The 144,179-nt window shown below is 43.1% G+C and overlaps 1 protein-coding gene across 1 annotated transcript; it reads right to left on the bottom strand.

Moving 5' to 3' along the window:
- Window positions 1-29,566: 29,566 nt before the first annotated feature.
- On the bottom strand, window positions 29,567-105,263 carry cdh22 (cadherin 22). Its single transcript, XM_028405674.1, has 12 exons — window positions 105,033-105,263; window positions 93,407-93,701; window positions 78,243-78,362; window positions 74,282-74,449; window positions 72,027-72,208; window positions 70,865-71,121; window positions 67,974-68,110; window positions 57,409-57,530; window positions 42,454-42,571; window positions 36,763-36,912; window positions 36,413-36,514; window positions 29,567-30,238 (listed from the first exon to the last, which is right to left on the bottom strand). The coding sequence occupies exons 1-12, from the start codon at window positions 105,261-105,263 to the stop codon at window positions 29,691-29,693; spliced, it is 2,430 nt and encodes an 809-aa protein (XP_028261475.1). The 3' UTR covers window positions 29,567-29,690.
- Between the last annotated feature and the right edge of the window lie 38,916 nt (window positions 105,264-144,179).

Below are 144,179 nucleotides of genomic sequence, written 5' to 3'. Positions count from 1 at the left end.
CCTGTGGGCTCTGGGATGGTTTTTTTTTGCATGTCTCTGATCACTGCATGGTCCGATTATTGGGTTGAATTTGCTGAAACAAAACTCTTTAAACAGTTAAAAATGGATTTATAAGACTTTTCCAGGTTGATTTCTCTAACACCGTTGTTTTTGTCTTTCCCTCTTGGCTTTGTGTTAACACACACCTGAATGCTCCAGAGCAGCAAACAGCAGTCAAAACGTCTGCACACCTGCTGATGGTCAACTCATCAAGGACTGATGATCAGCAGCACCTGCTGCAGTTCATCTAGCAGCAGTAAAAATGGGGGGGTTACTCAGTATTGAACATGTTTTTTTTGTTTCTTTTTGCCTTTATTTTTGATAAAGGCACAGAAAGAAGGGATACAAACTTTTGAACATGACTGCAGCAGCACATTGCACTTAGCTTGTTCGATGTTATATCACCACAGACAGCTGATTTAAAAACATTGGTACGTTATGCTACAAAATACATGTGGATTTACAGGCTTAAATGCTTCTTCTTCTAAAAGCGTTCTGCACTTAGACTTCAATTTGTGTTCACCTTTTCTGTTGTTGCAGCCACTGTGTTTCTTACAGTCCCAGCCAACAGCTCTGACATGCTACCAATCATTGCCTTATTGATAAACCAATTTCAAGTACACACATTAGGCTAGCAGAGACACTACTTCACACTAACTTGCCTGTAAGGCAGGTGTTCTTGTGTAAATGTCAGCAGGAAACAAGTAGAGTCATGTTGCAGCGTGACAATCCATATCACTGACACTGTGAATATGACTCAGGAGAGAGTCCACACTGTACATGTTTAATTGGACCCCATTCACACTGGGAAAATCAATCCAGCTAGAGCGGGATTCGGGCCGTATCCGGATATATCTGGATAGTTTTTTCTGAGTCTGAACAGTGCAAATCCAGATTGATCTCAAAGCCGGATTGGCTTACATCTGACTCAGGTCTGAACGCAAATGCGGCTAGCGAATCCCGCTAGCGTCGTGATACTTCCGGTTCACATTGACTGTGTCCGGGTCACATACAAAAGCCGTATGTAAACAACCGTCGAACTACGACAGCTTTGGCCTTTGACAAAAAAAAAAACACGCATGACACATACACACACACGTCCTACCACAGCCTGAATGGACTCTGTATATTACAAGGCGCCACCTAATGGTTTGGAGGACAACGAACAAGCCGGATTAAGCGAGGACAGTGATAGACAGATTTAAAGATAGGTCTGAACATATCCAGCTTAAAGGCCGTCTGGATTCAATCCTACTCTAGCTGGACTGACTTTCTCCAGTGTGAACGGGGCCTTGGAGAGCAGAAACTTAAACAAATCTTGTCCTTATGTTTCTTAATTCATTTGACATTTGTGTCAGAATATTGATTTTTCTGTCACAGCCAAGCATAATAATATTGTCAGAAAACAGAATCTGAAGGTATTCCACGTACAAGTGAGTCCCAAGCTTCCAGTGCGATATGGAACAATAAGCTTGACACATAATTGGGAGCAAATGAGTTTTTCTGGCTCTTGTTTTCTCGATACATCAGCCCACAGGAGGGTGTGCACATATCTCTGTTTTTTGGGGGGTCTTTTCAATTAATTTAGGTAATATATTTCCATCCCTTTGCTTCTATCTAGTCAAAAGGAACTGCTTCCTTGTTGCTGGGAGACCAATTGTATTATCACAGTCATTCATCCTTGCTGCGCTCTCTTGGGTCAGTATGTGACTAGAGTGCTGTGCACATAGCTTGTTGTGTTGTGACACACAGCTTGTCCTTTTCAAGTCGCAAAAATAGCCAGTTTTCAGCACTGAAAGAACATGTCTGCTTAGTAAGAAAAGATTTGTCAATAGATACGAAGTATGAATTTTAAATCAATACTTCTGTAATTACTATGCGATCAGTTGTGATACCGGCAGTGTTTGCATGTACGTTTAACAGCGCATGAAAAGGAAGGATGTGCCTGCTGTTTTCTTGCAGTGGCAGGAATAACGCTTCAAAACATGCATCCACTGCTGTTTAACAAGGGAGAAAACTATCACACCTGGAGCCATTTCTCAGTCAGTGATAGCAGCCAGTTATCTTCACTATCCAGAGCCACGTACGAGCCTCGACACTCATGGGGCCCCCCTTCAGATCCCTTCTTGTGGGGCTGATGGTATGTCCGTTTGCAGTATGGCAGCTACTCACATTCAGACAGCTGGCAGAGCAGTCCCCTTATTCTCTGCTCACTCTAGCAGAAAGGTGAAGTAATGAAAGGAGGTGAATGGGTCAGACACAGAACTTTAAGCTGCCACGCTGGGATTTACATCCTGAATGAAGGCGGAAGCTTCGACCAGAGGAGGTCTGAGACGCTCACAGATTTTGAAATCTTGTTGCACATAATGCTCAAGTACAGAACTTTTGTCACCATGTCGATGAAGATTCTCAGTCATCCAGAGCGGGGCAGCTGGACTTTTTTAGAGTTCCTTGAAGACGTTTTGCAGCGTCATGTTCTGTTTTCTGCTCTGTTTTTGGTGGAGAATACATGGTATTATTCATGATGTTCTGTACCACTGTGTTGTTTTATCTGTATATTTTTGTTAGTCTGAATGCAGCCCTTATTTTACATTACAATCGTTCTATTTTTTATTTCTCCACTTTATTAGTACATTCCCACTGTCTGCAGTATTATGTTTGCTGCTGTAATGACTAAATATCCCTTTGGGGATCAATAAAGTCCTGCCTTTTTTATCTTATGCCTGTCTGTATGCCTGTTAGGACAGATGGGGGTTATATTCCAATGACAAAAGCACCTGGTAAGGGTCAAAAGAATATCAGGCCTTGAGTTAAAATAGATACTGTTACATACGATTGGCTAACACAATGTACCATTAGAACCAAGGAGTGATGGCTGCTGGGAAAGGGCCTCTGTATACCTTTGTATATATTCCATTAAAAAAAAAACAAAGACATTTCCAAGTGACCCCAAACTTTGGAATATATATATATGCAGAGGAAAGAGTTCTTACAAGGACTACAACAGATAGAAAAATACATAAACAAATACACCCATAAAAATTTACATGCATAAAGAAGGATGGAGAACTGCACACGGTGATTGCATTGACTTGTGAGGTGGATCATCTTAACAAAATACATTTGTTTTAGTTCTTAAATATTTACTACTTGCAACAATAAAAGTCAAGTGTGCGATTCAGCAAATAAATTAAAGGTGATATTATAAACAGCTTTTTAACGACCTCTTTCATCACAGAGTGTATTTCTTCTGACGTTTTTGCACAGACCCACATGTTCACAACAAGTAAATAAATTTATAACAAAACATTTGGACAGCCAGAGAAGATTCTCCTGAGGATGAACATATGAAAGATCATGAAAAGATGAAAAAATTTGAATGATATTAAAGTATGAACTTCGATCACTGTATGTATTCCATGCCATTAAATCACCACATAGATAACATATATGACAGCACGAGCAGATTATCAAGCCCGAGTTCAAATCTTTGTTGAATGAAATTTAATTCCACATCTACTGTACATGTTTACATTGTGTGTAGTAAACATGGAAAATCTCTGTGTGTAAATAAAACAGTACGGTATGGTAGATTACGTAAACTCTGGCACTCAGCATGGTTTGCGCGCGGGGTGTCGGAACTGTGATGGAGTAGAGCTCATGCTGACTATCAGTCAGCAGCAATCAGCTGCATGTGCACTTGGCACCTCCACAAACAGCAATGTTTCAAAATGCTGAGAGTCACCCGGCCTGCACACATGGTGCAATTATTCCTCTGCAAACATGTGAGATGCCAGCAGCTCACAGCGGCACGGCGATGGCCTGCTCAGCTCAGAGGGCTTATGGTATGGTATTTTTGGTGTTCTGTTTTAGTTACAGACTTTAAAACATCACAAATAACTTGATTTGGCATCATCATGATGTATTCAGACAGCTGTTTGTTTAATATTATTGTAATAACTTTACACATAACGAGTATCATTCATTATCATCGTCATATATATAAAAAAAAAAAGAACACCCTAAATATCAATCGACAGGTGGTGGAAAGAAAGTGTTGCCAGGGCTACCACAGATATGTTTCTGTTTCCTCTCCGAGTCTGAATGAGCGTGAAAAGACAGGTCGACACTGAAGCATCTTTGCTTTGTGATGCTTTGAGTCTGAATCGGTCATAGCTGGAGAAACACATTATTAGTTTATAAAGGCACAGTGCTGCAATGTGTGATGTAGCTTTTATGCTCATTAAGGTTTGATAGTTGTACTTCTGTATAATAAAAGTGCATATTAGCAACGAAGCTAAATTTAAATTAAAAAAAGACGATCATTAAATTGATCATTTCTAGTACTTGACCCCAGCTATGCAACGACAGTGCTTAATACGCAGTATTATAACAACAGAGTTTTGTCAACAGCATATTGCTGCAATAATTCCCAGTTCATGCTTTATTAATTACTTTGCCAATGCTTGTGGGAAGCAGCATAATGTGAAACATTGTTTGTTGACATTCTAAAAATTGGAAGGTTATTAAGAATATTTGTTGCCAAACACAGTGGATCTCACAAGTGTTGTGACATAGAATAACATCTCATCAAGCAGAAACTTCCTCCCTTATGACCTCTTTGGAGACCCATTTCACAGCGTAACAGAGTGCTTTTCAGAAATTGACTGAAATTAGCTCTGCGCCACGGAACCATAAAAACACAGAGGGGGAAGAAGGGAGAGGCGGGGAGGCTGGTGGCTGGATGCCAGGTGAGGCTCTCCTGAGAGGACCATGGGCACCGTGGCAGAGAGATCCAGCCAAAGAGCTTTGTTGTGATAAATCAGATTCACAACCCTATTTTTACTCATCTATAAATCTCATTGTAAAAAAAAACAAAAAAAAAAAACAACAGAAAGGCGAAGAAGCCAGGGAGCCATGGAGGTTTCATGGCAGGAAATGAGCAAGTTACTTCTTGGTGCTGCGCTGGTTGAACGCGCTCTAATGACCATTATTTATTTCTGCTGTCGTCTTGGTCCCAGATTCTAATCTGCAGCAGATCTGTCTACCAAAATGAGAGGATCATTAGAGAAGGGACGGGGGGAGGGAGGGAGGGAGGGAGGGGGGAAGGAAAACACAGGGAGGGAAGAGAGACGAGAGGCAATTACCATGCTTTGTTAATTGCACTTATTTGCAGTTATCATGGCAATTACAGACCCATGTGAATACACATGCAGCAGCGGGGACGCTGCACGCCGGAGCTACATTTCTGGGGTGCTGCTGTAGGAAAGGATGGAGTTGGCAGGATTTCATACACTGACGGCTGTAATACAATTATTCAACGAATTTAATCTTGGATATACCTCGCATGTCATACTGCAATGAATTCCTGCTCGGCAGCAGATGATCCATCAGCACGCCATAAAAAATCCATTTACATTATACAGCAACATCTTCACACACACTGAACACAGTAGTAAAGAAGTGATGCATTGCCCAGTATACAGGTGGGCAGTCGCCTGCACAGAACATAACAATAATAAGTCATATTTGGAGAGCTCAAAGTGCAATCACAGGCAGAATTTGTATTTATTCATACACACACTACAACTGTGGTTTCAATCGAGCTCTTACATGTGTAATCACACTGGACACATGCACGATTAGGGCTATTTAAAAATTAATGAAATGATATGGAGGCTACTGGCTAATGGACCAAGCAGTTAATGGTAATGATTGGTCCTTGTCCATAATTTAACCAGCCCCTCCGCTTTGACAAGCATATTATTGATTGCCTATGAGTCGAAGAGGTCCACTCCGTCAGACATCATTATGTTTCAATTCAGAATTATTCGGAGGACTTTTTTTTCATTACAGAACATTGATTGGATTTCATTCTTTTTATTTTTACCCTTCTGTAATCATAGGTTTTTTTTCTTTCGGTAGTTGTTGAAATGGCTAATGATCCGTTTATCTGTTTTACCAGAGCATGGAGAGAATCATCGCACTCACATTCATCGCTAGCTTTAATAAAAATTAATGATGTACAAACACTGATAATTAATTGTTGGGCATATCTGCTTCCCCACGCTGCCAGCTTACTCTGCAGCAAAGGGCAAATACTCTATGTGCTGGTTTGTGTGCTTAATTAAAGTGTCTGGTTGAATCTAAAAAAAAATAATAATAAATTACAATAGGGCCTTCGCACCACTCCAGAAAAACCATTCCAATGGCAGAAAAAGAAGCTTATCCATTACATGTGTTACTCTTTTATAACGATACTCCTGTTTTCACCCAACTTCAGTAAAGCCGATTGTGCATTCTGTTTTGTCCTCATGAAAGGTTAAACAATGATTTACGAAGCAAATTTGTGTCAAAGCAAAATGCCGCAATTTGAAAATGAGCAAACATAGCAGCAGCATTGATGTTTTGTTTAATCCCTCCGTGTCTAAAACCTTTTTTTTTTTTTTTACCTTGGTGCATGTAAGGTTTTTTAAACAATGAAACAGGCAGTGGTGGAAAGTAACTAGGTATTTGTACTTTGTTACTGTACTTAGGTAATTTTTTTATGTATTTATGCTTTACTTAAAGGCAGGGTAGGAGATTTCATTCTGATGCACTTTTTGTTAAATTAGTGGAACTTCTCTTTACAATCCGATAGCAACCAATTAGTTTGGAAGTTTCGCATTAAAATCCAATCAGAACTTCCTCCACCACTGGAAATAGGTACTTGACTCTTTTGCCATTTCCAGAAGACATGACTACTGCTTGTTTCTATTCCTCTATAAGTATAAATACACTGCTCAAAATAAAGGGAACACAATGTGACTCCAGGTCAGTCATACTTCTGTGAAATCAGCCTGTCCAGTTCGGATCAACGCTGATTGTGAATCAGTTTCAGCTGCTGTTGTGCAAATGGAACAGACAACAGGTGGAAATGAGAGGCAGTTATCAAAACAAGCCCTATAAAGCAGAGGTTCTGCAGGTTCTGACCACAGACCAGTTCTCTGCTCTCATCCTTTCTGCCTGATGTTTGATCACTTTTGCATTCTGTCAGTGCTCTCACCCCTAGAGGTAGCATGAGGCGCTGTCTACAACCCACAGAAGCTGCTCAGGCCCGTGAAGGCCACACAAACTACTGAGCCTCATTCTGACTTGTCTTGAGGAATTTCCACTCAAGTCGGTTCAGCCTGTAATGTGATTTTCCACTTGTATTTTTTAATCTCTCATTGAGATCTAGGATGTGTTATTTTAGTGTTCCCTTTATTTTATTGAGCAGTGTACTTCTGTCCAGTGAAAAGGACAATAATTAATGCTTAGCTAATAATAACAATAAAAAGTGCAGTGTTATTATCCAAAACTGCAGTTCCTCAGGGCTTGAGTTATCAAGAGTTCACTTTGAAGGTGGACCCAAAAGCAGATAATAAAAAGACTAAGACAAATTAAAACCTGACAACGCTGGTAAAAATAAACACTGAATCATTTAAAAACAAAAAGATCTGAACTACATAGCTGAAAACCAACCAGAAATGAAGAAGCACGGGCAGACAAACTGATAAGGGGTTAACACAAACAGGTGAAGACAATCAGGGAAGTGCAGGTAATCAAGGGGTAACACGAGAGGAAGACGGACAGACAGACGCGGGGAAACCACAGTGATAAAACCACCGAAACAGGGCAAAACAAACCAGGAAAATACAAATGTACCAAAATAACATGGAAGGCAACAGAAAACCAACAAGTCAAAGGAGGAAAAACAACCAACACGTTGTCATGACAGCCAGTCCCCTGAGTGATCTTTAATTCTTAAAAGGCATCCATGTTGAAGGCTGCACCTTCCAGCAGAACGGGACATGGCCGCAACATTTGTCAGCTTTCATGTTGAGTGAATAATGCATATTATTATGATTCCATTAAGAACATAAGGTTCTCATAAAGGCCATAGTCAAGCACACGTCTCCACCAAATCTAAAATAAAAATGACACCCTGTCTGTTGTCAGCCAGCTGCACATATGAACAAACTGTTTTTTTGGATCACTTTGTTTTCAGCATCACTCTGTGGGAAGGAGAAGCAGCGTACAGCCAACATGAGTATGAAACATGTAAAACAGGCTGTCATTTCTGTAAACGTCTCATGATGATCAGATTAAAATGTCAAATGTGGAAACATCTCTGACATACTTGTTCATGAGAACTAAAAATGTACGGCTTCGTCCAATTTATTTATCTAGCATAATTCAAACCACCACAGTACATGGAGGATACATACAAAGACAAAATGCTGCACAGTGACAAACTAATCAACGGTGAACCACTGCAAACCCTCACAAAGACGAGCACGGTGTAGAGGAGCGAGGGGCTGACGCTCCATTTCATTTGAAAGCCAGTGAAAATATAAGTTTTAGTGGGTTTTTAAATGGTTCAGGGTTTTGAGCTAATCTGGACAGGTAGGTGGTTCAAAGCTGTGAGGCCACTCACCTCACCGTTTACCTCTTGCTTTAGAGCAGAGTGCAGCAGCCCGAGGGGGAAAAACGAAGAAGCAGGTCTTAACTTTACGCCGGTCTGAGCTACGTCTGACTTTGTAATTGGAATTAATGCAGAGTGCACCAAGCCTGAAGAAGACCGTAAGACCATAGCTGCGCCTGGTCTTACGGTCTGCGTCCACGTCAATACATGCAGAGCCAGGACTGTTGCCAAGCAACAGACTTATATCTAAAGCTCATGCTAACTTCTCCCTTCAGATCTGGAACGACATGGAAAACACAATTCAAAAGAGAAGAAGGATAAATATTGCTCAGAGAGAAGAAACCTTACAGCTGGGCCCACTGCCTGCCAGTGCACACATATCACAGGGCCTGTTTACATTAACTCTGAGTGCAGTCAGCAGCTGCAGGGCGGCGACAGGCGAAGAAGATGAACCGCGTTGTTTTATTACGTTGTCATCATAGACATTAAGTCTGGTTTTCCTGCTTTCACCTGCTCTATATTGGGCATAAAACTTACACCCAGGCACACAGGGTTAGTCAGAACTGTCAGTCCTAAGTCGAACACAATGCATCAGTTTTTTGACCCGTGATTAACGCTCATTAGAGACACTGCTGCACGGTGTGTCCTTTTTTCCTCCTCCTCTTGCATGCACACACACACACAAATATTAAAGGGTTGAAATGTTTGATTTCGAATTTGATATGTTACTGTGTGCAAAGTTGGATATGAGTAGTTTAACATTTGAATACAGTAAAATATGGAACAGTCATTTCAGCAAATGTTTTGAGCACGCACAACCATTTGTGGCCATTTTGGAGAATATTTCGGACATTATTTATAATTTGTTTGGATTGGTCTGTACACCTGGCACATCAGTCTTACAATTAGTCTCACCTAGGGCACCACAGTGGCCGGAGCCAGCTCTGCTACAGTTACAGTTAGCTCATACTAAATATAAAAGCAGTGTATTGTGTTCTTGCAGACAAGCAGCTGCATTCTGTAGTACCTGCAGGTGATTGTATCATGTTTGCTTCATCCTCACAGACATTTTACTACAACTGTCCAGACATCCTGTACAATCTGTAAGCTCTGGCTGCAGTGAGTGGAGCTAAAGTTTATGGCTGTTTTCCCTAAAGTTCAAACATCCATTGATCTTTCTTCTTCTAATATGAATGGAGTCCTTACTTAAGGAAAAAAAAAAGTGGTGTGCATGCTCGACATTATCAAGGTTCTGCACACACAAAGATGACACTGTGAAGTCTGAGTCTACGATGAGGAATGCACACTCATTACGGCTGTTCCTATTGTGTGATCTCTGAATGTGGGCCTCTGAAGGATCCGTCTTACAGAGGAAGACTTTGAAAAACAGCAGCACCCCGAGAGTCTCTAACACAGGTGATGAATTTCTACTTTAAGAGAAGTGACTGGTTGAAAGGGCACCAGCCAATGTCACACAATGTGAAACAGAATCTCATCATCCATCAAGATACTGAGAATGTATCAGAGCTGCATTTTTCTTTAGTCATCCAGCAGCAGCAGGTCTCCAAACAGATTAAAAAAAAACTTATAAATGTAAAAAATTGGAAACAGCTCTGTGTATGTACAAACATTACTCCTCACAGTCCGCCGTGACACTGTTCATTCTCTACTGTAAGTCTGACAAGGTCACAGTACTATCAAAACAAGATTTACACTACACATGAGATCCACTGAGGGCCTCACCTTTCAGTAGGAAGCACTACATCCTGCCTCTGAAAAGGTACCTCACAAGCCCTTGGCAGAAAAGCTTGTCAAGCAGAAGCCAACAAACAGGAGTTGGCAGCGTTTGTTCTTGGCTGAAACCGAGGCTACAAATAACATAAACACACTTCTTGTACAATATGTCCTGATGACAAACCACTCGCCGTTTTATAGGTAAAAATAGAATTTTTAATCAGCATTAGGTGACGCAGGGGGAGGGCAGACAAGACAGCTGGAATGTTAGATAGATTAAAGGGGCAATTTGCGAAAAGCTTGTTAAAAGTAAAACACACACACATTACAGTAGTGTCTTTCTCCTACTGGTGTCAGGGTGGTGTTAGTTAAACAGCCCAGACACACTGAAGCCACTCTCTCTGTGATGCACTGTGCTTTACACACACTACCCCACCAGTGATGAGACAAAACAAGCTGTTCTGCTTTGATGGAAACACAAGTGCTCCTCAGAGCCACAGCTCTGATAATGACGACACTATTTATCCAGTAGATCATCATGCAGGTTGGTTGTTGGATGATTTCTATACTAAACATCTGATCAGACACATGCTGCTTCAATGTTAGCTGTTTATTAGAATGCTCTCACTTTGGCAGACAAGAATATCGAGCCTTTGCCTGACCACACACACACACACACACGTTAACAACAGTGACTGTACAGTGAATTTGCTGTTATCTGTATTTCTTCACAAACCAGAGTCATTGTTTTTGTTTTCATTTGAAAATCCACTTAATCTTTCTGCTGTTCTTCTGTTCTGTTCTTCCTGCCAGCTCGATCCGGTCGGTGTATGTCGACACATTTTGGGCCCAACAGGGCCGAGCTTGGCATGTAATTATTTATTTTATTTTTTTTAAATGGAGCAAAGGGTTTCTTCTGGGATGCTTCTAAAACGCACTGTGGAGCATTGGTGAGGCCGCACGTATTGACTAGAGTGAAAATGACCAACAGCGGGTGGCGCGGTGCGACTCACAACGTTCCCAGTGGAACTGACGGGTCATTTGCCTGGCTGTGCCACACCTTCAAATGCTCCACGCCCCGCTTAAGTGCCCGCCACACTGCGTAAAATTATTTGGTTGGGGACAGCTGAAAACGGCAACAAAAGAAAAATTACAACCCATGATATTTAGCCTATCTCTGTGTTTTAATTCCATTCATGGGCAAAAACTAATCTTAACAGTGAGTGAGTTTTTTTGTCTTCACATTGTACAAATCACTGAAGCTTATTAAGTGTGTAGTGTCGTGTGCTGTGTAAAAAGAGTTTTTTGGTGAAAGCCGCACGTCTGACATAACGGCACATATACGACAAGTGTCCACTTTGTTTATATTATTCCAGTAAAGTGTAAAAAATCTCCTCCACTCATGCCAATGACGATAGACCTGTTTGATGTATTTGCAATGACGTCCTCATTATTTTTCATGGAAAAAAACAGAGAATAGATCAGAAAGAAGAGAACAGAGGGGGGATTGTAAGGACACATGAGACTGACTAATAACCTTGCCAATGGCATTCATTGTCTGTGTGTCTGTGTGTGACTGGCCAGCTCAGATAGCTTGCACATACACCCCAGCCTCTTGCATGTGCATGCACACACACTCACACACACACGCATCACAGCATGAGTGGATGGTTTCATGTGGAGAGGAGCAGCAACCTTCTCAGCACGGGGCCCGGCCTGCTGCCTTCACATCACTCAAGAAAACCACTTGATTGTGAACTCTTCGTTAATTAATTTTGTAAAAAGGGTGTAGGAGGAAATGTGTGTCTGCATTAAAAAATACATCAAAGCTAATTATGTTATGCAAAAAATAAGTTGAAGAAATGCATTTATTTTAAACCTGCAGCCTCATCTGATATAAAAAATGTCATAATTTTATTATTTCCACATCACAGTTTCATAGACTTGAGGTAAGTAGAAGCCACTACACACGTTGCTGTAAATATTACATGAGCCAGGTCATTGAAAAAGTAATTGGCTTTTAGAAGTTGGCTGATACTGCTCTTCTGTCTCTGCTGAGATTTATAATGTTGACTTACTGTACGAGACAGAGAGGGTAATCACTGAGACAGTTTATCCTAAAGCTCCATCTGTCTCTCACCCGCCGACACTGGGCAAGGAGTGCAATTGTTTTAGGGCAAAACAGGTGTCAACCTAAATCAGCTTGGAATGCTTCATGGATAAAAAAAAAAGGCCAAACTAAGAAAAAAAAATGGAAGGTTTAATCTAGTAAAATTAGATCCAGGGAAAATCTAATGCTTCATTCTAAATGCATTTTGTTGCATTTCCTTTGAATCTTTTTGTAATTCATCTTCCTCTCTCACAGAGTCTGCCTCACTCCCATCTCTCCAGGTTTTAGCTGAAATTAAATTGATTTGCATAATGAAAGAAGATCAAATTTGCTGTACAGAAGTAAAATAGCAAGAAAGAAAAAAGGACTTTCCTCTGAGGGCGGATGGGGTATGAGGCACAAGAGAAAGGGAGAGGTGAAAGAAAGAAACAATAAAATGCAATTATACAGCTTCAATAAACCCCATAATTCCAGCACGAACAAAAATACCCAGATAGGCGGTTCACATTATTTCATTCGACGAAGCTATAAAGGCTCATTCAAAGCCGCAGCGAGCCTTACAACACCACAAATTGTCTAATCGCTGGTTTAAAAAAAAAAAAAAAAAAAAGAGGATTTAGAATGTCGCTAACCCCAGTGACAGCCTCCACTTTCGAGGTGTTATTACTAATTACATTTCTATTATCATGGTAATGCTTGGCAACCTTCAACAAAGAATCTCATCTAATTATTCTGTTATGGCTCTGTTCTGGGAACCACGCTGAGGGCTGGGATTGCTCTGATTTCTGATACATCTGGGTCTGATACCCAGAGAATGTTGACACAAACTAACAGAGCTGGGGCATGGGATGTGAATAAAATATTTGATTAGTAAATTAAAGGTAGTTAAATTAGTTTTGCTGTAAACTATGTTTTTGGAGTTTGTTTCAGTATAAAAAAGGCACACTTCACCATCTGCAGATACTAATCAATAGATTTCTGATTTCATGGCAGTCATCCACAACACAACACAACAAGTTAGATAAAAAAGTCTGGGCTGACAGAAGAAGAACTGTGAGCAATGTCCATGTCATATGAAGACAAGAACTACAACCAGATCTATAAAGATCCTAGGGAAAGGGGTTCAGATAGCTCCAGTGGACTGGGAACACCACACTGATGCTGTGTACAAGAAGGAAGCTCAGATTTTTCAGTGTTTACAGGAAGATGCTGGAGACTTCCATAAGGCCGGCAGGATCATTGGAAAGAACCTGGAGACGCACAATACAGTTTAGTCTGATATTACTTTATATTAATAATAATAATAATAATGCATTGGTCTTATATTGCGCTTTTCTGCTCTGTTGGGCAGGCACTCAAAGCGCTTACATTGAGATGCATTATTCTTTCACACCACATTCACACAGTGGCAGTGGTAAGCTACCAGTGGTAGCCACAGCTCCCCAGGGGGAGACTGACGGAGACGTGGCTGCCAAGGTGCGCCTACGGCCTCTCCGACCACCGCCGATTCATTCATACGCATTCATACACCAGTGAGTGCACTGGAGGCAATGCGGGTAAAGTGCCTTGCCCAAGGACACACAACAATGACTAGGGAGGAGCTGGGGTCGAACCGCCGACCTTCCGGTTATTGGACAACCCTGCTCTACCACTGAGCCACTGCTGCACTATTGATTATGTGACCAGGCTGTAAACGTGAATATTTTACATTTTGACTTGTTATTTATGTTGTATTCTGTTATTTTAGCCTGCTGCTTTCAGCTTTTAGATCATAAAGTATATCTACCTAATGTAAGATCCTACTGTACAAGCTGGCACACACACCTTTTATTCTAAAAACACTTACTTGTATTGAAAGTACATAGAAAAGTATTCGATTGATTATTAATTAATCAGGCAAAATGAAAAACAGCCACAAAAACAGCTCCAAATGTCTATTTAATGACTCTTTGTTGCAGCTTTCAGCCAGATTTACACCAGATGCATAACGTAAGTGTTGCTGCTCTGCGAGAGATACGCACCGGTTCTATTTTTGAGCTGCGTCGTGCCCTACACCAACCACAGCGAGCAGACAGGAAGTCAGGCACCAGAGCACCACAGAGTTCCCGATAGATTTCAAAATAAAACACTGTGAGACTGAACTCACTAATTTAACATCGCAACCGGCAGAGAAACACAGCCACAGCCATGTATGAGGAGGGATTCATTTCGGAAGTAGAGAAACAGCACTTTATGATGATATAACATGCTTCAGAAAGGAAAAGGCAGGGAGAGAAGCAGCAGCTGTTCTCGGAGTGGAAGGAGCAGCCCTGTGTGTCTGTGTGTTGACGGAGTAACTGGAGGTTTCAGTAATGTGCTCTGTAACCCAGCCCGATACACGTAGAGAGAACATTAACCATCAGGTTACTACGTGATTTTGTGAATCTCGCGGGAGCTTGTAACGTACGCACAGACACGCACCGCTTCAGAAATGGGTCTGGTGAGGATTGATGTCCCTCTGGGGACAAGATACAAATGCACCGCCTCCGTTCTGCAGTTGTTGTTCGCGGCTGGTGTAAATCCGAGGTCAGAGCATATAATGAGGATTTAGATGATAACTTTGTATGTCTGAACGAAACGATCTTCACAGTTTGCAGTGGAAGAACTTGGCCTGTTCTGACTTTAAGGTCACCTGACCCCTGATCTCATCACCACCCTTCATCTCACTTACAATTTCTGGAAGTCATAGTCAAGGCAGTCACCTTAACTATAAAGCGCTACAGGAAACCCTGATGTCCTGAACCGAACAAAACATGTGACAGAACGGCTCCTCAAAGATGAGAGTGTAGTAACAGAGCTGCGCTGCTGTTTACCTGGTCCTTCACCAGCTAATCCAAAGTCCTCTTGTCCAGACTGGAGGGAAACAGAAAGGGCAAAAGCTACAAGTCCAAGTCCTAACTCTGCAGTTAGCTTTAGCATCATAAAACGTCAACAGACGGTAGGTTCCTAATACCACTGCGTTCGAGCAAAAAAAAACGTAAATGAGGGGAAACACCCTCGATCCACATCAGTCGGAGCTGTAGTCCTTCCCAGTCTCCCGTCGTTAGCTGAAAGACATGGATCCATAACGCGAGCCTAAGCTGCGTACTTCACCTCTCCTAGGCTGAGTCCCGCCCCTCAGCCAATCAAATTAAGAGAAACTTACGTACATCTATACTGACCAATGAAAAGTTGAGAACACAACCAGCACTTAGCTGTCAACCTGGAAGCCCTACACCTCAATCCAAACTGTGTTGCATTCACAAGAATTAGTAAATCACAGAACTGTCATTGAATTCTGTTATTCCAGTTAACTCAGCATAAATACATAAATAAAACTGCATACAAAACAAACACAAATGCAATACTAACAATAAATAAACACAATAAAGACTAGTAAAAGAAAATAAGTTTGAGGTGTATCTAAGAAATAAGTCTGCTCAGCTAATTAGAATTAACTCTTAATTTATTGATTTTCCATCTTACATCAGGCTGGTTGGATGATTTGGGGTTAAAACAACAAACACAAACACTTTCTTCTTGTGCCGATACCATGGTAACAACTCCCAATAACCCAACAACACATGGCAGACACGTACACAGCTGTCGTTTCCTAGGACTGGAAATGTCAACCTCATATTACATTTCCCTGATTAAGCTGCTGTGTTTTTGTTGCACATTGTTGGAGGTACAGACAGACATGTCTGATGCATCTTCACACTTTTAACTAGCTTGTAAGAGTTTGTAATCAGCTAGTCTTGAACCTCAGGAGCATAGCTAGCATTGGTCGCTAGGGTCTTATTTTCTGTTTTTATTCTGGCTTTTTTAGCAACCTGGTGAAAGTTTATGTAACACATGGTGGTGATTAAGATTCCAAAGCTCGACTTCTTTCAAAAGAAATAATTAGTTTTTACTTCACTGCTCCCTGTGGTACGTTTAGTTTTTAACACACAAACACACTATTTACTGAACAACTGCACAATGCATACAACCAGTAGTTCGACATTTGTCTTGCAGGTGAAGGTGATGGCAGCAGAGGGCAGGCAGCTGAAGAAACACTGAAGACTGGAGGCTGGCTGAGAGAATAGTGAGCAAACCAGTGGCTAATAAGCCAGGGGGAATAGAGGCAGAGTGAGCAAGGCTGGCCGGAAGCTTGGAAGCTGAGCAAGCAGGCCGGCAGGCAAGGGCGAATCTGAGGCACAGCAGGAGGAGTTCACCAAGAGCAAAGCATGGAGCATGAATCAATGGCCTGGGAGCATCTGCTAACACTGAGGCTGATGGAGTGATCTGAGCCAGACTGAGTGAGAGGCCGGGGCTGATATACTGCTGGAGCTGACTAGGTAACGGCACGCAGGTGTGCCAGTAGGGGTCAAAAGGTGATGCTCGCTCACGCACACAATACAAAGAGAGACTGGCGACCACAGCTGACACCGAGGAAGAGGGGAACAGAAACAGCACACAAGACATGACTGCATGTTCGGCAGTATGCCTCATACATGACATGAATATGTTAAATACTCTTGAAAGTGACAGTGATCATGGGAGATGGTCAATAAAGGGCTACTGGTGTTATTAACCAGTCCCAGGCAGCATGGTTACCCATCACCCTGTTACTCCCTCTTCTGTTTCCAGTCTTTGGTGGTGGAAGGTTCTGGGTTTAAATGTGCTGCAGCCTGACTGTGCAGAGTTTGCACACTCTTTCCGTGAAACTCTAAGGTGAAACAGGAACTCCCTTCAGGCAGGAGGTTACGGTTCGTTCGGACCAGAACCTCACGCCACAAGAACAGCTTCTTCCCCTCTGCTGTTGGACTGTTGAACTGTAATTAATACACTGCTCTGCACTGTCACTTCACAAGGTCACTTTAGTATAGTCACTGCACATGATGACTATCTGCACTGTTTACTTCCATCTTGCACTACTTGCACTAGTACCACCGCACCGATCCATGTGGTACCTGTTACACTCTTTCATATCAGGGTCTATGTTTGCCAGTACAACCACCACTTATGTTCTGCTCTGTTCATTGTATGTCTGTAATGTCATGTCAATTTATAGCCTTACTCTTAGATTACATTGTTTACCTTGTTTTTATATTAGTTTAATCTTAGTTCATGTTAATTATTATATGTTTTATGTATGCACCAATCACTAAGGCAAATTCCTCTTCACTTACATGGCAATAAACATGATTCTGATTCATTGGCTGTAGGTGTGAGGTTGTGAATGGCTGAGTCTGTGTCTCTCTATGTCCCCTGTGCAGGACTGTCCAAGGTGGCCTGTCCAAGGTGTACTCTGCCTCTCGCCCAGTCACAGCTGGTGTAGGCTCCAGTCTCACCGGGTTAAAAGAACAGATGGGTGGATGCGGCACAAATTGAAGCCCCAAATAATCCAACTTCGGAGTATAAGAAAACTTCATGTGGCCATTTGTGGAACTGCAGCTTTTGGCACCTGCGTGTTCATATCTCAGTGTCAAAAGTTCTGCCCCATTCACTGACTTCACTCCATTTCCACTTAATCTTCCACTACCTGTTACATGTTTCTTTTCCACTGTGTGGAAAAACACTCCAGCCTTTTATGAGATGAGCGTGCTAACCCTGCAGCCTACTTTGTAAATTAGTATTTATTTTCATTAAACAGGATTTCTCCATCTTCTAATTAAAGGACATGTCTATTGTTCTGCCGCAGGACTGACCATAGCTAGATTAGATTGTCTCTTATTAATGCAAGCACACGTGATCTAATCAAAGAGTGAGGCCAAGGCAGACCGCTTCCTTTCAGCCCATTGTTGGAGCGGACCTCTTCAGGGATTCAAGCCCTTTTTATTGAGATGACCTTATAACATCTTCTCCTCATGAATAGATATGAATCATAACAACACTAATGACATTTCTATTTACAAAGTCATAGCAAAATTTTGATGGCACACTGCTTATTCGTGTGAGGCACAAAAGTGAATCACACAGCCTGTACGTTAGTGTCCCTTTATCATCAGAGCATCTGTTACACCAAATGCCATTTTATAGACAGTTTTAGCAGTGTGAAACAAAGTCCAACTGCCTGCACCAGCCTTATTATCAGTTTACTTGAAGTTGATCCTGTATTGTTGTTGTATGTCTAATGCCAATTCAAGTGATTGGTTATTGTTTGTTAGTTCCTGTCTGTAGGGCCATTGTAATCAAGAAGGGGAACATAAAAACACATTCAGTATTCAAAATAAATCTCAAAAATAAAAACATCTGATTTACAAAACAAATCAACAAACAGCAGGAATCTAAGACACAGTGTGGCAGCTCGAGAAGTTTGGAACACTGAGCTGACTTAGACCCTGTTCACATTGGGGAAATCAATCTGGCTAGAGCGGGATTCAGGCGTATCTATATATATATATCCTGATAGTGTTTTTCAGAGTCTGAACAACGTGAATCCGGATATATCCGGATTGATTTCAATCCACCTCTCGGAGGTGGAACAGGCCGGATTTGCATACATCTGGCTGAGGTCTGAACGCAAATGTGGCTAGCTAATCCGGCTAGTGACGTGATACTTCCGGTTCACGGGGACAGTGTCCGGGTCGCGTACAAAAGCCGTCGAACTTCAACAGCTTTGCCCCGAGTTTATTTTCCACAGAGCTACAAAGGAATAAACTGCTTTGTGAACCGGAAAAAAAGTACGAAAAACGAGCGACACGGAACAAAAAACGCCTACCGTGTATATTATGAGGCGCCACCTAGTGGTTTGGAGGACAACAAACAAGCCAGATTAAGCTGGATTGAGCACGGATAGCCAGATTTGAAAATAGGTCTGAACGTATCCAGTTTAAAGACTGGATTCAATACTACTCCAGCTGGACTGACTTTCTCCGGTGTGAACGGGGCCTAACAGTCTCTTTCGAGGACAATTGATCCAATCGAGGCAGGAAATTGTGGGGGTTAGTGCGAGAAGACCTCTGCCCTGCAGTGATGAATGCTCCATCTGTGTCTTGCTACTATCACATACAGACTAATACAGTTTGGCTTGAGGCGAAAGAGACTCGGTGGACCTCCCTGTGGGAAAAGAAGCTTGAAACACCTCCCAGCAGAGAGATCAACTGCCAGCACACCCATTAATTTATCCATAAATCTTGTACGTGAACAGCACTGATGAAGTGCTTTATGTTCAATAAGACAACTTTTGACAGGTAGAGACGGACCTTGTCAGTGTGTCTCCTTGGATAATCCTTTTACAAGGTGCGGGTTAAATGGTTGGATTAAATAGTATTAGTATGCAGCATGTGTTGCAGGCACTGGATCAGAATCGGCAGGACCGTGCTGCTGCATGGGGCTTGAAGGACACAAAGAAAGTAGCTTTTTTGTTGTGTTGTGGGCCAGATGATGACATCCAGTATGACTGTTTTCAGCATGGCATTTTATTTTTTAAAGGTTGATGCCTCAAGGGAGCTCCTGTTAAAGAAACAAGAGATTTGATTGAAAACATTTACGGTAGATGTCAGGATGGTTGATCAGAAATACTTTATTGATATCAGCACTGACGTGGCGAAGCGGGGGTGGGGTGGGGGTGGGGTGGGGTTGGATAACAGACGCCTTTCAGTTTGGTTGTTAGATCTAGTTTGACAGAAACTAGAGAAAACGTGTGGAGAGGTGTGAAAATTCACTATTAATGTGTTAATGCATTGTTTTCAAACCAAGCCATCTGTTCCACAAGAAGTCAGGGATATTCAGCTTGATACAGTTCTGTCATCGCAGCATGGTGTCTAAAACCTAAAACAAAATGTTACATAACTTTATTTATACACTGTACCATCTTTCTAGATTAGCTCTGCTTCACTTGAGAAGAAAAAGTTCTGTAAAAACAAAATTAAAAGAGAAACTTTACCCACAGAAATCTAACAGGAGAGCTCCTCTGAGTCCTCTGCTGTATCTTTAGCCCTCTGAGACTTTGTGGTGATACAAGGTTGTCATACATCCCTCTGATTGGCTGGTGCCTGATCAAGTTTGGTGCAGGTTAAAATATTTAAAGAAAACATCTTAAAGTTAAAATTGACAATGTGTGGTTAAATTATATTTTCAGTACAAACACCTTTGAAATGTAGCTTACCCATAACCATGTGGGCATCAAGTGAAGAGAGAGGCTGCTAGATGGATGATAATAAAAGGCAACAAAGAAAGAAGAATTCCCCATTTTTACTGTGCTTTTAAACTCACAAAACTAGATGACAGCAAGCAAATTTTTCCTGCTTTACATTAAAGGTAGGGTAGGAGATTTAATTCTGACGCACTTTTTGTTAAATTAGAGTAACTTCTCTTTACAATCCGATAGCAACCAATCAGTTCAGCAGCTTCTCATTAAAACGAAGAATATGAATCATCCGTGGAAGCTATAAAGCGCTAAAAACATCAGCCAATCCTCCGGGTGGACCCTGCATGGAGTATTGGCTGGTTGTCACTCTCTTCCTGCTCTGCGTGCACCAGAGAGGTACGTGCATGATGGCCGAAGTCACAAACCGCAGCTGGTCTTCAGGTAATGCGCGTCCATATGATTGAAGGCGTGGCTTCAGGGTGAGCTCCGAGAGAAAGGGGCGTGTGTTTACTTTCAAATCTGGCTGACTCTCACTGAGTTTTCAAAATCTCCTACCCTACCTTTAATGTTAATCAGAATGTCATGGATGGATGGACTTATGTTAGCAGTAGCTAACTAGTTAGCTAGCTAACCTTCACCTTCACGAGCAGGCGGTTACCAGCCTCCCACCGAGCCTAAAAACAGCTGCCCAGAAACAAACGGGTGACGTCACGGAAGCTCTGTCCATAGTTTTTACTGTCAAAGGATCAGACACTACTACATACACACAAACACGCAAAGATTGCGGGGATCAGCAGAAAGTGGGACATCTGTGTTATAAAAGATCACATTTTTTAGGGTCCAAGTCCAGCAGTCAGACCTGAGGCACAAGAACAGGGTTAGTGTTGAGAAACATCCATACCCGCATGCTACCAAGAGCCCACTCAGACGTGATTGATCCATTCTTCTCTGACCACAGGGAGGCTCCTCCTCCCTCCTTCCTCCTGTTCCTTATTCTTTGTTATTTGGGGGAACAAAATGAAGCAAAGAATTCATGCATGTTGGGACAGAGCTGAGAGAGGCCGGGTTTATAGGAGACTTCAATATCAGCTGCACAGAAGCAGCACAATATACCTGTTACCCTTTTTATTAGGTATCAAAAAAGAAAGTATAATCAAACTGGGATAGGACCCTGAACGTAACCTTGTGGTACACCACGTCTGAATTTAAATGGAGGAGACATGATGTTCAAAAAGCCTGTCTAGAAGTAGGACCACAGTATGTATCAACACGTTCCAGTCATTCTGGACTCTGAGGTGCTATTTTTTTTCAAAAGTGTCAAAAGATTTGTTACATTTGCTGCTGTGTTTAGTCTAATGACGGGTAGTTGAATGATGAATATGCTTCTTTTTCCGAAGTGTGAGGAGACGCTGCTTTGAAATAAGCAGGTAGAGATGCAGATATCAGAGAGCTATAATCATTGTAAGCACACCAGGACAGACTGAACCTATAAAGAGGATGTGAAATGTCAAGGAGCAACTGTTTACCAGCTTATTTAGAGTGAGGTGGGGGTGTGACTCTGATACTAGTGAGCATGAAACACAAAGAACACAAGAACAGGCTGAAGGGAAGACTTAAGCTCTGCTATGTTTGATCATATTCACATTTTAAGAGTGACAATAAGTACAATCCATTCATTAGAAAATGGGCAAAATAACTGTTCCTCATCAGCTCCAAAACTACTCTGTCCAAATCTCCATGATGGCTGTTCCTGGGTTCCTGTTTCGGTGTTATATTGGACTCTACCCTCTCTTTCACTTCACACATCACCAATACCATCCGCACCACCTTCTTCCACCTACACAACATTTCCTGACTTCATGCCCTCGTCACCTCTCGCCTCACCTGCTGTAACACCCTCTTCTCTGGTCTACCCCAGAGGCTCCTCCAACAACTCCAGCAGCTGCCAGAATCATCACCCGGACCAGATCTACAGAACACCCCAGGCGTCATTGACCTCCACTGGCTCCCAATACAACTGGTCTCCTCTCTGGTCACAATGGGTGCCTTCAGTCACTTTGCCCCCAAACTCTGGAACTGACCCATTTACATCCGTCATCTGGACCCTTCCGTGTCCTGAAAGGTGGCAACCAAATGAGTGTATTATAAGATCAGGTTAAAGAAGCAGGTAGCTGTGGCAGAATCATATTGTTAACAGAGCAGACTGATTCTCCACAAAGTGAAACAAGTTCATTAACAGATTGCACAATACAATCAACATCTTTATAAGATGGAACAAACAAACTGCAGCAGAGAGGCAGTTCTGGAGGACTGAGGGATCATTTCACGCTGCCAAGGTAACTGAGAATTAGATTTATCATTATGGAAATACACACACACACACACACAAAGTGTGACACAATTAAAGTTCAATGCAATCAAAAGTATCAGTCGTCTTACTCTGACATTAAACAAGGCAAGAAAAATAATGAAGCTCATAGTTCAGTAGTGTTTCGCCTGCAGGAGGAATGTGAGCATCACTTTTTTTGGGGCATCGTCAATATCATTTTAAGGATTCGATCCTTTTCTTTCTGGCGTTTAAAGCTGCACGATGCAGCACAGCACCCACACACGTTGCATGTCAATAGAATATATAGCGCTCATGTTCTCCGAGGCCTCGGTGAGATGTCCTCCTTTATTTGAAGTGACAGAGATGCTGTAGTGGCAAATTCAAACGTAGCAACACAACGACAGCGTCAAATCAATTGTCTGCTACTCTGCCAAGTGTGCAGTGAGTTATACAGGAGTCACCACTGACCCCTGCTTCAGGTGTACACATCGAGCGATGCATGACTAACAGCAGGTGCTTTAAGAAGACTTTCCACAGGATCTCTGAAGAGGAAGGACTGCTAGTGTGACCGCAAATAAAAAAACCCAGAGGGCCGCACCATGAACTGCTTCAAAGCCTCCTAATGAACTGATCATTCTCTGATGGATTTCAAAATCCTTCTGTAGGAAAACAACACAACTCACACAGCATTCCCACAGACCAAACCCTCACTCAGGAAAAGGGAGGTTTAACTACCATCATGGCCACAACCACCTCGACGCCAGCAGGGGTTAAACAACACAAACAGCATTTCATTTAAATCACAGCTATGATTTAAACTAACCTAGAGAGAACCAACCTCATCACCCCTCCCTTAAATGTACACTCAACAAAAATATAAACGCAACACTTTTGTTTTTGCTCCCATGTTTCATGAGATGGACTTGAAGATCTAAACTTCATTCCAGATACACAATATTACCATTCCTCTCAAACATTGTTCACAAATCTGTCTAAATGTGTGATAGTGAGCACTTCTGCTTTGCTGAGATAATCCATCCCACCTCACAGGTGTGCCACATCAAGATGCTGATCTGACATCATGATTAGTGCACAGGTGTACCTCAAACTGCCCACAATAAAAGGCCACCCTGAAATGTGCAGTTTTGTCTCACAGCAAAATGCCACAGATGCCACAAGCATTGAGGGAGCGTGCAATTGGCATGCTGACAGCAGGAATGTCAACCAGATCTGTTGCTCGTGCATTGAATGTTCATTTCTCCACCATAAGCCGTCTCCAAAGGCGTTTCAGAGAATATGGCAGTACATCCAACCGGCCTCACAACCGCAGACCACGAGTAACCACACCAGCCCGGGACCTCCACATCCAGCAGGTTCACCTCCGAGATCGTCTGAGACCAGCCACTCAGACAGCTGCTGAAACAATTGGTTTGCATAACCAAACAATTTCTGCACAAACTGTCAGAAACCGTCTCAGGGAAGCTCAACTGCATGCTCGTCGTCCTCATCGGGGTCTTAACCTGACTCCAGATCGTCGCCGTAACAGACTTGAGTGGGCAAATGCTCACATTCGATGGCGTCTAGCACGTTGGAGAGGTGTTCTCTTCACGGATGAATCTCGGTTTACATTGTTCAGGGCAGATGGCAGACAGCGTGTGTGGCGTCGTGTGGGTGAGCGCTTTGCTGATGTCAATGTTGTGGATCGAGTGGCCCATGGTGGTGGTGGGGTCATGGTATGGGCAGGCATCTGTTATGGACGAAGAACACAGGTGCATTTTATTGATGGCATTTTGAATGCACAGAGATACCGTGATGAGATCCTGAGGCCCATTGTTGTGCCATACATCCATGAACATCACCTCATGTTTCAGCAAGATAATGCACGGCCCCATGTTGCAAGGATCTGTACACAATTCTTGGAAGCTGAAAATGTCCCAGTTCTTGCATGGCCAGCATACTCACCGGACATGTCACCCATTGAACATGTTTGGGATGTGCTTGACCGGCGTATACGACAGCGTGCACCAGTTCCCACTAATATCCAGCAACTTCGCACAGCCATTGAAGAGGAGTGGACCAACATTCCACAGGCCACAATAGACAATCTGATAAACTCTATGCGAAGAAGATGTGTTGCACTGCATGAGGCAAATGGTGGTCACACCAGATACTGACTGGTTCTGAGTCCCCAGACCGCCAATAAAGCAGAAACAAAATGCACATTTCAGGGTGGCCTTTTATTGTGGGCAGTTTAAGGTACACCTGTGCACTAATCATGATGTCAGATCAGCATCTTGATGTGGCACACCTGTGAGGTGGGATGGATTATCTCAGCAAAGCAGAAGTGCTCACTATCACACATTTAGACAGATTTGTGAACAATGTTTGAGAGGAATGGTAATATTGTGTATCTGGAATGAAGTTTAGATCTTCAAGTCCATCTCATGAAACATGGGAGCAAAAACAAAAGTGTTGTGTTTATATTTTTGTTGAGTGTAGCTTGGTATGGTCCAAATTGTTTATTTAAATAAATAAAATGCTCTGATTTGTTTTAGTGTAGATCTCTTGTAACATGAGGTCAGTGCTTCAGTCTTCACAAAGACTTTGTTTTAGGACAAACCCTGGTCTTTACCTAAGCCCTTACCCTGTTATCAATGTCTACACCACAGCCTTACCTGTTCACCTGCCACCTCCCAGCCTACTTTCTTATCTGAACCTTTGTGGCTGTGTCTGGCAGATTTGAATTTCAGCTTTGTCGTGCATCCTTAATCGCACAGTGTACAACATCTGTGCTTTTCACCACTGGTTTAAAACACTCAACGTCCCTGCGCCTACGCAAAATTGTTACATATGATAACAAACATGGCGGTGACCAGACAGCGTTAGACAGAGGTGATGGAAGTTTGTCGAGCTGTGGCAGCAACACACAACACAAACTCTGACTGACTCTGACTTTTTCTTTGAACCAGACACAGGTCCTTATTTAATTTAAAACTGTGGACCGAGAACTGAGAAGCAGCTTCAGCAACAGACCCCTGCTGCCCTGCTGCTCTAAGGAACGGTACAGGAAGTCATTCCTGCCGTCCGCCATCAGACTCTATAACTCCTCTGTGCGCGGTGCTGAGCTTTCACATGTGATCCACCTTCGCCTGACGATGCCGTCTTTGGTTTGATCAAATTTCTTCAAATCTGGCCAAAGCTAGCCAACAGTCTGTGTGACCATACAAACCCCGAAGCATTGAGCCAAACAAACGGTAACTTTTCTTTAAAGCTGTTGGTCTCAAAGTGGAAGCATGTTCTTCTTTGGTAGTCCTGGCCCTACCTGAGTCCTCCTCAGTCGTGCTTCATCCTGTATGGCCACCCAGCATTAAACAGGATAATTAGATTAGAAAATGGATTCTTCTCAAAGTAAGTCTCTTGTTGTCTTACTTTGCTTTAACTCCCACTTCATTTTAGTCTGAATTTTAAAAGTATGCAACAAATAAATCTTTTCAGGCTGAGGTAATGTCTCTGAAACAACATCAACCCGGAGCCTTTGAATGAAAAGCCTGCCTGGCCATGGAGAAGAAAACACACAAAGAGTCAATCGTCATCGAACTAAAATAGTCGCCTCATGTTATTAATGCAGCTGATCATGAGTGCTGCTTTGGATGGTCAGGTGTGCCTGTGTGCTGTGTTTGAGCTAATGGATGGGTCTGCTGTTTTCCTGCTGAAGGTGAAAGCTTTGTTTTTACGGTGTCTGAGAACTGAACGCTATTAGGCTGTGTATGATTGATATTTTCTGCCGTTCACATTCATATTTTCCCCCAGTGTTTAATCGATTGTCATTACCCAGCCAAGAACGGCGAGAAGAGAAGAGGATATCTAATGTGCACACAGATATGCCCCCAGAGAGCTGTCAATCACCAAACGGCCATCTACATAACTAATGTCCGGTCTCACGCTACCCTTGGAGTTTGGGGGGGGGGGGGTGTTCTAAATTTATGGTGATGAATATGCATGATCACATGTGAGGGTCATCACTGAGGACCGACATTTCCTCTGACAGTGATGGAAGATAAATGAATGTACTGAAGGAAGCGGTGGAGTAGTCACATGTCACATCCAAACAGACCTCTTTTAGGGTACAGTTTGTCAAACTTAGAGTAATATTATCAAGATAATGTGAAGTTACATTTGGTTAATAGAGACCAGATATGAACATATGAACATATTGCCAAAGGACATCTGATCAGGAGGTGTGGTGACGTACAGGCAGCAGACCCTCAGTCAGGAGTCTGTGGTTCGTGTCCACCTGACACCGTGACTCTAAACACCGTGAGGTTTGCTCCCATGGTGATGAGTCCCATCCCGATGAAGACTTGGAGATGCAGAAATACACACACCTTCACTTTTCGACTGCACCTTACGTCCTGTGGTGAGGACGGGCTGGGGCGGAAGCATTTTATGGCACCTCTGAGTCTCCACGAGTCCTACCTTGGATTGCGCAGCGGTGTCTGAGGCAGCATTATGCTGACAGCACAGGTGAGTCTGCAGAGAAGCAGAAAGGAATGAAAGTGGTGGACAGCTTGGGTGTGGTTTGAACCCAGCGCAGCAGCAGTGCAGTGCTGTGATTCTGGCAGCTCCTTCCTGCAGCCAGCCGAACTGGCGCATCTCATCCAACAACAACAGGAACCCCCTGCAGAGAGATGTTCTCCAATCACTTATTTACCTTTTCAAAGGAAGAGTTTTTTCATCATCATTCCTCCCTGAGCGTCTGTGGCTGTGCAGCTCCCGCTGACCTGGCTATCCATCCAGACCCTGACATTTGCTTGTCAGTTTGCAAATGCTGTTAAGCTAAGAGCTGTGATTAATAATGCATGGCCCAAGCACTCCTTGGCAAAGATACACAAATAAATACATACACTGATGCATCATAGGTCAATACAGTATGATGGAGTGTGCTACAAAAACGGGCAAATTCACATGATGACTCCAATAGTTAGCAAGGATTCTGTACCACTGTAACACCATTAAGTCGGGCTGTGCTGCTAATGGCGGCCTGACTTCTGTGCCTGTAAAGAGACCGAATCAAGTGTGACAGCTGCAATGCTTTTTTGTTTTTTTTTGGCCACTTTGGGTCCATAAGAGAACAAAAATATGTTCTCTTCGTGTCACAGTGATGGATAATTTATGTTTGAAACACAGTTCAATGTCAGTTCTCAGCAAACTATCAGCGGATACAGTGGAGCGACTACTGACTGAATAAAAGCCGACATTTTCTTTGAAACCCAGTTATGAGAGCAGCTGAATGTGAGTCGCAGCCACTGCCTGCCTGGCCATTTTAGCAGCAGATCATAAAGATGAAAGCAGCCTCATGTGCCTCAGCAACCTCTGGTGACTACGACAATTACAGTAGTTTTGGCAGAAGGCAGCCGGGAGGGAGACACGCTGAGAGGAGAGCCTTTTGTTCGGCTCTGGCCTGTCATATGGTCTGTTTGTTTCCATCTACCAACCATTCTCTGAATCTACCCCTGGTGTAAACAAACGCCGGCTCCGCTGCCACCGCCGCTGCTGCTGCCGCCATTATTCATAATTCAGAAGACATCTTCAGCAAACAGTAATTAGTAACATGGACGCTCTGTTTACTGCATCTCTGTGATCTCATTTCAGTGTCAGTCAGTTTTTATTGCACACAGAGATGAGATGTAAGATTTTACCAAAAAAATTAAATATTTATTTAGTTTTTTTTTTTTTAATGTTCCATACATTTGCAAGTTAAGGTCAACACTGAATAGGTCATGGATATCCGGTGGATGTGACTGCACCCCTCCTCTTCCATACCTTCATCCCCTCCCCTAACCCCAAAAAAGAAATAAAATATCAAAAGCAAAAACTTCTCAGGATATAAAATAAAATGAAACACATTCACACACGCACACACACACACAAATCTGGAATGAAGATCGGCTCCCAGTGGAACAAAGCTGGCCACCAGCCAATTCCACGAAACAGTCATTTAGTTTAGTCTTAAATCACCGCTGCGGTTTGTGCCTTATTGCCTTATAAATGGCTGTGGGGAGGAAAAGAAAATTGTTAACACACAATTGTCCTCAGTTTGTGACCTCCAGGAGAGAGAGAAAAAAAACAGAAACACAAACAGACCCTTCTTCTTATAAATCACTACATTACAGCAAAAGTCTTCTTCAGCCGCAGCTCTTTCATTCTTTGCGTTTCCTCGTTTGCTTTTCATATATCTATTGTTATTATTTTTACAAAAGTGGTCATAGAAAATAAATACAAATATTTTCCAGAATGTAACTTTTATATGACCCACTGGACCCAGACACTGTGTGGAGTCGTCTCTCATTCTTCCTCCTCCTCCTCCTCCTCCTCCTCCCTTTAACTGTTAGATTTCTTCTTCAGCAGGGTTACCATAGCGATGGTGGTATAAATAAATAAATAAATACACACACACACACACACACACACACACACACACACACAAAAACAAATAAATACATAAATATTTTGCTCCTTCTTAAATAAATACATGTTTTTAATCGGACAGCTTGCCTTGGCATGGTTTAACCCTACCTCTGTAACGTCCATACTCTGGAATCACTTAATATAAACATGGAGAGAAAGACATCCTTCAGTCACACAAGTCTTAGCGGCAGGTTTGGATTTTTTTTTCTCCTTTTTCAGGTTTCAAACAAAACAAACCAAGAAACTTAAAAAAAGAAACATCTCAAAGGAGTTCAAAGTCTCAGACAGAGTTTTCCAAAAGAGATAAAGAGGTGGCACTCTGTCTTTAATGAGTACACAGAGCTGGCTCTGATCTCAGAAGAGCGCCACGGGGTGAGAGGAGGAGACAGAGAAGCAGGAAAGGAAGAAGAAGAAGAAGAAGAAGAAAAAGAGGGGAGGTTAAATGTGTCTCTGCAGAGGAGAAGCTGTGCTAGGACCCTTCCTCCTCGGGGTTTCCTGGAGCGTAGTATCCCGCCAGCTGCCTGAAGCGAGGGCCCCAGTCGCTCAGGTAGGAGAAATCCTGCTCCGAGGTCGTGGACAGCGTGTGGATGGAGCTGAGCGAGAGCGCCGGCGAGCTGGTGCCCTCGAAGGCGTACGTCTGGAAGGAGTCGTACGGCGGCACAGACAGGTCGGCGTCCGCCTGCTCCACCTTCTTCTTGATGTAGCCTTTAAAAAGAGAGAAGTCAGCAGCCACGGCCGCCGCCGCTCCCTCTGCCGCACTGCCGCCACCGCCGCCGCCCACCCTGTTCGCCTGTATCCACTGCGGCAGAGAGCGGATGTCCGGGCCAGAGTCACAGCTCTTGGCCTCTGGGAAGTCATAGAGGTTCCTCAGGGCGCTCATGTCATACGCCTGAGTGTCCTGCTCCCCTCCGCCCTCGTCGTTGTACTTGATGACATTATCCCTCATGTCCTCCTCGTCCTCGGCCATCCTCTGACCCTTCCTGTGGCGTTTCAGGGTTAGGATCAGCAAGACGAGAACTGATGGAGAGGGAGACAGAAAAAAAAACACAAACATTCTGTGATATATGAGTTTCTCAGATTAAGAGATAAACGCCGAGCAGGTTCTGATTTAAAGGATTTCTAAACTGTCGTTACAGTGAGTGTTTGGAAATCTGTGGCTTAACACTCTTCCTGCTGAAGACATGGATTAGGGTTTGCAGGCTTTAAAGCAGCAAAAATGGAACTTCAGAAAAACAGAAACAAACATCTGCACGACAGAAAACGTGTCAAACACGCCGCCTGCGTGATGGATCCGCTGATCAGTCTCTAACTACACCCACTGCAACTTTGAATTCACCTCTCAGGGCAAACACACAACAGGGGAGGATAATATATTATCACGTTTTACATTTCAAATGCATGAGCATTGATTTTTCACAATCCTGATTGCCTTGCCCAGAAATATGATCCAAAAGGCCTAATGGAGGCCAATCTGTATATCAATACTCATCCAAGCTAAGTGAAAGTAAGACTTTCTGCTTCTTCAACTTAAAAATGGAGGCAAACATGGAGACAAATAGAGAAATGTCTCAGAAAACGAAGTCTAAACTTACAATAATTTGAGATAAATCACATTATATTCTAATGAGATGAGAAATAAACAAAAACTGATGAAACAAATACATCAACGTGGCTTAAATTTCAGCGTAGTTATTTTAATGACTGCCTACATTTGTCATTAGTCGTGCCTAGCTGAGGCTTCCAACCCCCCAGACTCCATCCTCCATCCTCGGGGCTTCACCCCTCCCTCAGATACTTCCAGCAGATTTGTCTCAAACATGCATCAGCATCAAATGTCGTCATCAGCGATGATAAAAACACACTGAGCAGAGTGAGGGAGATAATGAACGACTCCATCTTCAATAGCAGCTCGCTGGTTTCTGATCAGCTAATTAATTAGCAAAAAAAAAGCCTGTGTACGGGGACTGATATACAGTCAACACCCTCGTGTTAACCCCATTAGAAAAGGATCTTTTTAGGATTTTACCGTTATGAAATCTGAGCAGATGTTTGTTTATTAAACAGAGTTTACAGCAACATCAACAGAACAAACCCGCGGTTTAACAGCGTGGGGTCGCTACGCGGCGCCAGTCCCGCCATCATTCCCGCCATTTGCTAGCTCCGCTTTCAAAGACTACAGACAGTGGATAAATTAATAACCACTAAAGACTGCGAGTCAGGCTTTTATTTTGGCTGAGAAAATGAATTAAAAAAATATAAATGAATGACTTCCTGTTGTAAAATTGGTGAACTGGGCCACAGTGTTTTTCCTCCTTATAATAGAAAATTAATCAAAATGTTTGTCCGACTCACCCACTCACTCACACGAGTGGGTTTTAATGCTGTTATTAGTGGATTTTAAAGCTAGTTTAAAATACTCTAAATAATAAAAACAAATGTCAAAAACCGGCCCCGGTTTGAAGATGGATGGATGGATGGAGTCAGAAGTTTCTGTGTTCTGAGTTAGCATGCTAAGCAGCTAGCCGCAGACAGAATCATGAGGTGTTAGGTGACAGATTTTATTTTGCATGGTGTTATTATGTGGTGTGGGTTCACATATCTAGAAGTGTGTCCCTAACATGAAGTTTTCATTTCTGTATGCATATTACTGTAATGTGTTTTATGAGTACTTATGTGTTAAGTAAGTTTTACAGAAGATCAAAGGAAGACGGGGATACTGAATGTATTGAGAAGTGTGTAATTTCCTTCTTCTCATAGACTTTTAATAGACGTAATTCACTCCCTCTGTTAGCTGTTCTGCTCTTTGGAGACAGCTCTGGTTGATATCAAGCTAAGGTTGTAAATCCAGATCTTGATTGAAAGAATGTGTTCATCTCCATGAGCCCATTTTACGACCCACCCTTCCTGTGAGTTTGTCTTCCTGGTCACCTCCAGATCTGATCCACGGCCTATGAGATTTTAGGACTTAAAGTGAACTTACATGGGGGAAGAGGTGTAAGCTTTTATGGGGCGTCACAAAGTCACTCGTATGGGACAGTGATCATTCTCCTGGAGAACATCTTCAACTTAGGTTTACGACTGACAAAAAGGGACCCCCTGCTATTTCCTTTCTGTTTTCTCCTGACTCTCAGGTTTAACCATTACCAAATAAGGTAAACTAAATATCAGTTGAGCTGACCCCATGCAGCAGAATTAGGGGAGGACATGATTTTATGGTACCTCTGGGGATCTCAAGATAGGATAAAAGCTGTTTGCAAAAGAGGGGCATGTTGTTCTCCTGCTGTGATGCCGGGCAACCACAGAGAATAAATTGTAATTTTGAGACCAGATATTGTCAATTCTTCTTAATCAAAGAACCGGGGAAGATAAACGAAAGGATCCAGAAGATCGTTCCCTAACAGAGGCAATACCACTTTGTACCACAAGATGGGAGAGTCTGAGTCAGTGTATTATTTAGTTTATCCTCAGTCCAACATGGCAGGAGGAAGTATAGGCGCTTTCCAGAGACCATTATGATTAGCTGATTTAGATGTGTATACTGTATTCAGATGAGAAAGTGTGGCAAATTGGTGTTTAATTACTGGATATTGATTCCGTCAATCACCATCCAGCCTTTTTTTTTTCTTATTTCCCAGAGGCCTTTGAGGCCATGTTACCACAAAGCGATTACCTTTATCCTCAGTTTTAGCAGACACAATGAGCCACTGCTCCATAGGGATGCCAGGGAAGGGACGTTTAGACAGATCATTAACCGGTAGGCACCATGCATCTTCTGGAACAGATAGCCTCTTGCTTAAAACAAATGCCTACAAGCTCACAGAGATAAAAAGACTATCAATTATAATGGGCCCGACGCTGTCTGGAACCGCAGAGGTTTGTTTGATGCTCCGAACCCACCAGAACAGCCGTATGTACGGGGATGAGATATGGCTGCATCGTGTCCGACTAGAAGCATGTCAGGACTTGAAGTGATGCACACAGGTAATTCTTACTACACATGGGATACACACACACTTATAGAGTGAAAACAAACTTGTAATTGTCTGCATTTGGCCTGAAAAGAACTGAAAACGCCGCGCATGTTCTTTGTCTATTGAGCCTAAAAAAGCGCGGCTGCTCTTGAATGCAGCACCTTTTAGCTGATAGTGTACAGTTGTTCTCCTCTTACATTGTTTGCCCGCCTCCACTGGGCCAGCGGTGTCTGTAACCATTGTGTTTATTCTTCTTCTCCATGAATGGGGGGAAATTAATCGCCACAGGGTTGAAGGAAATAAAAAAAAAAGAGCCAGGCTGCCGTGCATAGTAAACAAGAACCAAGACAATTACTCAAAAGTCACACTAATGAGGAGAGTAATAGAAAACTTGATGTTTACCAACTCTGAGCCGAGGAGCCAGTGACATTATCAAACAAAGACTGATCAGACAAGCCCACCATCTCACTGACAGCATGGCTGCCTCCACCTTTCAGAACTTCACCTATGTGAATAAGAGATTAGCAGGCACGTAGGAAATGCTAATATGACGCCATGTACTGAGTTTCCTTCTACACTAAACATATGTACCTGCGTATAGCCGCCTTTCTATACATACAAAGCCGGGGCCCCCCTGTGTACAGATGTTGCGATAAGTGTTCCTGACAAGATGGTTAATTTACCCTTGGGCTGAGCTGGTTGCCCCCACGCGGGAGTTCATCACAAGCAGATGGGAGGTAATTGGAATGGATGTATGCAGATGCTGCGACGCAGCGGAATGGATTCATCACATCAGGCCTATAAATGAACGGATGGAGGGACTGTTTGTTTGTAAGGTAATTAGGCAGAAATTTGTTTTCATTTTTCTCATCATCCAACAATTGATGTAATAGAGGTGGTCCAGATCTAAAGAGAGAGAGAGAGAGAGAGAGAGAGAGAGAGAGGGAGAGAGAGAGAGAGGGCGGACTGGGATGGTGTGTGAGTGTGTGCACATAACTGTGGTGCATAGACAGAATGGATTGTGTTGTGATTAAGTGGTGTGATGTGTCGAAGCGTGTTCATGTGTGCTAAAGTAAGGTGTGTGTTTGTGTGGGGGGGGGGGGGGGGGGGGTTGCCTCCCTCCTCTGCTGTCATTCACACCTTCATGATAGTTGTGAAAACACTGTTCAGCCTGAACCCAGCCCCCGCTGCCTCTGAGGGATAGTGACGTGACTGCTTTTAGCGACACTGACTTCATTCCTAACATTCAACATTCAGAATTTCAGAATGATGAGAACCTTAGAATACGTCTGTGAGCGCCTTTCTGTGTCACTTTCACAGCAAGAGAGTCGACATCTTCCTCATCTGTGAGCGAGCGCGTTGGAGTTGGGCTCTACTTTCTGGCAACAGGCGCTTGTTGCTAACAACACCGCTTGTCTGCCCGCTCCTGTGTCGAAGAATTGTGACGTCTGTCGCCTTTTGCTGACACAGAAGTCGGATATATGCCGCATAGCTGTTCAGACTGAGGTCGCATTGCAAAAAATCGGATACGTATCTGATTTAGGACCACATATGAAAGTGGCCTGGGTCGGATATAAAAAAAAATCGGAATTGAGCTGTTCAGACTGTCATGACAATATCAGATACAGGTGCAAAAAAATTTGGGACACTTTAGCCTGCAGTCTGAATGCAAGTGATGCTGGAGTGTTTCGGTGGGAAAGTGCTGTCTGTGCATACTGTCTTTATCTCTGCCTCCTCCAAATAAGTGGAGGGGACACGGACCAAACTAAAAACTACAAGTACTCCTCAAATAAATTTGTTCCAGAGGCGGTTTGTGGTTTGTTTACAAGCAGCTGAGCCTTCTGAAGCTTTGTGAAGCCTTGCGGGCCGGCTGTGGTCGACACAGAGGTGGGCGGCTTCATCTCTTGACCTCTACTTTGCAGAGTCTGACTCCAATATGGCAGCTTTTTCCACCATGATGCTATTGTACACTGACCGGAGGCCGAGTCACCATGTCCATTTGTATATACAGTTTATAATGTGCATAAAAGAGAGTAGAGTAAATTCAAACACTAAGTGACACTAATGGAATCAACCTCCCTTCATTAAAACAGGAAGAATGAATGTAGGTTTTCTTTCACTGAAAAAAAAACTCTCCAAACAATCAAACTGGGTTTGTCTTTTATGTAGTTTTAGAGGCCAAAGAGCTGCTTTCAGACCAGACGGGGTTTGAGTGGGTGCCATCGAGTCCAGAACACCGAACGCATGATGACTGCAAACAGAGTCTCAGATTTGTACATAACATTTTTGTCGAGGCTTTTAAAAGCACGATGAATAAATGATGCTCTGCTTTTGAAGTTCCTGCTGTAGATGCTTTAGTTAATGGAGACAGAGTTTTAACAACTTTCATTAGGGGGAAGAAAACGCTCTTAAAAGAAACAGATAGCAGTGTTAGTCACAGTTAAAGCTGCATAGTGTCACATCATCCATCATCACAGCACCGTGCGATGTATAAACGTGCAGAGCCACGGGCGGGGGGGGGACACAAAACACTCTCGCTGTCACCCAGGAGTGGGACGCCAAGAGAGAGAGAGAGGGGGGGGGGCGAGAAGCTAACTCATATAACTCATAAAATTTTCAAATGTGACAATACCAAACATCTTTAGTCTCTGGGAGGAGGGCGCATGTTAGCACGTGCACGTGTGTGTGTATAAATGTCTGGAAAGCTTTGTCTATTTAAAGCCTGCAGCTCCAGAGGATGCAAGTGCTGAGGAAGCGCTTTTTTTGCCTGTTTGCTCTCTCTAACCACCCCCACCCACCACTACTTCACTCCCATTCACTCCGTCTCCGCCTGTGTTCCTCGGATCAAAGTGGCTTCGTATCATTCATAAAAGCGAGCAGCCATCATCTGCGCTGCCGTTTAAACAAAAGCTCACTCGTCACAAAAGCAGAAGGAGAAACACACAGAAACTTGTTTTCCTTTAGTCATTCATCTTCATTTCTTCTATGGATATGTACTGAAAGTGGTCAATCCATTAACAGACACATGCTCGGCTGCCTGGAGGGGCGTCTTCATGGTGCAGCTTTACCTTTTTATTGGATGTAATGCTGCTGCAGGTGCCCCGGAAAGCAACACTAATGAACAATGGCCGTCCATCCATCACACATCTATCCAGCTGTCCTATCCTTCATGCACCCATTCATTCATACAGTACATACATAAGCGGGTTCGCCTGCTTACCTATGAGGATGAGCATGCACACCAGCAGTGCTATGAGAGCCCCGGGGCTGAGAGCCGCACTCATCACATAGGCTGTGGCGTTGCAGGACTGGATGGTTCCGTCTGTTTGGTAGAAAGCAACATGATGATATTAGAGGTTTTATCAACATTTCTACAATCTGAAAGCATTTTCTCTGCAGATTTATTGGTCACACTAATGTGATCAGCTGACAAGAACTGTTCACTGACCCAAACGACGGCACGTATGTGACCTTTGCCATTTGCAGCGCCGCAGCTGCTGCTGATGCTGATGCAGGAGGTGACAGTGATGATAATGTTAGTAATGACGCAGCTCCTGCAGCGGCTCTCACCTGTGTCGCAGCCGCAGACATGGATGGTCAGGGTGCCCGTGGAGCTGAGGGAGGGAGGCCCGGTGTCCACCACCAGGATGGGCAGGAAGTACACGTTCTGCTCATGGCGGTTAAAGCCCGACCGCTGCGTCCGGATGCCCGCTGTCTTATCTGGTCAGAGAGGGTAAAGAAAAAAAAATGACACAAATTCACATTTGACGCCGGGTTTCTTAGATTTGATGAAACTCCATCACTACTCCTGTTATTTTCTCTTTTAAATTCAATATTGAAGAAAAATGTCAGGAAGAGATTTTAAGAAAAATGAGAATAACTCTGAAGAAAATTTTTTTAAAGTGATAACAAAAAAAGAGTTCCATCCCTGTTACAGGGATAACAGGGGATAAATAATTTCCCACAATGCACATTTCTACTGGAAAGCACAACCGTCTCTGTGCTGGTAACATTCATCACGTGGGTGTGTGTGTGTTTTTTTAAAGCCAAACAAAAAGAGAACACGAGCTGCTGTTTGAGATGAAACTTCACCGTGTGTGTGTGTGTGTGTGTGTGTACAAGCTCTGAGCCGCAGACGCAGATAAATGTAACAAAGACAACAGGACGAGGCTGTGACAAATGTGACAAGTGGCATTGTGGGTAGACTTGCATAGCGGATAGCAAGTAATCCATCTCCCCGAACATATATCACTGTATCCACGTCACCCTGGAGCTGCTCTGGCACATGTAGAACAATTTTCATATTACCGTTTACGTACGGGAATGTCACACCCCCGAGTTTGTCCTTTTGACTTTTACGCAGTGTTGTCCTCCACGGCTGCGTGCTTTAGAAACAACGGATGGATATAAATATGGATATATGCACAGACAGAGGCCTTTTATGTGGTAGATTTGAGCATACATATGTTGTTCAATACAAACATCCTTTCATCTTTTCCTAGTTTTTATATATATAATGCATTGGTTTACACTGCAGGCCAAACACTCTGACCTGCAGCAGCCTAGTCAAGCTGTTCAAGTATCTGGTTAAAATTCATGTACTTCAGAGGCACCACATTTTCTTTTTTGAGGGGGTGCTGTTTCATAATTTCATGGCATTGTCATAAACGGTTTAAATCCATAAAAACACACTCCTAACATGAAATTCTGAGTCCATTTTTCACTTATTTGATGGCTGCAGGCTTTTATTTTGACATGAGCAGCTAATAATGTCAAACAGACAACACCTAGTGTGGTTTTAGGAGACCACAGACCACAGTTTGGAGTAATGGAACCAGTCAGTTACTGCCATGTTGCTCGTGCTGCCAATCACGTCTTTGCAGGACCTCCACCTCCACCTCAGGTGCCGCAGGCCTCAAGTCTTCCAGGCCAAGCCCCTCATCTCTCTTGATTTAAATTCTCTCCTGATTGAAATGACTTCACCACAGAGACTGTGACTTCAGAAGAAAAACAAACACGAGGACGACTGACGTCATAGGCCGAGACAATGTCTGTGTATTGCTCGTGTTGTTCCATTTGGCCCTAGTTGTGTTGTGTGTTTTGATTGCTGTCATGTTTGAGAGTCGTCAAAGCGATGCAACGTCTGGTTGGTGACACTTCTCGGTCTGCTTGCTCTCATTGGCTGCTGGAGCAGCTGCAGTCTGACCAGTAAATAGATCAGGGAAGGTCCAACTTGATCAAGAGAGGTCAAATACACAGTTACTAAGTAACTGACCAACCCCAAAACATCCAAATGCATCATTAAATATAAATATAAAAAATCTTGACACAGATCACCAGCAGGTCTCTTAGCTCGGTGTTTGTGTATTGTGTATTCTTTTATGCATGATGTGCGGCCCTATAGCAAACTTTATGTGTTCAGATGAGGGTTTGCTTTATAGAGTGCCAGCAACAACTTCAAAGAGTTTAGCAACATGGAGGAAAAATGCTTTTTCATCATTGTGTGTCAAGACGTGGCGACAGAGCACAATGTGAGGCCATGATGAGGGAAAGAAGAAGTGACAGATTGAAAGTGACAGGTTGACAAATGTGTCCATGAAAAGAGACACCAGAGTGGAAAAGAGAGGCAGAGAGAGGGAGAGAGGAAGAGAGGAGAGGGGGAGAGAGGGGGAGAGAGGTGGGAGGATAAAAAAGTCAGGCTGGTGTTTCGTTCACCAAACACAGACAGGGTCTGCCGAAGTGTTTGTGGTTATCTCAGCATCTGCAGCTAAACAAATGTGTGTGGAGGAGGAGACGGCTGCTGTAGAGTGATGTAACGTTTACATCTAAGGATGCAGATACTGAGATTATTTATCATTTTATTTATCATTTCACCCACAAACACAACGTATCCTGCTGCCAGCTACACACAGCTCAGGGATGGTGTGTATGTGTGTAGTTACTTATACTTAGAATAGAATAGAATGCCTTTTATTGTCACTATACACAAGTACAATGAGATTAAAGCCATCAACCCGTTTCAGTGCAAAAAAAGATGTATACTCAACAAAAATATAAACGCAACACTTTTGTTTTTGCTCCCATGTTTCATGAGATGGACTTGAAGATCTAAACTTCATTCCAGATACACAATATTACCATTCCTCTCAAACATTGTTCACAAATCTGTCTAAATGTGTGATAGTGAGCACTTCTGCTTTGCTGAGATAATCCATCCCACCTCACAGGTGTGCCACATCAAGATGCTGATCTGACATCATGATTAGTGCACAGGTGTACCTCAAACTGCCCACAATAAAAGGCCACCCTGAAATGTACATTTTGTTTCTGCTTTATTGGCGGTCTGGGGACTCAGAACCAGTCAGTATCTGGTGTGACCACCATTTGCCTCATGCAGAGCAACACATCTTCTTCGCATAGAGTTTATCAGATTGTCTATTGTGGCCTGTGGAATGTTGGTCCACTCCTCTTCAATGGCTGTGCGAAGTTGCTGGATATTAGTGGGAACTGGTGCACGCTGTCGTATACGCCGGTCAAGCACATCCCAAACATGTTCAATGGGTGACATGTCCGGTGAGTATGCTGGCCATGCAAGAACTGGGACATTTTCAGCTTCCAAGAACTGTGTACAGATCCTTGCAACATGGGGCCGTGCATTATCTTGCTGAAACATGAGGTGATGTTCATGGATGTATGGCACAACAATGGGATCGACGATCTGGAGTCAGGTTAAGACCCCGATGAGGACGACGAGCATGCAGTTGAGCTTCCCTGAGACGGTTTCTGACAGTTTGTGCAGAAATTGTTTGGTTATGCAAACCAATTGTTTCAGCAGCTGTCTGAGTGGCTGGTCTCAGACGATCTCGGAGGTGAACCTGCTGGATGTGGAGGTCCTGGGCTGGTGTGGTTACTCGTGGTCTGCGGTTGTGAGGCCGGTTGGATGTACTGCCATATTCTCTGAAACGCCTTTGGAGACGGCTTATGGTGGAGAAATGAACATTCAATGCACGAGCAACAGATCTGGTTGACATTCCTGCTGTCAGCATGCCAATTGCACGCTCCCTCAATGCTTGTGGCATCTGTGGCATTTTGCTGTGAGACAAAACTGCACATTTCAGGGTGGCCTTTTATTGTGGGCAGTTTGAGGTACACCTGTACACTAATCATGATGTCAGATCAGCATCTTGATGTGGCACACCTGTGAGGTGGGATGGATTATCTCAGCAAAGCAGAAGTGCTCACTATCACACATTTAGACAGATTTGTGAACAATGTTTGAGAGGAATGGTAATATTGTGTATCTGGAATGAAGTTTAGATCTTCAAGTCCATCTCATGAAACATGGGAGCAAAAACAAAAGTGTTGCGTTTATATTTTTGTTGAGTGTATAAAAAGAAATGTATGAAAGATATTAAGAAGATATTAAGAGAAATATTTACAATATAAACATAGAAGACAGTGCACAGTCCTAAGAATATAAATATGGACACTTTTGTTTCTATTTAGACCCTTTCAAATGACTATTTTAGGGTTAAGAGTGTGTGTGTGTGAAGAAATCAACCATATCGACCATCACAAACTCAGCAGGGAAGCCAACAAACTCACCAGAAGAAACAAATCAAATATTCAGAGAATTTTTATGCCAACCTTTACTCCTCGAATAACAACCCAAAAGAAGAAGACATCAACTCATTTCTCTACAACCTAGATTTACCCCAGCTGTCCGCAGAACAAAAAAACACCTTAGACACTTCTTTAACAAATGAAGAAATCCACTCTGCCCTGATTAGAATGCCCAACAATAATGGCTTCCCTGCTGAGTTCTACAAACACTTCTGGTCTATTTTTGCCACACTCTTCAGTAGAATGCTAACTGAAATACAACAGAACTCTAGATTCCCACCTAATATGAACACAGCATCCATTTCACTGCTTGTCAAACCAAACAAAGACCCCACCTTCAAGTTACCGCCCCATTTCACTTCGCAATGTTGACATAAAAATCATTACCAAAGCACTCTCCCACAGATTAGAAAGGATCATTCCTCTGTGTGTGTGTGTGTGTCCATGATGTCACTCATTGGTTTGAATCCTTGTGGGAGCGTGCACAGCCGCAGTCCACCTAGACTCTGAATACAGACATAGAGTGGGTTGAGATTAGTCATGAATACCACTAATATTGTTAGGATTAGGCAGGAATTTCTCTGTGTTAAGGTCGGGATTAATCCACCTGAATGGGTCGTCTTACACATGATCTATGATATAATGGTCAGGGTATAGGGCCTGGTAGGTTAGGTGAGGATTAGGGTAAGGGGCTGAGGAATGCATCAATGACTGTCCTCACAAAGATAGCTGTTTGAGTGTGTGTGTGTGGAAGGTGTAGAACTGAGAAAAAGCCAGAGGGACATTTCTGTTATTCTTTTGCCCATCCTCTACCCACATGTAATGTGTGTGTGTGTGTGTGTGTGTGTGTGTGTACACATTATCTGAGGTTTGTGTTAAGTGCCCTTCCGTTGACATGCATGCGAGCAGGGCTGCAGCAGACCCCGCTGCCTTCACCGCGCTGACATTTCCCTGTCTCGGGCTGCTCCCCTGACATTTTCCTGGTGTCAGATCAATCTTGATTTAGCCAGATGTCACATTCACTTAGCTGCACATTTCTAAACGAGAGGATGTGCAAGAACGTTTGCAAAAACACAGACGACCATGGAAAAACTCATCTTCCCAACAATGGTGGACGCAGCGATGTTAATGTTTTCTTACATTTTGCAGCTTTTCTATTTAATAAAAAAAACACCAAGAGGTTCATGTGAGGACTATTTGTTAAAAAAATATGTTTGAAATGGTGAATTTATGCAGAAAGGAAAGGCTAGAAGTGTTTATACAGTCAAGGAAAAAAGCAGAACAGGTGGTGTTTATCCAAAAATATTAAAAAAAAGCTGCCTGATTAAAAAGCAAACCTAGTCTCTGGAGATTTTATTTTTTAAAAAAAAATCTTTTGCGATGAACTGTCTCAGTTGTCTTATAAGCATCACCCATCTGCCACCTGAATCAGATGATGGAGTTACTCAAATTATTGATACGTTTCTGGACCATCATGATGAAAAAACGCCTACACCCAAAGAAATCACACGTCTCGCTGGACTCCTGCTTTCACCATCATCGACTCAAAATGCAATTACGCTGATGCTGTCACCAGCGAACTTCTCATTTAATACACCTTTTCACCCATAATCCCAGCAGGATCGGTTGCCCTCTCACCTTTGACATCCCACAGGGTGAAGTGTCGATTGTTGGAGGCTTCAGGGGCCAGGGTGAAGAAGAAGCGATGTCCAGGATGCTGCTCGTCTCTGTCCACCACGCTGATGGTGTGAATTAACTGGAGGAAAAAAGAAAAGGAAGCAGAGGTTAGATCGTCTTCTCAGATCTCCTCAATGGGAACAGGAAAATGAATATAAAAAGCACTTTGCATTTCAAATGCCTCTCTTCTCCTAAAGACAGAGGGGGGTGAGGTGGAGCGAGCGAGCGAGCGTGCTCGGATGCAGCAGGAAGAGGAGTTCAAAGGGGCCACAGTCACAAAGAGATAAAAACTTCTTTCTCCACAAAGTTGACACACCAATATGAAAACCTGTCCTAATGTTAGAAATGCAAAACGACCACAAAAAAGCCTAGACTAGAAAGCTCCGTCTGAACACAAGGTTTTCTGTGAGGCTGCCATATTTGCTCTGAAACTCACAGAGAGGAAGACAGACAATAGGCCAGGATGTAGTTCTCATACTTAATGCAATAATAGTGATCCGCATTCGGAGATAAAAATCTACTGTGATCCAATTTCGAGAACTCTGTGTGCACACAATAAGGTGAGATAGGATTCACCGTGGGCTGAGCAGACATCAAACAGCCCCCGGAGATCTTTCCACCTTAACACGAGGCTCTCAGTGACAATTCATCCTCCTCTCATTCTATTACTCTGCAGCCAGCATCAAACCACAAGCTGATAAATGATATTTTCACATCACATCCGTCGCCTCTGTTCCCTCCGCCAGCACACATCACGCCAGCCCACATTCTTATTATTGTGATTTCCTTCACCTTTGTTTACTGCACGCTCGCAATAGAAAGAAAAAGATTCGGTGTAGCTGAGGAAAATAAAAGCTGCAGAGAGCGCCGGATGCAGTGTGAATGTAAGATTTGCTTAAATGTATTTACTTTTTTAATGTTGCCATTTCTACAGTACAGATGTGGTAACAGAAGAGTAGACAATCAGGAGAGCAGCATGAGTCTACGTTTCTGCAGAAATATGACCCAAAACATCAGCCAGCAAGTCCTGAGAGTAGAAAAAGAGACTGCAACAAAACAAACATTTCACTTTGTCTTTGATTCGAGGAAATGATCTAATATTACAGCTACAGTCGCAGATGTTCGGGGTGCTCCCTCACATGAACGAACATTACCTTTTTTTTTCTTTTGTGTAGTTGTTGTTTTGCTGCTTTACCCGCTTTGTGTTGAGCTCACAGACAGAAGTCTGACTGTTCCTGGACAGATTCATTGTTCCATCAATGGTCAGATGCACAAAACCATGCTACTACCACCACTATGATTTATAGCTAGGACAGTTTATACAGGGTCTTCCTTTCTCCAAACATCAGGCTTCTTTAGGCCCCTTTCACACTGGAGAACGTCAGTCCAGCTAGAGTAGGATTGAATCCAGATAGCCTTTAAGCTGGATACGTTCAGACCTATTTTCAAATCTGGCTATGACACACACGCGTGTCCACACTCAATCTGGGTTGTTTGTTGTCCTCCAAACCGCCAGGTGGCGCCTCGTAATATACAGAGTCCATTCAGGCTGCGGTAGAACCGTGTGTACATGCGTTTTTAGTTTTTTGTCCCGTGTTGCTAGTTCTTTCATTTTTTTCGGTTCAAAAAGCAGTTTATTCCTTTGTAGCCCTGTGGAAAATAAACTCAGGGCAAAGCTGTCGTAGTTTGGCGATTGTTTACATACAGCATTTGTACACAACCCGGACACTGTCCCTGTGAACGTCGCTAGCGGGATTCGCTAGCTGCATTTGCGTTCAGACCTGAGCCACATTTGAGCCAATCCAGCTCCTCAGAGAGGTGGATCGAGATCTATCCGGATATATCCAGATACAGCCCGAATCCCGCTCTAGCCGGATTGATTTCCCCACTGTAAAGCCAAATAATCGTGTTCTGCTCTCATCTATCCTCGAAATATTTTCCCAGCAGCCCTCTGGTTTGTCCACATGAATGAATGGATTTCCTCCATTTGTACACAGTCGGTCTTGGTTCGTCGTAGAACCTCTTCCAGCCTGATGAGCAGCAACAACTAGTCAGATCAGATCACTGTTGTTTAAATAAACTCACAGACGTCTGTGGTGCAACATGAATGAGACTGAACTGCATTCACAGTAACATCCTCAGTCTGCAGCTGTTCATAACATTTCCGTCGTTTCTGCTGCCTGGCAATGGCCCAAAGTCAAGAAACAGTCCAGAATATAAAAGTAACCTTTTACTCCAAGATTTGTGAACTCATTAAACAAAGAAGATAAAATTTAAACAGCTCTGCAAGTGCTTCTTAGTGGATTCTGACAGGCTTCCAGTGCTGGTGCTAAGTTATGGGCTGCACGTGGTGGCTGAGTGGAAACCATCTTTTTATCTAGCGCTCCACCAGGAAAGGGAGGGAGCACGGGTTCACTGGAAGAAATAGAATACAAATAAAAGAAACAAACAGACAGAGAGCTGGGAAAAAAACAAGAAACCAGGATGGGAAAACAGACAAGGAGCACACAGAATCAGAATCATGGGTAAAAACCAGGAAGTACAGGGAAAAGTGTCAAAACTGCAGTTCCCTCTGTGGCCTCTAGTAGCTGAGTCCAACCCATAGACCTCAATGTATATATTATATTCTAATGCACCAAATATTCATAATATAGCAAGACAAACATAACAGTGTCATTTGTGAAAGTCTCAGCTTTCATATGACACCTCGTTTGTTTGTGTGACTCGAGCTAGCTATCAACTTTGATATCAGAGTTTTATTTTGATGATTGATAATTGATTTGCATGGTGTTGGAGTTATGTTTGATGTGTGTAAATATGACCTACATGTGCTTGTAGTAGAGTTTCTCCTGTTTAATTTGATATGCATTATAAGTATTTTTTTAGTACAGCGTTTAATGGCTTTAAAGGGTTAACAGCACAAACAAACATGTTTACTGCCTGGTACAGAAACTCTTCCCTTTCTATGACACCTTCCTTTTTTTTAATCATATTTAAACTTCACATTTTAGGCGTGACTGTTTTTAGTGACAAACACAACTCATGGCACAAACTTTCTGCTTCACCTTCTTCCTTGTTCTGCTCTGGGAGTCGGTCCACAGTCACACACAGTCAGCGCTGTAAACACAGTCAGCTTTATTAGAATCTGATTAAGAGTTTGGGGAAAAGATCTGTTTTTGTAAAGAACTCTACATTCCTTAGAAGACCAACACTCTTCAGTGAGTTGCATCAGAAGGAAATATAAGAGAATAAGGAAGTAAAAACATTTTTCAGCATAAAAAAAAAACATAAAAACATGAGTATATACAGAGCGTTCTGAATAGTGCTGAGAAAACCACCAGACTGATCTCGGCTTTGGAAGTCAGTTTGTTTCTGCAAATAGCAATAAGTGCTCTATTTGCTGCAGAGACAGACAGGTTTTTATCTCGCAGTGTGTCCCCTCATATCTGCTCAGAGGCGCTGTTCAAACTCAGCGGAGACACAGATGACAAACAACCCCCAGATCTACTATTAAGCGAGGCATTTCTCAGAATGATTAAAGAAGGCTGTTCAGTGCTTGTAATTCTCTCTGTCTGGCCTCACAATGGCTCGCAGTATCAGATAAGATGGAGGCAAATACATCAAACCATTACTCTGCCACAGTCAGGGCCTCTTCTTCTTTCAGGTGCAGCATACTTAGGAACTGCTTTGTTTACAGGATTGAAGCTCTCTGTTGGTCTATCCATCACTGCTCCTCTGATTCCTCGTCCTTTACATTTATCTTTTCCCGTGCATCTCTCGTTCATTCGCCGTCTCTCCAGAAAAACTACGTCCTTCATTCATCATGCATCTAAAAAATGGATTATTCAAACAATAATTCAGCAGATACACCCCCCCACCTGTCCTTCTATACATAAAGACATCTGCTTCTTTGTGTGATTGTTTATTTTTTTGTTTAAGCTTGTGTCTGTGAGACGGCCTCATTTACAGCACTCTGAATTATGAAGCCGGAGGGGCGACTGTGCATTACTGTGACTAAGATGCTGCCGAGCACACTTCCGGGCCAAAAATCGTACTCTTCACAATAAACGGCTCCTATAAGCACTGACGTTGCATCACAGACGCAGAACAGGCTTAGTCATACTGGCGGCTCAGGGAAGCTGCTCGGGATAATATGGCTTACTTTGTAATTACGAAATGCTACGGCGTGATTTCAGGGTGAATCACACGCTCCTTCCTTACTGCACTCGAGAAACACAGGAGCACGGCCATCGAGAAGGAATTATTGCCTGAATATCAACAAAGGTGATCACAAAAAATACAACCTGACATATCAAATCCAAATTACTACAGTGTCTTCAAGTGTGGGGCAGCCTTGTGCATTTCATTGCAGCAGCTTATGTAGAAAATGAGCAATCATACACACACTTCATCTGTTTGTCCATTTGAGTGTGTGTGTGTGTTCCCTGCTATAGTGCACAGAGGCACCGCTTCCCAGCAGGCAATGCAGGCTCGGTGCCGCAGGCCAGTCAGGGGCTTCTAAGGACTGGCACACTGTAAACCACAGCAACGGGGGCCTCCGTCCTCCTGACCCCACTCACTACACCAACACCAGCACAAGTGTTGTGCATTAAAAATGACATTAAAAAAAAATGAAAATGTTTCTTGATGTCAGATTATTCATAACGTCATTGTGATGGACATGGCTGAGTGGTCCCCCTGTGAATGTTTGCCTTAGGCCCCAGCAGACTGTAGAGGCTCTTCTGATAATAGCAAGATGCTAGTACTGATGATGGGTTGAATACTCCGATCTGATTGGCCAAACTTTTTGGTCTTTTTGGAGCATCATCTGTGCATTAGCCTGCAGATGCTGGAATGACACTGTTGGAGTCTGAGTTAGGAGGAAGTAGGGCTGCAACAAACGAGTATTTTTGATACTCGCCGATTATTTTTTGCGATTACTCGAGTACTCAAGGATCACACGTAAATGTCATAGTTTTTCCATAAATACGGCTGCATCTGGCAGCAGGTGGATACCTGCTTTAGGACGCTGCCAAAAGAGAGTGAGAGTGTCTGTGTGTGTGTAAACGGCTCACCCGCATCTCAAACCCCCAGACCTCTTGCGCCCAAAACGCTGATCATCCCACTACGCCACAAGAGAATCATCCCTAATGACTCAACGAGTCATCGAGTACTAAATTAGTTGTCGAGGCATTTTGCCCGTAATCGTTGTAGCTCTCGGAGGAAGTAAAAACATTTCCCGTTCTTCAGGTACCTACGAGTGCAGTCAGCAGCATGCTCTGCTGCTAACTTCATTCTTGGCTTCCATGGTGATACCCCAACAGGAACAATCACATATATATTCACAACCAAACTAAGAAGCACCAAAACATTGTCCACTGCTGACAGATTCTGTTCTGTTTAAGGCTGAAAACAAACGTGCAGCGAACGGTGCACCTAAACGCTGAGTCTGTTCGGGAAACAAGATGAAGAGCAGAGGCTAAACAAGCTGCACATTCCTTCAAAGAAATGAGCTCCTCAAAGCTGTCACACACACACACCGATGCAATGACATGAAGCAGAAACAATCACACATCCAGTCATCCACAGTGATCCACGAACAGAAGAATGTGCTGTACACCAGAACAGGGCTGATGTGTTCTCCTCATCACTCTCTGAAGCGCTGTCAGGTTTATTTCAGTCTGAAGGTAAAAGAAGTAAAGGACAGAGAAGAAACTATGACTTTATCATCAAGTTGAATCTTTGAAGAGTATGAAGACGTAGTAAGCGAGCCAGGATCTGCTGTCTGTGACTGTGCCCTCAGCAGGGGGACTCTCAGGCAGCATCTCAGGGTGAGCGCGAACCGAGCGCCGAGGGAGGGAGAGACCGAAGACGGAGACAGAGGAGGAGGAGGAGGAGGAGGATGGCGAGTGTGTGGGAGTTTATCGAGCATCTAGTGAAGCTCCCTCAAGCACAATCACCTAATTAGATTTCTATCCAGCAGTCCCCTTTCCTGACCCCCTTAAATCTCTTACATCTCTGGAAAGCTGGAAGGGGAGACTTTCCCAAAAGTACGGCCCATCTGCATTAGAGGCGTCTGAGAGGTGAAGGTTGTGTGAGGGAGGCGGCTTTCTCCTTCACAGCACAAATCAACCATTTCACCATCTGCAGCGGGAGGTAATGAATGAATAAATAAACAAAGGAAAACACAGCTCGGAGAGCTTCTTCATCCCCGCAGCCTGTGAGTGCACTGTAAGCGTCAGAGATCTGCTTCTCAATGCATCGATTATTTTGAGTGCTGAAAAGAATCCTCCTGGAATTAAAGTGTCTCCATGCATTGCTCTGAACTTGATTCCTATTTGGGGGGGTGCTGGAATGGCAGCTTTCATAGTTTTAAGGGGCAGCAGTGACAAAAGATTATAATGGGAATAAAAGCTGCAGACTGCATATAAAGATGGAGGACGTGACTCCACCTGAGCTCTCTGTGAGGCCAGAATATCTCAGTTAAAGGTGCTGCCATGTGGGAATTAAACACATCCACCAACTTCAAAGAAGTCAAAGGAGGTGAACCGGCATCATCACTGTTTTTGTGTGCTTGTTTTTAAGCCAACAATGACTAATTAAATACAAACGTGCAGAAAAAATAAGCAGATCAGTGTGATGAACACTAGATAACAAGCCATAAATCATCTGTTCACTCACTGGCTCTCAGAGAGTTACAATCATCACATATTGCTATCGTATAGCTAGCTGCTGGCTAACTCCACCTTCAAGCTGCGATAGCTCTGTCCGCCTGCCGGTAAGCAGGTCATGTTTTTTGGTTCCTGTGTGTTAGGTGGTGCAGGTGGAGGCACTGCAGACCCACACCAGGCTATAAAGGAGGGCCTAGTCACACTGTTATGAGTTGATTATGCCGTCGGAGTCATTTCAAAATCTTAGCATAAGTGGAGCTCGTCTGGCTAAATATGAATTAAATCCAGTGGACACTCACATTAAAAGAAGTCGGGCCTCCAAACAAACCAGGACTGGGTTGTTTTGGGACAAACATCCTTTAGGAGGAGCCTCCATTGAAGTGCATGTTAAAAAGTTCCATTGGGTGCACCCGGACATTCAGCTGCTGTAAACATCGACTTAACCTTAAAAAACACTGCAGACAACTGTGAATGTTTCATGTGTCTACTCTGCTGTGTTCAACATTACCATTGGAGAGACAAAAGGAAGAGGCATTTGGTGAGTGGAACAGATGACTCACTCCGTCTCCTACTCATGAGATACTGTCTGGCGAAACTGTGAGTCCGTCTGGCTTTTTTTCCTCGCCTGTGTTGGTTCGCTTCTTCTCTGTGCGTCTAACGTGCGCCTGTGTGTGTTTGTTTAGTATCCTCTCTGTATGATGAGGTGAGTAAGCGACGCACTCACATGTATGAGATGTGAGTGGTTTCAGGCGGGCTTAACATTTAGCCGTTTCAAACCGGGGGTTGGAGGTTGGAGGTTGGCGGTGCTGCGGCCAAACTGAGGTGATCTGTCGCAGTGACCCACTCAGCCGGCTGTGAGGCGGCTCGGCGGAGCTGACAGGCCTCCGTTACCCCCGGGGCCATACTTAGTATTTGGCTTTCCACACACACACTATATGATATCTGTCCCTCTGCATTCAGTCAGATAAATACCAGGAGGTGGGCGAGGGACGGCCTGAGAAGCGAAGATTGTGTCATTCAGTGAGGTGCAGCTGATCGGGGAAATTAGGACGAGGATCCAGAACGGCAGAAATCAAGACAGGATTTTAAATCTTACAACGCCGTAATTACAAACAGCACAAAGCTCAGATTTGTCTGATTAAGCGCGTAGCTAGACTGGAACACACCAACAGAACATTAAAGGCGTTTAACCGGTCGTCTGTATGGCTCCAAATTTGCTGCACTGCTGGTTTTGTTTATGTAAGTGACTTACATCAAATTTCATATTTGTATAGATTTTACATCATACTGTGATCCAGCAATAACCGAAACAGCAGGATTTATTCCTTAGGACTCAAACCTTGAAAGCAGTTGACAGTTAAACAGTTTTTTTTTTTTAAATGAATATGTGATTCTATTAAAACGTAGAATGAACAGGAGAACGTGAACGTTCTGTTTTAAGCACAGAGAAATTGAGGTTGTGCTCCCAACAGGAACAGCAACATGTTTTAATGCAGTACGTTTCATTACACAGAGGTCAGGCAGACCTTGGGTGTTTTTCTATGATTTTTGGGAGCTTTTTCTGTGTGTTTGTATCCTAAAACTAAAGCACACATTTCAAAAAACGTGATTTTAAAACCATTCAAATAGCTTTGGGGCAAATGGTGGAATTATTGATGGTGGAACAGGAAGGTTAGGGTAGAGCTGTTACCCCAACATTAGTGTGAGTGTGAAGGTTAAGGGTGAGGGAAGAGACCTCGAAAGCATACAAATGTAAGAGTGTGTGTGTGTTGTAGAGAATATGCAGCCTAAGGCAAAATCATGGGGTCTCTGTTTTCTGAATCTCTGTACACATGAGAGGAGAACTCGCTCCCAGTCAGACCTCCACTGGAGCCATCATGTCTGCACACTTTAGATTACGGCAACTGACCACCGTATTTTCTGGACTATAAGTCGCACTTTTTTTCATCCTTTGGCTGGGTATGCAACTTATACTCAGGTGCAACTTACATATTATAATATATAATTAGTTATCCGTGTGTCCTGACGTCCCATTACAGATATCATGGTAGCTGTTCTGTCCCTCTCCTGACGGTTCTCCTCCACCTCCAGCTTGTCCACACTTTGCATTCCGAGCATAGGTGACGCACACGTTCATGGAACGCTTGCTTGCAGCTGAGCCTCAGACCTCACCTGGCAACAAGGAATTCTACTCTCTGATTGGTCGACAGGTCGGATAATTCCAGACAGCTATATGAGCGCACAGTAGTCTGCATTTTACTCATATACAGGATGTTTAGAGGAATTTCTGTGTGGTGAAGCTGATCATTTAATTTCTTGTGAGGACTTGTTGAAATGCGTGTGTCTCACTCTCAATGCCCTGCAGCCGCACCACTTAAGTTAAGAGAAGGAGTAGTGATGTACGTAGGCCCGCCTCTCATGGTCGGCAACAGGATATGCACCACATTGTGTTTATTACTGACAGCGAACAAACACGCACGTTTCACTACATTTATTTCAGGAACCTGACTGTACAGAAAATCCAAAGTCTGTAACTGGGAGCTTGTGTCCTTTTTTTGGCTGGTACGACTTATATTCTGGTGTGACTTATAGTCTGGAAAATACGGTACTTATGCACATATATGAACTTACACATAACCACCTCACTGCGAAGTGGGGATTTGTGGTGAGTGACTGCTCGGGCCGGGCGAAGGTGATGATAATAATAAGTTATTTTAGAAATAAAACATTCCATCTGTGGACCTTGTTCTTGTTCTGTGGACCTTGTTCTCCTACAGCAAAGAGACACGATGGAACAAAGAATGATCAGAACGAGGAATCATGTGGAAAGGTACAGACTCAAAAGGACGTTTTCAGAAATCACGCTGAATGTGTATTCAAAGGAGAATATAATAGGAGAAGATACAAATCTAATTTGTCTGTGTAATGTGTGTCTTGACCTTGTGTCACTGTATACTCAGAGTCTATTCTCACCTCTAAAAACCAGCAGCGTGTTTCTCTACTGATCATGTTACAGCACATTCCTCGGCTCGTTTAGCAGATTCGTCAATAACAAATGTCACCGTGCTGTGAATATAGGCTGCATTTTTTAATCATTCACCGCTCGGCTTTGAATAGGTGGAAAAAAAACACGACAATGCAGGATTTACATTATGAAGAAGCTAAAGTATGTCACCTTCCTGACGGCAGCATGGCAGAGTTTTCACCCCATACCTTTGTTGTGAATTGATATTATATTTTAAAAATACAGTATCTCAGTGTGTTTACTGTGCAGATGGGTCTGGAACTGATTCTACAGAAATGGATTAAAGAACGTGTTTCTCTCTGGCACGCTGGCGCACATGTGTTGCACATGATAGAAGTGTGAATCCAATCTGTGCCTCGTCTCCCTTCCCTTTCCCTCATTTATAGCTGCGCTGTGTTACTCATTTTGTTTTGTTAATCTCTAAACATCAAACTGCATAAAAACCCCAAAAGAAGCAAATCTAAGGTGAGAAGCCACTTAACAGTTTGTGTCATGGCCCAGGCTTGAACTGTGTCCCCGAGCAAAAGCTGCTTAGCCTGTGTCAACCTGTTTCATTCACTTCTCAGCAACCCCCCCCCGCCTTCCCCCTGCATTCTCCCTCTAAACACAAACAAAATAGGCTGTGTTGCCAACTCTCAAATGGGATCAAACCCAACCGCAGTTAAAAGGCTTAGGTTAATCTGATTTTCTCTGTGGTTCCACCAAAAAAAAAAAAAAAAAAAGCTCGACCTGAGCCAGGGAGCTGACAGTCCATGAACGAGACCGGGCGATAACGCAGCGCACACCAGGAGACAATGGAACGCTGCTCATTAGCTTAGTAAACCGGGGGTTGATCTGACACATTAAGAGAGTGACAGGGAAGGCTGTGTGTGTGTGTAGAGTGTGTGTGTGTGTGTGGGTGTGTGCATGCTCGCTCCTCTCTCTCTCTCACTGTAGCATGTGTCTGTGCAGCAGCGGGTGGGTATTATGGTTTGATTGGTGGTAAACAACAAGAGCAGAGACGACAGCTTGACCCAGTGACTCAGGTATGAAATGAATGACTGTTTACTTCTAATTAGCCACAATCAATCCCTGCTATCAATCATGTGATGCAGCTACTGTCCTATAAGGGACTGGGTTCTGCACTGGCAACCAAAGAAAAGGAGCGAAAAGTTTTGCACGGCGATTTGATGTAACTTCAACTGAAAAATAACAGGTGTTATGTGGGCTGTAATTAATTCTCTGTGTGAAGCCGGCTTTTAAATGAGCTAAAACAGGCCGAACAAAAGCGACAATCACCCGATCTGATTTCAGGCCAGATGAAGTGGGGACAGAGCACGTGCTCTGAGTCCACAGGAACACTGCATCAGGCAGAGGAGGGCAGCACGCCAGTGTTTTTTTTGATGTCTCCGTGTTCCAGGTAAAAGAAAAATGGACTTAATTACGCCTATTTTCTGAGAGCCACAGGTCTGTCCAAGTTTCCAAATTGATTAACAACATTCTGGGGAGCTGGAACAAAACTGAAGCTCATTTTACACTCAAACATCTGTCGGCTGATGCTGACACCTCCGGCTCCTCCTCTGGCAGCTGATTTTACTGAATAAATAAGTGCATCTTGGGAAGCAGTATACATCAAAGTGACTTGACATATCAGCTAACACCAGTTTGCTTCAACAGAACGCTGTGACTTTTATACTGTAGACATTTATATTATAAAGAAAAAGAAACAAATCCTTCCACACTGAGCTGTTCTTCACATGTCTGTTCTACCTATGCAGACAAACATCGATGTGATATTTCCACAGTTAGTCTCTATGGATGTGCTGCCTTCACTGTAAGCCTCCCATATACTGATGGATGAAGGTATGACACATGTATTGATGCCCCTTAAAGGTAGGGTAGGAGATTTCATTCTGATGCACTTTTTGTTGAATTAGTGTAACTTCTCTTTACAATCCGATAGCAACCGATTAGTTTGGCAGTTTCGCTTTAAAACAAAGAATATGAATCATCTGTGGAAGCTATAAAACACTAAAAACATCAGCCAATCCTCCGGGGGGACCCTGCGCGGAGTATTGGCTGGTTGTCACTCTCTTCCTGCTCTGCGCGCACCAGAGAGGTACGTGCATGATGGCCGAAGTCACAGACTGCAGCTCGTCTTCAGGTAATGCGCGTCCATGTGATTGGAGGCGTGGCTTCGGGGTGAGCTCCGAGAGAAAGGGGCGTGTGTTTACTTTCAAAATCTGGCTGACTCTCACTGAGTTTTCAAAATCTCCTACCCTACCTTTAAACACAGAATGGGATCATGCAATATGAAACCTGATTTAGTTTTGCAGCTGAAAATATTCATTGATCCATCAAGGAGATTCACTGTGTAACTCTTCTGCTCCACATCTGCAGACGCTGGGTTCATTCAGTCATTGTTCAACATTGAATGATGTGTTTTTCTAACAAGCAGCAACCAGGTCTCAAACAGGAAGCCCATGTTTAGAAACTGCAGTTCCACCTGCCGCCTCTGGGGGCCGGCTCTAAATGTGGGCCAATCCAAATAAACAGCCGGTCTGGTCTTAATTAACAGGACAAAATCTTAATATATCTTACACATTTTAGATGTATTGACACTATATTAACTATATTAAGAAGAATTATTGGCAGGGGCAAAAAACAAAATGAATTTGGGTCTTTGGAGACTAATAGTGATTCTTTGAATTCTATTCATATGGCCACTAGTAGGGTCAGTGCTGCTAACTAGCTACCACCACAGCTAATTAGTCAGATGTTTTACCATGCTGAGACTGAAATGTTCTTCGGCAGCTACACAAAAAGCACCTTTTGATATATATTATCTGTGAAACTGGGAGGACTGCAACACCTCCCTCCCTCGCTTTCCCCCTCCCTCCCTCCCTCCCTGCTGGTTACCCTGAGGCCGAGAATGAGTGTTAGAAAGCCTGTGACCCGAGGGTGCAGCATTTTCATCCAATCTCAGCAGCCAAGTCAGACAGCTCCAAGAGAGAGAGAGAGAGAAAGAGATGGAAAAATCAAGAAATTAATAAAAATGAGCAGATGTTGCTGTCATGTGTCAGGACTGAAGGCAGACAGTCATGGATGGATGGACCGGTACATGTGTAGGGAGACAGGTAGAGATAGTAATGTCATATTCTGCTGTATGTGATTACAGTGTGAAATATTTCCCCTCTAATGAGAACATTAAAAACATTTTCTTCACAATGCTGGGAGCCAGCAATGATCCTTTTTTTTTTGCTGGAAGACTAATCATCTCTGTGTGATTAGGAGCTGAAGGTTAATGTGGGCTCTCACAGATGGGAGCGGGAGCGAGGTGGGAGCGGGGGGGGGGAGATCAGACCAGACAACAGTTTAGACTGACGGCGCTGCACACAGGCACATGGGGGCTATAAGTGGTTAAAAGTCTGAGGATCAAGGGGAGGAGAGGCCTGAGCCTCATTACACATGTAAATGCAGCTTCCAGCATGGAGGCCCCACTTTAAAGCCTTGCTGCTGTTTTAATTATTCCTTTGCTCTGCACATGATAATTGGGTCTAAGGCAGCCCAGGGCCTGTTAGCTATGTAAGGTGAATAAAACACCCTAATGACTTTGTCCATTTTTAATGCTGATCGGTGGAAAGACCTGGCCTCTCATTGGAGTGAAAATAACCACAGCAGCGCCTTTTGTCTCAAACAGGCTCCCACTGTTTGATCGGTGCTGGCTTAAAATGCACTTTAAAGAAACTTTGTCTGCAGCTTCCTTCTGTAGTTACACCTGCTGTTCCTCACCTGTTTGCCATTTAGGGGAATACTGAATGTATTCAGCTCTATTTAAGTGTTTTCTGTGTTGTTTGGTGGGCAGCAGCGGCTCAGTGGTAGAGCAGGGTTGTCCGATAACCAGAAGGTTGGTGGTTCAATCCCAACTCCTCCCTAGTCATTGTTGTGTGTCCTCTGTGTGACACTCTTTGCTGGGCAGCCTTAAGCAATTTCCCTGATGGGATTATTAAATTTCAAAATGTTAAAAAAAAAAAAATAAGTTGTTACTACACACAGGCTGCTCCCTGCAGTGGAACAACTTGCAACACACTGCTCAAATATGACTAAAAATCGTAATGATAAAGCGGTGAAAACACTTTTTATAATGATCAATGTCACATCATCAGTATCATCTACAGCCTGTATTAAATAAACAGTCCTCTAAACTCCACTCACATTCAATCACTTCATCAATTCTTATACTTTCTTTCCTGTCACAGACAGATATCTGAAATTAAAATCTGCAAAATATTCATGCTAAGCTAAGGTTTAGTCTGCATCCATCTCTGCTTCTGACACAGGCACTCTGGGGGAAACTGTGCCTCTGCCCCGGAGCTGAGTTATATATTGCCCGTGGTATCAGGTGTCAGGTGGATCATAGTGTGAAATAAGAAAAGCTCAAATTTAAAATATGGAAAGAATGAGGCATATAAAGGAGGACAAACACCCACACAATGGGATAAAACCTAGAATACACAGGCTGTGTACTGATACTGTAGCACTATCTAGTATTCCTCCATGTGTAGTGACCATCATTAAACCCTGTATAGTGCACTCAATGTATCCCACAATGCATCCAGAAACGCAGTGTACAGCTGATGGTCACTACATTAGCATCATGTACTGTCATAGCTCGTGGCGTTACGACACATAATTATGTAAAAGTAATAATACAATTAACACTGCAGAGAAAATAATATGAGAGCTAACTACATATTCTCCTTATAGTGGGAAAAACATCCTACAACAGCAGCATGCGGCTAAGATAAGACATGCAGCACAAACCACTTTGTCAACGATGTGACAATGTGAGCAGATCACAGTTCAACAGGCAATGCTGCATTAGCACACACACACACACTGCAGGGAGAACACACAGTCATAAAAGCTTAAAATAAGAAGTACAGTGCTGCTGTTTATATTCAAATGTTCCATGCACAGTCGTTTACTCGCTTTATGTAAATCTGCTGTGGTTCCTGAGCACAGCCACTTCCCTTCACACGAGTTTTGTACACATGGCCGTGTTGCCCCTTGTGTGGGTCGTGTGTTATTATTGGTGATGTGTTTCTTTGTGGCGCTGAGGCAGATCACTTTTTTAATATGATGATATAGAGAGCTGTCTGTGAAGATATCAGCGCTACACTTGAATCCTCTGGCTTGACAATTCATTTTTTGTAAATGAAATACAGGGAGCACTCTTACCTGGCCGGGTTTGACATCTTCACAGACGGAGGCTTCGTACGGTGTGGCCAGCTCAGGAGGATTGTCGTTTACGTCCAGAATGCGGATGCTGACTGCTGAGTGGGACGCCATGGTGTGGTTATCTACAGGTGGACACAAAAAAAAAAAAAAAAAAACAGAGTGAGACTCCAGCTTCATTTGCAATGACACATTACTAACAGAGCAGAGCAGAGCAGAGCAGAGCAGAGCAGAGCGGTGGTCGAGGTTCTGATAAAAGGTTGCAGTCATCACTTTCACTCATCAACCCACAGATATGCTTTTACTTTAGCCAATAAAGCTGCCTGTACAGGCTCCATAATGGCCCACAATGCACTTTACACACTTTACTGCAACCCAAAGCACATTTTTACATTTCAGGCCTATTATCCTCAGGCCTGCCTGTAACTACAGGGATTGTGTATTTGGCTGCCAAAAATTCAACCAAACGCACAGCAGCACTTTAGCTCAATGCACCCGTGTGGACTTTGACAGAGGACTGCAGCTGCTGCTGACATGCTGATTTTTTTTTCTCTCCATAAGAGCCTGGTGTAGACAAGGTGTAAGACACTCTTAGCGTGCTCCTCATCGGCTTTTGGTTTGCTTGAGACAGACAAGCAGAGAGGAAGGTGGGCAGTCTGCTTGGTGTTGTGTCTGAAAGGGTTTTAATCTAATGCCTCCTGAAATTGCAGCCATTACCTGAATAACACTTTTTGGCACCACTGAGTGACATAAAGTGGCAGCAAAGATTCCATTTTTGTCTCCAGGTCCTCACTATCCCATAATGACGCTGCTGTATATAGCTGTTTAATAGTCTGAGTGTGCGAGCGCCGCAATAATGACAAATAAATGCTTTTGACAGAAAGTTTCATTTCTCACGCAGTTTCCAAGCAGATAAAACACCCAAAATGCACTCTGAAGACGTTTTTTTTTTTTTTTTTTTTTTTTTTTTTTTAATGGGCAGCAATGTAAACGTGGGAGTGGAGGAGATTATATAATTAGCACAATCAAAACCCACTTCAAATTAGCTCGACTTCTCCTTGAATCTTAATTCCCATTCTTAATCATATGATAATGTCTGATGGAGTTTCCATTTGGCTCATAAAACACTATGTACAGTACAGAAGGGAGCCCGAGGCCCCTGGCGTGTCTGTGAGTGCGAGTGTGTGTGAGAGAGAGAGCGAGCAGTATCTGGGTGTTAAAGCAGTGATCTGGTTGCTTGGAGTGTCGGTCTGGATATCCTGGTTAATTAGAGCACACAGCTTACGCATAAATCAGCGTACGCAGCTGTCGCCACCCAGTTCAGACGTTTAAGTGGCACCCATCAGAAAACAGAACAACATGTAGCCGTCGACAAGTACCCTGTGGTGCTAAAAAAAAATACACATAAATCCTCACAGTTAAAAGCGCCGCGCTGAATGAATTTAAATGATTGTAATTACGCAAATATGGCTGATAATTAAGGATAATTAAGGGAATGAGTGCTTCTATTACTGATGCATTTACAGTGTATATGCAAACTGACTAACTGTTTAGTAACCCAGGCTGGTGCTTCGTATTCAGTTAACTATAAATGCTGTCAAAAGTTTTTTGTTTGGAGTTTATAAGAAAAAAGTTTGACAAACATTCTCCTGTATTTCCCTCAAAATCCACAGAAATGACTTGTTGAAGCCGATGTAATGGTTATGATGAAGGTTCTCATCGTTCAACATTGTAAATCTCTGAACACTGGGCCTCATTCACTAACGTGCGTGGAAATGTTCTTACTCTGCGCACAAAACAAGTGCGAAACCTGCACACCGGCTAAAGTTATTCTCACCAGCTTGTGCATGTGAATCAGAATCGTTCTACACTGACAGGCACGTGCCTGCGATTATGATTAGCAGTGGTGGAATGTAACTAAGTATTTGTACTTTGTTACTGTACTTAAGTAAATGTTTATGTATTTATACTTTACTTAAGTAACAATAATAGTGCATACTTTATACTTTTACTCCATTACATGTTGCAGCTGTTACCTGTACTTTCTACTCCACTACATATTTTAAAATGTCTGTAGTTACAAGAATACAGCTGTGTTCATACAGCTGTGTGTGTGTACTTTTACTTTTAATACTTTAAGTACATTTAAAAGTACTTAGGACTTTTACTTAAGTAGGATTGTTGATGTAGCACTTCTACTTTTACTTGAGTATATATTTTGCTGGGTAATTGTACTTTTACTTAAGTACCAAGCTTCAGTACTTCCTCCACCACTGGTGTATAGCGTTCCATGGTTGTTTACATGCGGTTTTTGTATGCGACCCGGACACATCGCTAGCAGGATTCGCTAGCAGCACTCAAGAAGAGGCTTGGGCCGTATTTACCGAGGCTGTCAACATCGTATCCCTGGAGAGGCGCACTGTGGCCCAGGTTAAACAACCATGAAATTGTCACTCTTCCACCCTCACCGCTGTGACAACTACAATATTAAACAACAACAACAGTCCTAGTTTATAAAGGAATATATGAGAATGATCAAATGGACCTCGTCTTCCACCCATCTCCTTCTTTTTCTTGTTCACCTCTTTTTAATACATTTGGCTATTATGTTAGTAAATTCATGATTTAAACAAGTTAATTAAATCTCAATCTTTAATGAATGTGGTTTTATATGCTCTGCGTTTACTTAAAAGTTGTGTTTTAGTATTTTCTAAGTCACTTTGGACTTCTTCATTTGTGCATATGTCTGAGTAAGAACAAATTCGGGTAAGAAAATATTGATGAATTCCCGATTGATGCGTCAGACGATCATACGCACTGTTTGTTGTTCTTTGATCGATTCTTCTAAATATGAAGTGTAACAAAAATGAAGCCTCTGCTGTAAAATCTGCACAAACCTCAGATTTACGAGCTTCAGGGACGACTTGAGACCTAAAAACCACTGAGCTGCTGTTTTTCATTGTATTTGTTCGGTTTATATTTAACATTGAAGAAACATGACACATGGGCAATATAGAGAGAGACATGGTGGGGGCGTGAGTCCTTAAATTGAAATACCTCCATCACATTCATCTGTGGTAATTGCATGCTGTAATTGGTCTCTTTGATTTGGCTGATGTCTGAGATAAAACCAACTTCAGGCATCAAACCCGACAACAGATGTTTTTCAGATGATGGAAATGCCCACAGCTGACAGATATTTAGGCCACGGAGCAGAAAAAAAGAGGAGACAGCAGAGACTAATGATCATCAGGCGGAGAAATTCAGGCTCTCTCTCTCTCTCTCCCTCTATCTCACCTCACAGTTCTGTGGAACGGTGGCACAGAAGCTAATGAGAATGCTGGTCTCAACTAATAGCATAATCCTCACATCAATGCAGGCTTTTAATTGACTGCTTTTTTGCCAGAGCAGCAAGAACATAAATGCACAGAGAGCTCCACCACTGCTGGATTTTTTTTTTTTTTTACTCTCTTCTAATTTCGTCTCCACATTATGCCGCCGTCCCCGCTGTGCCCGTATGAAAACCAGCAATCATCAGATGTTACACATTTTACATTTCAATTCCCAGAATTGAAAACAGATGAAACAATGTGAGAGCACGCTGCCTCTTCCCACCCCAAACTCACTCCATAAGAAAAAAAAAAAGGGGGGGAGTGATTCAGCGAGACAGGTTCATTCATGTGGACCGAGTGGTGCTGTTCTAAATCTGTCTTCAGATAGAGAAGAAGAATAAAAGGATTTGAACAGATTATTGGCGTGCTCTGCATCTGTGCGGCACACACCAGCTGTCGAGAATCTTACAGGAGCTCCGTCTCTCAGGCACTGAATTATACTGACATAACTTCAGGGAAGATGGAGAGAGGATATGAGTGTGTGAGTGTGTGTGTGTGTGTGTGTCATGAATGTTACTGTGACCAAATGCTTCATCTTCTATGCCAGAGGAAACCGTGAGATTTAAAACACCACTTCTGTCAGGGCGGGGTGGAAATAAGGGAAACAAATGTACTCCAAAGTGTCGTCCTCAGGTCTCTTTGTTGAGCCTGAGGCACAGCGGTGCAAGCATGGAGACTACCAATTATAAGACATTTTTCTTTAAAATGCATCCACCAATGTCCTTTCAGAAGGCCGAGAAGAAATGTTGGCAAGAATTTACCCGTAAAACATTTTCACTGCTGTTTAAAACTTGTTTCAGCCTAGACTGAAACAGGTGTTTTAAAAGTTTTTGCAACGCTCTAATAACACCCCATTCACACTGGGGAACCAATCTGGCTAGAGCAGGATTCAGATATATCCAGATACTTCTTTTCCAGATTTTTCTGAGTCTAAAAAACGATTTCAATCCACCTCTCAGAGGTGGATCTAGCTGGATTGGCTTACATCTGGCTCAGGTCTGAATGCAAATGCAGCTAGCGAATCCAGCAAGCGACGTGATACTTCAGGGTTCACAGGGACAGTGTCTGGGTCGGTTCTACCACGGCCTGACCGGACTCTGTATATTACGAGGCGCCACCTAGGGGTTTGGAGGACAACAAACAAGCCGGATTAAGCCGGATTGAGCACGGACACATGTGTGATAGCCAGATTTGAAAATAGGTCTGAACGTATCCAGCTTAAAGGCAATCTGGATTCAATTCTGCTCTAGCTGGATTGACTTTCTCCAGTGTGAACGGGGGCCTAAGAGCAAACACTTAACAAGACTGCATCCAAGACTGCCTTCAAACAAGCAAGGAGAAGCAGACAGAGTCCAGCCACTCACCTCCATCTTATTATTCAGCCAACAAATAATGTTCACCATGATCCACAGAGGACAGTCAAACAAACGCTTCTCAATGCAGTGACTTCTCTCATCACAGAAATAAACACAAACATGACGTGAATGCAGACAACAACACCTGAACACCAGCTCTAAGCAACAACAGCAGAACGGTGTGTCGACTCTTTCAGACAGAACACAGATATGTTTCCATTGTTTGTTAGAAAACAGGTCTTTACCCGGCAGCACAGCTCTGCTGCTGCTGACTGAAAGCTCATCTCTCCATCCGTCTCATTCTCTTTCTGTTCCTGGCAGACAGCGTCGGTCCAAGTTTAGAAAAGTATTCCACACACATTTGTCACATCCATCCAGAATCATATGCTGCTTTGATTTCCTGGTGACTCACCTTTTTTTATTTATTTTATTTTATTGCTAACTGAAAACCTACTCGGCCGCCTGCTGGTGGATCATATGTGGCATGTTCACTGTTGACCAGTGCTGAGGGACAGAGCCGTCGCAACACGGTAGGCAAACCAGGCCCGGAGCATGAGAGGGGCCCCAAGACGGACGGTCAGTTATCCCCACCATTTAACTACAACTGTTTTGGCCCAGTGCATTGACACATTCATTTTACATTGTTAGTTATCAGGCTGATCATTATAGTCTTATACAACACAGGTCATGTGGAGCCCTGTGAGGAAACTCCAGAGGACGTCCCAGCCAGCAGTCAAACACCTCAGAGCCTCCACTCCTTCCTCTACTCCTCCAGCACCTGACTTGGTAACAAAGGAACAAGGTCTAAGTTGTCCAGTTCTCAGTGATGATCCTGTACCGTAGCCAAACTTCATTGATGACAACACTGATCGTCATATCTTGTGTTGACAGTCTACAGATGGTCCATATTTCTATGATATATTTTGATTGTGTTGTTTTTATATTTCCTTAATATAATATTTTCATATGTCTGTTTGCACATTATTTAATTAAAATGGTTGATTATATAATCATCACTGTACATGTCTTTGTGTTTGGGGTGGCATTTCCATAGAATCTAGTAGCCTGTAGGGCCCCAGTGGTACCTTCTTGCCTAGGGCTCCTATAGTGTCTGACAACGGCTCTGCTGAGGGAGTCTATGCTTCATCTACATTTACCTCACAATTCAGAAATAATGTCACAACTGATCTCAGGTCACAGCATGCTTGCTGTCCAGGTTGCTAATAATGCTAATTAATTAACAGTGCATTAGCATTCACTGTAGTCACGTTCAAAATCTTGGATTTTGAGGTTGGGATTTATGTGACATCAGCGTGGAAGGTATTGTTAATTCATTCATATACTTTAGATTTAAAATTATATTATTACATAAGATAATTATTTCTTCTTGCTTCTTGCTTATGCTCAGTGTCATGTTTTAGACACATTCTGCAAATAAACAGCTTTGTATTTCTTCTGGAAATCCACTCAGGGTGCTTAGCATGAGTCACAATTAAAATATATTTATATATATATTATTTGGCCTCTATACAGTATATGAGCTCATCCTCAGTATATAAACAAAGCCATGTTAGCTCCTGTCTCTAATAATTATAATTTTTATTATATTTTTATTATAATCTGTTATTGATGGTAATTGTCTTAATCAATCAGGAGTAAAGCAGTGAATGATTTTACACTACATAACAAAATGTAAACAACTATGAAACCACTAATGTTTTAACAATAAGGGGGGATGATGCCAGAACGTCTCCACAAACACGATGCAAGGCTTCCATCCAGGGAAGTGTTCAGGTATTCACATCCATGTTAGCATGACATAGCTGGACAGACAGAAACCAGGCAGTCTCTGCTCTTCCTGCGCGTCTCCACCCCTCTTAGCGGCTGAGGTTCGCCCTCTCACAGCATCATCCAAACAGAACAAATTAATTCACAATTCACAAAACTAACGTCTCCTGTTCTGCACGCTGTGACTGACTTTCATCTCATTTTACCTCCCGGTTTAATTTGATTTTTTTTGCTCTTCAGATCCACTTTGCTTTCACATTCCCGTAACTTTGATTGAAAAGCGACGCTCATCTCTGCTCAACATGTTGGCAACAAGTGTGTGTGTGATTCATTTGGAGTCGCAGAGAATAATGTTCTTAAGCCATGGAAATCAAACAGTGAGCATTTGTTTGCCTGATAGTGAGGGAGGAAAGTTACGCTGTAGAAAATGTCTTCTCCCTGCAACGGTGTGAGCGATAAAGACTTTCAGCTGCTGTGCTATCTTTTCACCCTCAGGGTGACGCTCTCTCTCTCTCTCTCTCTCTCGCTCTCTCTTTTTTTTTACACCTACCTGTCTGGGTAAAAAAAAAAACAGTTCTGCAAGGTGATATCATACTTGCTATCAGTTCTGGAAAATTATATGTCACTCTAACTTAGCCTGATATGTTTCTATGGAGGAGTCGGGACTACCCCGCATGGTGACAGTGCATTAAATGCTCCTCCTGCACTCAGGAGGAGGTGGCGTGTTCTCTGGAAGTGCTACACAGATGAGAGGCTGTTTCCTCTTTTACAGTGACAGTGCCTGCAGTTGGAGCACCTTTTAATTGGGTGAATAAGAAGACATGCTGTGTGTGTGTGCAGCGCTGGGGCATCCTGAATGAACTACAACATCTTCACAGACACATGTGCAGTAATTGAGTGTGTTTGTGGGGGGGTTAATCCTGGGACACAGACACCAAATTCTGTCAGGAAGCTGTTGTCACTTGTCCAATACTGATACACAAGCAATACGATAGTTCAGGGGTCAGTAATGGACCGGGATAATTAAGGGTTGTCCTCAGTCGGGTTGACCTTGTGGCTCTTCGGCTTTAATAAGCAGAAGGGTTCAATAAAAACAGAACAAAAATAGAGAAAATGAAGTCCTTTCTTTCTAAAATCTTCACATGCGCATGCATCCCCAGCCCGCACTCTATTCCCGTCCCTCGGGAGGCTTTTTTTTTTTGTCTTTCTGTCTCTTCTTTTCTTTTATTCTGTCTGCTGTCTGTGCATCTGCGCCTCTCAGGGCTCTGTGAGCTAACAGGCGATAAAGAAACGCCGTGGATGGGAATTCTGATGCCTCTGACCACTGACTCCGACTGAGCGGACGTTTCTGTGGAAGGCGAAGTGAGAGGCTTTATCTTTCAAGTGCAGGCGCGTGTTTACGTCTGATACCGAAAGGTGCACGGCCGCTTTAAATGTTCAATTAACATTAAAATGTGCCTGTGACATAATGTCGAGCACAAAGAGGCAGAGCACACAAAAGAACCCAAATTGCTCTGGGAAGTCTAATTTTGTCTTAATGTTTGTGTTGGATGAGACTGCTTACCATTCAGTTTAGGGCTGTATTGATTATTGGAGTAATCACAGCCTGGGGAAATATGAGAGTGGAACAAATATGAAGACGTTTTTAAAATCTGCTTTATGTTTATGGCGTCGCTTTTCTTTCTCTCGCTGGATACCAGTTACACACACAGAATCCAATCTCAGCTGCTTTCACTGCAATCCCACAATCACTTCATCTGTATAAGATTGAAAAAGTGAGGAACAGCAGCCTTCCTCTTTTCACAAGTTTACTTCTAATGGTTCTGTAATAACATCCCAGCTTCCCAAACTTATTACATTCTTCATTTTTTTCCTTTGCTGTGATAAAAAGACCCAAAGATCTGCATTTATTTTTTTTTACATTGTTTGTCTGCACAAAGATGATGTTTTCCTCTGTTCTGTGGTGTCCACAAATGACTTTTGTTTATGAGGAAAAACAGTTAAACTCAAAATTCAAAACAAAGAATGGAGATGAAACAAAAATGGAATTTGATCCTTGTGATGCTGCAGATGGATTCATAGACAATGTGAACAGTATTAACAGCCTGTGGACTGATTTATATGGATGGATTTTCCTTGAATGGACTTAAAATATATGAACTAGAAAACAGCATCAAGCAGCAAACTTCAGGTATATTGGCTTCTATGGTTGAATGACCCATACAGTACTACAGCTGTCTAGTTTTGTCATGAAGTTAAATACTATCAGAGGACCTATGATGGTTGGGATCCATGATAGAAACCTATGCTGAGAATAAATGGAAGTGTATAGTACCATAGACTGTATATAAAGGTGGATGACATGACTCCTATTCCGCTCATTGTACAAAAGTGGAGCCAGAGTATCATGTTGCAAAAAAAGGTCTTGGAACCAAAGTCTCCACAGTAGAGGTGGAGAGGTGAAGCCACACCAAAGCGCCCGCCCTGCTTTTAGCTAACAGCTACCGTTTTTTTCTGGTCACAATGGAGTATAAGTCGTACATAAGGTGTATGGTATTCTAATAGCATACCATATGTTATGGCATTAGCATTATGCTAACGTAACACATGGATGGCTATTGAGCTACATGAAGCATAAAAACGAACTCGAAAGTTGTCCTCTATGTAACATATTAACAGTTATTCAGATAACTATAGCATAAAGAACAGAACAAAACAAGTTTATCAAACTCTCCATCTCACTCCAAATCACTAAATCCATCCAATTCTTATTCCTCGGTGTCGTCAAGCCTAGAGTTCCCTCTAGTGGCTGTCTGACGTGAAATTATATATTTTATATATAAGTCGCACCTATGTAGAAGTCGCATCAAGCCAAAGGATAAAAAAAAAGTGCGACTTATAGTCCGAAAAATACGGTAATAAATACGGTAAAACAAATGTATAAAAACATTCATGTTTGAACACAGATCGCAATACGAGTGATCTAAGAAGCCATAAACCATCTCTAGGAAAAATGTATTTAGGAGTACTTTATGTTCTTTTTATGAGGGTCCATGTACCTTTCACTAATGTGGATAAGGTGGAGTTTCGAACTTTTCGAGAGCTGTCATGACATCTATCCTAATATAGAGTCTATTTATGATGCAAAGCAAAGGGTGTAACTACTGACTGCTTCCTACTAGCTACAGATGTAAGGCAGCAGTTAGCCTGAAAGCCTACATGCAGTATGACATCATAGTGCAACATAACAGTACAGGAAGAAGTTGAAGCCACGAGTCAAACCAGCAGAGTGTGAAAAATTAGGCGAAATAAATTCATGCCATTTTCAATTTAAATCCAGAATATTACACATTTTAAATCCTCGGTCCTCTTTCATCCTGTGGCGCTCTGCATCTTGTACTGTGATGATAAAGTTGTTTACAACTAACTCTTATGTCCATTTAAGTGGCACATTCCGATCGTGTCCTACATTACTTCTCTTCTCGTCTGGTCTTTTTCAAAGCTAACAGCCACAACACGCTGCTGCTGCTGCTGAGAATGTGCCAGGAGCTTTGGTAGCTAATGATCACAGCAGTTTGAGGCTGTCTGTCTCCCCTTATCAACCCTGGTGGGAGTCAGCAAATGTTGGACAGCTAATTCAGCTTGTGGAGTCTCCATTACTGGCAGGCACTACGTGCAGACAAAAGTTAGCCGACCGTCAGAGCAACTTCAACTGACTTGTTTAAAAAAATGAGCCTGTAAAGTGCACATTAAGTTTTTGTCCATCTTAGTATCAGGAGAAGTGAGGACACTTTATTTCCTTTTGACCTCGCACGGAATGTGCAGCTGTACCTGACCCATACAGTGTGTTTTAGTCTGTTTTCCTTAGTTTGCAGTCATGCAAGAAAGTTTGCTAAATGGGTTTTATGTGTGTTTACTTCAATGTTTTGACACGTTACAAATGTGAAACCACTGGATACATATTTATCAGGTTTTTTCCACTAAGTACAGTGAGTTGGAAGAAGTCAGTAGATGAACGCTGTGTGTGTTGTACCTGCTTCCACAGCCTTTACAGAGATGTTGTGCCAGCCTGCAGTCTCTCGGTCCAGAATTTTTCCCAGTGTGATGGCACCGGAGTCAGGATCAATATGAAAGATCATTTCCTGGTCTGTGGTCCGATCGATAGAGAACCTGTAACCACAGATGGACAAAAACAAGATGTTGAACAGCGAAGAAAAAGTGAATATGATTGTGATGGGAGTAAATGGGAAATACATTAGATGAATGTAATGAATGTAGTGTTTTTGTCGTAAAGAAACAGTTAACAGAACAGAACTTTCTGCAGGTTCTGTGACTCTAACAGTGACTCCTTCTTTCTCTGGCCATTCAGGGTAAAAAAAAAATAAACATTAAATTTTCATTGTGCACTCCAGAAAAACCACAAATGCATCTTTCCTTCTTTGGGGCACTTGGTGCTCTCAGTAGATTGGTGAGTCAACAAAAATCTGCTGAAAGGTTTCTTTGTTCTAACACACACACACACACACACACACACTGCAGCTGGCTTACTAATGCTCACATAAACCATAATAAAGAACCATGAGCATTATCAGCTCTCATAGCCTCTCTGACACACACGCCAGCCAGGCGGCCATTCTCCAGCTCTCAAGAGAACGACGTTTATGAAGCGTGATGCTGTGTACAAACAGATCATGTGTTAGAGTGTTCACATGGGTGAAGACTTCTACTTGTACTTCATTCATGTCAATGCATGGTTCTGAAAAATATTTCCTCTCTTGACGTCATTGTGTGACAGATTTATGTCCTCATGATGTCTGAAAGCAGATTTTGCCAGTTTGCATATTTAAAATGACACAGTAACAGCCCGTGTTTAATATACTGCACCAAGCTGACACATCACATCATGTACAGTGTGTGTGGCTGTGTTCATTCTATTTTTAATATCCCACTTAAAGAGAAGAGACTTGGCTTTAACTGGATTGATGCATATTACATCTACACACCACATTTAGCCAATTACATAAAGCCTCAATTAGCTACACCTATATTAACTGGTGAGTGACAGCTGGTGGAGCAGGAAGGCAAGAAAACAGGAGCCACTGCTGCCATTCCTCTGGAGAAAGTCAATCCAGCTAGAGTGGGATTGAATCCAGACAGCCTTTAAGCTGGATACATTCAGACCTATTTTCAGCTTAACCCGGCTTGTTTGTTGTCCTCCAAACCGCTAGGTGGCACCCCGTGATATACAGAGTCCGTTCAGGCTGCGGTAGGACCGCGTGTGCCCATGTGTCGTGCAATTTTTTTGTCCCGTGTCACTCGTTTTTTGTTTTTTTTTTCGTTCAAAAAGCAGTTTATTCCTTTGTAGCCCTGTGGGAAATAAACTCGGGGCAAAGCTGTCGTAGTTCGACGTTATTTTACATACGGCTTTTGTACGTGACCCGGACACTGTCCACGTGAACCGGAAGTATCACGTCGCTAGCAGGATACGCTGACCAGAATGTTCAAATCATGGATGACTTGACAGCTACACAGAGCATATGAGTAAATACATGTAGTAAATGTTACTCTGACAGCATAAAGCTGCTCTCAGTGTCTGTATTTAACACTAAAAACTCCACACAGGCTGTACGGTTATGTAATGTTTAAAGTGGCGGTGCTGCCGGATGCCAGGGACTACAAGTCTGCTCACTTTGCCCAGTAGGTGGCTCCTGGCCAACCCAAACCCTTTCATTAACTCATTCACCTACACAAGCACACACAGAGATACACATGTATCACACACACACACATACACACTTTCAGATGCAGGCTGCCAAGACAGTGGTGACATCAGCGCTGCCATCCTGTTGTACTTTATTACACCTGGAACTGTGAGTCTCATGCATTTTTAATGGAGGTAATTTGCACAGGCCCGGCGTGTATACTCTGTCAGTGACTGTCGTAGTCTTATCTCCACTCCCCCCACCTCACACCACAGCTGCTCTTCTGAGGACTTATAAACCAAGGACCTTGATACAGAAGATGACTAGATTATATTGTTTTATCAGACGCGGTGATCTCAGAGAAAAATGTTGATGTTGAGAAAACATTCATTGATCGTACAAGCTGCTGCTCCGGCTCTCCTCTCCATCAGCAGCAGGTTTGTCACAAAAAAAGGATGCTTTTCTTAGGCCCATTAGCTTTATGTGTATCTACTAGAAGCAAGTGAGTTATAGTTCTTTAAAACTGCATTTGTCACAGAAGACATTTTGCTTCAGTAAAAATCTATCTACAAGTACCGTATTTTCCGGACTATAAGTCGCACTTTTATTCATCCTTTGGCTGGGTATGCGACTTATACTCAGGTGCGACTTATATATATATGAAAAAAATATATGATTAGCTATCCTTGTGTCCTGACGTCCCATCACAGATATAATGGTAGCTGTTCTGTCCCTCTCCTGACGGCTCTCTCCAGCTCCAGCTTATCCACACTTCCACTTCCAAGCACAGTTGCCGCGCACATTCATAGAACGTTTGCTTGCAGCTGAGCCGATAGGTCGATATGTCGCTAATTCCAGACAGCTATATGAGCGCACAGTAGTCTGCCTTTTACTCATTTACAGGATATTTATAGGAGTTTTTGTGCGGTGAAGCTGATCATTTCTTGTTGATCAGACGTTGATCAGGACTTGTTGAAATGCGTGTGTCTCACTCTCAATGTCCTGCAGCTGCACCACTTACGTTAGGAGGAATTCAAGAGGCAACGTTATAGTATACTATATAGAAAATATAGAAAAATTACTGTATAGAAAATATGGTAATACAGCACAGTGAGCATTTGAAGAGGCCGGTGCAGAGCTGCATTCCAGTCCCCACCCCGCAGGGTTAACGTGTAACTTCACATTAACCCTCACATTTCCAGCTGTCAGAAGTGATTCTCACCTGACAGGTTTATTCTTCACATCCGGATCCCTTGCAGTGACGATGCCAACCAGGGCCCCGACTTTGGCGTCCTCCTGGACTTCCATGATAGTGCCATCAGCCGGCTGAAAGATGGGCGGCTCGTCGATATCCAGCACGCTCACTCGGACAATAGTCTGATCGCGGAAGGTGCCCAGGTCCACAAAGCGAGGGTCCACATGCTTGTTAACCGCCTCCACGACAACATTGTGTGTCCGCTTGCTCTCAAAGTCCAGCATCTGAAAGACCAAAAGACACAAGAAGTTTAACTTTAAGTTCTCTGCACATGAACTCGTCTTGTAGATGCTGATGGCCTAAAGCGAAGTGTGCTTTACACCTGCTTGCTAACATCTGAAGCAAAGCATCATCATATTCCTGGATCCATCTTGTAACTGTGGTGACTTGAAGCCTAACAATCAGTGCGTGAAAGTCACACTAACTTCATACAGTCTTTGTTTGTGTCTCTACCAGTTAGCAGCAGCAGCAGTTGGAATGATTTCAGTGGACCTTTCGACTGAATGTCAACATGTCCAGTTTGCAATTTCCCTCCATTAAAACATCAATGTGTCACTAAGAAAAAAAAACACTTTGGACATCTCTGTGTTTCAGTGAGAAGTTGCTGAGTGTAGCATTCAACATTTTTCTTCTGGTCACAGAGAACAAGGTGAAAAAAGTTAAAGGAAGATGAACTTTTGAAGAGACAATGACTTGACAGCAGCTGTCAAACCTCAGCAGGTAGCCAATGATCACCATTCATCAAAGACCAATCATCTGCTTTTCTCTGTCTGTTGAAAGAAGACAGAACCAAAAGAACTTCATGAACTTTTTCCACAGCGTCTGACCAGCAGAAGTCCAGCAGCTTGTTGAAGTTCCACTTAAAGCAAAGCAGTTTAAACAGTGATGTCCAGGAGGAGCAGGCAGTTAGAGCTGCTCTGACTGTTTTTTAACTGAACAGTGGCTTTTTATTTCATCCACATTTGTAGCACAATCAGACAAACAGCTAGCATGCTGTGAATGAAAAACCACTGATTCACCAAACATTGTGTTTCCACAGTGTGATTGGGGTTTTCATTGGAAACAGCAAGCTTTACCTGTTAAAAATCAATACAGATTTATTCAACAGAAGCATTCCTTTTATTTGTACCTTCTTGATGGAGACAACCGCTTCCTGCGTCTCTACATCCGTGGTGACCTTGAAGAGATCCCCTCCCTCTTTGATCAGATAGCTCATGTCCGTGTTCTCTCCCATGTCTGCATCTGAGGCAATGACCCGTCCAACCGGCGTCCCCACGACACTCCCCTCTGACATCGAAAACTGGTACATCTCTGATGGCAGGAGTAGGTGGAGGCAAGCGGTTAAAGACGACGTGTGGATGTAACAAACATCACAAAAAAGAGCGATGGAGGTAACACAGTGAGACAAACACCAGTGTGGGAAGGATGAGGAGAAAATGGCCGTAGGTGGAAAGCGAGGATATTGGTAGGAGAGATGGATGAGGAGCAAAGGAGGAAAAAAGTAGGTGGAGGAAGAGGATAAGAGGAGAAAACGAAAAGAAAAGACGAGATACAGTCAGATACTGTTCAGGTGCATTCAGTGAAAAAATGATCCACCATGTTAATACAACGTTTGAATGCACAACAATATTGGTTACACTAGATTTACATTATATCCCGATAGCCTCATCAATCACATTTAAAGTGTTATAATCAATAAAAAGTGTAAAGTAATAGATGCATAAAGTGTTAAAACTAAAGATGAAAGTTTATAGTTCCCCTGAGGCAAATTATTTAAGTCTTTACATCATGCCATGTGTCTTCTTCCTTTGCATCTTATTTGTTTAGATGAAACTGCATCCCAAATTCATTCTGCTCTCCGTACCATACAGCGGAGGTGCAACTCTAATCCTGCAGGGTTTATCCCTCTGACTGTGTAAATGTGATTTACTCAAGATGAAAGAGGATTTAAACAGAAAGGTGTGTGGAGACATATCAAATATAATCAACCAGATGCTGCTGTACCACTCTGACTTGACAGAGCTAATAATGTTACTGTAGTGTTGCTTCAGTGCCAAAAAAGGAGACACAAATGGAAGCAAGGAAGGTAAACAGACAGGCTGACTTGGTAATAATAAAACTTGGCTTTAAAGAAAATCTTTTAATGAAATTAAAGGGAAAGTTCACCCAAAATCATGCACACGTCCATTGCGAAGTTATGAGCCTGCCCGTTTGTCGGGGTATTAGCTGCAATATCTGGGCGTGGCCTATCTGCTATATACATCTATTATAATCTATAGATGTATAATAATGTACACCAATAGTGACCTAAAAGTCAAATATAGAGTTTGTTTCATCAAAAGATTCAAATTCCAAGTTCTTTAAACATTTCCAAGATGGCCACCTAATTATGTCTACTTAGGTTGGACTAAACCCTCTGTAATTTTGTTTCCTATAATTAGAATGAAATGACACTTGGCAGACATAATGTCCACAAGCTTAGCTACAGCTTGATATAATTTGGATGCTTCATCATTTGTAAGGAGATATTCATTGTAAAATGTGAATTTTCAACAGATGAGAAAATAATTGTTCATTTTTGCTGGGTGCCATCTTAATTTACAATGAGCCAGAGGCATACTAACTAATACTTACACATCTGAGCAAGTCTCCCAGGTGCTCCCTTTATTATGACGAAAAGTATTCAAGTACACCTTGTGGTTGCTGAGATATACTCTATGTGGGCATGCCTTAAAAAATAGGCTTGGGGTGGAAGGGGTTAAACGTAAACAATAACGTATTCCTCCCTCTATAAATAAGCTCTGCTCTGCAGAGGTTGCTGACTGTAGGTTGGAGGAAAATAGCTCCCCAGTAATATTCACAATAAGATCTGTGGATTTCCTCGTGAACACATGGCTTCTACTGACAGGCATGCCTATAGAGTTTTATATTATATTTGTATATTGGTGCTTTGAGCGGCCATATGTAGAAGAGGAGGAACACCTTTCTATGGCCAAATACCCTGTGATTTTTAAGACGAACTGCTCCTTTAACTGTGTTTGTGTGGTTTGATGAGAGAGAGTATATTTCAAGTGGAAATATGAATCTATCTGATAAGCAACATTACAATGTGCAATCAGCTGCATCCTCCTCAGAGCCTTGATTAAAAAGAAGGATCACGTGTGCAGTGGAACACATCCATTCTCCACAGGCTGCTTTGTTGTGCTAAATTGAATTTAGATGATCTTCACTGCCCATTCATGTCACTGCTGACTGGTGTCAGTGGCCCCACAGGTGGCAAAAAAAAGTATACAGTCTTTTATTGTGTTGTAATTGCTCTCACTTCCTTCTTTGATCACTCCCCTCCCAGTGTAAAGTATACCACGACGTGTGGGATCCACTCACTCTGTGGGAAGCGCGGCGGGTTGTCATTAACGTCTGTGATCACTATGGTCACAGTGGTGGAGCCGGAGAGACCGCCCATTTGTCCTGCCATGTCTGTTGCCTTGACAACCAGTTCGTAACGATCCTGCGTCTCACGGTCCAGATCCGCCACTGCTGTCATGATGATTCCTAATGATTGAGGGATGGAGAGAGAAGAAGAGTAGTTAGTGAGTGAGGCCACTGGAAAGGTCACATTAGTAGGTTAGCACTATATTTCCTCTCAGTTTGAATTTCAACTTGTGCTAAGCACTGGATTATGGAGGCACATGAAGTGCTATGCGTTTCATTTCTGCTCCTCAGACAGGCTGGATTGGGGGGGAGGTTAGTGTCATATTTGCGCCTCTGCACATACACCATTTTATAGCTCGGCTGTATTAAAATGAATAATATATAGAGGCGGAATGGAATCATGCCTCAGCCACCCTGAACAGCATTAAACCTCCACCATGGCGGGTTAAGACTGCACTCAGGCCTGAGAAGTGGAGTGAGGGCCATAGAGAGAGAGAGAGAGAGAGAGTCATGTGATGTAGAAAAAGAGATGCAAAAGCACATTTCTGTGGTCAGAGTTCATTTCTAAAATGCAATCTTCACCTTTCATCTAAAGATCAGGGTAAAAAACTGTTTCCTGTTTCCTGCTTTGTGCGAGCATGTGTGAAGTTTAATAAAATAATCATATTTGCTGTCTCACTAAGTCTCACTATTCAACACCACGTGGTTCTGCTTGGCGTTCTCCAGCAGCAGTACCCACAGTAATATCATTCTCTGTGGGAATTTTCCACATCCGGATCTACTGATGCTTTTCCAGAGCTTGGTGTGCTGCCTCACTCCCAAAGGTTTGCATTGTGTTGGGTATACAACCCTCTGATTTCAGTCATCTTTCACTCCGGGCTATGTTCTATGAGCTGTGCATGCAAGCAGCGGAGTTCAGGAGGAGGGAGACAGATGACATGCTCCTCTTTCATCCACCAAAAAGGCCAGAGGGGATGTACCTAAATTAAGGGCTGTAAAGTCTGCAGCTGCACTGTTCCAGCGTCACGGTGGAACCCTGCATGCAGACGTAGGCAGCTTGTAGCCTGGTCTGTATTCATCAGTGCAGGCCGCTAAGGCTGCACGCTCCATAATCCCAATGCAGATCACGTAGCCTTAACATTAACCAATTTAACTGGGTAATAGGACTGTGTACACCGACTGTGAAATAGAGCTTCAGTACAGTAATTCATTACATTAATATAAAATAAAAGATGACATTCCAATCCTTTTTCTTATACATCAGTTGTCTCTCTGCTTTCATCATGCGGGGCAATAGAAATCTAATTCTACTGTACACTTTACAAAATCACCTGTTCTGTAAAATGCTATAAAAACATGTGGTTGTGGCAGGCCGTGGTATTAGTCTGTCAGCACGTCGTTCCCCTGTCAGAAGCCGATGATCCGCACATATGTCTGCACACACATTTTCACAGGAGAGTCACGACACTCTGACACTGCAGTGGACTGATCTGAACCGAACCGAAAAGACATCCACACGGACCAACAAGCGTCCGGTGCAGCCGCAGACCAGTCCACTACAGCCACTAACAGTACTGCAGTAAGACCATGTGCAGGTTTGTGGTGGGCAGTGGTGGAGGAAGTACTGAAGCTTGGTACTTAAGTAAAAGTACAATCCTACTTAAGTAGGACTTTTAAATGTACCTAAAGTATTAAAAGTAAAAGTACTCACACACTGAATATATATGATTGATTTCCATCACAAAGGATCTGAACAGGTTAAAATAATCAAAGAAATCATCTTAAATGAAAATGGACCATGTGTAGTTAATGTCCATGTTCAGTCCAGAAGCAGCTATGGACAGGTCTGTGTGTCATGAGGCAGGCTGTGGGCATCAAGTGAACAGAGAGGCTGCTGATAACAAACAGGCATTCAGCATTTTTACTGTGTCAGTGTTCCTGCTGTAGATTCATGTTATGATTCATGTTAATCAGACATTAATGGATGGACCTGTGTTAGCAGACAGCAGCTAACTAGTTAGCTAACTGAGCCAGAGCACCGGCATCATGACTGAGGCTCATTATAGAAACACAGCTGGCAGCGTGACACCACCTCCATGCAGAGTCTGACCTCACATCAGTCCAGCTCTGTGTTCATCACATGGAACAAGTAACTACAAACACTGTAAAAAATGTAGTGAAGTAGAAAGTACAGGTAACAGCTGCAACATGTAATGGAGTAAAAGTATAAAGTATGCACTATTATTTTTACTTAAGCAAAGTATAAATACATAAAAAATTACTTAGGTACAGTAATGAAGTACAAATACTTAGTTACTTTCCACCACTGGTGGTGGGTAAAAAAAGATGAAAGCCACTGCATGCTGCATATGGTGTTCATAGATATTGTATAAACACTTATGCATGTTATTTTATTTGTGCATTTTATGTATCACATGCTTTTGTGTACTTGAGTTCATTCCAGCAAGTAACAAAAAACAAAACTTGCTATTGAGCTCGTTGTCAGGGTGAGTAAGAGGGATATTAATGAGGCAGGTTTACAGCTGCTCTGTCTCCTCTTTACTTTGACCTTCTTGACTCGCACCTATTAGGCTGGTAGTTCTGCCTATACAAGCTGGGACGAGGTGGGGGTGGGGGTGGGTTGAAGTTGTGAGACAGAAGCTGGGAATGAACCATCCAGGCTTCTGGCTAGACCCACCAAGGCAGAGCCATTTATCATCCAGGCACCCGGGCTGACCGAATCAAAGTGGTGGAGACCAAAAAAGGAATCATTAAAACTTTAGTGCTTTTCCCTGGAGGGGGCATTTCCAAGGCAGCACTGATGCTAAGCTACCTCCTGAATGACTGTGGGTCAGGCTGCACCCTGTCTACAAGCCCAGCAGCAGCAGGGAAACAGAGAGTCTTCTAATGCAGAGCTGCTGGAGATTCCTCCGAGTTTAATCCTGGATTTGAGGGAACTAGTTCTCTTTGGTCTGATGGTCATATTAAAAAGGCATTAACTTGTGTGGTACTGTTCACCTGGGATCGACTGTTGGTCATTTAAATATCACTCTCCACTGTGCTTTCAGTGCAGCATTCACAGATAATAAACAGAGTCTGTGTTCATTTGAGTTTACTGACATTTAGTTACATAATAGCTGCTATTTATTAACTCTTAAAAGACTGCAAAATGCTTGTTAGTGCACGTTGTTATGATTATAAGAGTGGCATGAAACTAGGCTGTGTGTGTGAGAGAGCGAGTGAACAGAGTGGAGGGAAACTGGTCTGGAGGTATTACCTTGTGTGTTGAGCTATAAGGATGAGGTGTACAGCGTGGGTACAGTAAAGCTGCAGCTCCTCAGGACACAGAAATGTCCAGGTCTGCTTCCAAAGCTGCTCGTAAAGTGACGCGTCCCTGGAGCTTCCTTCCTGCCCCGCTGTACTCTTTGATTAAAAATGATCAGCCTGCTGGTGTTATCATCGTGATCTTGGGACTAGTGTCATCACAGGACTGCTGCATTTGCTGGGTAGGTTTTAACCACACATGGCAGATTTAATAAATACCACAGTGAGCTTTGTAATTATTACAAGTCACTGTGAGGTGGTCACCACGTAAAACAAACACAAATATGACAATGTAGATATGATACATTATGTTGTCTGTTGTTTACTTATAAGTGACCTGAGCTCTTTGAAGACAGACCCGGCCGTTTTTAGCCATGTGGTTCTCTCTGAGCCTGGAGCTAGTGGGTAAACCTTCATAAAATTGTTTGTTTTTATCCCATTGATTTTATGTTTTTGACCACAAATGTTGATTGATCTGGGAATTACGGTCTCTGAACTTGACTGACCTGAAGAAAAAAGGGAGCAGCGTTCAACCTTTAATGGAAAGAAAATAGCAGCTTCAAGGTTTTCTGGCTTTCTTTCTTCTTACCTGTGTGTCTGTCCACAGTGAAGAACTTTTCTCCATCCAGGACGCTGTACACCACCCTGGCACTGCTGCCATATGTAGGGTCATCAGCGTCGGAGGCAGTAACTTTCATCACGGAAGTTCCTGTTGAAAATAAACGACATGATGTCAAAGAAACAGCGGAGGAAATAAAAACCTCTACAGAAACCACCAGAGGAAACTTTGGACAGGTGCTGGTGTCCTTGAGTTTGAAGACAATTGTAGAGGACACCAGAATGTCCTCAGTCATTTGAGCTTCGCCTTGTTACTACTTACACATGTGTGCGAGGGAATGTATCACAGTAATAGGCCCAGTTCACACTGGACAAAGTCAATCCAGCTAGAGTAGGATTGAATCCAGATACCCTTTAAGCTGGATACATTCAGACCTATTTTCAAATCTGGCTATCACACACGTGTCTGCTTAACCCGGCTTGTTTGTTGTCCTCCAAACCACTAGGTGGCGCCTCGTAATACACAGAGTCCGTTCAGGCTGCGTGTGTGCGCATGCGTTGTGCATTTGTTTTTTGTCCCGTGTCGCTCGTTCTTTCGTTTTTTTCGGTTCAAAAAGCAGTTTATTCCTTTGTAGCCCTGTCGAAAATAAACTTGTCGTAAAGCTGTCATAGTTCGACAGTTGTTTACATACGGCTTTTGTACACGTTCCGGACACTGTCCCAGTGAAACAGAAATATCACGTCGCTAGCGGGATTCGCTAGCCGCATTTGCGCTCAGACCTGAGCCAGATGTAAGGAAATCCAGCTAACCTCCGAGTAACGGTGGATCGAGATCTATCCGGATATAACCGGGTTCACGTTGTTCAGACTCAGAAAAAAACTATCCGGATATATCCAGATACGGGCCGAAGAGGGGCTCACAATGATGGTAAATGGGAGCCTAAACACACACCTGTGTGTGTGTGTGTGTTCATGCATACTTGTCCGAATACACTCGGGGGAAGGGAGATTAATGCAGGTAGCCGTTTCACATCTACGTTCATAAAATTCCAAATAAAACTTATTTAATGTTTTAAATTACCTTTACACTACACAAACACTCAGAGTGGTTTTATTTCCTCTCATCAGTTCAGGAGCTGCGCTCACAGATGAAAAGAAGCAGGGAGTCGAACATCACGTCTACAAAGCTGAAGGAATCTACAGTAAACAGCTACATGTGATTACCAGCACTTGTGCATGAGGATACAGAATGTTGTGGATTTGTGCTTCAACAGTCATTATTTTTCACTCTGTGTATTATATTTGTCAACAGCATGCACACACACACACACACAGGCCTCTGGCAGCAGACTGACAGGTGCAGCTCTGCATTTAGTCACACGCTGCAGTCAAAGCTCTGCCTAAAGCCTTCCAAACTTTTCATTTTCATGTTAAGAAACAACTGCGCCTGTCTCCTGGCATGTGAGCACATTCTATTCTTTCTATAAATATATTACAAGAGAAGAAAGATTAAAAAAAAAAAGCTCCTGAAGGACATTGAGTCAGTCTTTGTCTCCATCCTTCTGGCCAGCGCTGTGGGTAATTACTGACAGCTGGTGTTGTCCACTAAAGGTCACCACTGTAGGCTCCTCTCAGAGCCCTGTCATGCTACTGTCCAGCTACATAATGACCGTATGCTAATGATGCTAATTAGCGGGAAGTGTCAGACCACTGTTTGTTTCCTGTCATCCAATGGTGCTCCTAAGGGGGAAATGGAAGAGTGAGGAGGGGTGAGGAGGGAGGCTAGGGGTGGGGGTGGAGAGATTATCTTGAAAGTCACCCAGCCATTAAATCGGGCGGCTCTGATCGCTCTCCTGTCGCTGTCACCTATAGCGCACCCTGCATGCGGGCAGTTTGCATGCTAATGTATAGCTAGCGTATGATGTATCACTCTACTTGGGAAACAAATGAGGGTACGGACACACACAGACACACACTACAACCGCACAGCATCCTGGATTCTAACACCTCTGTACCCCAACACACAGCAGCTCCCAGTGAGGTCCGAGTTCTGCAGCTGGAACGAGCTTTTAATCCACATTCTGAGTCATTTCACACACTTATTACACCTATTTCTAACACGCAAAGGCACACACCGGTCTGATCCTTATACATCAAGATACTCTGCATTCCTGGGGGATGAGTGAGATATCACTCTTATCATATTGAAAGCATGAGACTGTATAGCGGCTGGGCATTTTCATTACAGGCACCAGTCAGGGGTTTGTTAATTCTTCCTTACCTGGGTGGTCCTACTGCTGTGGGCCCAACAAAGCCATTTTCCATCCATGGGATTACTGCCTTATCTTAATTTTCCCCAGGTAACAATCAGTTTGACGCTCAGCTGTTTCTGGATACTGGCTGGCAGTAACGTCAGATGCTTTTGGAAGAACTATATAAATGCAAATTCTTCTTTATTGTGGTCATATTAAAAAAAAAAGAGAGAGAGGTGAGGCGGTGAGTTTGGCACTAGGGGTTCTTATTGAAGCACTGGCTTGCATTTTCAGTGGGAGAAGTCATTACTTACTGTATCTGCTGGTGTGGTTGGCGTCACTTAAGCAGATTCGACTGTTGATGGACTCGCGGGACTTCAATAAACATTATTGACTTTCTCAGATTGAAATGTAATGCATGGAGCAGTAGGAGAAGTATGTCTAATGGAGAGAAGCTGCAGATATTCATTATCTAAAGAGTTGTTTTTCTCCTCTCACCAATAAACCCTCAATCACAAACTGCTCTGAGATGAGGCGGCACGCACTGTAGCAATAATCATTTTTAATTGCCCAAAATATAGCACAGGTTTGTCTCCCCCCTCATGGGCACATCCAGTTTGTTTGCTTTGGTTCTATTATATCTGTGGATGCTCTCATTCATCCAGGTCATAGTCATTTCCAAGAGTTTAAATCGAGGCAGCTGGACTGAAGGATTGTTTTTTGAAGACGTTTCGCCACTCCCCCAAGTGGCTTCTTCAGTTCTGGTTCTATTACAAAACTTTCCATATCTTATTCTCCACATATCCATCCAGTAACCCTTTCCACCCCAAGCCTACTTTTTAAGGCATGCCCGAAATGAATAGAGTATATCTCAGCAACCACAAGGTGTATTTGAATACTTTTGGTGTCATAATAAAGGGAACACCTGGGAGATTTGCTCAGATGTGTAAGTATTAGTTTGTATGCCTCTGGCTCTTTGTAAATCTAGATGGCACCCAGCAAAATTTTTTTTACATTTTGTACATTTTTACAATGAATACCCCTTGAAATGACGTGGTTGAAGCATGTTTTGCAATGTTTTGATAACCCAAACTATATATTTCACTTTTAGGTCACCATTTACATCAGTTTTTACTTGTATACATACATTATTACACATCTATAGATTATAACAGATGTATAAAGCAGATAGGCCACGCCCACTATTTTATTATAGTCATTTTAATGTATTAACCCTTAAGTGGTGGTAAATCGCCAAGTGTTTCATGTGTGCGGGTCAGACGTGTCTTTCATCCACCATGGAGGAACACACAGGGTTAAAACATCTCACTGCTGCTGCAGTGGAACTATAATGAGAATATAGCTTTGTTATTGGTTTAATCCTCCAGCAGATAGACTAAAGTAATTGGTGTTGAATGGCAGCTATTTATTACACATCTTTTATTGAATAGTTAATATTTCTATAATACTATTGTTGTCTTTGTGAGAGAAGTGAATATCCCACAGCGCAGGTAGGATTAATGGATGAGTAAATGCAGTTTATTAGGCTCTTTCCTATTGAAACATATACACTTTCTATGTGCAAAAGAACCAGAACAACTGTTCCAAACTAACACTAATGCGTGCTGCAAATCATATGTAAGCAGTGGAGTGCATTCTGTGCAGGAGAGTGTCAATAATATTCAGATATGTGGTGAAATGGAGTAAAGAGAAGGTTGTTCCTGGGGCGTGGAGGATTCAGCGAAGGGTGTGCGGTTAGATTTATGCATGAGTTTGGTTTAATGGTATCAACACAGGCTGTCGGAATGGCTTCCCACACCATTCCAGCACTCCAGGAGAGATGGTTCAATTACTGTGAGGGGAGCTGGAGGAGTGCGCCACGTGTGAGACACTAGACTGACAGCTATTTAAGAGGCAGCCTCATAAAAGAGATTTGTGCCTCATCTCAGCTGGTGCCGCCGTACCGGTGCGAGGAGCTCCAGCGAAGGGGTCTAACAGCTGCAGAAACTGAGCCTCTTCCCTCCCTCCTCCCCGCTCCGACCCGCCTTAATCTGCGGGACTGAGTGCTCCCTGCCCGCATTATGGATCATTTAGTAAAGCCATAAAAACTGAGGTGTTTTCACATGAAAAGTTATTTCTTCACTTCCTCGACTGTGATTCATTTCTCTCTCATCCACACAAATGCCCCAGGAGGGAGAGAGAGAGAGAGAGAGAGAGGGCGAGGCAAAATGAATAAAGGTGAGAGAGATTGAATGAAGTGTAAAGGGAAGAAAAATCTGCAATGTCATAAAAGCCAGCGGCCTGCTTACATTGATCCTCTTCCAGGATTTAGAAATATTTTAAATTTCTTGAACTTGTGTCTCTTTTAATAGACGGGATCATTATTTGTGTTGTAGACAATAATATGAGCCCACTGTGGCATGTCAACATTTAATCCTAATCTCTTGTTATTTTGTCTCAGGCTGGCAAGTCTTGATCTCAAAGAACAAAAGTTAAGATACAAAAAAAGTCCATTAAAATCACATTTACCTGCATCCACAAAGTGGCTCTGATTCTGATTCGTTTATACAGACAAATGAGTGGACACATCTGCAAATCGTGCACCAGTGTTGTGTGTTCTGTGCACACTGTGCCTGACAAAAAAAAGCTTTAATCAATTTCACAATTGCAAATCTATGGTGGTGCTGTTGTCATATACATCTTCCACACCTCTTCACATGCTGAAGCACACACACACACACACCCCTCCTCCACAAACACACTGATTCACACACACGACCACACGTACAGATCAGATAGAATCAATTATGTCAAGCGCCGTGGTTGAGCTCATAATGGTGGATGTTACTGGTCATATACATAAAGGTGGTTGGCAGAGATTATTGATTGGAAGTTGTGCCTGCCTTGTCGCATCGCTCTCTGCTGTGATCCTGCTGCTCCAAATGTCTCATCCACTGTTAGCATGACAGCCTCAGCCGTTCCTAATGGCGACTGCAGCAATTTGCAGCCTCCTGGGCAACCTCTCTGGACGAGAGCAGCAGGAAGAGTGATTATCGTTTTAATCCCCTTGTGGAGTTCTTGCATTACATACATACAAAAGGAGTGGGCAATTTCTCAAAGGTACTCCGTCAAACAGGTTCGGACGGCAAATCATGCACCTTAAATCAATCTGTGGAAAATGTCAGCGCCAGGGAAGGCGTGCGGGTAAGAGGCTGCACAGAGGGGTGAGACACAGCAAACAAACACAAAAACATGCTGCTGACAACACCTGCTGCAGTATCTGTGATGTTTCCTGTGATCAGTCCGCGTGTGAAACCTGTGTAAGAGCGGCCTATATTTGATTGAAGCTACAACCTGCAGCCAGAGCTAAAACCCTGGAGTGACACTAGAACGTAAGCACGGCTGTCACAACAACAGTAGAGAGGAACCAGGCAACTGAAAAAAGGGCATCATTACAGGTACCAATTGATTCTGAAGAGTCGTTTTGAGTCCCTGTTTTGAGCTCCGGCTGTCGCCATGTTGGCAGCATCGTAGTCTGCCTACGAGTGGAGAGGTGGAGCCTGAGTGGAGCAGAGGCAGAGGCAGGAAGCTAGCACTGTGAGCTAGCATCGCTAAGCAGCCACACCCATAACTTCAAGTCATGATGAGTGATCCAGGCTGTAAACATGTTTATTTCTGCTGTAAAGTTGGACCTTTTAACATGGAGGTCTATGAGAACTGACTGGTCCCTACAGGCTGCAGGGGGAACTGCACTTTTTGGCTTCTCCACATGGGTTTCATTCATTCTCAGGCCCAGAGGCTGCTGCTTGATTTCTGATGTGTGGTTACATGCTCACATACAAAGGCATCCTGGGTCTCTGTTATACTCCCAGACATGTGTATATGTGTATGATGTGTGTAAATAGGTCACTCATCACGAGATCATTAATACGTTGTGACACCACCGTTCATTCTCTGAGTCAGCCATCCTTCTAACGTGAGCTGTTTTCTGCATTTTCTAACGTCAGCGTTGTGTTTTTGCACACGATGTTAGGCAGGGCAGTGGCCTTCGAGAAGACACTGAAAAATTCCACCGCGCTGCTCGTGTTGCTTCCTCGGCTTTGACTCCTGTCAGTCTCAATGCTTCGCTTCAGGCATTTTATAAAGCGCCTGTCTACTGGCTGTCTTTTACAGTAACAAATCAGCCTTTACAGAAACACCACAGCATGTTGTGTGATAAGCTATGATGACCTTAAAGTGAAACAAATAAAGATAATGCAGATTAACAAGAGGAACCAACAATGACCTGGCTTTGTCAGGGTTTGTGTGGGGGTGAGGACACAGAGCGGTTTAAAAAAAACAGTCTCACTCCAAACAGTCTTTATTCAAAGCCAGGAGGGTCAAAAAACAAAAATCCACAAAACTAAAAATCACACTTGAGGTGGAGACAAAAACATGGCTTAGCAAAAAAAACTAGGCAGCAAACAAAGCAGAGCAAGATCAAAAACCTGGAGAACACTAACTGTGGCAAGGCTGGAGCGCAGAGACAAACCCACATGGACAACGAGACGAACAAGACAAACTGGCATGGCGTGAAGGAGACAAAGACTATACACACAAGGAGCAGGGGAGACAATGAGACACAGGTGAGACACATTAGGGAGGAGCAGGTAATCACACAAGACGGGAAACTACAGGAAGTACATATCAGATTGCATCTTTGACACAGGACAGGGTAGATGTCCTTTTAATGCTGCTTGAAACCTAGTGGTTCTGGTTCCGTGTATTTAGTCATTTTATACCACATCAGTTTGTGTCATTGGGAGATAAAAGCTGAGGATAGCGGTCAGCCTAATCAGAAAGCCATTTTCCGGCCTGTTTGTACTTCGGACGCTGCGACTTGTCAGTCAGAGTTACCTGAGGTTATAGAGGCTACAGCGCACACGTCATGTCGGGCCACTAACGGGTCCTGAGGTCCTCTCTAACGGGACCACATCAATCACAGGATTAGCTCCATGGAAACTTTTCACCTTGTCGTGATCTCCCCCCCACCCCCCGTTAAGAGCTGCCCCATCCTGGCCACATTTCCTCCCGACCTTTGAGGGGAAATGAAACGTGGCTGTTTTGTCAGTCAGCTCACATAAAGACAGAAAAAAAACGGAGTGACGGATGTCTTAGTATGCGTGTTGTAACACGGTGTAATACTGATTTCAAATTGGAAAAGGCCTGTCTTTATTACTTCAATATTAGCTGTGCGTGTGGAGCATGAGCATTAGCTCGGGGGTGCCACTACCAATAATGTCTCTGCAGCGTATGTGCAGAAAATAAAAACTCAATCCCACCGCTTAACTCGTAACAGATACAAAAACCACGTAGTTCTGTCAAACAGCAGCTTCACACCAGCTACTGACGCTACTTCAGCTTCTGGGTGTTTAAAACTTTTGAGGCCTGGCTGGAAGATACATAAATATTTGAACATTTACTATGGCTGGAAAAAACCCACGGGGAAAAAAAAAAAAAAAGGATTCAGTTCAAACATTGATGATGGGGCTCCCCAAAACATAAACATTATCCCGACATGCCATCCTACAGTAAACCAACTGCAGCAGGTATCTGTCTGCAGGAGGACACAGCGCTGATTCAGTTTACAGTCCTCTGTGAGAGGGGATGAGCCTGAACATGTGGCTCTCTGTCTGTTTTCTTTAAATATTTCTGTATCAGTTTTGCAATCGTGCAATCATAAAAAACTTAATTCCTTGCAGACCTAACAAACTCTGTCTTTAAATTTTTAAACAGCAACAAATAAGAAAAAAAACAACTTTTTAAAAAAATTTAATGATGATAAAAAAATGGATGAAATAGAAATCAGCAAAGTGTCTCCTCAGAAACTGAGCTCTGATGTTAAGAGCTTGTACACCAACTTGGCAAAGCAAAGAACGGAAAACAAAAAAAGAAGAACATGACTTCCTTTCTAAACATTTCTACACCGGTCCACGTTTTAACATCTTACATTTAATTTCTAAATATAGTCAGCTGTTAAAACAAACAGCTCTTTGTGTCTTCCCACAATTCTAAGGAAACCAACAAATCATGACCGCATAATGGTGTCTACCCACAATCCTCAGCTACTGAAGTGGCATTTTTCAAGGGTTCAACCAAAACCTGACAGCAGCCTGTGTGGTAGAAAAGAAATATAACCATATGCACTTTCACAAATTTCTTTCTTTCTTCAACATATAACAGCAGCTGGTCTGTTTTTAACCTCATGGATATGATCAAAACCAGGAGTGTGTGTCAGTAAATACATCAGCATCACTGAAAATTCCCACACAGACTCTGCACCACAAAGACCATTAGATCCATTAGTCCTCTGTCATGTGATCCGTGTTCATAGGTAACCATTCATTCTGCAGAACGACCAATAACGTCTGTCCGGAGTCTCACTGCTGGGCGGCCATTAAGCGGCAGTAATGAGTGAAGGAGAGGGTGGATTTCAGACCCAGCTGAGGTAATCTCTGACACAGCTCATAACCAGCGTGAACCATTTAACATGACATCATTTTACTGCTGCAGCTTGGATTAAATAAACACAAACAACATGTTATTCAGGGAAGCTGCTGGGCTAGCTGCTTCCCGCTGCTTCCAATCACCATGCTAAACCGAGCAGCTCGCCTGCTGGGGTTATCTGTATATTCAGTGAGCTAAACACTGCAAATAAACACATATATATAGTTTCCATTAGGCAGACTCTGTGAAGACTGTCGGGACTTTAAAAATGACAAAGAGCTTTTTACCAATGATGAATTAGATCGACTTTATAATGGAAGGACGGCCGTTTTAAACTGACCTGTACCTCTAATATCACCTCGCAAATGGACACAGGGCAACATTAGCTTTTAACATTGGACGGCTTCACAATAATGATGGGTCCATTTTTTATTTAGCAAACACAGAGCAGGATGAGAAATACAGAGAGAGAGAGAGAGAGAGAGAGAGAGAGAGACGACCTGTTCTGAATGAGCATCCATTGATCAATTAGAGCTATAATGGACAATGAATCCCCTTTTATCTCCTAAATAATGTACAAAAACATGGAATAAATGAAAACTACTATTACCTCCTCACTGCTACCATGTAAGCACGCTCCACTCCTGCAGACATACTTTTTATTTTTTGGTATTTTGGAGCTGCGTTACTATGAAAAGTGGAGAAATGTGCAACATTCCTGCAGAACAGGCTCAATATTTCGAGCAGAGCTCTATTAATCCAGCCCCCTCTGTGCAGTCACAGTCACCGGCTAATCGTAGTGAGCAATTACTGCTGTGTGAGCTCAGAGAAATAACCGCTCAATAGCACTTGTACATCTATCATATGAAGATGCATGAGAAAAGGCGATGAATTTGTTGTTGTTAGAGCTCAGCACCACCGGTGAGAGGAAGGTAAACAGATGGAGGTTTCATTACTCCACCGTGAGAGCGCAAGGAATGCATCTCTCCAAAAAGGAGAGCTATGTTTCTGTAACGGATCCACCGCCACGCCCATCCAGTTTTTCATGCTGCTGATGAGGTGCGCGCTGGGACTGAGGCTTTGAAACAGACAGGCGGTCAGAACGGATGACCTCCTTTCTTGTAGAGCAACACTGACCAGCTGCTTGTTCACTCTACAATGAGGTAAAAAACAAAAAGCAGCAGAAAACTGTCCAGATCCATCAGAAAGGTGACTCTACTGAGTAACCCATGGGTTCATTTTTCAAAACATCAGTGTTTAATTTGCTCAGAAACACTAATACACCATCCTATTAATGTTGATAAGTGAGCCAGAAACGTCCATTTATCATGGAGGCTTTACCCCGACGCCACGGCGACCCAGCCTCATAATGGCTGCGTTGCTCCACAGCACACAACATATATTCATTCAACATAAAGGTGAAACTGTGACATGCATACCAGCCGGTACCACACATGTTTCCAATGTCCATGACTGCTCATACACTGTGGCCTTCATAAAAAAAGGCCAAATCTGGACAGGAAAGTGGACGACGACCACACAGACATGGGTTTTTTTTATCTGGAGTTCGACTCCAGATCCTGTGGCTTTTACATACTTAAACAAATTGTGATTGATTACACAATTGTGTGGCAGTCAGACAGGATCTGGAGTTTGATCCTGTCTGACTGTCGCACAAATGTGTTCACTTACAGTTCAGATCGCTTTTTCTCATTGTGTTGATCAACCACTACTGACCAGCATACATGCCAAGTCCCTTCTGGCTGAGATGTGTCAATGTATTTTTTTCCAAGAGTTTAAATCGAGGAAACCGGACTCAAGACATTTCAGACGTTCTCATTCCTCCAGGTCATGATAACTGTGACCTGGAGGAATGAGAGTATCCACAGACATGTGTCAATATGCACCAGCAGGCAGGACGTCAGGCACCAGAACAGCATGGAGTACGCTCTGGGATTATTAAAGTACCGTATCTAAAATAAAATTAATTAAATAAAATGATTATTTTTTATTTTGGGTTCAGTCCAGAATGTCCTCCAGCTAGGCCCTGTATTAAATCCATCTTTCAGTCAGAGGACACAGCATGCTCCCTGGTCCGTCCCAATACGAAGACGCGCCTGATTCTCAAAGCAACGTTCAATCACCCACGCACTACAAATGTGATTTAAGACTGCAATTTCATTAGCTACATATTTTTCACAGGACAGCGCAGAGCTCAGGTCCTCACACTTCATCATTAACTTTGCCACTCTTATTATGTCCCTGGAAAACAAACACACTCTGTACAGAAGTGAGTAAAATGCTGAGCAGGTGGACAGAAAAGGGACGGACAGACAGAAATGACATGCAGAGGCAGACATGACAGGGGTGATAAGTAAAGATGAAGACGCCTCAGGCAGCTGACTCCTGATCACTTCCTTTCTTTCTGTTATGGCCTCATGTGTTCTGTGGCACTTTGCCCCTGTGGCTGGTCGTAAAACAGCACAGTGAGCAGACCACTGGTGTTGTTAATGCTCTACAACCTGACTCCTTTTCAACATAAAAAGCAGCTCTGCTTCATATTACGGGAGCTGTGCCTGAATGATCCTCACCAGGCTCTCCATTTATACCCTGTTCACAGACAAATAGACGCAATCCGGCGGACAGCAGATGTCAGTCTGCACAACAGCTGCAAACGAAGGAATCACTCACAACTGGAGGCCTTAAAAATAATCACAGATGAACATAGGTTACGACAGCTTCAAGCAATTGATGCATTTTTTTTGTACTTTTACTTTATGTACTAAAGGTGGGCCTGACTCTTCAGAAGGCTCTCTTTGCCATCCTCAGTATATGTCTGCTATACTCTGACAGCCAGTTAAACTCTTCACCTAACTAAGACTCTGAGGACGACAGTCCAAGCTGTCTACCAGGTTTATTGATCACAGGAAAGTGTGAAACTGGAACAACAAATGTGACTGATCACTGCTTTTTACCAATAACAGATTTTATTTTATGAACTCATATAAAGAAAATGTATTTTTAATGTCACATGTCCAACAAACTTAAAATGATCAACATCACTTGTAAACAACTCCACGTACATTTGCACCTGCACCCGCAGCCACGCATCTCTGAGCCAGGCTAGCAGGAGAAGCTAGTCCTTAAAACCAGGCCAGTGCTCCTACTACAGCACAGAGCCACGAGTCATAAACAAAACTGTATAAAATACTGGTAGAATATTTATGATGACTCGCTATCACCAAGAGCTTGAACTTTGCATCTTAAGCTCCCCTCAGTTGCCTGACCTTTGAACTGGCCCATGGCACTGTAAACTAGCACCCTGGGGCAGGTCTCTTCAGTCCTGAGGGGCTCCTATATACAGTAGCATCACCTATTCTTGTGGATGTATGTGAATGTTAATAAATTAAGATAAAACTATTCACCTGTAAAAGTCCAGATCGATTGAATAAAGATGAAAAAAGTATGATCGCATTTCAATCACACAAAAACACAGTCGAAGCTGACCGGAGCTGTGCTGCCGACACAGGCTAAAGAGGGACAAGAATTCACATATTTTGTGAATAAAATACACATTTTTACAGAACAAATATATTGTTTTATATTGTATCTGTTGCCATAGAAATTCTGCAGAAAACAAATTAAATTGCAGCCGCATAAAGACGCTTTTAGAGTAAATGTTTGTCTGACTTCCACTGGTAACTTTAGTTTTTTTCTTTTAATTCTGATCATTTGAAACATTTTTTTGGTCTGAAAGCTTCATGTGCAAGAGCTGCCTGGTTAAGATGGTAGAAGCCAGTGGTAAAATCATCTGAATCGCATCTAACGGCACGGGGTGGGGAGGATGAGCATGCTCGAGCAAGCAGAGGACGTCACTCTCTCTGGGGACCGTTGGACCTCTGACACCTGGGAGTCACACTTCACCGATATAAAATGGAATCTGGAGTCATTCGCATTAACAGTGAGTTCAATAAAAGGGGTGACACCAGCGCTCATTTTCTAATAAAAAAGCAAAACAGATGTTATTTAAAAATCATCCAAGCATCTGAATTGATTCGTCTTGTGTTGATTCCACATGAATTCTCTGTTTTTTAACATTTAAATCTGTGACACACACCTGGTCACCTCCCGAGGTTTAAGGGGTGAGGAGACTGCTGAACAGAGAGCAGAGTAAAGAGGCTTTTCATCACATGTCCTGCTCTGATTTCACCTCGGTACCACTCAAACCGTGAGTCTCAGGCTTACCGAAGCCCACACACGGGCAAACATATGGGTGAGACCTCATAATACGCAGAGGGCACCATGAGTACACAGCGACACACACACACACACACAGGGAGGGAGAAGGAAGACTCATGATATACGGGTCAACATGGCCCACACCGGGGATGGGATCACAGTGTTTTACACAGCAACACACTGCTGTGATTTGTGTCAGATATATTTATATCGTATCATATGAAACAAATATGGTGGTAACACTTTTCACATATCGCCCAGTCCTGATTAAAAGCCTTAGTTACTCTTACACACTCTCTGCAAATTATGCGGTTAATAAAGTCATTTTTTAATATGCTTTCTAACGTTTTATATAAAGATGTTAAACAGCGGCTGGGGATCATTTTTGCACTAGTGAGTGTTCACAGCAGCAGGAGGCCCAAAATAAACAGCGTTGCCCATGTTGACTTTAATTAAGCAACATGTCAGCCCGGTGTAGTGACATGGCCCGCTGATGTTTCGAATGGTTTGTTGACAAGCACATAGAGCTGGAGCACACAGGGGAGGAGCCATATCAGGCTCTGTTTGCACAGAAATGTTGGAGTTGGTGTGTTGATGATGAAAAAAAATAATCCTACAATATGGCAACCATTAATTTAAACCTCATGCTGTAGTCAAGCTATGCTTCAAAGAGGGTTGGTGGGAGTGACACGTGGCCGTCATCCTGCTCTGCCCAGCACCATTTTTTTTTCTCTTTTAGTGCCTTTAGTTATTGTCATTGTACTTGTGACCTCATCACTGACATGCCAGAAAAATACTGCTGGTGTTAGCTGATGTTCAACAGGAGGAGAGTGTAAAGAAAGGAAGGGGGCAGGAGAATGCCTGACTAAGCAGTAGATGTTACCTCATTAGGGACAGAGCTGCACGGCGATGTTTAAAACATGAAACACACACTTACTTAGTGTGTAATTTGACAGAGGCGTGGCAGGGTCTAACGGTGGAGATGGAGGGGGTCATGATCATTAAGATTACATTAACTAACATCAACGAAGCATGGCTTCCATGACTCTGACTCCTTCCCTCTCGAGGAGTTAATGGCTCTCTGGCTTCCCCGGAAGTTCACGTCGTTTCCTGAAAACTCCACAATATTTCACTCATTTTTTATCCCTCTGCTGTCTTTGCCGCCGCCTTTTCACTCTCTCGCTCTCTCTCTCTCTCACACACACACCATCCAGTGAGTGCTGTAGGCAGAAATGTTGATGGTTTGGATCATGCTGAGGAGGCAGGAATTAATTCCAATCAGACCTGAACAGGGAAGAGCCATTCCATTTTCACAGCTCTCCTGAAGTCACTCAAAACAAAACACACCCCCACCTCTGCTGCATATGCATGACCACACACACACACACACGCAGCAGAGCAAACACACACACACACACACACACACAGACAGCAGAACAAACACACAGCCTTCTGGCACACACACTGTTGTGATATGACCTGGCAGCAAAACAGAATTTGAGTTTATGAAACATCAGCTGTGACTTTGACGTTAACGCCATGCTAATGAAGCCCCCGACACCCTCATTCACCTGTCTTCTCTGTTTAAACAGCCATGTGGCGCCACTAATACTGTTACTCACAATAAAAAAAACATGTTTGTCAAGATTAAAAGCATTCTGGTGTCACTGTCAAAAGACCTTTCTGGAAAGGCAGTGCACTCTGGCTATTACCTGCTCCTCTGAAGCACCTCTCCTGTGCTCCTCTTCCCCCGTCTTTATTCTTCCTCCTTTATCATTTGCCTGAGAACAGTGTGTCGAAGCACAGCCACAGAGCTCATCTGGGAGTAATGCAATTTGTTTGCCTCGCCTTTCTTTATATGTCGGCCCCGACTCCTTCATCTTCCATCTCATTTCTACCAACAGGTTAAAGCTCCATGTCACTAAACAACTATCCAGAGTGAATTCAGGGACTCCAAATCTATTTTCATCCGACATGCTGTTTATACATATTTCCATCTCTTCTATGGGAGAGGGTTTTAGCATATTGCTCTTCTTGGCATTTTCGTGCTTCCCTTGAGCCCAGGACAGAGCTTTATATGCTGCACAGCCTACTTATGCATCATGAAAATAGCTTCAGTATAACTGGGAATTCTGCACAGTAGAGTCACCTTTGGGGCCACCCTGAGTTCAAAGAGCTGTGCAGATAATCAGAGTGCGCTGTTTGTTTCTTGGCTTACCTATGGGCGACAGCTCTGCCACGCTGCCGATATAGGGGCCTTCCAAGAACTTGGGCTCGCTGTCGTTGATGTCCTGGACCTTGATGACGAACTCGGACTCTGGTTCCAGCGGGTCGTTGGAGAGCCGGTCCCGGGCCTGAGCTCGCAGCGTGTAGAAAGCCTTCTCCTCTCGGTCCAGTCTCTCCGTGGCGTGTATGTCTCCTGTCAGCTCGTCAATGATGAAGATGGTACCCGCACCTTCTCCTGAGATGGTGTACTTGATGTTTCCTTCGCCCTCGTCAGAGTCTGTATGGATCTGAAAGGTAAATAAGATGATGAAATAAAAATACTACTACTACTAAAACTACTGCTTCAGATTAGGGATTAAAAACAGGGGAGGGGGACATTTTACAAAGAACAGCATCAGTGGTAGAGCAGGGTTGTCCAATAATCGGAAGGTTGGCGGTTCGATCCCAGCTCTGCCCTCCTTTACCCACATTGCCTGCAGTGCACTCACTCACTGTATGAATGAATTGGCAGTGGTCGGAGAGGCTGTAGGTGCACCTTGGCAGCCATCTCCATCAGTCTCCCCCTGGGGAGCTGTGGCTACATCTGTAGTTTGCCACTGTGTGAATGTGGTGTGAATGAATAATGCATCTGTAAAGCATCTTTGAAAAGCTTTGAAAAGTTCGATGCATTCTTATTAACACAGAGAAATACGCTCACATGTTCCATTTTCAAGGACTAAAATATCCTCGTGTTAGATTTCCTTGGTGAGTACAGGCTGAAATCAGTCTGCTCCTTCCATCCAGTCCCTCACATTTCTCCACAGTAGCAGATGCAGTTGAAGGCCTTCCCCCAGCTCCCCACAGGCCGGCCATCATGGAGGAAAAAAGACACCTCAGTTTAGTGATGATTTACACCTTTTCTGCACATTGTGCCCTTCACAGAATGTGACGCCCAAATTAGGAGATCAAAGTCATTTCAAAGATTGTTAAAGGGAGACATGAAGCTGCTGGGGCTGAAAAGTGAACTTAAAAGAGCCCTTATAAATCAGAGCTATAGTTCCCTGTAATGTGATTAGAAGGCATTCCTGAGGTAGCAATAGGAGCAGCATCGGTCCCCCATCCCAGCTTCCCCTTTGGCTCTTCAGTGAGCAGCAGTAGACCTGCTCTCTCTCTCTCTCTCTTATTCACCTTCTATCTGGAATGATAATTCAGTGCTGTCTATGCAGTGTAACTCTACTGAACAGACCAGGGGAAAGGGGAAATCGCCCTGGCCTCCCTGGTTAATATTTTATAAAGGCTTAATTAAATACAGGCTTCTATCCCCTCGCGGGGATTTTCATTAAGTATTTGTCGTAAAATCACGGAATAATGCAAGCCTGCGCCTTGATATTGCTTCCATCATCCATTTTTCCCTTCACTTTTTATCTGTCTGTTTTTTGCCTTTTCTCACCATTCTGAATCATCCTGAAGACAAATACACGAGCAGTCACAGGAAATATACCGCCGGACACTTTGGTGCTATCAATATTTCAGTTACAGTAATAATAATAAAAAAAAAGTTTCATTGGTCCCGACTGTGAGAGTTATCCAATAAAAGTGAGCGCACTCTTTCACCACTAGATATGTCTCCCCTGGAGGCTCTCTCTCTCTCTCTCTGTATCTCTAAATTAGATTCTCTAGACAAGTGCGTGTGTGTGAAATGTTGTCGGCATGTGTTAATTCAATTGCACAAATGCTGGCACCATGCATGCAGGATCATACCTACTGTACATGTGAGCACCGATGCACACACACCTACGTAACTACCGTGCATGCTTACACACACACACACACACACACAGTGAGTTCATCATTCTGCTGGGATGATGCTATTTCTCCCCCCCTCAGGCTGGCTATACCCATCCTTCTGTCAGTCTATCCTCACTGGACTGATTCAAGTTGGCAGCTTAAAAAAAAACACACACACACACACACACAAACACACACACTACGCTTAGCTAAGTTGTTCTCTGAAAACTAAAGGTCAGAGCCAGGACGTTACTCGCTTAGCAAAAAATAACCAGGACTGCAAACGTGTCTGATGGATTCATGAGATGAAAAAACAATCTCTTATGTATCTTCTTGAGCATTTTGTCCTCTACATTATGCTCTTATGTACGGTAACCTTACAGAAGTAAATCTTTTTTTTCCCTGTATATATTGTATTTATTGTTTTTGATATTTGCTGCTACTAACTTAAATTTCCCTAGGGGATTACTAAAGTAAATCTTAATCCTAATCTCATAGTCAGGTTATTATAAACAGTAAATAAAGTGGAGGTCAGCTTGAGTTCAGTCAGTAGCACGAGATTCTATAAGTGACCCATTTTCACTATATGGAGAAAAACATAACACCCACAGCAAGAGTGGAAATTTAATTCACTGCCAGATGAGTGTCTGGAGCATCATGCAGTTGTTAGAGAAGTGGATTACGGTGCAGGAAACGTAAGGTGTGCAGTTTGAGAGTCTTTTCCTCTCACAGTGAAAATGGGTCGTCAGAGGAGTCCATTGTTAGAGACTGAAATCATGCTGACCGCCACGGCTTATCCCAGTCTTTGAGAAAACTACAAAACAAAACCACCGTTCAATGCGGAAGGGGCCAAGACTTCTCTCAGAACAGGTGTTTTTTTTTTTTTTTTTTTTTTAGATGGGCCCAGCAGGCTGGGGTGTGTGTGCAGATAAACTGTTCAGTGTGGGAAGGTGGGAAGCCTCCATTTAATCACAGTTACAGTGATTTTGAGGAATCAGTGTGTGTTATATCAGTCAGATTCTTCTCATTACAGCAGTTTTTACAACACCTTTTATGAAGACTTTGTGTCTTCAAACTTCATGTGTCATTATGTCAGACCTCCCTCCGAGGGGGGTGTGGATGAGACAAAATAAAAAAAATATATGGTTCATACTGCTGTAATAAAAACACACCTCACAGCTGAGAAAGGCAATTAAGGAATAAGCTATAGTTTGAAACCCCAAGTGCCCAATTTGCTTAAAATTCATAAGCCTCTGAGTCACAGCATACATATTTTTAGATTCAGACAATGTCATTATTTCTTATTTCTGTTGTGTGCATCACAAATAAACATCATCAAAACCTAAGAAAGGAGATCAGACTTTTCCTAAAAATAATATTTTTGGTGTTGGTATTCCTCAGCAGTCTAACACATGAAGTGCATCCATGTTATAGCTGCAAACAGACTGTCCTGTAGCAGGACTTTTGCACAAATGTTCACTAAAATATGCAAAAAATGTTTACTTTAAATCAGCTGTCATGCTCCAGCAACCGTGCCGTTGCATAGTGTGTGGTTTATCTAAGCAAGCCCACTATTTGTTGACCATATAGTGAAATTTGGAAGGACAGAATAAAAGCCCAAAAGTCTGGCATTTCCTGCCATCAACCAAATGCTGAGGGCAGGAGCCCTGAGGAACACCACCTCTGACTGTGAAGTATTTCCAGCAGTTCATGATATAAACATTCCATAACAAAAACAAAAAAAACCAAAGCAGACAAATAGAGGAGCAGTGGTCCCAAAGCCAGGCCACAGACTGGTACCAGGCTGTGGATCATTTGGTTCTGGACTATCACAGTCTGCAGAGACGTTTATCTCTATTTCTGTCACAGCTAAAAAAGCTAGTTAAAATGGACACACAATGGATGCACAAGCCGAATGTGGACATACACATGTGTGTCCTGGATGAAGATCAACAAGTCCTGCTTCCATTCCTATGCAGGGTTTCTCTGACAGTAAGCAGGACACACTTTGGGTGTCACTGTCTTCCATCCCCCCAAAATGGGACTGTCCCATTGATGAGAAGAAAGCTCCGAGGGCACTGATCCTGTGTTATGGTGAGCTCTATTATGATCATTTTATTGAAACAACTGAAATGATTGTTATTCACTATCACAGAGTATACAATGGTATACATCACAACCAGTAACTCTCAGTGTGACAATATAAAAGCATAAATGATCCCAGTCCGTCCTTTGATGAAATAAAAAGTGTGAATTTGTCACAGCAGCTAAACAGTTATAATGATTCAGTGTCTGGCTTTAAGTTGAACTGGATGCACGCAGTCGTCAGCACGCCTCAGGGTCTACAGTGGAGGACTGTGGGGTGACTCAGGGGAGAGGGAGGCTGCTGATGCCCTGTCAGAATCACCTCTGGGTCATAACAAAGTGTCGGGCTGTCACTAAGGGCTAATCTACTGAAGGGGGATGACATATGACTCACGTGCGGTGACGCAAAGTTTCCTTCGTATCCGGCCGTCAGCTCTTTTGAGTTTGTAAATTAAGCACAAAACGCAGCCTAAATACATTCATGGATGTAACGCAGAGGAGAGAAGAATAGAAGCACGAGGCGTTTGTTGGGGCGCAGGATTTCACATTTCGCAGTGGAGATAGCAGAACGTGGGCTTCACTGAATCTTTAGCTTATTGAGGGGTTCAAAGTAGGAGCAAATTGGCTGTCTTATATTTAAGTCTGTGTAATCAGGAGCAGGCCTGCCACATTTCACTGCAACCTGTCAGGCGCTCTGATCTTAACAGCTTCAAAGTGTTAACAAGGTGACTGTATCAGACAGCCTAGGTGGAGACAGCTACGGGAGGGAAGAGGAGCCAGAGATGAGAAGGGGGAGCAGAAGGCAGAAGAGTGAAGAAAAGAGGAAAATGAGGGGGTGATGGCGCTGAATGGAACTGGGTAGAATCTGTGAGAGAGGCAGAGAGAGGCGTCCTGTTAGTGTGACGGTATAATAACGTGCTGTGACAGTACATGTAAGCTGTGGCCGGAATGTTCCAGTGTTCAGCTAGCTCCTGGCTAAAGCTGGAGTCATTACCAGCCCTGGTGGTTCAGACAATGGCAGAGAAGCTTGTTGCAGATGGAAGGAGTTTTATTTGTTACAATGAAAGGGTTACAGGAACTGAGGGCTACAGCGCGGGGGGTCATTACATGTCATCGGCCAGTCCCACCGATCGCTTCCCACCATTGGGGCTGAGAGTCACACAGCGACCAAATAAATCAATATCTCTCAGACTACCACTACTTCCCTTACATATAAACTCACATTTTATATGTAAGGGACTCTGGTTAAAGTCGTCCAGTGCAGCCCCATGCAGCTCGCAGTGGGACACTGTGAGATCCAGGCGTCTCAGGCAGACCTGTCAAAAGCTGCAGATCCTCTGGTGACCATTTTCAAAACTGAGTCAATCCTCAGAGACCTCTCAATGTCCAACTGATACAAGAACTGCACAGGGTGGAGCCTACTGTTTTCAATCAGGACTCAACATTTCTGATAATTATTGGTCTCTTTGAGTGACCGATGAGTGATGGTATGTGAAGTTTATGGTAGACTATGACGCTGCCAACATGGTGACTGATGACGCCTCCCACGGGGACTCAAAGTGGCGCAGCGGGAAACCATAAAAAATGGAAGACACGTCAAGAATAATGACGGTTATTTGTGTTAACACTGAGTCTTCAATGGACAACAAAAGAGTGCAGAGCAATACAGGCCACCAGAAAAACAGTCTAATGCAGTCAAACTGCACATTTCAGCATCAACATCGTTAAGACTCATCGGCTCCTTGTAAATCCAGCAGACCACTGTGCTGTGTTCACACATCAGCTTAATAACAGGAGGCCTCTTTCACACATGCTGCTGCACTAGTGTGACCTTTAATTGTTGAACATCTCTTTGATGGCAGCCTTGTGATGTGGTTAGATTTGGACATATAGATGTGACTAATTATAGCTTAGATAATTCTAGCAAGGAGACTCTGCTCTGTTGTCTGATTCACTCTGTCCATGGTCCATGGTCCACAAACACTGAACACGTCTCCTATTTAAACTTCAAGAAAACAAATAATAAAGATGACTGTGCTGAATCTCCACCAAATCTGCAACAGCCAAAACCTGAACCACACAATATGGAACACCATAAATCAACCTGATATTCTTCAGCAAGACACTGTGGTGAACAGAAAAAAGCCCATCTGCTTCATTTGGCTTGGAGAGGTAAAATGGGACAAAAAGGCTCCTTGGACATGGACCGTACAGGCACTTCTTCACTGTCCATGCTGAGACAGAATAAGAAAGGCCGTGCCAGATACAGGCATACAGATCACAACACATCTCTGAAACCCTACACAAAACGCCTGGACTACACACTCATGTTGTTGCAGGTATATAAAAGCATCACACACACACACACACACTCACACAATGGATGGTGTATTTTGACACCATCCATTGTGTGAGTGTGTGTGTGGAAACATGGCAGAGGACAGGAAGAATGTGTCATTTCTGCCTCCTTTAACAGCAGCTATTAAGGATTATCTGTGTTCACTTTTGTGTCCTACACACACACACACACACACACACACACACACACACACACACTTTCTCTGTGTGTCCCCGATTCCTTTTCTTTCATCACAACAAAGTTCCGGCACAGAATAACACACTTCAAGTCAACAAGTATTCATTTTGTAAACGCACTGATCAAACCCAGCCAGATGAATGTCACGTGAGAAGAGACCATTTAGATTTCACCGGCTGGAGTGAGACGGGGCAAACTTGGCAAGTTTTGCTGAGTCGGGATAAAGTAATATGAAAAAAAAAAGCTTGTTGCAATTATCCAGAGGCACACACCGCTGGGCTTTAATCCTCTATGGCTCAAATTAAAGTGTTGATACCAAAAGTCCAGCAGAGCTCATCACACACACACACTCACTCCCACCATTAACAGCAGTGACAGCAATGGCCACTGCTGCAGCCACATGAAATGCAATAACGTTAGATCATTTTATTAATAAAATCATCTCTCCTCTCTCCCCTGCTGTGTCACCCTCCTCCCCTCTCCCTCCCTCTCCTTTAAGCTCTTTTATATCAGTCCTCTGCCTTCCTGGCACCCTGTCCTGAAATGAAGTCAGAGTATAAGGCTTCTTCTTCTCCCTTTGCACTCGACCCTTCTTCCTTCATTCACGTTCACATGCATCACTCAGTGTCACTCAGTGTGTGTGTGTGTGTGTGTCTCCCTGGAGACAAGACAGGCAGCAGGAACGCATCACAGTCAGACAAAGAGCGGTCAAAGCATGAGGACTCTGAAACACAGCGGAGAACATCTCCATTCATTTGTAAGGATAGAGAGATCAATATATAATATTAGCTGGTCAATTGCCATGTCTAAATGATTAGAAACAAGGGGATCACATGATTGATGTGTGCGTCTCGTCGCTGAGTCTCATTCTGTCGGCATTAATCTTCCGTCTTTCATATCAGGCTCTGTGTAAGCCAATCGAATCGTACATGCTGTCCACTCTCATCAGCTCACAGAGGTTCATTTCAGAAACAGCTGATGAACGAGAAGAAGGAAAAAAAAACATTCACAAGCGTACACAGATCTGATCTGACATTTACTCATTACGTGTCATTATATTAGAAAAAAAACAATAACAGTGATCACATTTCTGGTGTCAAGACTTTGTCCTCGACGTCAAAGAGAAGGACGCTGCTGAGGCTGCCATCACCACAACTGTTACAGCCCCGGGACTTTTTAGTTATTTTTGGGGTTTTGTGTATGTTTTCACCCCTCTGTTGTTTGTATGGACCCACCCCCCTTACGTCGGCGTGCTGACGACAACCGCCCCGGCACCCGCTGACTGGCTGGACCACACCTGTCGTCAGGACCAATCAGCATCGGCGTCCCTTCAAGGCGGCTGCATTGCAGTATGCAGACTGTCTGTGTGCCTCTTGTTTCTTTACCTGCTGTATTACTAAGTGATTTAATGTAAGCGGTAGTACTCGTTTTAGCTAGTGCTATGCTGAGGCGTTCCTTTGGTTTTGAATTTAGGCCTCTTGTTCTGCATGGGCTGTATCAGAGCTGTGGACAGACATGCTCGTGTTTGTTAGCTAGGGGTTGTAACAACAATAGTTCCCAGAACTGAGGAGCTGCAAGGTACACATGGTGTCTCCATGACTTTCAAGCTTGTTGAGCTGCTGATAGATTAAAAAACAATCTAGGCACAGAGAGGGGGGAACATCTGCTGCATGTCTGCAGTTAGTTTTGTTTAGTATAATTGCCGTTGGATAATAAAATATACTGCTAATGTCTTATGTAAGAATGAAGTTGCGGCAGCTTGTGTGTGACACATCTGCTCTGTGACCTTGCTCCTCAATGAAAGTATACGTGCCCCGGAGGAGGAACATTACCGACAGCAGAGGAGCTGGACTTACTGTAGATCCTCTGGTAGGCAGCAAGGCAGCAAGGTAAGGCAGCAAGGTAGCAAGGCAGCAAGGTAAGGCAGCAAGGTAAGGCTGCAATAATCCCTAGAAGTACTTATGTTCTCTGCACAATATGGTTTTTAATACAAAAACTCACCCTTTGAGCTCATACTGTTACCTCACTGTGCTGAAGTGGCTCCGGAGTTTTTGTGTCTTTGTTCTGATTTCAGTGTATGATTCAGGGTTTATTCTGCAGATTTGGTGGAAGGCTATTATGTTCTTCTTATGATCTTACATCTTAAAAAAAAAATGGTGTCAAGGTCTGGGCTGTTACATTTCAATAATACACATGTCAATAGGAAAAGTGTGCACGAAATGAGCGCGCCCTCAGGACTGAACCCGCCCACTCCATGATGGCGAGCGATGGTTCTAAAAACTGAGTGGTTCAGAAGCAGTTAGAAGACAGCAAACCTCTTCACTATATGATTCTAACTGTTAAAAATGTAGATAGATAGGACCATACATTATTTTTATGATATGCCATCAAGTGTATTTACCATATTATTTACCACACTTTCAAGTAAAATTAAAATATGATACACATGAAAAATCCATTCATCTATTTTCCAAACCAGCTTAGTCCTGTACAACAGGGTCACAGGAGGTGTGGAGCCTGGCCCAGCTGTCACTGGGTGAGAGGCGGGGTGCACCCTGGATGGGTCGCCAGTCCATCAGTGGGGGCCAACATACAGAAACAAACCAGCATTCACACTCACACTCTCCAAACCTCACATGCTCATCTTTGGTATGTGAGGAACCAAAGACCAGCCAGAGTACAAAGAGAACACCCACACAGGCAAAGGGAGAACTCTGCACAGCCAGATTCAAACCAGGAACCTACTTGCTGTGAGGTGACAGTGTAGTATGACATCTTTTATTAGATTGATTTTTCTTATTAAAAGATCTGGTCTTCAAAAAGCCTATGTCAAGAACAAACCATCTTGTCCTTCAGTCAGGGGCGTTTCTCTCTGGACAATACGGTAATTATTTTAAGAAGAATTAGAATAACTTCAAATAACTACCTAACCCTGAATGAGCCCTGTCTTTGTAAAGTCAAAAAATGTATAGTGGAGCTGCTTCACTACAAGGTGTTCAAGTGGTTCACTCTCAGAAAGCTTTTTATGAGCTATAAGCCAGTGGGCTACAAGCTGTTATGAAGAGCGGATCAGAGGACAATGGAGCCGGTGTTTTTAGTTCGAAAAAAAAAGAAGCAGGATGTAGGAGTGAAATTAAAGTGACTCCCACGTTGCACATGAGCTGCCAAACCACGGATAAAACACTGTTCTCCAGCTTCTCCTCTGCTGCACGAGGTCAGATGAGGCACGCCGTTCTTACTTCAGTTAAAAAAAAAAACAAAACACACAAAACAATGTTGATGGAAAAAGTGCTGCACTGTGTAAAAAAAAACACATTTGGACATCCTGATGGTGACACGGTGTGTTCAGAGCTTGAATGTTTTATAGGCCCACTTCTTTTCTTTGCCTTGTTTACTGCTTATTGAGCAGTAGAGTAGAGTAGCAGAGAAAACCACCGTGACTCGATCTTTACCTCTCAAACCCTGTCAAATCTGAACCTCGACGTCAACTCAAGAAACTGGAAAAGAGAATAGAAGCAGCAGCGATGCAATTGTTGCTGGTTACAAGTTTTCAGTGTCTCATCAGAGATTCAGCGGCTCTGAATGAAGAAATCTTGGCAACAATTTTGACCAATTTGCATATTTTTTCCTACAATACAAATGCCAAGGAGCACAGAGCAACACATTTGTGGCTGCTGATTAAAAGAGGTGCATAATTACACCATTCACAAATGCCTTTAAAGAACTAAAGCAACATTCAAATCATGACTGTATCCTGATGACTGTAACAACTCGCTCTTTTGTGTGAACTGGATAATTAGTTTTTTTATGAGGTGCTGTCAGTGCTCCCTCTGTGTGTAAAAGTTTCTGTGATGTCAGCCCGTCTATCATTAGGCATTAGCCGACTCTGGGCAGGTCAACATGTCGTATTGTAGCCTGAGGAGTTCTTCATGGGTTACTAAAAGCAAGTGACTGAAAATGCTAAGCTAACTAGCGCAAACCTGAAGGATGTTTTGCTGCAGGGTTTATATATATATATATACTCTCTTATATGATTGCCTTGTGTCATGTCACTCTGTGTTAGGCCCCTCAAACAGAACATTCGTACATAAATACACGTCCGCCCTTGAAGGCCTATTTGTGTTGCTGCATGTCTGTGTTTGTGTGTTATCTTTACTCTGCTCCTCAAGCAGAACAGTGTTTGCTTTGCAGGAACTAATCTGGACGGCGCATTAAAAACAAAGTCTGCATGTCCTCAGCCTCACAACAAAAACACTTATTTCACTCTAAATTTGTCAAAGGAAATGTTTGGAGTTAAGTGACTTCTTAACCATCCATCCATTAATCTTCCATTAACCCACTTCGTCCTGCAGTGCAGGGTCACAGGGGGCTGGAGCCTATCCCGGCTAGCTTTGGGTGGCAACACACAGACAAACAACCATCCACACTCACACTCAAACCTACGGGCAATTTAGAGTCACCAGTTAACCTAGCTCGTCTTTTGATTGTGGGAGGAAGCTGGAGTACCCGGAGAGAACCCACGCAGGCACAGGGAGAACATGCAAACTCCACACAGAATCGAACCAGGAACCTTCTTACTGTCTTAACCGTAGATTTTTAATGAAGATGGACAACATAACAGCTCCCTTGAAGTGAGACCAAAACATCTGGATCGCCCCCTGGAGGCTGGCTGCAGTATAGGTCATAAACCCCACCTCCTCCATGTTAGCGGATCGTACACAGAACCAAATAAACACTGAAAGCACTCATGTATGGCCATGGTCAGCTTCTTTTTATCATGCTGGTCTGTGTTCAGACTGTGTTCCAATAGTCATTGTGTCATCTCATAAGGTGATTTTCAGTATAGACTGATACTTGAGTAATGTTCCCTTCGTTATCATCATAGCTTGGTTTACCAGGCTGCAGAGCTGGGATTAGCTTTGCCTTAAACAGAACAGACCCTCACTCAGAGTAGGTTCCTATAAGGCTGTAATAGTATCAAACAGTGTGGACTAATAAACTCTGCAGACAGAAGTGGTGGGTGTTATCTTCTCAGTCAATGGCTGTTATCATTGTGTTATCATGCCATTAAATATGTATAATAATATATAATGGCCAAGATCAACTGCTATCTTCACATTAACTGTCTGTTATGGCTCCAAGATGGCGCCTTTTTTCCAACATAGCAGCCAGATATTTTGGTGTCACATTCGTTTAAAAGCAAAAATTCAGAGATATTAAGATTTCTTACCTTTCCAACATACAGAGGCTCTGTGCCCGTGTACTCCTCCACCACGAAGAACTGGTTCCACACCCATCCTCTCTTTACCCGCTCCAGTGACGAGGCTCCCTGCTCCTCTCTGCTCTCTGCTGACTGTGTACTACTAGTCCTCGAGGCCTCACACCAGGCCAATCTGCAGCAGCTAAACAGGCCTAGAGCTGCCAAGAGTGTCCAAGCTCCTGTTGTCCAAAAAGGAGCCATTCTTAATTAAAAAAAAGGAAAACAGAAAAAAAAGAAATCCTTACTGCGTCTACATGTAATGTAAAGAGACACTGTACATGCAGACAGAAGGAGATTTTAGTTTAAACCAAATACAACTCCGCCAGGGCAAATTTAAAAAGGTCTTTGTAGGAAGAACTTGAAAGTTAATCCATGGGATCAGATATCAATCTGAAGTTATCTGCTGAATACGGGGCAGGTCATGGAGCGTATTGGATTTGCACCACCTGGAGAGCACCTGTTTGTATTAGAACACGCTTAGTCATTCTGATTCTTCAGAGTACAGAGTATGTTTCCAAAGTATGACCTAAAGAAACTCTGAAAAATGTCTTTGAAAGCAACAAAAACAACAGTTTTTACTGGACCGCCTCACTGATCAGAGGAGGAATGAAACAGGGACACAGGGAGTGGCAGTGACGGTCTCCATCCATTCTCAGCTTGGTCATTTTTCCTGCTTGCTGTGCTTCCTGTTTCACATCCAGCCATTGTCACCTCCAGAGGTCCAGATGGTTTAATACTAAGCTGTCCAAAAAAAAATGCTTCGATTAAACTTTCCCAATGAGAAAACTCTTCTGCAGTCCGGTTCTTTGAAAAGTCACGGCGAGTTTTACCTCCTGAAGCAGAAACTTTGAACCGAGAAAAGGCCAGCTGATTTTACTGTTGGTGATTATGCTTGATCTTTGATGGCTTTGCCCTTCAAAACAATCCATTGGTTTGGAAAGTTCATTCTTCAAAAGGTCCTAGAGTTTCTTTTTTGGTCCACCATTACGGCAGGAAAAGGACAGACCTGCAAAAACAGAGGAGAGGGTTGTTGTAATCAAGGCTGTAATGTGGACTTGAAGAAGAACACAACTCATTTTTCAGCATTTACTTCCTGTTAACATCCCATGATGTTATTGATGAATGATGAATTTAATAACTGTGCATAAATAATGAATGAGGGGCAAATGCTGCCCTTATTTCACCTCTGAGTTTCTGAGACACATCGTGTGTGTTTTGTTGGGATTATCGGGTGGGAACTGCAATTCTTGTGTTCAGCAAGAATTCTAACAATGTGCTATGAGGTGGAGAGTGATGGCAGAGTGGTGAACACAGGACAGAAAGGACCAGGTGTGTGGAAAATAGTAAGGAGTGAGCAAGACAGAGAGAGAGAGAGAGAGAGAGGTCATTGTTCATCACACAGCAGACCTGAAGCATCTGTCTGCTATTCGTCCCACTGATGGAGCGGCCCTAACCTCAGCCAGCTGATTAATTGCATGAGGGAACACTAATTGGATAAAAGTATTAATCAATTAATTCTCTCCAATGAGGCAACAACCCCCTAATACTTCAGACAAACATTGGGGAGCAGCGGACACGGTGCTCGGCTGCTGTGAAACACGCACAGAGGTTATACAGGAAGACAGAGCTGACAGAGCAGAAAGAGAGAGAGAGAGAGAGCGGTCTGAGGGCGGAAAAAAAAGGAAAGCACTGAAAAATGAAAGACCAGAAGAGGGAATGAAACAGACTGTGCGGTGCTGTGTGTGGCTGTGGGAGTGATTAATGGTCTCTTTGAAACATTCAGAACAAAAAGCGGGATGACAAAAAAAAAGAGGAGAAACAATAACATTTAGTGTGTCTCTGGCCTCACAACCTCTAGGAAGGAAGATTGCAACACCAGCTGAGGAAATGCTCCGCAGGCCAGCAGATGGGTTAACATATTGTATTTCTGCTGGCTGGGAGAGAGGACTTCTAATCTCACTCCCCTCCTGCCCACGAGCGAGCTTGGAGCTTCCGGAAATAATTCCTTCGCAGACTGTTGGTCAAGGCAATGTCCGTGGTATTGGAAAGCAGCTGCTCTGAGGGTGTTCAATCTCCAGAGCAAACAACAACCTGAACGCCTCGGACCAGTTTGTGTCATTAATGGTAGAACTATGTGAGCGATTTCACATACAACGCATTGATGAGCTGCAGTAAATCCAGCAGCCGAGCATAACACTTTTACAATTACTGTTTTTCTATGCTGCTGGTTCAGAAATGTAAAAGAAGCAGAAATATCAGAGCTCTGTGATGTTGTCCTTAGACACAGCTCTGATTTGCTAATGCCAGTGTGCTAACGCGCCGTGGTATTAAGTATAGAAGCTGCGTCACAGTTCAGGGGCTGCATCTTTCAAGGTAGCATTCCAGATTGATTGTCTGACGGCAGCACAACAAGGCTGTCCTGTTTCAAAGGCTCCTTCAAAAGCTGCTTTCTCTTCCATCGACTCAAGTTATCCCAGGATTCCTCGAGCCACCACAAACACAACGCACACAGAAAACCCTCTGTGTTATTTAACAACACTTGATGGGATGCGGCCCATGACACGACTAATCGTATCATCACCATCTTAGCATTAGCATTTTAGCATTATTGCTGTAAATACAATGAACAGCTGAGCCTGAAAGGACTAACTTTAGTTTATCAGATAATTAATGATAAGCTGAAGACAGTATTGGACTAATCAATAAAAAGGCATCACAGGCAGCACCCCTAATACATTATACAGTTACAGAATTTGTATATTTTTAATAATATGTCTACTTCATGGAGGCACAGCAGAAAACATCAGGATGAGGTGAATGTATTTTTCTGAAAGCTTTAAACTTTTAATTGCATCCCATTCAGTCTTATTAATGTCATTTACTGAAAGAGAGCTGGTTTATTATGATTAATTGTTCATTTAGACTGAGAAATATTTAATTTTAGATCAAACTACGAGGTCAACCTCCATAAACAGAGGCTTTTTGTGGTGTAATCTGATTATTAGCAGGACAAAATCTGTTGTTCAGAATAGGAACATATATAACATATATATATATATATATATATATATATATATATATATATATATATATATATATATATATGTTTTGAAACTTTTTACTGCCTCAGCTGCAAAACCTTTGTGCTGGTGCCTGCCCACAAATAAGACAAGACAAATAAAATGGCTGCTCTGACCCTTAACATTCCCCCCCTGCACAACACAAACCGCTGAATTCCAGAGAAATTATTCAGCACTGCAGGGTAACTTCGTCTCTCGACGCTGATAGACTCTCTCCCTTTGTGCCCTGGACTGATTGGCACAGCACACCAGTGTTGCACTGTCAGCCTTGGCACTACATGTGTGGCTGTCAGCGTCCACTAACAGTAGGAGAGCAGTTGTTGGCAGTGATAGGCCTATTTTCCAGCATTCTCCTCAGATGGGACTTTGCTCAGACAGCACTGAGGCAGAATGTGACCGAGCTTGTCTGACTATGCCCTATAACCCTCTCTAAAATCCATCGCTTGCCCCTGCGGAGAGTAATGGTTGATCTCTGCTGGCTGGCAGGGAGGATGACACAAAATTATTACTGTCTGCTGAGGCATAGTCTTGTCCCTCTGCGGCCAGGCCACACCCACTGTGATGTTAAAGAGAAAATGAACCCCTGAGTGTAGTTAACATAATGAAAAGATGGACGCAGGTTTAACACTGACGATGAAGCAGGATTCAAATCACTGAATTTTTATTTGCATATTTTGTAACATCTATAGCGCCACCTTGCCCTAGAGAAGGCAGTGATGTCACTGCGTGGATTGGTGTGGAGGTTCGACAGTAGCTACCATAATCACCAAGCTGAAAGTCATGTCTGTACTGCCACTGGATGCAGTGATGGTTTTTACATCAACAGACAGACTCATTCTTTCATGCTTCGTCTCTAAAGCGGTTGATTTACTGATAGGAGAGAACCCTCCTGTTAGCCACAATGCTAGCATTTTCACTGACTGTAAAGAAGCGTAATATGAAGGGGACAGTTCTTTAAACATGCTGTTGTCTCACTGTGTCAACGAATCTTTGTCAGGGTTTGGGGATGAGGACACAAGTGCAAAGGCAACAGGCAGTGGTCACAACAAGATACCAAAAACAAGGCATGGCATAGCGTCACAAATGTTACCACAACATACATGAAGAAAGTATCTAAGTACAAGGCTTAGAATGAGTCATCACACAGGGAAAAAACGAGGTTCGAGAGCGAAGGCTGGTAAGGCTTAGAGTGGCACGAAAGGTAGCAGGGAAACAAACTGACTGACATGGTAACACTCAAGGATTCTGACAAAGGGTAGCAAACGAAGATTCCAACAAGACACAGGTGAACACAATCAGGGCGGGGCAGGGCATCAAAACTGCCGGGAAACAAACCATTGACAGTAAAAACTATGGACAGAGCTTCCATGACATCACCTGTTTTGAGGCTTGGTGGGAGGCTCTGGGTCGCTCTGACCACTGCCAATATGGCGACTCCTGCTGTGATACGGCAGCTGTCTTTCGCTCAAAGCGGCAACGCCCATAATTATGCTTAATTTTAAGTCTGAATATAATTAAAACCAGTGAGAAAAAATTCACCCCCTGTACAATTGACACTAGAAGAGAGCCTATCATTTGAGACCAGTGTGTGTTTTTTTGTACCAGGCTGTAAACATGTTCATTTCTGCTGTGAAGTCGGCCATTTTAACATGGGAGTCTATGGGAAATGACTCGCTGCTGGAGCCAGCACCCAGTGGTTGCAGCGTGAATGACAAGTTGGCTTCAAGTCTGAGCCCCAAAGGTTTCCGCTTGAGTAAAACACAAGGAAGACAGGACTTTCAAAGTAAAACAGGAAGCACAGCATGGACAAACACCACAAAGGACAACAAGAACCACTAAGAACCAAAACACCAACCCTACAGCTACAAGGAAAATAATAATAACCGAACACAGGAATAAACAGAAACCCAAACCAAGGGGAACAATGCATGATTATGAATGAACAAGGATATAGTAAAGGTGAACCCACACCAAGGATGAAAACAAAACTCACCAACAAGAGAAAACACGGTGGGTCCATACTGTTTGTGCCACCATCAACTCCAGCCTTTCACCTAACACAGACTTGGCTCCATACAGGTTGTCTCAGCGCTATGCGTCATGATTGCTGCAGTATAAATTGTAGTGCATGCCTCAGCATGTAGGTAAAACTGGCCTTTCTGCCTCTTTCTCTATTTTCCACATGTAGAAACACCCCCACAGCGCTCTTATCTTTTGGGAGTCTTTAACGCAGTCTGAACTCTGACAGAAAACGAGCAGGTGTCAGAACATCGGCCTGCTGAAGCAGATGGTGGTGTGGTGTAGGACCCTGTTCATTTCTGTGATTTCGGTACAATCTGGTGCGATACTGGCAAATTTAATGAAAGTTAATTAGAAAAAAAAGAGTTAAACTAGTGGAAAAAAAGTCTTTTCAAGTTTACACTTAGATATGTTTGAGCTGTGGAGTGATAACTTCAAAGAAATAAAAAACATACTGTTTATTCCACTGTGCCTCAAAGGCAAACAGCATCGGGAGGCAGGAATGAATTCCTTTTTGCCTATCTGCACTCTCTCTCTCTCTCTCTGTTCCCTTATACAGTAGACGACTTAGCGGGATGGCGAGCAGTCTGAATGTGTTTAATTAGAGAGCATTTGTATCAAATATATATTTCTGCGTGCACCAGTGGCTCACGAGTTGCTCTGCAAACGGAAACATTTGCTGAGCACCAGCAGCTTGGCATCTAAAAACAACATGTAAACTCCTCCATGAATCTTCCTTTCCTTCTGCTCTGAGGGGATTTCATTAAGTGTGTACACATTTACTTGTAATTAGAGCTAAAAGTGGGTAACTCTAATGAGTTGGAGGGAGGAAGAGAGATTTATGTTGGTGGCTTCGAGGTTCCCCTGTCAATTAGTAGTGGTCACTAAAAAAACTGCTATTGATGATCATAACAATATGGCTGACATATCTATCCTTCACTCTGCCTTTTCTCTATCGCTTCCTCTACTCGTTCTCCAGTTCCAAAGCTATTGGCAAACACTGTGCAGCCATTCGTGACCTATTAGAGTGCTGGATTGATTCTAGAGCATGGCTGCAGCCTCTCATCAGTGGGCATGCCCAGAGCAAGCCCTTTGACAGCTGGCAGCGGACGGACGACAGCCAGGCAAGACTGATCACCGCATACTGATAGGCACAGGGCCAACGACCGGCAGACAGGCCTCTCCGTCTCTGTGACATGCACTCCCACACACACACACACACACACACACTCAGGCTAACATGTAACGTAGGCCTGTGTGTGCGTGTGCATTGCATGTGATTAAGGACCCAGCCAGAGTGGCTTATATCCTTTAGTCTTCTGTTTGTCAAAAAAATAAGCCTCTGATCCTCCTGTTTTGGTTGCTACGATAGAAAATGGAGCATTACAGAGCAGATTTAGTCAAAGTGTGCATCGTATAGCTCACAAACTGACATATTAAAGCTAGGGTAGGAGATTTCATTCTGATGCACTTTTTGTTAAATTAGTGGAACTTCTCTTTACAATCCGATAGCAACCAATTAGTTTGGCAGTTTCGCATTAAAACGAAGAATATGAATCATCTGTGGAAGCTATAAAACGCTAAAAACATCAGTTGATGAAGATTCTCAGTCATCCAGGTCATCATACGTAGAGAAGGTTGAAGCAACCTTCTCTAGGTTGAAGGTTGAAGCAACCTTCTCTACGTACAAACACGTAAAAACATCAGCCAATCCTCCGGGTGGACCCTGCGTGGAGTATTGGCTGTCACTCTCTTCCTGTTTTGCACGCACCAGAGAGGTACGTGCACGATGGCCGAAGTCACAGACCGCAGCTCGTCTTCAGGTAATGCGCGTCCATGTGATTGGAGGCGTGGCTTCGGGGTGAGCTCCGAGAGAAAGGGGCGTGTGTTTACTTTGGAAATCTGGCTGACTCTCACTGAGTTTTCAAAATCTCCTACCCTACCTTTAACCCTTTCAGCCCCCAATTTTTGGGGGCTTTTGCATTTTTACTAACCATGTAAAAAAATAATCATATTGCACAGATATCAAATTAAACAGGAGAAACTACTACTACAAGCACATATAAGTCATATTCACACACATCAAACATAACTTCAACACCATGCAAATCAATTATCAATCATCAATAAAAAATTCTCAGATCAAAGTTTAGCCACTTGCCACATGGTTATTGCTAGCTATCAAGTCACACAAACAAACAAGGTGTCATATGAAAGCTGAGACTTTCACAATTAGCACTGTTACATTTGTCTTGATGAATATTTGGTAAATTAAAATATAAGGAATATAAAAGTAAAAAATCACTAGTTTAGAGCAAAAACAAACGGTCTTTCTTGTAAATTTGCGATAAAAAGTCATATTTGAGGGCAATAAATGAACAGATTACAGCATCCATGCACAGAAAGGGAGCTTTTTTGTGGCTGCTGGTGCAACCTGTTGACAAGTGCCAGAATGAGGCTGACAAGCCAGCCGAACGGTCAGTGGGTTATTTTCTTCAAAACAAGTTTTGCCCACTTTTTTCCCCCTTTCTGTGATAAGCTTGTTATCGTTGCCTCTCCGCTCTGCCATTAGCCTCCTCTCCTCTCTTTTTCGTGGCTGCCCTGACCAATCAGATTAGATGCCACTTCAGAGAGCTGTGTGGAGTGCTCATATGAGTACTGTGAATTACTGAGTGAAAAAATACAGTGTCTGCTGCTGCTTCTTGTTCTTTTTTTTCAGTGGAACACCTTTTTAACTTGGGTTGAAAAAGATGAATCACTCTCTCTGTGGTGATTTGTCCCATTTGTCAGTGGCTTCAGAGCGAAGCAGATCAAGCAGACCCATTTTAACTGACAATTACTGCAAACACTGACTCCATGGCTGCAACAAAAGCTGGCAAAACAGGTAGCTGACAACAGCTCATCGCATGGCTTAATGTACTGGCAGGACAGATGAGGAGAGCGCTCTAACAGCATCATTTCACCATTACATCTCCTGGCGTTTCTCCCATGTTACTGTATTAGCTGTAGCAGGAATCTACAACCACATGTGAAGCATGTTGTCATATCTTTGGCAGTGACATGTCTTAAATGGATTTGTACATCTATTATCTGTCCACACCATAGAAAGATAGAGCATATTCCCCCAGGTGACATGAGACGTGTCAACCCATTGAAGGGCCATTATCAGTGGCCAAAATGTGAAGCAGGGCCCTGTTGTGTCTACTAGCAGCCCGGAAGGTGCATTATTAACCTATTAACCCTTGCTGCATGTTTTTCATATAGTCAGTTGTGTACTGAGACTCCTGTGATGATAATGCAACTGATAATCACCATTAGGATGTAAACAGCTGGGCGATAACAGGCGTGTAATGGTATTATAGCACATTGCTAACAATTTATGAAAATAATGAGCAATAACAGCCAGTTAATGTGATGATAACAGTTGATCATGGCCATTAGATGACATGTAAAGTGTTATGATAACACAGTGATAACAGCCATTTTGTGGGAAGATAACGTTTCGAAGAGGAGTTGGGTTCATCTTTCCACCACCTCTGTCTGTGGACTCATTATAAGGGCCGTAGATACAACACACTTCTGTGCTGTGTTTAATAAAAGCTGCAACTCTACAGCCTGATGAAGAAAATAAAGATGGTGGCCAATCTAAACATTACCTCGACATTGCCTCGGTTCACGGGGGGGGTTTGTTGTTTTGTCTTGTATTTCCTGTTTTATTTTGACATGCACTGAATTCTTAGTGAGAAGTTATAGACCACATATAGGGCCCTCAATGTATCCCACAATGCATCTTGAAAAGTGTCCATCCGATGGTCACTATGCCATTGACGGCGACAGAAAATGAGGGAGGTAGAGTCCGAAATGTCTGAAAATGCTTTTTAAAAATGAGTTGACTGTATGGTGCCCTACATTGAACTCCCCATATGGGGGTAGGGAGTGAGTGAGTGATTTCGAACACAGCCCTGCTCCTCCATCCCCTCACCTGTGCCTCATTGTCTTCCCCGCTCCCTGTGTATTTAGTGTGTGTCTCCCTTTCACCTGGTGCCAGTTCTTCTTGGGATGCCTGTGTGTTTCGTTTCGCTGTTACCATGGTAGCAAAAATTTGTGCTGCGAAAAGCTGCATTTTATTTCTAATATTACAAATCAGGCATTTTAACCCAAACCGTGATCCTTACCTAAGATTAACCCTGTGTTTTCCACTCTTACTCTACACCTTCAGCTTCATTATGCCGAACCACAACCGCCAAGTGACATTCATGGTGCTCAGAAGGCACTAAAACATAAGCTAATGTAGATACAGTGTGGTTCAACGTCTCTAGGCTTTAAAGTCTGTATGAGTGACTTTGTTGCATCCCTGTATGTCAGGAGAGTTCCTCTGGCAAGCAAAACCAGTGCATTCGTCTCTATCAGACTGAAAGATAAAAGCACCGAGTTAGTATTCAGCTCCTCTTAACTGGGGAAGGTAGGGGACCGAGTTCAAACATGACAGTCACTAACAGCTCAGCTGGATGTTTCCAAGAGTGCAGTGCAGATGTGAATTATAGCCTACAACCAAATTTTCAACCATGCGATGTTTTTGAAGCCGGGAAATTCCTCGTAGGACTGAATCTGCGCATTAGTGGAAAATGTCACGCTTTTAATTCATAATTCATGTTTTTGCAGACGTTGGTCAAAAATAAAGTGTTTCGATGCTGGGCTGAAACTTTTCACTTTTCCTCCGAGGTTAGCATGGTAAAATAAATAAATACATCACACAGCACATACAGTACACCCAGACATCATTATGAATACACACAAACATAACGACAAAAAAAAAAACGAGCACACTCGTGTTAGTTAATGTATTCAAGCCTGCGAACCACATGCAGACACTTTTTTTCTCTCATCACCCGTGATGCCATTAGTGGCTTTCCTCACATTTCCTTCAACACCTTATTGTATATTCAAAGCACCTCCATGGCAGCTCTGCCTGTGTCTAAGTCACTGTCAACAAGTTCTAACACCCTTTGCTTTTTCCCGTTGGTTTCTCTCTTTCTTCCTCCATCACTCTGTCTTTACAGCTGTTCCATGCTGTCTGCTCGTCTACGTCAGCGCCCTGTTTGTTTCTCCTTTGCATGCTGATGGCTGTGCTGTTTTAACCCCTGTAGGTTGATCTGTTCAAAACCTTATATCCTCACAACTACTGTCATTTATATTTCTATTATTAATATTGATTCATCAGTGAGGGTTTTGCAGTCCTTCTATACACGCTTACGTTTGCCCCTCTCTCTAAAAATACAGCTTCTCTAAAGTTGATCTGTCGACATCAGAATTGTGTGATTACACTCATTAATTAGATATTTATTCATTAATTTAGCTCTAGATGGCAGCAACTGTCAGAGTTCGCTTCACGGGTGGTGAAATGACGGCGGATGACTTTGTATTAAAGCAGAGAGCGAGTGCTGATAATGTTAATAATGAAATATGTAAACTTTATCTGATGAAAGTGGCGGCAACTGTGGGCAGCAGCACACACTTTACAGATCAGAGTCATGTTCAGTCTAGAAGCAGCTATGGACAGGTCTGTGGGTCATGAGGCAGGCTGTGGGCAGTGAACAGAGAGGCTGCTAATAACAAACAGGCATTCAGCATTTTTACTGTGTCAATATTCCTGCTGTAGATTCATGTTATGATTCATGTTAATCAGACATTAATGGATGGACCTGTGTTAGCAGACAGCAGCTAACTAGTTAGCTAACTGAGCCAGTGCACCGGCATCATGACTGAAGCTCATTATAGAAACACAGCTGGCAGCGTGACACCACCTCCATGCAGAGTCTGACCTCACATCAGTCCAGCACTGTGTTCATCACATGGAACAAGTAACTACAAACACTGTAGAAATGTAGTGGAGTAGAAAGTACAGGTAACAGCTGCAACATGTAATGGAGTAAAAGTATAAAGTATGCACTATTATTTTTACTTAAGTAAAGTATGAATACATAAAAAATTACTTAAGTACAGTAACAAAGTACAAATACTTAGTTACTTTCCACCACTGTAGACCGCTAAATTAACCAAGTAAACATATCGTCTATCATTCTATTATGTAACAAAATCGATGAACTAAAGGTTTGATATTCAACATTACTCTAAGTGCGCTTAGTGCCGGCCATACTTGCCAACATGACACTCGAACAAACAGGCGCTGAAGAACAGAACATGGTTTGAGAGACATTTTTTACACATCTGCTCACCCACACACAGCACAAACAGTGTGAACCTAGCATCATTAGGGAGTATCACCGCATCACTCTAATAACAGTTCCTCATTTCAGGGCTCATGGTGACAAAAAAGGCACAAGTGATTACTATCTGAGGGAAGGAGTTTCTATTTGAAAGTTAATAGCCTGAGGTTAACACATGGACACATTTACATCCCCTGGGCCCACTCTCCACAGTATATCTCTGCCTCGGATTGATGTGTGCACTGATTTTGCGTTTGCTCAAAATTGTCCCTCTGCACACACTCACATACTCACACACACACATGAGCATTCACAGCTTTCACACGCACACACAGTAGATAGCGAGACATACGCAGCTCCTTCTTCTATTGCCAGAATCTCCCCCATCAGACGGGTGAAAGCTGCCATCAAAGCCAGGCCCAGGAGGAGTTCAGACAGTCTGCTTATTCGAGTGAACCTGACACCAGAGGCCAATCCCCTCCGCCATGCTTATTAAACAGCCTATTTTGTGATTTCCAATCCCAATTTGTCACAGTCGCTTGGCTCGGCAGCCACGTGTCATGTCACCGAGGGAGGCACGACAGAAAAACATGCATGTGTTTATGTGGCGCTGGTAAAGTTTTAATGGGCCATTCACTGTGAGACTGACAAACAAGGAAATGAAACCCACCAGTTAGCTTTGGAGTACAGTGGTGTTGCCATGAAAACAAGGTTGCAGGATGTTATGTAAATATTGAGAAATGATGAGCTTGTTAGGCAAAAATGTAACGTCCATCCTGTGTACACTTCAAGACATGATACCGACGCTAGTTTTGTAAAAAGATACAAATCATCTCTCGCGTCTAAATCCCAACATTTAACACGTCTCTGCACTAATCAATCTGACTGTCGTTTAACAAGGGCTCGGACTGCTTTCTGTTTGGCTGCCAAACATCCCTCACTCCAGCAGCATGCTAGTCGGACCTTGCTATTGTTTGGGTCTGTCCGCTCTCTCTCTCTCTCTCTCTCTGGATGGACTCTATATTCTGAAGCCAAAAACCCCCATGTCGTATTGGCAAGTCAATGATATGCAGCCGAGCGTGACCGGGGAGAACAAAATCTGCATTGACACAGGGAACTGTCTGGAGAATGGGTGCTGCCTTGAATTAGGCTGCTGTGTTTGCTTATGGGTTATAATGAGAGGTGACATATTGTCAGTGCCTTGCTAAAGCTGGTCTCCTAATTACACTAATTGCTGCTTTTCCACCCCCATCCCTCACTCCCTCCCTTCAAATCCCTTTGCCCCCTCCTCCTCCTCTTCCCCCTCCCTCTCTTCCATGCCAATACTGCTGCTACTCTTCAAAAACTCAAAAGCTTCCACCCACATGGCAAGATGAGCCTGCACCCACTCTCCATCCTCACATCCATTAATTAGGGCCCGAGCACCGAATGGTGCAAGAGCCCTGTTGAAATGCAAGCGTTTATTATTATTATTATTAGGGCCCGAGCACGAAACGTGCGAGAACGCTATTGATATGCCAGCGTTTCTTATTATTATTATACGTCATTCTTCTTCCGGCTCCGGTATTGCGATTTTGACCCCCTGAACGTGCTCAAAATTGTCCCCCAACGAAAATCACAACTTGACACTGTCGCCATTGGTAGGCGTGGCTGCATGGCTCTGCAAGTGTGAAAATATTCACCGCAACTGCTACAGACCTGAAACTTGGTACACTGATGTATCACCTTGTGACAAGAAAAAATAGCCTCTTAGCCGAAAATTCCACGACGTACAGGAAGTTGGCCATTTTGAAAAAACCCCGCCATGTTCCAATTTGCTCACCCCGCACTTTTGCGAACTCCTCCTAGATGAATTGCTTGATACGGCTAAAAATTGGTGCGCTCGCCCTTAAGGGGTCAGGGACCAAAAGTTATCAAAAACGCAGCACTTCGTAATACCGTCTGGCTGTGGCCCCGCCACGAATTTGACCCCTCGCCAACGCACAGGAAACGGATGTATTTGTGGCTGTCTCTCCCACATACTTCATCCTATGTGAATGAAAAAAATCAGGCATGCTGAGCCTGTTATTCTGAACAGATTGATATGCTAATGAGCTGATACACTCATAGCGCCACCTATTGGCAGTATGATATGTGTTAGGCTGATTTTCCATGTTCCACACATCATATTTGAACAAACTCCTCCTAGGGAAATACTCTGACAGACCTGAGATTTTGTCACATGGTTCTGGAGACATGGCTGAGCAAAAGTTATCAAAAACGCAGCTTGATGTTACACCGTGTGGGCGGGGCATCGCCACAAAGGTGACCCTTCGCCACCATAGAGAAAGCTGCTGTGTTTCTGGATTTATTAATCCTACCTGCCTCTTACTCTATCATGACATCAGCCCCTGTGCCCCTTTTCATATCACATTATTGTCATATGTGGGCGTGGCCATATGGCTCAGCAGCGCCCCCTAGAATGAGATCAGAGTCCCTGTTTGACCTACAGACATGAAAATCGGTACACATATGTATCACCTCTAGACAAGAAAAAAAGTCTCTTGGAGGTATCCTCTAAAACGCACAGGAAGTCCGCCATTTTGAAAAACCTGCGCTATTTTGCATTTTCCACTCCCCGCACTTTTATGAACTACTCCTTAGGGACCAAAAGTTATCAAAAACGCAGCACTGTGGCACCACCACCCTTCGCCAACACACAGGAAATTGCTGTTTTTGTGGCTGTATCTCCCACATACTTCATCCTATGTGGATGAAACTTTACAGTCATGCTGGACATCGGACAATGCACAGATTGACATGCTGATATGCTACAGTCACTGCGCCACCTTCTGGCCGGAGGACCTCTCTTTTGTATATGTGTGTTTTGCTGTACTCTTCTGCCCTGCAGACCACAGCTCGTGCCGGTACAGGTGGGAGAGAGGTTGTGGAACGATAGGCGAGTCCCGCGGACCGCAAGGAGTGCGAGGGCCCATCATCGCTGCTTGCAGCTTTAATTCTCCTTAAATCTCTTTTTCAAGAATGAACTCTGTTCCATTAAATTCTCTCTCTGTCTTTCTGTCTCTTTTCTCTCCCATCTAGACTCCTCTCTCTGCCCATACATACCACAGAATCCACCACTTCTGCACAGGCCCCCATGCCTGGGCTGCCAGCTGCACAATTACTAAATCGCTCATCTCACGGGTGGCTGGCGCTCAGTATTCCCAGCTTTGGCTAGCAGAGAGAGGGAGGGATGGATGGAGGGAGGCGAGAGAAAGAGAGAAAGGTAGAGCATGAATGAAAAGGAAGGGGCAGCCTGGACTCAGAGCCGGAGCCAGCTTGCTCCTGTGTGAGTATGTGTCTTTCCACTGTGCAAAGGCAATATTATGTGTGTTTGTGTGTGCGCTCACGCATACACTACATGTAGGTGCATGTGTGTGTGTGTCAGTGAAAGACAGGTGATGGCCAAGGTAGTTGACAGCTGTCAGTGCACATGGGCCCAGGATGGTGGAAGAGCGCTGGTGTCTGTCAACACACTGCTCTGACTCTGCCCTCAGCTTCAGGCTGAATATACTTTGGACCCTCTTAGGACAACTAGAGACCACTGGTGCCTTTCAGAGCCAGCTACCAGCTGATGCAGATACAAAAGTAAGCCAGTTCGATGGACTGCCAAAATCCCAACCTGCAGAACAAGTGTGACAGGGTACTTTGCTCTATTTATGAAATGAGGCTTGATGCATCATGGATTAGAAGTGATTCAGAGCAATGGAATTATCGCCCTGTAGCCTCAGGTTCACTTGGCATTGAGGAGCTTTAAATGGTGATACTTTGCCAGGGGCAGTGGTGTCCTGCGCGTGTGAGCGCAGCTCTACAAGGCTCTGCCACACACATAAGCATGCCTTTCTGACTATATTAAAAATAGACGTGTAGGTAAATTAAGTACTGCACAGTACATCATCCAATTTTACCCCCTTTCCAATTTCTCATTCCTTATCCTGTCTTTAAGCAATATCAGAATTCACCACACGTGTCACATGATACCAGTGTACAATTTCCATTTAATCAACAGCTAAAATAGGAAGCTGGAAGGAGTAGGCTTTGGGGGTGTTCTTCATGTTTTTTCTCCTTGTAAAGTATAATAAGTTATATTAAATTAGTAGCAGAGTTTTGGGGACTTCAATAAAGTACTAACGAGGCAGTACCTATGGTAGAGAATCCATGTAAAGACCAGCGATCTGCAGCTACCTGCAGCTGCCTGGCAACACTAATTTACAGCTCACTTAATCTATATGTTATTGCAGAGAAACAAATGATAAACTTTGGCAAACAACATGAACAGATCGAACACTTAGAGGCAGACCCCAATGCCACTCATACTCTTTACAGCAGGTTTGGTCCCTAGGATTTCCCCTTTAAACACTTCCCCAATCGTAACCATGTTAAGCAAACAGTTGTCATGGTGCCTGGTTCTCATCTGGATTAGTATTTTGTATTTATTTCTGGGTTTTGGTTATGTTTCTTGTTTTATTTTGAAAGTCTTGTTTCTCTTTTGTTTTACTTCCTCTTGTATTCCCTCCATTGTGATCATCTGGCCCCGCCCTGACTGTGTTCAGACCTGTGTATTTGAGTCTTGTGATCCCCCTTTGTCCTTGTCTGTCTGTTCTGTGTCCATGTTGTGTTCCTGTTTGCAGCCTGTGTTGGTTTGTGTCGATGTTCCCCTGCGTTACTCCCCTGTCTCCTGCTTTCTCTGTGGTTTTTGGGTTTGTCCTTGTGTAGTGACCATCGGATGGACACTACTTTTCATGATGCATTGTGGGATACATTGAGGGCCCTATATGGGGTCTATAATTTCTCACTAAGAATTCGGACAGAACTACAAAATGACGGAGGCTCTACATAGATTTATATGTAGTGATTAGGGAGTGATTTCGAACGCAGCCTGCATATACAAATGGTTGATTTTTGGCTGCAGTCTGTGATGTCACTTCCTTGTTTTTTTTTGGCCAACTCTACAGAGGAAGACTCACTGGTTTTCACTGTATTAGGACGTACATTGATCATAATTACAGGCATGGCCACGCTGAGATCTTCAGCTGCTCCTCAGCTCCCAGTATATTTGTAGAGCAGAAGTGAAAGGCCAGTATCAACAAAGGGAGAAGATGTCTCCCAAAGGCCTGAAGAAGATCACTGATGTGTTCAACTGCATCTTAAACAAGCAGATACTGTTTGTCATTCCAGCAGTACATAAACCATCATTCATGTGGAGGAAGAAAATAAATATTGATAAAAGGAAAACAAGACACTTAATTATGGTTTGCCAAGCACATCCTGTTTTGACACTTAAATGAATGCTTGCACTGTGTGTATATTCATTACAAGCAGAGCTCTTAGATTTATGGGCAAAACCTCAAAAGTACAAAGGTGTTTTTCCAGATTTGATGCTTTTTTTTTCCCCTTTGCATAGCATGTTAGTGATGTTTTCTTTTCATTAATAAAAAATCTGGCTCTGGAGTAATCTCTTAATCTGCCTCATAATTTCTGTTTATCCTTCACCTTTTTCCATCTCGTGTGTGTTTGTTTGTGTGTGTGTGTAGTTGCTCCCTCGCTCACTTCAGCTGCTTTGTTCATAATCATGTTACATACAATCTCTAATCCTTTAATATATGCAGAGAAACACACATTTCAAGAGAGCCACTAACATGTTTGTTTTACTTCACTTTTTATCAGTGGGCGCATCCAGAGAGTCGATATGTTGTGACAGCAGTCAGTCTCAAACCTCAGAGCGAGGAGCAAATATGTACAAAGTAAAAACCGAGGCACACACTGTACACAGTGGCCCCTCGGCTGTGTACCGAGGCAGACAGAATCCTGACTGTAATAACTTAAAACAGGGGTGAGGGCATATTAATTTGTGCATCAAATCGGGGGCATGATGCCAGAGCATCACGTGGCCTTCCTTTCCTTTGCTGTGTAGTTCATCTTTGCAGGTGGAATGCTTTTGCAGGGTGGCCATACATCCTGCCTCTGCACGCTGTGTGGTGCACTCATCCATACAATTCCCATTAGGCCAGATTGTGGTCAGAAAGGGCCGAACCTAACTCTGTGTTTCGCTCTCGCCCTCCACAGCTGGTGATGGTTGAGTGTTTGTATGTGCTTGTGTTTGTGGTTGTGAAATTGTGTGTGAAGACCTCTACAAACGCCTCTCTTTCTAAGTCCCGGGTGGCCGAGGCTGGATGATTATTAGAGTCCAAAATAGAAAGGCAAACACACAACCCGACCAGGAGCATGAGCTCAGCGTGGTGCACACTGTGAAGCTATTGATGTGGATGTCTCCTACTCTGTGTATCCTTTGTACACATAACAAGCCCTCACATTAGCACGAGTTCAAAGCCTACAGTGTGTCGTTTTATCTGAGGTGACGTCTGTGTTGTTGTGTCTGGAGCGCACAATAGGAAATGACACCCCTGTTTTCACATTAAGGGAAATGAATGTGTTATTTGCGGAAAGGTCAAGTGCGTGAGCCCGGGGACAGATTGTATAACTGCAGTAATTATTATGTAGCTGCTCAGGAATTAGAGGGAACTGCATGTCAAATGTCAACAGGAAGGACACGGGATGTTTGAATCTGTGTCCGTGGGTTCTCAAATGTCAACGTCAAGGAAGTCGCTCCAGAAATCTAATTAATTAAATGAGATAAGTTCACTCACAGCAGTCACAGCACTCACTTTATAAAAGTCATTTGGACCAACATTGTGTAGCTATTTTATATTCTTTTGAGACTGAATGGCACCAGCAAAACCAGCAGTATGTAAGTCACAACATTTGGTTGATAATACATCTCCCAGAATGACACATGGTTATGCTGCACAAGCCTGAACATCATATATGATCATGACAGTGACAATATGGCGCCCAGTAGTGTACAAGCAATGGTGACTAAGTTACCATCATGCATTGTGCTTAGTCGGCAGCAACTTATTTTGAGTATATGACATATTAACGCTGCTCATAAAATTATTTTTGTCCAAACTGTTTTTTTTTTTGGTGTGTGTTAATTTTGCTGATGAGCTAATAACTCTTATATAGTGAGTAAGGAGTGAGTGGGTGATTTCAGACACAGCCTTCTTCAGTAGCCATTCAGTTTTTAGTCACACACAGACACATGTTGGGCTAACTAAAGCCACTGTTTGTTGCTGTTAAACATAACCTTTTATCTCAAAACAGGAAAGACAGGATTTATGTTACCCACAGTACACTAGTGATTGTTTACCTTTGTATTTTTGGCTTCTCCGACACAGCAATATATAAATGACACAGAATCGTAGCATAAAGTCAGAGAGCTAGCAGTAAAAATGTGGCAAGTGGGTTGGCTTTGATTTTAATATTTGATCATTCATTTGCTTGGTGTTTGCTTGGTTGTGTGCAAATATGACTTACATGTGCTTGTAGTGGAGTTTCTCCTGTTTAATTTGATTTACTATATAACTATTTTTTACATGTTTTTACATGTTTTATGCTTTTTATAGGTGAGTGACTTAAAGGTTTTTTTGAATTCTCCATTTAATATCAAATGATTGTGTGACCAACAATAAAATAAAAACACATACTGCATGAGGCTTGTGTTATTAGCTATAAGCCTTTTCTCCTGCTGAGCCTTAAAAATGGTTAATAGTGAAAATCTCCTGCACCTGCTCACCATTACCAGCATCACATGTGTTCTTATAAAACAAACGTACACCAACCTCACTAAAGAAAAAGCATACTTAATTAAAATCCCTCTAGGAGCTGCAACAATGATATTTGTGGACGCACCTGCAGACCGCGTTGAGGCGGCGGCGGCGTGTTCTTTAGACCGGGACTCTAAATGCATTTGGGCGCATCCTAAAGAGGTGCAGCCTAAGCTGTTTTGGAGAGCTGGAAGCAATGAATATAGAGCGCAGAGAAATCAGCCAACGGCAACTGATTCCACATAATAGGCACTTCACAGGACACACCTCCTCATCATCTCAGTGAGAGCCTTTTCCAAAATCAATAGTTGGCTGAACATTCACTTCTTCATAGTTACACACACAGACACAAAGCCCACACTGTCTCTCTCTCTCTTTTTGTCTCTGTGCAGCACTCACAGACACACACATACACACCAATGCAAGGACGATTATCCCAACGACACACCTTTAAATGTGTCCTGAATGTTAGAATAGGTTTACTGAAGCCTAATAAATGATTTAAGTTGTTACCAATTTCTAGCAGCCCTCTAAGGAAACCATGAGATCCATACAAGGACGAGCAGTGAGGGAGACACTGGCTACTTATCCTCCCAGTTGTAGATAAACAGAGCCAACGTTCCTGGATAAATACATAGATCAGGCTCCAGAAGTGAACTCTGCTGGAGAGGGCCATTATGACGCCCATTTGTTTTCTGCAGCAAACCTCTTCTGGGTTAGGAGGAGCAGAGTTGACAGTTTATGGGGCGAGAAGTCAAATAAAACAAATTGCCTCGGCTTCAGATACAAGAGAATTTGCTCTCCGTGCCCAGCAGCAAAACAAATGGGGCGGCATGGAGAAGCTTCCTCTCCCCGTTCAGGTTTATAATGCACTTGTTCACACTGGAAATGACTTGGCACAGCAGATGGCATTTATATCAAGCAGACGTGGATGCCATGACTTTTCACAATTCATGTTTGAAAAAGGGGAAGTTATTAAAAATTAGCAAGATACATGTTGGAAGCTACCACATGGGAAATGCAGCAATATCCGACCCCTGACCTCTACAAGATTACATTTGTGTTGTAATAATTGAAGAAAATCTCCAAAGAACCAGAAGAATAGATAAACTGAAAGGAAGTAAAATAAAGTGAGAGCTTACAAATACTCAGTATAAAGTCAACCGCATTGATAGACACATTTATATTCACATTTTCACCTTTTTGTTAACCTTGTCTCACAGAAAACTGACAGAAGCCCAGGTTTGGATGTTCAAAGGATGGCGGACAGGACTCACACAGGAGACTTGAGTCTGATTTCCCCTGTGATGTCATGCCTGAGCCACAGTTTTGTTTCCAGGCCCTGTTTCATACACAGCTGTACAGTGTTCCATGTTCATGGCAACAAGTCTGCTCCCAACAACCACCCTCATCACACCTGGATGCTTGCAGTGGTGGAAAGTAACTAAGTATTTGTACTTGTTACTGTACTTAAGTAATTTTTTTATGTATTTCTACTTTACCTAAGTAAAAATAAGTGCATACTTTATACTTTTACTCCATTACATGTTGCAGCTGTTACAAGCAGCGACCGTGAGCTCCTCCCCCGCTCAACGCACTCACAGCCGGTCAGTCACTGTAGCTTCACACAGCAGGTTCAGCTGCAGGCAGAGCAGAGAGACCCACAGCACTCTGCGTCCAATCGTGCGCAAAGCTGCCGCTGGTCCCATCAATGCTTACAGAGCGGGATGTAAATAGCATATTTCAATGGCAAAAATAAAAATAGCTTAGCCTAGCGTAGTCATAGCGTTCAGGCTATCCAACTAGCATGTCGTTTAGTTACTTGTTACATTTGATGAACACAGTGCTGGACTGATGTGAGGTCAGACTCTGCATGGAGGTGGTGTCACGCTGCCAGCTGTGTTTCTATAATGAGCCTCAGTCATGATGCCGGTGCTCTGGCTCAGTTAGCTAACTAGTTAGCTGCTGTCTGCTAACACAGGTCCATCCATTAATGTCTGATTAACATGAATCATAACATGAATCTACAGCAGGAATACTTTAAGTACATTTAAAAGTACTTAAGACTTTTATTTAAGTAGGATTGTTGATGTAGCACTTCTACTTTTACTTGAGTATATATTTTGCTGGATAATTACTAATTTACTTAAGTACCAAGCTTCAGTACTTCCTCCATCACTGGATGCTTGGTAAGGTGTGTGTCCACCGGATCACACTTCACATTCATCGTCTATGTGAAACGCTCTGAAATGCATTCTGGTAGCATCGTGCTGCACTTCAACAGTCAGGGCACACCGCTCATTTGCATAAAGTTCAGGCTCTGCAACTTTATGCAAATGAGCATGACTCGACACCTCGCTAAACTTCGGCCCAGTAATTACAAACACAGGTTATTGATCTCAGATAAAGGCAGATTTAGAAGCTGCACAGTGTTTTTCACACATCAAATGTTTTCAGCACTTTTTTACAAATAAAAGCTTCACAAACAAGAGGACTATAAAAGACACTGAGTCCTCCCGGATGAATTTTAAAAGGTAAAACCCAAGAACAAATCAAAAAGCAGGAATGGCTCACTGATCAAATATAAGAAAAGAATCCGGGCCCAGGTAGAGTTTCTTGAAGACGCTTTGCTGCTGCTTCAAGCAGCTTCATCAGATCTGAGAACTCTGCGTCCAGGTTCTTTGCTTCAGGCTCTTGAATTAAATGACCAGGATGGCTGAGACTCTGCATCGAGCGGATTGTTACACAGTTTTGGAGCCTTCACAGAAAACGCTCTGTCCTCATTAGCATTCATTAGTGTTCATTAGTATTCTGGTGTTAGGGCTGACCAACAGGCCTCTGACCTCTCATAGGGTACTAAAACCTCTTCTAATACCTACTAAATGTCAGAGATACGTCTTGGGAAAAAGGCAACAGCATTAAAAGCAATCAATAGAATCTTAAAATCAATCTTTCAATTAAAAGACAGACGCAGGATTCTTGCTGCTCTGACAATCGCAGATCGTCACAACCATCAACTGTGTGATGCTCACATGTGGTCGAGTGCCAAAGGATTTTATGGATGGAGCAGGACTACAGCAACAACCCATCCGAACTAACCGAACCAGGCAGCTCTGCTTCCCAAACCAAAACAAACAGCACAAACAGTGGAACAACACACAGGAACAGCAACTCCACAAACACAAAGTAGTCTCATAACGGCTGACCAGCAAGCACCACCAGTGATATACTGTGTTTTCTTTTTGTGTGACTTGTGTGATGGAAAATTGGTTTCAGTTATTGTGACAAATTTAATCCCACAGACCTCCGGGTTCGTTCCCATCCCAGAAACAATAGCAGAGAAACAAACAAACATGGCGGCATGCAAATCAGCAGATATCGCCTTTCCGTACTTGTCAGCTGATTGCCAGTAAAATAATGAAGCTACTGTTCAGTCCTGTCAGTGGGACGCCTTTGTCTTCATGATGGGATTAAAAAACTCTTAATTTCAGTGGTAGCTTGGAGCTCTGATGTGCAGTTAGAGTGTTTAGGTAGTCATCAATGCCTATTTAATACAGATTCATATAAATATCCTTCAGAATACAGATCCTCAGGGCGCATGCAGTCACAACTAAATGTCTAACCTGAAGTGCGATGTGTGACTCCATTCCATTATGGACAGTAGTAGGCATGTCTCCTTATTTCCTGCAGTCCCCCCCCCCCTTTACACCACTAGCAAAATAATTCTGCTGCCTGGGCGTACATCCTTTTCTCAGACTGTATGATTGACAGGCCCATTACCCTATCCCCATTATGATATTACCTAATCAATCTGTTCATTGTATTCATCTTGTGGCAGAAAAGGCCATCTTTTGCATGAAAATGACCGGGGGCACTGCAGGAAACGTTCCAAGGAGGGAGAGAGAGAGAGCGGGGGTGAGTGTTAGGGTTCAATTTGCAGCAGCGTAAAGCTGTGGCGTTTACTGGCGAAATGATCAATATTAAAGTCAAGATGAGCTGTGTGTAACTTTGCCTCTCTGTCTAATCCAAATTGGCAATAAAGTGCACAGCTGAGATGGTCCTGATGGTGACTCTGAACACAGATATGATGAGAGCGTTTTCTCTCAAGCACCTGGCCGGCGAACAGCACCAATACTGAAGTGCAGGATCAAAAAGGAGAAGTTCACCAAGAAAATGACAGCCGCCCACGTGTGTGTGTGTGTGTGTGTGTGCTGCAATGCCCTGCACTCCACTGTGAGGTAAATCACACCTTTGAAGTCAGCTCACTCGCTCCCCGCTGAGGTTGTCGCACTGCTATCAACACGCCATTGGGAGAGTGAGTTCCCAGCATTATGATCACTATCATTAGGACAGCATTGAAGTTATTATTACCATCATAAAAAGAATAATGTCCATCAGAAGTCAATCACAATCACAGTGTGTGGTCAGAAGTGGAGGGTGGTGGTGTGTTGTTGGGAATGCAGGGTTGAATTGAGCAGTTACGTTGTTGGACGTTGTCAGCATATAAAATGACTGCATGGTGTATAATGGAAATAAATGTGAAGTGGAGCATTGCTTAGCAGTCGAACTCTGTTTACCTCTGTATATTGTTTTTATTAAATGAAGGTGCAAAATATTAATTGTTTGAAAAGCTCGCATATTTCTCTGCGTGACTCGGAGGATTAACGGCGGAGAGGAAAACTGTTAAAATTGCTGGTGTATTTGTCTTCTTTAATAATGAGCGAGCTAATAGAAAATAATGTAACACAATTTGCACACTAATACCCTGAAATGAGCTGAAATTAAGATGTGAACATATTGCTAATCAACATATAAAGCGAAGGGTCAAATTCTACATTTGATAGAGAATTATTCATCCGTTTCAAACCTCTTCAGAGCGGAGCTCCGAATGCCAAACCGCTCCCTCTGGGATAGAATAATGTGCTCAGGATTTTACTTGAGTTATTAATTAGCACAGATGATGCTCTGGCGCTGTAACATTCTCCACTTCCAAAGAGCTTTTTTAAAAAATAAAATATGCACAAAATGAGATTATAATGTGACTGCACAGAGGTTATATGTTCCCATCATGCAGTATATACAGAAACAAATCATTTGTTAAAAATCAATTAGCGATCTGCCCGCCAATATCTAGTATATTTAGTATATTTTAAACCCTTCTGCCTCCTATATTTCATGTCATGTAACTTATCAGTTTCAATGATATTAATGCCTAACATCAAAAATCAAGGGTGCAGCATCTTTGATTGACAGCTTCACTCCATCTTTGAACTCCAAATCCAAGCTTTTATTGATCTTTGCTGTCTTATAGATCATTTTTTTGTTGACGTCTGTTTGTCTGTTGTTGACTGACTGTTGATTGATACAAAATATATTGATTGTTGTTTGGGTGTAATGGATATTTGGGATCAATAAAATGGTGTGAATCTGAACACTCTGCTTCATTCATTGATCAGGATCACACATCAACACATCACCACGCCCTCACGTTTGATCGTTGAGGCGACTCAGGGTTACATTTTTGCCAGCATTTCCCAGCATGCACGACCTCATCTGAACATGGAACTGATGGGTGGGGGCTGGTTGATGGTCCAAAGAGGCGGACTTTCACTCAGGAGTCCAAGGTTCACATCCCCTAACAGTTTCCCTCTGCAGGATCAATAAAGTATATCTATCTATCTGTGTACACAGCAAGTGTTTTCTTTTCATCTGTGGTAAGTTTTTAATTTGCATTTTTAAATGACTGGTTAAGATTAAGCAAGATTAGGGGGGTTAGGGAAAGATCATCTCCAAACATAAGGAGCAGCCAGAGAAACTACTTCAGCTGGAGATTTTACTTTAAACTGTATCAAACCCTGAAGTCCAGGTAAGCTGAATAAGCCCATACACTCACTTCATAAGCCCTCTGACTGACTTCTAATGGACAGGTTTTAATTAGAAGGAGAAAAATGAAGCTTACTCTTCAGCATTTGCTTCTTTTATTGCAGTGTTTGTGGCATGTGTTGTCTGTGAGTATGAGAAGAGGCACACAGCATCGTCAGGGAACTGTGTGAACACTGCTACCTGGGGCCCACTTAGTAATAGCACATTTCTAAACAGTTTTTGAAGACTTCCTGCTGTGATCTCGACCAGAGTGAAATTTTCTATAGCGCGCACAGACAATTGAGCACACCCCCCACCCCCAAGCCTTTGCATTGACTGCTGGGTGTACTCGGTGGTATATTACTGCAGTGTGAAGTCAGCGTTTCAGACTTTTATGTTGATTTTTGCCCAACTTGGTTTTAAGAAGATGTGAAAGCTTTGAACTCGGTGCCCTGTTTAGTGTTTCCCAAGGATCTATAGAAACACAGTGAATCACCTTTGAGACATAACTGGTGCTTGGTTCATGCAGTTTGTTCTAATGGAAAGTGTCAGGGCCGTGTAGGAAATGGGACTCAAGATGAGATGAGACACAGGTGAGTCGAACAACAGTCCAGGTTGGTACACAGATAGACAGTCCACAAAAGCAACAGTACAAAAATGCTTGACCAGAGCAAGACAGAGTCCGGGTCGAGTCAATACTCGAAGAGCAGTCCACAAGCAGAGTTGGCAGGCAAAACACAGAGAGAAGTCCGAGCCAAAGGTAAAACCAGAATCAGTCCACCAGGGCAGAGGTACCGACGAGGGAGAGGCAGGAAAAGGTAAGTCATACACAGATTTGTACAGAAACACGCTGGAACGTTGGGATGATCCACAAGACCATCTGGCGACGTGGCATCATGATACAAGAGTCTGAATAGACCACAGTTCCTAGGCGATCAGAGGGAAAAGGGGCATGCCTAACCTGGTGGCGGGAGTCTGGCGCGCGACTGGAGGTTTCAGGTAGCCTGGAGGTGGCTGACCGCCACATCTTGAGTCCAAAGGCGGAGTGCAGGTTCCATCTCAGCTCCCAAGTTTGTTGACAAATGCAATAAATTAATGAATAAATAAATGCCAAGATGGCAGAGGGGGACGCAGAGACAGAAACTGTGAGACACTGATCTCTCTGTACAGAAAAAGTAGAGCCTGTGCCATACTCCCACGTCAAGGAGAGGACAATTACAGCGCGCATCCGTGTCAGCGTTCAGACTCCACTTCCTTTCATTTTTCTTAATTACTGGGAAAATATTCTCTCCTCTTCTGCTTCATTAGCTACTTTGTTGAGCGTTGAGTGATGTCAAAGAGATGATGGAGGGACAGAGCAGCGAAGCAAGAGGGGGGAAAATGATATCACCAAGAGCCCTTCTCTTTAGTCTGAGATTAGGTCCCTTAAGAAGGCCTTCTGAGCACCGCCAGCCTCTATAACTCAACCAACAACTCTGACAACTAAATGACTATAGATTATGGTTTTGATGGGTGACCCACTCCTGTCTGGCAAAGTTAAAGGGATGCTGAGGCATTATGAATTTTAGCGGGTTATCTCTCCTCACCAGGCGACTCTCCTATTGTAGCGGGGGAAAAAAAATGTCTTTATATAGGTACTTAGCCATTGTCTTGGATGAGCAATGTAAACATCACAAACAAAGCTCAATGAAAGACAAACGCAGAGACGGCCCACACCCGACAGTCACACACAAGTCATATTCAAAACGTCTATTGTTTCCCATTAGAAAACCCGAGATATGGTCAGCAATCAAGCAGGCTGGTAGCAAAGAGCAGGAAAAGAACTCTGTTAGTTCATCAGTGCGACTCGTATAAAAATACAAAGCTTTATCTTCTCGGACCCACAGGGATCCGGACTATTTTCTCCAATTTAGAAAAATCTTGTTAAGTCGGCCGCCCTTGGAATCTGCTCACTTATGTCTGCCTCTGTTCCACCGTCTCATCCTCTTTGTCTTTCAGACTTTCATTGTCTGTCTCTCTCTCTCTCTCTCTCTCTCTCTCTCTCCAGTGCCTCCCCAAAATTGTTATTCCCTAGTCATTATCTTATTTGTGCGTCTCCACTCAGCTGTAAATCCTCCAGGTATTCCTCTCTATTCTCTATTAACTCTACTGCAGTCAAGCTTCAGCTGCCAATCACAAAACAGAGCTGAAGGAGAAAAGAGGAACAGAGACAAAGACGCTGAAAGAGAGAGAGAGATGGAGATGTGGTCAGGAAGCAGCCTGGAAACAGCGGGACAGAGAGGATTAATCACTGCAGTTACAGGAAAGAAATGAGACCAAAAAAAACGAAGGAGGACATGAGACACAAAGAGGAGAAGGAGTCTTTTAGGGCTAATAGGGGCTACGGGGCCAAACGAGAGTCCAAATGAAGGGTCAGAGACTGGAGTTTTGTTGGCTGCGGGAAACGACTGCAAAGGGAGATAACTCCGTTTTCTTTGCTTTCCACATTTCTGAGGTAAAGATAAGACTCTGCGTGTTGAAAATGCAAAGAATATTCTGCACTAATTGGAGCCTGGGTTTAAGCACAGAAGAAGAGGAGGAAGACGTTAACATGAGGAGCGTGTGTGGGCTGCAGCCAGATCCATGTTTTTTTTTGCAGATATTTACATTTGATATGATTCACATAAAGCAGGTGTTTGTAAAGTGAAACGATGCACTCATTTATAAAAGTACTTAATAACAGAAAATAACACATAAAATAAAAAAAAATGAAGAAATGTTTTAAATATGTGTTAACAGCTACATGTTAAAACACATTTTTAAGATGTTCGAGTGGCCTCTCATCACACACATGCTGCAGCACTTTGACCCATAAAGTCTAATTTAGTCCAAAATGTGTTTTTAACATCTTGCTGCAAGATGCTCTCTGTGTTTTAGAGCCCTCACACCCTCAGGATTATCATACTGAATCCCAAAAGCAGCACAAAATAATACTATATTACATCTCCTTATTTTTATGATCATCATACTACAGGTTTTAGAAGTTTAAGATGATAGGGCTGGAGTCTTGTAGCCAGTGAAGAAGAGGCGAGGATCACAGACAGACACAGAGGAGCAGATGAATTAAATACACTGGCAAAAAGGAGACAGTGAGGGCGGGGCAGCCAATCACAATGAAGGGAAACAAGAGGAAGTAAAACACAAGAAAAAAACCAGGAACGGTGCTAAAAACCTGGACTTCCAGAGAGGACTGAAGCCAACATGGAAACTGCAGTTCCCCCTCTGGCCTCTGGGGGACTCTAACTTCAAAAGCAAATGTTTTTATGTCAACTATATCGGGAAGAATGTTTATATAATATAATATATAACCTCCTTGTTTTTATTATATTAAGACAGATGGCTCTTCAGAGACCTATGGCAGATGTCATGGAAGCCGTCTGCCTAATCTCAGCCCCAGTGTTTGCGTTAGCCAGGAGCTAGGCTGTGTCAGAAGCTGTCGGAGTCACCACACTGAGCTCTTCAGGAAACCCTTTTAATCCACAGATGTGTCTGGTGGCTTATGTTCTCTGACTGAGAACACCTGAGCTCTGAACATTGATGGCTGCTATAAAAGGGATCCGCTCAGAGACAGATCTTCATGTGACTCTCACTGACATCCCTCCATATTATATGCTACAATCATCTCCTCTCATCCATCATTAGAGTAAATAGTCAAAAGAAATGTTCAAAAACATACATGACAATAACACTGAGAAAATCATCTGTAAAGTCTTTAAGCCGAGATGTTAGCTGAACCAGTGAGACAGCATTTCTGCTGGCTCCTCAGAAGTCTTACAGAAGCCAAACTCAGAGAATCTCTGCGCTTACTGCCAGCAGGATTACTAAATTTAGGCGACCGATTAGCAGCGTTGAGAGCAGAGGATTCTGAGAACTAATGACCTACATAGGAGAAGAGTATATGGTCTTCTGTGGGGAATCTATCATCACCTTGTCACTCACTGTAAGAGTTCCCTCTCTGTGGTGTCTGAGTTCTCTCTCACACAGTTTACATTCTGTGTAATGGGCTTTACATCTGTGTTTGTCCTCTGTGGCTTCATTCTGCAGATTAAACCACAAGTGTCACGTGTGCTGTGGAAAGAAAACAAATGTAAACTGTGCAGCTGGAAGACCTACATGTGATGTCAGGGGATGCAGAAGTCACAGCGCCTATACCCACTGAGAGGCAAAAAGCTTGATGAGTGTCAGTTTTGTCTTTAAAACTGTCAAAACGCAGTTTTTATGTATTTCATAGATTGTTGTTGGATGAAGCATCCATGACATCACCCATAGCTCTGAGACTCTCTGAGTCCCTATTGGATCGTCATAGTCTACCTAAAGTCCCAGTACAGGAGTGGAGTGGCTGAATCAAAGCGGCCTCTAATTCTGCCAAATTTACAGTTGCAATTTAAGTCGTAATGTACCAGGCTGTAAACGTGTTTATTTTTGCTGTAAAGTGGTTTTAACATGGAGGTCTATGAGGAATGAGTCACTTTTGGAGCCATGAGGGGAACTCTTGACAGCTCTTTATGGGCTTCATTTTCCAGCCTTGTAGGTTGCCACTTGATATTTGTGTTTCTGATTTAAGCAATTAAGACTCAGATGGCCGGTGTAGGATTTAAAAATATATTTAACTACTAAACAGAGGCAAACTGTGAGTGCTGACATTTCAGAAGGTTGTGTGGAAGAGAGAGAGAGAGCGAATGCAGCAGGCAGAGTGTGAGTATGGAAGGTCAGAAAGGAAGGACAATGAATAAGAAAGGGGGAATGCTAACAAGCTAGCAGGCTAAATGCATCTTGTGGTATGGTCAGAGTGAAACCAGCAGCAGCTACACAGATAACAATGCAAGGACGAGACCGGCAAATATGTCTGGCAACACCTCCTGAACAACAATTACAGAATGTGGAAAAGCTTCCAGAGTGTGTCTGCCTGTCAGTGTGTGTGTGAGCGTGAAGCAGTGAAGCACTGGTTGTGATGTGCACTGTGTGCCTCCCCTCCTGCAGTGTACCAAGCTGGCCCCTGACAACGACGGTGTAGCCACAGGGATCTGTGGACAAGAGGCTGCAGGAGCTACAGAAGTACTCCACAGAATGTGGGACCATACAGAGACTAGGTTTCTTCGATATATTTCATAGCAATCCTTTTTTTGAGAATGCAGGAGAGAGTGTTTCCTCATAGAAGAAAGGGCATCTCTCACATGAACACCAGAACAGGTCAAAATCAAGCAGCAATCTCCAGGGCTGAGAAACCGAGCCCATACCGAGGTGTCGGAACCTGCAGTTCCCTCTGCAGCAGGGTTTCAAAAATCTCCTGTGCAACTGGTGCTTTCATTTATGTAACTATCTTAGCGGTAGCAAAGAGCTGGAAAAAAACAACAGCGTAGTTGTTAGATTTGGAGAGGATGAGCTGAGAAGAAGGTCTAAACAGGCCTTCACAGCAGGAAGGTTCGTGGAGTGAATCCGGCTCGGGGCTTTCTGTGTGGCATTTGTTCTTCCCGTGGCAGCGTGGCTTTTCTGCGGGTACTCAGGCTTCCTCCCACATAACAAAGATGTGCTCTAAATAGGTTGTGAGTGCGAGCATGATGGTTGTTTGTCTCTGTGTGTTAGCCCGGCGACCTGTCCAGGGTGCACCCCCTCGTTCACCTCTTCACACACAGCTGGGAGAGGCTCCAGGCTCTGTGAGGTTTTACACACTTCATTCTGTATTTTGTCCAACATGCTGAATTACCTCCTATAGTACGGTTCCTGACCTCTGTTTACTTCCACTGAAAATATCCACATCTTGGTAATTTGGTAAAGCTGAAGTTGGGGTGAGTCTAACAGTCACAGGGGGGTTCTGAATGTTCACGGTATACTTTGCTTTATTAGAGGTTTATTTAGTATATTGGGCCACTCACGATTAGCAGCATGTGTTAAATTTATCATCCAATTTATTTGAGAGAAAAAAAAGGAAAACATTTCAGGTGAATGCTGTCACTGTTGATTTGTTAAATAACTAGAGGACTATTTTATGAGTTGCTAACTTCTGTTAGCCTGCCTCACACAAACATAGGATCTGTTAGCACACCACAATCGCAACAAAGCCCTCCACCCTGAGCCCCTCACTGACAGTAGGCCTGATGTACATGGACACACATAATGCCACAGATTCTCACTCCCACTGCCTGAAGTGACAGAGTGAGTGGAGTCCATTCTGCAGTCTCTGAGTGAGGAGCTGCTACTCGCTGTTTGTTCTCTTCTTCTATCTCAGATTGGTAAACACAACGGGCGACTGTGCTCTGCATGGGAATCAGCCGGGGATCCTGCTCAGCCCTGTCTGCTCGGATTAATCCTTAACAGGTCAAGGTCAGACACATTACAACAATGCCAGCCCGGTAATAAGCATGTCTGAAGATTTCGCAAGCTCTAATTTAATTCCTAAAGCGTTATGTGGAGCAGTTGAGGGGACAGGAAAAAAAAGGCAGAGGGGGAAAGACGAGAGGTGAAACAACTCAGCAGCTGAATTAATGGCAGGCTGCCGCAGGTCCTCGTCATTGCACCGCTAACCATTTTCCTCTCTTACGCACTCTGCATATCTGAATGTGGCAATCAACTTCATTGGAGAATTAACAAGAGCATTAGAGTGGAGGACACAAGCAATCAGTGTCCTCAGAGTTTGCCGTGCCGCCTCGCCAAAATAAAGAATTAGGACTCGCCTGATCCTACTTCAGAGAAAACACATTTCAGAGACAGCAAAGATCCAAACAGGGGGGAGCAGAGCTTCAAGAAAAATTATTTTTAAACAGAGCGTGATGTTGATTTAACACAAGGAGACAAGACCATGCATTTGCTGTTAGTCTTATGGGACCTCTGCTCTGCCTTGTTTCTTGTTGTTTCCATGAATTGTAATGGCCTTATATATCCTGGTAGGCCGGGGCTGTTAGCGGAGATTGCCGCTGGAAATTGAAAATCTCTTGTCAAGTTTCAGGAGTCTTTGTTCAGACACAGAAAAGAAGAAGCCTAAATATATATACATATATATATGTATATACGTATATATAAACACATAAAACATAGTTTACTTTTCATATGAGTCAACACGTTAGTGTAAGATAACTTAGGCTACGTTCAGACTGCAGGCTAAAAATCCGATCCCAAATCCGATTTTTTTGCATGAATGTGACCTGTATCTGATATTGTCATGACAGCTCAATTGCGATTTTTTTTTCATATCCGACCCAGGCCATTTTTATATGTGGTCCTAAATCAGATACGTATCTGATTTTTTGCAATGCGACCTCAGTCTGAACGGCTATGCGGCATATATCCGACTTTTGTGTCAGTGAAAGGCGACAGACGTCACAATTCTGCGACACAGGAGAGGGCAGACAAGCGGTGTTGTTAGCAACAAGCGCCTGTTGCCAGGAAGTAGAGCCCAACTCTAATGCACTTGCTCACAGATGAGGGAGATGTCGACTGTCTTGTGAAAGTGACACAGAAAGGTGCTCGCAGATGTATTCAGAGGTTCTCGTCATTATGAAATTATGAATGAAGTCAGTGTCGCTAAAAGCAGTCACATCACTATCCCACCACTCCGCACCCACACACATCTCTGTACAGACGCTGCAGCTACTGCTCTCTTCCTTCTCAGCGTTCTTCTTAACTTTTTTGGTTGTAATCATGTCGACTACGATCGGACATTAACATGAACAAAGCCAAAAAAGCACACATTGTGTGTTGTCATGTCCTCTTCTGCGCATGCGGGTCACTTCAGGGCCGCAGCCCGTTCACACAGGAGAGTGGTAGCGGTCGCATATTATTCTTTAAACACCAAAAAATCGGATTTCACCAAAAAATACGAATTGGGCATTAAGACCTGCAGTCTGAACGTAGCCTTAGACATGTGCCACAGAGGAAACCTGGGACTGATCATAGAGCTCCTGATGGCACTGCATGGCAAACCAGAACTAAAACTGGTTTATCAAACCCACACAATTGTCAAGTAAGACTTTGAGCATAAAGACACAAAGATGTCGCTGCAAATATGGTGAATCATGGCAGCAGATTTAAATAATGATGGTTATATAAGAGATGTCAGTGTGTTGGAAATCAAGCCTAAGCCTAAACCCCAGTCTGTGGGGTCTGAATGTCCACAATGAACAGTTCAGTCTCACAAAAAGTAATTAATTATTACTGGAACTGAAAATTCATCACAGTAACTAAAACCACTGAACGTCTGTAGCAGTGTCCTTCACAGTCTCCTTGAACCTCCAGCTTTTGTACCTGCTGCAAGTCATTCACATCCTGTTAATAACAGGTATGTCACATTAACGGCGTGCTGGTATGGCAGAGCTGAAGGTATTTCACAGACCTTTCTCTGAGCAACAGACCTTTCTCTGAGACCTTTCTGAACAACAGAAATGCTTTCAGATACAGGTTTGAAAAAAAACTGTATCTTGTGTTTAACTTGTCTGAAGTGCAGCTAACTAAAAGGACAAAACAACAACAGGAGAGAGAAAAAACACACACACACACACACAAACAAAGCATCAATAGATCCATACAGTCTCTGTGTCTGACCACAGTATGTGCTGCTCCCGCAGGGGCCGACCGGCCGGCTGCCTCATTCTGAGGCCACACATGCACCACAGCACCACACATTTATCACAGAGCAATAGGAAGTTATGGACCCTGGGAGGAAAGAGCACTGCAGATCACACACATACACACACACACACAAAGCCCTACTTGATACCCGCTACACAAGGATATGCATGATAAACACACACACACACATACGCACCCATGCATGCACACACTCCTCTTCATCCTCACACATAAACACAGCTGTGAGGCTGAGGTAACATCGGGGAAAAAACAAATAGTCACAGCTGCTATCCATGTAATGACACCCTGCTGGGTTTCTATGACAGTAATAGCCCTCTGAGCAGCGGTGGGGTATTTTGGCTATGAGCAGAGGGATTTTCTACAGTCAGACCCTGACACTAGGTGAACATTTGGAGGACTGTTTGCATTATTAAAGAGGTGTAGCTCCACTAAAGCTAATAGATGGATTCATCTTTTCATATGCTGAACTGGATACTGGATACTCTGCACTAAAAGAGTTGCTTTGTGTTTCATCATATAGGATCAGTGCCCATATTTATCAAGCATTCCCCAAACACTCCCAGGAATTTCACTGAAATATAAACTAAGGATACTCAGACCAGCAGAAATGGAGTTATTTATGAAGCTGCACCGAGTTAGAGGATGATGGTCATACAAAGGGATATGTATGACAACACATCAAATTAGGATTCAGATTCATCAGTCTTTTCTGTGTCTGATTACTATCATTCGAGCAAATGCTGAAGTTTAGAGTAACAACTTCTAAACTTAGTGCTGACAAACGAAAGCACAGCTGCAGTTAGAACCCAACAGAGGTTTAAACAACAAGCTACACAGGCTTCTTCTCCAGCAGGCAGAGATCGCAGAGCTATATTTTTAACTTCTTAAAACGGATGTGTTTTTTCCCCCTCAGCACAGAAACTGATCCCTTTACATAAATCCATTTTGAGAGCGCATTCAGCACTTACACCTTGTGAAAAGTGAGTAATAGCTTGGCACATCTTTCTTATGACACAGAACAGGCGTTATAAAAGCGACTTGATAGGTATGGTAATTGCTGCCAGCCCCAAGACTTGAAGACGCCAGCGTTGATTCTTTAGGATGTGTAGAGATAAATAAGCCTCTTTTAATGAGAATCTAAGTCATGCTGGGCTTATGCACGTGTACTTAAGCAACACAACTCATCCCCTGCAGGGATTACACCATGTAGCTCCTCAGTGAAACACCAGCATTCATCACTGGAAGTGGCTCTGGTGTGAGTGATGGAGGTCACGGTGGAGCATTGATGCTTTTGATACATCACCCACCAAACTGATGACCTCATCTGACTGTAAACATGCAAGTTATGCTATAAAGTTGTAGGTTTGAACATCAAAGTCAATGGGGATTAAATCACTTTTTGTGAGGGGAACTGCTATTTTGTAAACTTGTTAATGCTGGTCATAGGCAGAGACTGTATATAAACATAGATGACATGATGGCCAAAACATCTTGACTGCCCCCTGATGGCTGGCTGCAGTATAGGTTATAAAACCCATCTACTAAAATCAATTTTGAGGAGATGGAGATGGACCTGTCCAGGGTGTACCCCGCTTCTCACCTGTAGTTAGCTGGGATAGGCTCCAGCCACCCGTGACCCTGCACTGCAGGACGAAGTAGTTAATGGATGATGGCTGGATGGAGATGGTGTATTGTTATTAGCTTGTTATTAGCTAGCTGTAATCACACAGTTGCTTCATCTCTCAACCTCTGCTGTGCAGGATTTTCCAACATGGGCAAGCAAGATATTTTGCCCTTTTTTTGGACAACGGGTGGAGGCAGGGACACATCGTCCATCTTTATATACAGTCAATGGTCTATAAGGGTGACCATGATCTTGTGCTCTTGTGTGTAAAGTGTCCAAGTCTGCATGTACTAGATGCCTCCACTAATTTCTATGGTATGCAGTCTATGGGCCACAGCAGAGTTTGTCACAAAGGGGGAGAAACAAAAAAAAAATACAAAAGCACAGACCGTTCATCCATATTAAACTTTGCTTCAGCCCAGTATAAAGAAGAAGTCAAAATAAAGAACCACACATGGCAAACAAGTGCAACACATATAGCACCAACACATTCATACACTGCTGCCTTTCCACTCTGTTATCAGCCATTAGGTGTTTTTGTCTGTTATTTATCAGTCAGTGCTGGTTTGTGAACAGAGTAATGTTTGAATGGAATGGCCATCAGTCAGAAAGTTCACACACACACACCAGCAGAGAGGAACAGGAGTGTTTGCACATAGTCTGACTCACTGAGTAGAGCCATAAGACAGTTGGCTGCCTGAATATGAGACAACTACGAATCAAAAGGATACACTAGATTGCAAACACTAGTTTATACTGTAAACACACATAGAAACACACGCACACAACATGTTGAGTCAATATGCTACCCTGCCAGATTGTCTGCTGCTTTAGAGACATCCTTACTGATGCCATTTATTAATGTAAAAAATGTGTTTGAACAGATGACAAAGGAAAAAAGTTGAGGAAATAGAGAAAAAGGAAAAGGAGGGCAAATACTCGACTACGACTAATTCTGAAGCAAAGAAGCAGTGGAATAATAGAGCGAGTGGCACTTATTAAAAGAAAAACGAGAGAAAAAGTCAAAGAAGTGCAGGAGCCAGAGAGGAAGATCCAGAGGCCTCGTCTGAGCGATTGTTTGTGTCTCATCCTTTACGCCGACGGCACAGGACTCCATCAAATTCTCTTCGTTCTTGACTGTGCATTAGCTTAGCAAGCACAGACCTTCTTACACTCCCTCAATTAAATGCCCACCCGCACATAATTAACGACTGTTTTGTCCACAGATCAATAACGGGCTTGTTCATTAAAAGTCCCTTTGCTTCCTCAAAGATCCCTCTTTGCTTAGTTCACCATTGAGGAGGTGGCAGCGCCTAACAGAATTTTCATTCCCGTTTCATGTCGGAGGATTTCACTTTTTTTTTCCTTCCTTTTTTTCTTCAGTGGGTGCAAGATAGAGAAGAAGGTCAAAGAAGAACAGAGAGCTGGCAAAATGTGAGGAAAGCCTTTGAAACGGGGAGAGAGGATTTACAGAACCCTACGTATAACCCTGGCTGCAAACTGGAGGATTTAACGCCTGACTTTAGACACAATTTGCTGCCCAATCAATTGTGGGTGTGGCTTAATAAGCTCAATGTTGGGTCAGAACCTCCCTGATCACACACGTTTGATAATTAGGACTCCTGCTGGGGCTGCAAGCAGCCAATGAGAGCCAGCAGACTGAGTGTGTCACCAAGCGGTTGTTGCATGCTTTTACAGCGTACAACAAAAACAACACAAGCGCCTTTAAAACGCCTCACATAGTCTATCACAGCTGACGATGTCAGTCCATCCATCTTCTTAACCTGCTTCGTCCTGTACTGCAGAGTCACGGGGGACCGGAGCCTATCCCAGCTGTCAATGAGGTACAGCCTGCACATGTCACCAGTCTATCACAGGCCAGGGCTGAAACACAACCACCAAACAAACACTCACACCCACAATTACAGCCATCACAGCGTCCCCAGTAAACCTAACTGGAAGCCGGAGTACCTGCAGAATGGTGTTGATCGCCCTGGATAGTTAACTCTCATTAGGGCCCGAGCACTGAATGAAAATGAAATGAAATTTTGAAATTTGCTGAGTTTTGAAACACACATGGGAAAATGGCTCTATAGCGCCCCCTAACATGTAGCCCCTCTGGCCGAATTGACACAGGATCATAAAAATTGGCACACATATGTAACACCCCAAGACGCACAAAAAAGTCTCTTGGACCCCTCCTCCAAACCCAACAGGAAGTCCACCATTTTAACATTTTTTTTTTGACCATTTTTGGCGATTTGTGACCCTCCTACAAAATTTTTCACACCTCACATATTTCATCTAATTGAGCTGAAATTCACTGTGTCCACTCAGGACACCATAGGGAATAGACACATTATAAAACTCTTTCAAAAGTATTACGGTGTGGTGGGGGCGTGGCCTCAAAGTTGACCATTTGCCGACAAAGGAACTTGCTCTATTTTCTGCAGTACCACCAACATACTTCATGCAATGTGGACAAACTCTTACAGTACTGCTATGGACCCAAGTCTGAACACATATATATGCTAATAGGATGATACGGTCATAGCGCCACCTACTGGCAGCAGGAAATTTCTTTTGTAAACATGTGTTTGTTGTACGTCTCTGGAAATGAGAGGAGACTGCAATGGCCCAGCGGATCGCAGGGTGTGCGAGGGCAATGCTGCTTGCAGCTTTAATTTAATTGTGAAATCTTCACTATAACATCGTGGCTTTATCTCATCTGGACACCTAATCACAGCACATAACACTGTGAAACACAAAAGTATGTGATTTGTAAAGCGTTAGGTCTGGTTTTAGCCAGCTAACAGTGATAATGTGCATTCTGGATTCGTGCCTTGGATATGCGCTTGACACATATCCAAGGCCCTGTTATCATTTACAATATCTACAGCTCCACAGCCTACAACCACGATCAGCGTTTACAGATGTAAACACAAAAGACCCGTCTGCTTCTTCTTAAAAGATAAAAGATCAATAAACACAACAGGAGCTGGATTTAACATAGAGCACGCCTGACTGCCAGCCACCTGCCATAGCTAACAGCAAATGATTAGACCAGCAGTTCTTTCAATCTCCAGGATACACACACACACACGCACGCACACAGTTTTCCCAGTGTAATGATTAGTGTGCACTGTGCTGCTGCTTCTCACCTCTCCCATCTGCCATGGAATCACATCATCTCTGGAGATGGATAACAGGGTTTGAGCACACAGCGGTCTCACAGAGGGGTTTGTTTTTTATTGTTTTTGTGGGATTAGCAGTATCTTTGAATTACAGGATGAAATCGGCCTCTTTCTTCACACTGCTGCAGCTACAAAAACTTTCTGTAGGTCTGGTTATTTCTTTGTAACTTTCAGTTTGATTCAGTTTCAGCCTCGCTGTGACCTGGGCTGTTCCCACTGGATTTACCTGAGGGCTGACAGCAATTAGATCGGTCAGGTAGGCTTCATAAAGGACACATGACACAACCCATCGACCTCAACTTGTTCTCATGCGGTCCAGGCCAACCTGCTGTTTCTCCGTGTGACCTTTACAGTTTGTATTTTTGTATTTTGTAATATGTTTTTGTACCATGCAGCAGACCTAGGCTACGTTCAGACTACAAGGCAGAAGCAACTGAAATCTGGATTTTGGAATCTGTTTTGAGTGGACTGAGAGCAGTCTAGTCAGAATCCATGTGTCTTTTTGCTCATAAACATTGTCATTGTCAACAGCATGTGCTGTCAAACTTGTAAACAAAGGCGGAGTTTAGCACAGCAGTGCCATCAGCGGCTCCCAGAGCAGCAAAGGCCAGCAGTCTGCTTTCTGTGCTGCACGCCGCTCTTATTTCTACAGCTCCAGATCACATTTGATCTGGTTTTACACAGCACTTAGTCTAAATGTTTTTCTTTAAATTCTATATTGATCACTTGTCTATTAAATATTTATCATCTTTTATTTAGTTTTATTTAAAACAGTCATAATAA

The sequence above is a fragment of the Parambassis ranga genome, chromosome 5 (assembly GCF_900634625.1).
Source record: "Parambassis ranga chromosome 5, fParRan2.1, whole genome shotgun sequence".
Lineage (NCBI taxonomy): Eukaryota > Metazoa > Chordata > Actinopteri > Ambassidae > Parambassis > Parambassis ranga.
This window is presented reverse-complemented; position numbering and strand designations above follow the sequence as displayed.

Bases quoted from the DNA above. Each gene is read 5' to 3' on its own strand.
- cdh22 (XM_028405674.1), bottom strand. From the start codon at position 105,263: ATGGCTCCTTTTTGGACAACAGGAGCTTGGACACTCTTGGCAGCTCTA. The intron at 93,702-105,032 runs GTAAGAAATCTT...TTTACCTTTCAG, and splicing joins AGCCTCTGTATGTTGGAAAG to ATCCATACAGACTCTGACGA. The intron at 72,209-74,281 runs GTGAGTGGATCC...TCCTGCCATCAG, and splicing joins CCCGCCGCGCTTCCCACAGA to AGATGTACCAGTTTTCGATG.